General features: G+C 44.1%; 4 protein-coding genes and 1 long non-coding RNA gene across 8 annotated transcripts in view; 3 read left to right on the forward strand and 2 right to left on the reverse strand.

The window, feature by feature from the left end:
- Positions 1–1,104: 1,104 nt before the first annotated feature.
- On the reverse strand, positions 1,105–12,920 carry znf296 (zinc finger protein 296). The gene is made up of 4 exons (XM_063205131.1): positions 12,603–12,920; positions 9,422–9,934; positions 3,813–3,937; positions 1,105–3,656 (listed from the first exon to the last, which is right to left on the reverse strand). The coding sequence occupies exons 1-4, from the start codon at positions 12,652–12,654 to the stop codon at positions 2,037–2,039; spliced, it is 2,310 nt and encodes a 769-aa protein (XP_063061201.1). The 5' UTR covers positions 12,655–12,920; the 3' UTR covers positions 1,105–2,036.
- A 6,246-nt stretch (positions 12,921–19,166) lies between these two features.
- On the reverse strand, positions 19,167–36,124 carry clasrp (CLK4-associating serine/arginine rich protein). 2 transcript variants are annotated; one of them, XM_063205133.1, is made up of 21 exons: positions 36,058–36,124; positions 34,311–34,442; positions 34,073–34,170; positions 32,788–32,889; positions 32,199–32,278; positions 31,556–31,640; positions 31,209–31,354; positions 30,033–30,129; positions 29,712–29,790; positions 29,241–29,314; positions 28,675–28,716; positions 28,343–28,567; positions 26,687–27,004; positions 26,295–26,329; positions 26,044–26,224; positions 24,562–24,601; positions 23,410–23,470; positions 22,362–22,467; positions 21,673–21,758; positions 21,379–21,403; positions 19,167–19,342 (listed from the first exon to the last, which is right to left on the reverse strand). In XM_063205133.1, the coding sequence occupies exons 2-21, from the start codon at positions 34,407–34,409 to the stop codon at positions 19,306–19,308; spliced, it is 2,016 nt and encodes a 671-aa protein (XP_063061203.1). In that variant the 5' UTR covers positions 34,410–34,442; positions 36,058–36,124; the 3' UTR covers positions 19,167–19,305. The 2 variants fall into 2 exon arrangements, with proteins under 2 accessions (XP_063061203.1, XP_063061202.1); XM_063205132.1 differs by lacking the exons at positions 19,167–19,342; positions 21,379–21,403; positions 21,673–21,758; positions 22,362–22,467; positions 36,058–36,124 and having other exon boundaries at positions 23,421–23,470; positions 24,558–24,601; positions 26,044–26,329.
- A 12,590-nt stretch (positions 36,125–48,714) lies between these two features.
- Positions 48,715–51,472, forward strand: LOC134453568 (uncharacterized). Of its 3 annotated transcripts, XR_010035658.1 has the most exons (4): positions 48,715–48,748; positions 49,266–49,321; positions 50,013–50,099; positions 50,476–51,472. It is a non-coding gene; the product is annotated as an uncharacterized LOC134453568 (long non-coding RNA). The 3 variants fall into 3 exon arrangements; XR_010035659.1 differs by lacking the exons at positions 50,013–50,099; positions 50,476–51,472 and adding an exon at positions 49,778–49,827; XR_010035657.1 differs by lacking the exon at positions 48,715–48,748 and having other exon boundaries at positions 49,081–49,321.
- Positions 51,473–55,257: 3,785 nt separating this feature from the next.
- LOC134454831 (carcinoembryonic antigen-related cell adhesion molecule 1-like) lies at positions 55,258–57,245 on the forward strand. Its single transcript, XM_063205990.1, has 3 exons — positions 55,258–55,411; positions 56,111–56,383; positions 56,968–57,245. Exons 1-3 carry the CDS (start codon positions 55,258–55,260, stop codon positions 57,243–57,245), a joined length of 705 nt encoding a protein of 234 aa, XP_063062060.1.
- Positions 57,246–73,056: 15,811 nt separating this feature from the next.
- LOC134453569 (serine/threonine-protein kinase DCLK1-like) overlaps positions 73,057–144,179 on the forward strand; it is a 97,762-nt gene continuing 26,639 nt past the window's right edge. The window contains exons 1-5 of the mRNA XM_063204347.1: positions 73,057–73,417; positions 77,699–78,048; positions 121,806–121,905; positions 127,431–127,550; positions 140,553–140,647. Of these exons, the coding sequence (XP_063060417.1) occupies positions 73,057–73,417; positions 77,699–78,048; positions 121,806–121,905; positions 127,431–127,550; positions 140,553–140,647 (1,026 nt within the window). The remainder of the gene's footprint in view (positions 73,418–77,698; positions 78,049–121,805; positions 121,906–127,430; positions 127,551–140,552; positions 140,648–144,179) is intronic.

The following is a 144,179-nucleotide window of genomic DNA, read 5'->3' on the forward strand; positions in this document are numbered from 1 at the left end:
ACAGGCCTCTTCAACCACTCAACATGGGTGCGTTCCAATATGAGACCTTGCGTCCTCCACTTGTGCTTGTGGCCTCGTACCAGGAAGTAATACGTCGTGATGACATCACTGACAACAGCATTATATTTCAATATCTTGCAAAAGCTCAATTGTAAAGTCATTTTCTCATTTTCAAACAGGACGGTAAATGAAGAATAGTCCTCCAAAAATTGTTTTAGCTAGGCTGACAGCGGGAAAAATGTATTATTTTCTCCACAGAGGAAGGGCATCAGCAAAACGTGAGGACACAAGCCCAAGTGACGGCCACAAGGTTGCATATTGGAATGCACTCCATGACATACGAGGGAGTAGAGGGAGGGCAGCAGTCGCTTCACTGGCGCTTGCTTTGCCCTTCCCTTTCTCCAGTTTAAACAAGCATGGCAGGCAGGCATTGTGTAAGGAGGGAAAGAATCTGAACGATTTATTTGTAGAAAATTACAAAACAAATATGAAAATGTACAATCAAAAGAAACATGAAGATACAGCAGCTGCGACTTAATACACCACAGGATTGTTAACTTACAGAAACGCAAAGGCTTGCATTGCGTAGACCCTCCACACCACACACCCACAGGCACTTTCTCAAGCAGAGCACACGGACCACAGTAATATTTCCCTGAAGTTCAAAGCGCCTACTACAGATATCTTGGATATGTTGCGCATGTCTGAGTAAAGTAAATAATAGTAGACCCTTTGATTGACATATCAACAGTATGTAAGTGCGAATCTGTGTATGGCATACACTCCCATTGTAAAAAAAATGTTTTGTTGTTTAAGGATATGCTTATGAAGAGGCTCCATGCAAAACAACGTACTGCACAATAAGGGCTGCCTGAAACATTACATGTACATGGGCAATACAAGTTCAACTGAGTAGTTGTGATCTGGAGGGTGTTCTAAGAAGCTGGTTCAGGAGTAAACCAGGTTAAGTTAAGAGGAATCACCTAATAGAGGAGCCTGGAGTCCATATTTTCTTAATTAAAAAAATGACTCCAGGCACTTCTATTAGACGATTTACCTCTTAACTTAACCTGGTTTACTCCTGAACCAGCTTCTTATTATTGGCCCCTGATTGCATCATCACTTTACTTTAAACAAAACAAAACCAACCTATTACACATATCAAGTCCCTGAGATCACCAGCTAGTCACCAACTGTAAAAAAGCTTCACAGCAAAAAAACAGACAGCTATACTGTACATACAACATGTAGAGTACCCATGTAATTCTATGGTACACGTCCAACAAGTAAGTTCATCTTTCCAAAGTTAAGTTATTCCTCTGGGAGTACAATAAACATTCCAAAATGAAGAACAAATGGTTTACACAGTTGTAAACATAAGTAAAAAAAAAACAGTGCTATTTTTTGCATTTCCTACTAAAAAACTACTGAAAGAAGAGACTGTACCAAATATTCACTTTTTTGCTGGAAAATATTCAGTGCTTTGTACTGTTGTACAGCAGTCCATGAAGTTCTACCAAGTGCTTACATTGTCACTGTTTCTATGCAGTTTCTGTATTTTATATATTCCTTGGAGTTCAGCAGCATCGTCTCATCGTCAGACACTACAACAACCCACAGCGAGAGTAACCACTGCTACTTTTTTTATTTATTTATGTCCATTTTTTGTTTTTACTTTATTGACCCAAACTCACAGGCACAGGGATTTGGTCAGAATGTCACCTTTTAATCCAGTGTTGTTAGTTGCATCAGGGTGGCACGAAAGACAAGCTTGCAATGCTCCCCCATGTTCTCATCACCCACAAGTTGCTCACTATCAGCATGATGATGAAGTTGACAATTTTGCACATCCCAGGAAACCGTGTAGGACTGACAAAAGTCTGACTGTAGTTTTCGGAGTGAGAAGTCCGCACACTTAAAATCCTTTTTGTTGTCTTTCATTATTTCGAAGCATAATCCAGCCATGAAATAATAAAAGACAACAAAAAGGATTTTAAATGTGTGCAGACTTCTAACTATTATGAAAGCTAGCGTCATCAAGCCATACTGGTGGCCTCCTCCTGCATAACGGGCACCTCAGCACTCTCCTCCTTGCATCCCTCGCTCCCCATCTCCACGTCCACACTCTTCTGATCCTCCATCACACTGTCCTCCACAAGCACTCCAGACTTGTCCTCCTCCTTCCCCTTCCCATTCCCATTGCTATTAGCATTGCCATCGCTATTTGCATTCCCGTTCCCAGTGGCGCTGGCGTTCCCGGAGAGCAGGTACGCGCCGGCGCTGGCGTGGCTGAGGCCGTGGGCCTTGCGCAGGTGCTTCTCCAGCGTGGCGTAGACGGTGAAGGGCACACCGCACAGGCGGCATTGGAAGGCGGGCTGTCCGGTGGTGGCGGCCGTGCCGTTGGGGCCGCGGCGGGCGCCGTGCGTCTTCATGTGGCGCGTCAGCTTGCTGCTCTGGGCGCAGGCGTAGCTGCACAGCGAGCACTGGTAGGGCCGCTCGCCCGTGTGGCTGCGCCGGTGCACCGTCAGGTTGCTGCTGTTGCGGAACGTTTTGCCGCAGTAGTCGCACGCCTCCTCGCGCTTCTTCCTCTGCTGTTGCTGGGAGACCGCCACGACCGAGACGCCCTCCGTCTTCACCCGCTGCTGTCGTTTAACGCTCTCGTCGTCGTTGTTGTTGTTGTTCACGGTCACCAATAGCGACGGCCACGATGACGACACCACATGATCCGTCGCCACGGCGGAGGTGTCCTTGTTGTCGGTCACGGCGGCCTCCCACTCGGCCGGCTCGGCGGTGCCCCCCTTGGGGGTGCAGTTGCCACTGGCGATGCCGCTCTCGCCGCTCCCCGCGCTCTCCACGGAGCCCTCCGAGGAGGTGGAGGAGGAGGTGCCCAGAGGGGACGGCTGCTGCTGCTGCTGATGCTGATTCACCTCCTCGTCCTCCTCCTCGAATTCGTCCGCGTCCCCCTGCACCTCCCCCCCCTGGTGCTCCAGCGCCCCCTGCCGCGGCTGGAAGTACTGCAACTGGGTTCTGCTAGGGGCGGTGGAGTGGGACGACAACACAATCAGTGCTCCCCGTTTGGAGCTGATCACCTGACCACCCCCACCAGTGTTGTTGTTGTTGTTGATGATCATGATTCCATCGCCGTGGTGACCCTGCTGCAGCAGCGAGACCTCGTCTCCCAGGGCAACGGACGCGGACGCGGCGGCACTGGCGGCTCCGGAGTGGGTGTGGCAGCTCCGCAAGTGTTGCGCCAGCTGGTGCCCGTGGGAGAAGGAGCGGCTGCAGAGGCCACAGCGGTGGGGGCGGTGGCAGGAGCGGGCGCGCTGGTGAGCCGCCAGGCTCCGCGGGGACCCGAACACCTGACCACAGCGCTCGCAGGCGAGATGGGCACGGGAGCCAGCAGCACCAGAGCCGGAGCCACCCACGGGGTAGGCAGAGCCCATGGGTGAGGAGGGAGAGGAAGAGGAGGTGGTGGTGGTGGTCCCATGGTCCCCGCTCTCGGCTGCCCTGCCCTCTGCCAGCTCCCGAAGGCGGTCACAGAAGTTCAGGCGGCTGGATCTGGACGAGGAGGGGCCGGAGCGGCGGAGCTGTTGATGCTGGGTAGTGGTGGTGATGGCAGGGGTGGTGGCATGGATGTCCATGTCCGTGTCATCCACCTGGTAGAGGGTTTTTTTAAAATTACTTTATGTATAGATAGTAGTTCTGTGTACAATGTCTCAATGTAGTTTGCCAACAATACATTTGTGTACAATCTATGACTCAATGCAGTTCAGTAACATTACACATCCAATACAGTTCAATAATCATTTTACCTGGTAGAGGTTGAGGGCGTGTGTGTGCTGGGCGTGCTGCAGGAGGCTCCAGGCGCTGGGGAAGATGGACTGGCACACCTGGCACACGAAGCTGGAGGGCTCCTCCTCCTCCTCCTCCTCCGCCACTGCAATGCAAACACACACACACACACAGCAGAGATCAATGCATTACATTGATGCATTAGAAATACTAGTGCAACAGTTGTAACACAACACAACACAACACAACACAACACAACACAAACACAGAGAAACACGATTTAACACCAGAGGGGTATACTAATGCCTCTTTTTCACTGCCGGTTTTCTGGCAGGCCTACAGCTCGACACAACGCGACTCGGCTGCCACTTTTTGCTCTTCGATTGAGCCGTGTCGTGCCTATTTGAAAAGCAAAAAGTGGCGGCCGAGTCACGCTTTTTCGAGCTGTAGGCCTACCAGAAAAGCGGCAGTGGAAAAGAGGCATAAGAAGCTGGTTCACTAGTAAAGCAGTTTAATTTAAGAGGTAAGTCATCTAATAGAAGAGCCTGGAACCTCATTTTTCTCAAGAAAACTCCTGAACCAGCTTCTTAGTATATAATAGACCCCAGGGGAGTAATCCAAGAACCTGGTTAAATTAACCTTGAGGTAGTGGTTAGTTATCTAATAGAGAGCCTGGAGTCCTCACTATCTTAGCTAAGTGACACCTAGGGACTATCTACTAGCAGGTTGGTTTACTACTGCTTCCTGTAGATTAACTTAGCCAGGTTTATCACTTAACCTTATTCTTGGAATAGTACCCAGGGCAACTATTCAAAGACACAAGAAAGATAACGCTGTAAGGCTCCTCCACCACTGCAAAACGAACGCCGAAGACCAATACATTCAAATCTGACGACTATTAAAAAGATAACAGGGACGAGAATTTGATAAATTGAATAAAAATAAAAACTGATAACAGAACAATTATAACTCAATGGAGAGGTTCGGTAAGCATCAATCTATAGCCCTGCTGTTGGTTGAGGTGACTGAGCACTTTGGGTAGATAAATGAACGAGAAGATTTGATTCAACATGGATAAATACATCTACAAATACTTGTAATGACATGAACTAATGTAATATTAACAGAATACGGCAGATAGGGACATTGAAAACTCTAAATAATCTCGAAGGCTTGCGCTAAATTAGTAGTTAGTACATGTCTGGGCTGCCTTCTCCTCCTTCGTTTCTGTCAGCAGTATTCCGCAACCTAGATCTACAGGTAAGTATTCTGAACTGATATCCTGTGTATATTTTGTTCGCTTCATTACAATATTTATGGTAAAGAGGTTCAGTATAGTCGCATGTTTCTTTTAGGTTTACTTAACCGCAAACTGCATATTTCCCCACACCAAATGAGTTGAAATGAAGAAACCAACATGAGACAAAAGTAAAACAAGAAATTGCATGCTAACACCACAAACCCAAAGCCTCACCCCATCCCACCTCATCCTAAATCCTCATCCCAACCCCCACCACACCACACCACACCACACCACACCGCTCTTCTGCCACGTCTCCTGCCCTCCATTGTCAGCGGCAGGGGCAGGGGGCTTTTGTCATGAGCTGAGGGGAGTGAAACACAATACACACAACTCCCTCTTTCTCAGGATCTTTTCCCTTTCTACTAGGCATGTCCCATTGAGTCAGGAGTGCCGCTCGCATACAAGAGTTATAAGCAATACCTACTAATTAAACGGTACCCGCCTAGGAAGCAAACACACACTAATGAGCATCCTCTAGTCCTCTATACTAGCTGTCACTAGAGCAGACGGAGGGGGTGGGGGGTGGGGGGATGCAGAGAGAGTCTGCGTATGTGTGAGAAAGACAGGGAGAGAGGACGGGTGTTTGTAATCGAGAGAGGAGGAGAGGAGGAGAGGACGGGTGTTTATAATCGAGAGAGAGAGAGGACGGGTGTTTATAATCGAGAGAGGGAGAGGAAGAGAGGAAGGGTGTTTGTAATCGAGAGAGAGAGAGAGAGAGAGAGAGAGAGAGAGAGAGAGAAAGAGAGGAAGGGTGTTTGTAATCAAGAGAGAGAGAGAGAGAGAGAGAGAGAGAGAGAGAGAGAGAGAGAGAGAGAGAGAGAGAGAGAGAGAGAGAGAGAGAGAGAGAGAGAGAGAGAGAGAGAGAGAGAGAGAGAGAGAGAGAGAGAGAGAGAGAGAGAGAGAGAGAGAGAGAGAGAGAAGAGAGAGAGAGGGAGAGAAGAGAGGAGAGAGGGAGAGAGAGAGAGAGAGAGAGAGAGAGAGAGAGAGAGAGAGAGAGAGAGAGAGAGAGAGAGAGAGAGAGAGAGAGAGAGAGAGAAGAGAGAGAGAGGGAGAGAAGAGAGGAGAGAGGGAGAGAGAGAGAGAGAGAGAGAGAGAGAGAGAGAGAGAGAGAGAGAGAGAGAGAGAGAGAGAGAGAGAGAGAGAGAGAGAGAGAGAGAGACCAGTCCATCATCAAGAGTGCCATCATTTCCCTCTGAGGAGCAAACCCATGGCAACCTCATGACAACAGGCAGGCCAGGGAACCAGAGTGAACACACAGCACCTAACTAGCAGAAACCCTTTGACCATATGTGACTGAGGTACTCCTGCAGAGTCCACCACTCGGGGCTCCAACCCGCCACCTCCTAGTCAGCGCAACAGTTCGGGTATGGGAGTCAAAGCACAATACCGCTGAGCTATTGGACAGGACTGATACCATGAGGCTTCGGGAGGGAAGTTTACTAACGTTCCACGCCACACTCTGCCTCCGTTACGCATACATCAAAGAAGGAAAAATAGTCATTCATTAGAATAATTAAGTAATAATTGTTCATGAAATTATAATTTGATGTACATCGCAGGGCTTAACATTAACTTTGTTGCTCACTGGCCTGAGTGACTAGTGGCTTTCCCGGGTCACTACTAGCCATTCAGCAACAATTTTGCACACTGCGCAATAGGCTCCAAAAAATAAACTTTATTAAATCAAAACAGAAGCGTTTTGATCGCCCTGGGTCTTTGTCAGGCATGCCGCAGTGTGCAGACCTACTTTCTTGAACTGTCTGACACTTTTGTCTGGCACCTACAACAAGTGCCTTTGGATGTGCGCACCACCCTACCCAAAACGAAGCCCTGCTACATTGACATAATGGATCCTCTCCTCTAATGGCATGGGTTTTGACCAAAGTGGGCATAGGGAGGGGGGAGAGGGGGAGGAGGTAGTGCTGTGTGCAATGTGCGAACCAGTTACTGCCATCCGATGCAAAGGAGACAAGTCAGAATTGAGAAACAAGAGGCCTCTGTAAGGAAGTGTGTATGTTTGTGTGTGTGTGTGTGTGTGTGTGTGTGTGTGTGTGTGTGTGTGTGTGTGTGTGTGTGTGTGTGTGGACGGAAGGAAGCAGACGACTGTTTGGCCTGACCACTGTGAGCCCCATAAAGGAAGTGCCACAACACGCATGGCAAAGGCTCGCAGCAACCGACCCACACACACACACACACACACACACACACACAACACGCATGCCAAAGTCTCGCACCAACTAACCGACCAACCGACCTACCTAACACTGCTTCCTCATGCACACACACACACACATGCACTCACGCAGGCACACACACAGACACAGACACACGTTGAGTAAAGGTAATGTTCATGTGCAGTGCACGTATATTGTCTGGGGCTTGGGATTGTACTGATGGCCATTCTATCTGTGCAGAGAAACCCTTGGTCTGATGTGAACAGGAGAAAGAGGAACTGACCAACGGTCCTCATCTTACATTCCTTAGGTTAAAACGCTTTAAAAACTGACATTAGTCAAATCCAGGGCCAACCATTCAAATGCTAGTGAGATTTCAGTTTGGCTAGTAGAAAAGAATAACGTATTACTAGCTTCTTTGACCTAAGTATGAGTGGGTGTGTGTTTGGCTAGTGAGATTAACATCTACTAATCATTTTGGCTGGTGGTCATAGCAGTTTCATGTATGTTATGTACAGTACGTTCCTAATCAATATATTGATCTATGTATTGCTCTGCATTCCAATTCTTTAAGAATTACATTCCAAATGTTTTATGCTGTGAATGTTCCTAATCGATATATTGACCTGCTCTCCTTGTTATCAGTCCGTATATGACCAAATGCAAACCCCCTTATCTACAGTGCTGTGATGACGGCACATACAGCATAGTGTACATGTAGTATGAGCCGAATGTACAGTACATGTAGAGATTAGAGATTAGAGATGTGTGGACCAGCAGGGTGGACTGGTGTGTGCGTTACCATGGGAAGGCCAGTGTTTGTGTGTGTGTGTGTGTGTGTGTGTGTGTGTGTGTGTGTGTGTGTGTGTGTGTGTGTGTATGTGTATGTGTATGTGTTCGGTTGCTTGGACCCGTTGACCTTGTTTACCTGTTGGCTTCCACCTGAGACTATCACCAAGAGGATAGAATTGGAGAGAGAGAAGAGAAGAGAAGAGAAGAGAAGAGAAGAGAAGAGGAGAGAAGAGAAGAGAAGAGAAGAGAAGAGAAGAGAAGAGAAGAGAAGAGAAGAGAAGAGAAGAGAAGAGAAGAGAAGAGAAGATGGCAGGTGAGACAAGACAGAGACAGAGCACAGAGAAGAGAGAAGAGAGAAAGAAAGGATAAGATGAGAGGAGGAAAAAAGAAGAAAAAGAAGAAGGAGAAGAATAAAGAAGAAAAAAGAAGAGGAGAGATGCTCAGGTGCGGGTGTGAGTCCCTGAGGCCAGTTGTCTACTCTACAGCACTACACCCACTGCCCTCTCAGCCCAATTAGCCTCTCCCTACAGGGCCGGAGATACAGGGAGGGCGAGCAGGGCATTTGCCCCTGGGCCCAGGGCAATCTTGCAATTGTGATATTGTCAGGCCATATTTATAGGGGGCCCAATAAGTGTTTTCAGCCCTGGGGCCCTGTATGCAATTGTTCCGCCACTGTCTCTCTCCACCCTCCCCCCACACACCTCTCTCTCTCACACACACACACACACACCTCTCTCTCACACACACACACACACACACACACACACACACACACACACACACACACACACACACACACACACACACACACACACACACACACACACACACACACACACACACACACACAGAGGAGCCAGTGCCCTGGCAACCCCACACTAATGAGCCGGACGAGGGGGCGAACGTTCGTTAAAACAGAAGGGGATAATTTGAGAGAAGAAAATAAAACAGTCAGCAGAGAGAGAGAGAGAGAGAGAGAGAGAGAGAGAGAGAGAGAGAGAGAGAGAGAGAGAGAGAGAGAGAGAGAGAGAGAGAGAGAGAGAGAGAGAGAGAGAGAGAGAGAGAGAGAGAGTGTGTGTGAGAGAGAGAGAGACCAGACCCACCTGCCAGAGTGAGACAGAGAGAGAGATGGAGAATAACAGAGTGAGAGAACAACAGACAGACTGACAGAAATAGAAGGGGAGAGAGCGAGAGAGAGAGAGAGAGAGAGAGAGAGAGAGAGAGAGAGAGAGAGAGAGAGAGAGAGAGAGAGAGAGAGAGAGAGAGAGAGAGAGAGAGAGAGAGAGAGTGTGAGTGAGTGAGTGAGTGAGAGAGAGAGAGAGAGAGACCATTGCCATTGTTCACATACTCTCAGCCTCACCTGCTTGGTGCTGCCTGCCCGTGGCCCCAGTCCAGGAGGAAGAGCTCATGATCCTCCTCAACTCCACATAGGCCATACCAGCCTGATCACCGTGACGCCCACCACCATCAACACCTCCAGCACCAACACCTCCGCCTCCAGCCGTCCTCCCACTCCCACTGCGGGACACGCAGCTGGTGGGCGACGGGGGCATGTGGCTCTGGCGGTGCCCGTTGGCGATGGGGTCGCGGCCGCCGCAGCCCCCCTGCTTGTGCTGGATGAAGTCCAGGATGCAGCCCAGCGGGAAGGCCTGGCCACACTGCCCACACGTCAGGACATCGGGCCCGGGCCCGCCGCCGCAGGAGGTGGAGGAGGTCCTAGCAGCAGGAGGAGGAGGACCAGCGGGAGGAGGAGGCGCATGAAGAGATGGAGGTGGAGGTAGAGGTGGAGGAGAGGTAGAGGAGATGATGCTGTCCAGATGTGATGGTAGTGGTGGTGGTGGTGGTGGAGGAGATGCAGCTAGCTCTGGGCCATCTGAGGAGTAGAGAGGGAAACAATGAGGAACCTGAACCTGATTATCATTGACATTCAAATCTCTTCGAGACTTGGGGCCTATACTACAAAGCTGGTTCAGGATAAGTTAAGGTTAAGTTAAGAGGTAAATCACCTAATAGAAGAGCCTGGAGGACTCTCTTGCTAACTACTAACTTAGTAACTATTATGCACTTAGCCATGGGTGGGGAACCTATGGCTCAGGAGCTGTTCACAGGAAATCCTGGCTTGTGTTCATAGTATGGTCCTTGGAGGACTTTATAAAGTGTCTAGCGGCCCTTTGAATGAAGAAGGTTCCTCACCCCTGCACTAAATAATGGCTTAACTCATGCTGCCCTACACAATGGGACTCATGCCCTCTGTAGTGCATGATGCAAGCGTGCGAGCGCGTATTTTGGACATGACCAGGCAGATACTGTACTGCTGGCTCAAGAACATCTGAGGAGTCAACAGGAAAATGATGATGAGGACAGACTTTGAATTTGAAATGTTCACATGTATACACACAGGGCCGGCGCTAGACGGCGCCGCAGAGTATGCGGAGTGCTTAGGGCACCAACCATTTTGCTCTCTACTCACTCTTAAATCGAGATTGACTAAAAAACGTCATGAAAAGATATTGAATTACAAAACATATTTATTAGTGAGTTGATTATTATGATTATTATCTAATTATGAGAGGGGGAGGGGGTCCTGACAAGTTATGCTTAGGGCCTCCAAAACCTTTGCAGCGGCCCTGGCTGTGTACATAACATACTGCAGAGCAATCCAACCCACACTCAGTGTAGTGAAACTACGTATGCTGTGTGCGAGCAAGCATTCTGGACATAACCAGAAAGCGGTCTCACAGGGGACAGTTGAGATTCGTACATACCACAAACCATCATTCTGACTGTCCCTCCCTTAAGAAAGCCAGCCCAGGTGGTTTTTTGTGTGCGAGTGTGCTGAGTATTTTTTTTTCAAATCTTTCAATCTCACGACAACACTCAAAACATGAAATTGTTTTCTCACAAGCCCTGGTCACCACGACCTATATCGAAAAGGCCCTGCGTGCAGTTCCATCAGCACCTGACCACTTCCTGAGGCACGGTCACGCACGAACTAACATGCTCTCACTCTCGCTCTCTCTGTCTCTCTCTCCCTGTCAGTTTCTCGCTCTCTCACTCTCTGAGTCTTGACATTATTATCACCATCATCATAATCAATTAGTGTGGTGGTGTTGGTGTACAGGTCTACCTTCATCACAGCACATCTCTACCCTATGCCTGTACATGTCAGCATGTCAGCAAGTACACACACACACGCACGTGACCCAAGAAATGATCATGGGAGACTGACTGACTAGTCTGATGGTTTTTCTGTGGGACACTTTGTTTAATTTTACAAAAAAGCAAAATGGCACAGCTGATCCAAGAGACATCATAACATATGGGTGTTTTGTTTGAATTTGTATACTTGAAAAATGGCACAACCTCTGTGTGTGTGTGTGTGTGTGTGTGTGTGTGTGTGTGTGTGTGTGTGTGTGTGTGTGTGTGTGTGTGTGTGTGTGTGTGTGTGTATGTGTGTGGGGCGTAGGAAGGAGGACGTAAGAAATGCCCTGTGGGTAGGATGCCATTGCTCGCAGGCAGCAGAGACCGGACCCACCTGCCCAAACTAGGTCACAAGACACAGCCACGGCAGGTACAGACAGTTCGGCGGAAAGCAGAAGTTCACGGATGGTTATTCAAAAATGTCACTTTTCCTGTTTGAATAGTGCAGGGTGTTTGTGAAACCGCACCGAGGCATCAGTTACACTCAGTACCCGAAAGCTTGTGGTCAGGACATGCACGACTGGCCCTCACACTTCCACACCTAGACTAAGTAGGCTACAGTCCTCCATGTAAACATGTAAGAGGCCTGCACCTAGATTTATTAAAGAAAATCAGTATAGTCATCATCATTAGCCTTTTGAACATTCTATGAAAATAATGCAAGATTCTAAAATTCCAAATGTAATTGAATTCTATAGAACTTTCACTGTCCAAACATTCTCGTCCCACTGGTGTGACAACACACGTTTAAAAGGTTAATAACAGACACCCAGATGCAATTGAAAACATTTCTTGATACAGCTGTCTGTCAGTAGCCTATACTGCTTGTTTTAATGATTTTCAATTAGGCAAAGACTAGGGCCTATGTCAGAAAGTGGACCATGAAGACGAGCAGCAAAGCAATAAGGAAGTTGTGCCACACGAGCCAAGTTCCCTCACTAGGGCAAGAGAGAAGAAAGAAAGTAAACAATTGCCCCGAGGTCTATCAGCAGACACTGCTCTTGAGCTTCAGCTTCAGCTTGTGTTTTTTTTCCTTCTTTTCGTAATAAATTGGATAAATAAAGCATACAACAGGGTGGGTGCATCAGTTTACTACTTCGTGGACTCACTCTAAGAAAGTTGACTTGTAGCCCACTGATTAAAGAAAACGCTTTAAAAATGTACATTCTTGTGGCGCCAGCCTCGCGCGCAGGTAAAGGGTTCAGGAAGTTGTAGAATAGCCCAAGTCCGTCCGTTGTATTTTACTCCAGGTGACGAAGGCAACTAACTATGTTGCTCACAAGACATTTAACCTCAGTATGCTACGGCAACTGAAGTCTGAAAGTGTGGAGGAGGCTTACCTTGAATTTCGCGCAAGTGCTGCGGTCGGCTGCCAAGTTTGCGTCTCGACATGATTTTAATTGTTGCCAAAGGAGGGAAGTTTCATCTGTGATTTTCAGAGAGATGTTTGAAGGTGGCAGAGGTTATACGCGTTGATGAATTATGCCAGCTCATCTAGAACGATGCTTGAGAGAGCCGTCCATCAGTGAGCTGCTGTGTGTTCAAGTTGAAGAGACAACCTTAGGCTGGTGCATTAAGAAAGGTATAGGGGCAGCATTTTTGAAGCGCCGCCTGTCAAAGTTTTCTCACCCCGCCTCCTCACGGTCTTTCCCCTTTGCCCTCTGAGGCTGGAGAACGTGTCATTTTCAGACATAGGCAAATGGGGTTTTGCTGTGCCTGTGAGAGTTGTGTTGACGTTTATGAGGTTTGAAACTTGGTTGACTTTCCCCAGTGGCTGTTCAAGACCAAAATTACTAAGGGGGGCTGAGGTGGGGGCAGGGTTGTTTCAGGGGGCAAATGGGCAAACAGATACATTTTTAAAGTTATGAATATATATAATATACAAAAATGTATACCATGTTGCTGTTAGAAATTAATATTTGAAGTCTCATTTGGCTGTTCAGGGGCCACAAAAGGGGCCAGGAGGAAATCTGCAGGGGCCCTGGCCCACGTCTAAAACCACCCATGACTTTCCCCCGAGTTTCGTTTATTACACAGCTTTGTAGGTCAAGAACAAACAATATACTGAATGATGTGGTTAAATAGCTGAGTTTTCAATGTGCAGCACTTCTCGCAAAGCTGAGAAAAAGTTTATTGCCATAAAAAAAATCAACCATGATATAGGAACTGGTTCCTCCAGTCCACTATTGCTGACAAGACCAACTAGACTCTACATGCCCCTTACACTCAATTGCTCAAAGGCATTGACAGCATTGATGTATCATTCATCATGCAGACCATTTTCATGTTGAGACGTATTTGTCCACTTCTAATTCAGGTTTCCGTGGAACTGATCCTGGTATTTCAGGCTATGGTTAAACACCCTCGGGCACACTGTGTACTACTGACAAAGTTGTCCAGCTTTGGCTGTCACACCTAGGCTGTCCTGGCCTATCACTTGCAAGCCGTTGCAGATGACTAATTTGCTTACCGTCTCACAGTGCAAGGAATGACTAATACAGAACCCCCTCCCAAAACTGTATGTCAGGATGTCCAACACCATAGGCCAGCCATAGGCCATGAGCATTTTTTTTTTAAACCGACGGCAATTCTTCTGCTGACGGAAAAACAAGGTTTTATTTCAGATAAATAGTGGGATACTCAGTAAAGACAGGACTTCACTTGATAATACCTAGCTGGACATCTGTCTGCATTGATTTTTTATTTCGACTCACTGCAAAAGTTAATTGGCCTACTTGAGGAAGCGCCTCTCTGGTTGAAGATTAATGGTGTGCAGCACAGGCATTTGTTTTTGTTTTGTTTTTTTTGGGGGGGGGGCACAAGGAACTTCTGGCAGCCTTACTAGTCTATATATTACTGTTATATCGGGGCATTATTGTCATATGCCTTTGATCATGAAGCATATTATCATGTCAACATCACACCACAGTATATTGTGACAAAAAAAAAATGTTACTACATCATAATGTAGCTTTATATGTGTACAAACAGTAGCTTAACAGACAATATGTGAGGGATTGTAGGCAATAATGTATTGATCCTCTTTCAACCATCAAATCTCCTCAATAAAGCAATGAATGCTCAGGTAAGACTTTTGAATCTTGAACCAGTTCTCTGATCATTTAAAAAAATGTTTGAGGTCAGCTGGTTAATAATCTTAGAGACAGTTACTCTGTGGTTAGTGAATTGGCATTGGCGTAGATTGCAATACACGTAACAGGGAGGATGAAGGCAGGTAGTTGCCAGTGTTCTACTGCCATCTGGTGAGGAGACTGGGTATTGTAGACCAGGGGTTCGGTTGACCATGGCACAGCCTCCCATTACACCGGTTGATTCCAGCCAAAGTAGTGTTCTTAAAGGTACACTGTGTGCGATTTTTTGTTGTTTATTTCCATAATTCATGCTACCCATTCACTAATGTTACCTTTTTCATGAATACTTACTACACCACCATCACATTCTAAGTAGCCTATTCATTATGACAGGAATAATTGCACTTTTCATACATGAAAAGGGGGATATTCTCCATGTTCTGCCATTTTAAATTTCCAGAAATAGCCATTTCTGCCAATTTTAGCTGCAAAAATGACTGTACTTGGGCCATACTAGAAAATATTAGTTTATTACTTTGTAAAAGTTCACGAAAAGATCAAATTTGGCAATAGGCAGCCCAGTTTCAATGACCAGCATAGTTGCAGTACCTTTTTTGACAATTTCCTGCACAGTGTACCTTTAAGTAGGCCTAATGGTAATATTGTTTAGCTTTTTTTCATTATTATTTTGGTGTAGGCCTATGGATCAGTTTGAGTACATCAGGATACTGGAATAAGTCATGTTGCCCTATTGAAGGGGAAATGCCTTTCAAGTGGATGTTTCAACAAGACAATGACCCCAAACACACCAGCAAGCGAGCAAAACCATGGTTCCAGACAAACAGCTAACTAATGGAGTGTCCAGCACAATTCCTGGACTGACATAAAAAATGCTGTTCATGTGGCAAAACCAAGAAATGCAGAGGAATTGAGTACTGTAGTACAAAATTTACACTGGGCTGCAATACCCGGCCTTTGACCTCTCTGATGGGACTCCATGCACCACGGATGCGAAGCAGTTATCAGAAACCATGGTTATGCAACAAATTACATTTCTTACATTACATTTCTTTACTTTCTATGAAATATTATAAAATTGATTTACTTTTCCCAATTTCCTTGTATTGAAATAGAATGTGTAGTGTCCCAAATGCATTTTTGCTCATGAAAGCACACAAAAACTTATTTGAGGAATTGACATTTACTCTTTTTTGTCAAGACACTGCTATTATTGGGATGCATTAGTATATTTTATTTTCCAAAAGAGGTCATTGGCAGGCCTATGATGAGCTCAAGGGGGCTCTGGGATGCTTACGATAAGGCCAAGGGTGTGTTTGTTCAAAAAAGGTTGAGAACCACTAGCTTAGATCAATGGTTCTCAAACTTTTTTGAACCCCCTCCTTGTCCAAATCACATTTTCCCCCCTGAAAGACAGATGTGGTTTATTGTAGGGTGTCGATGGGAATTCAGAAGTCTTTTTTTCAACCCTTAAGATTACAAACCTCTGCAAAAATCCAAGAAGTCGAAGTTGTCCCTCTTTGGACCTATTTAAGGAATATTTTGAAGTTGGTGTAAGAAAAGAATTGTCTTCTAGAGTAATATACCCCAAACCATGCCTACCCAATACAAAAATGTATGCTCAAGTTCGGTCTCCTAAGAGGGCGCTGTCCCCTCAGTCTTCTTCGTCTCTTTCGGTGGCGACGGCATGCCAAAATGTGCCGTACTGCCATCACAGCACTAAGGAAACTCCATTTATTCTCAAACTTAAGTCTCCAAAGGTCTCCTAACTGAGGGGGCATTCAACTGACATCACATACAGTGCCCTCCATAATTATTGGCACCCCTGGTTGAGATGTGTTAAAAGCCTTAAAATAAATTCAGTGTTTATTGCAGAAGAATACTGTCACACTGATAATTTTAGGAAAATGTAGCCTTCAACTCAAATGAATTGTAGGAAAATAAAAAAAATCCCTGACTAAAAAATAATTCTTTTTCATTAAATCACCTGTTCCACAATTATTGGCACCCTTAACAATTCCCAGGAAATAAATATAATTGAAGCATTTCTGTCATTTCTACAGTAGTTTACAAAGTTTTCCAGAGTATGTAGGAACATTTAATTAGTAATTCATCACTTCCTGCTTCCCTGGGGTATAAATATGATGTGACACCGAGGCCATTTCTCTTATCCACTCTTAAACATGGGAAAGACAAAGGAACACAGCATACAAGTGAGGCAGATGTGCGTCGACCTTCACAGGTCAGGCAGAGGCTACAAGAAGATTGCCACTCAACTGCAGCTGCCCATATCTACTCTGAGAGGAATAATTAAGAAGTTCAAAACAACTGGAACAGTGGTAAACAAGCCTGGATGAGGACCCAAGTTTATTTTGCCACCACGCACAGTGAGGAGGATGGTAAGAGAAATCAAAAGATCTCCAAAGCTCACTGTTACAGAATTACAACAAATGGTAGCATCCTGGGGTCACAAAGTCTCCAAATCAACCATCAGGCGCTGTCTACACGCCAACAAGCTGTTTGGGAGGCATGCACGGAGAAAACCTTTCCTCACCCACAATCATAAACGCAAACGTCTGGAGTTCGCCAAGCGGTATTGGGGCTTCAACTGGGACCGTGTGCTTTGGTCAGATGAGACCAAGATTGAGCTTTTTGGCAACAAACACTCTAAGTGGGTCTGGCGTGCCACGAAAGATGCGCATGCTGAAAAGCACCTCATACCCACTGTGAAGTATGGGGGTGGGTCAGTGATGCTGTGGGGCTGTTTCGCTTCCAAAGGCCCTGGGAAGCTTGTTAGGGTGCATGGCATCATGAATGCTTTGAAATACCAGGACATTTTAAATCAAAATCTGTTGCCCTCTGCCCGAAAGCTGAAGATGGGTCGTCACTGGGTCTTTCAGAAAGACAATGACCCTAAACATATGGCCAAATCTACACAGAAATGGTTCACCAGACACAAAATCAAGCTCCTCCCATGGCCATCTCAGTCCCCAGACCTCAACCCCATTGAGAACCTGTGGGGTGAGCTGAAGAGGAGAGTACAGAGGAGAGGACCCAGGTCTCTGGATGATTTAGAGAGATTCTGCAAAGAGGAATGGCTGAAGATCCCTCTTTCTGTCATTTCCCATCTTGTGAAACATTATAGGAGAAGATTAGGTGCTGTTTTGTTGGCAAAAGGGGGTTGTACAAAATATTAACAACAGGGGTGCTAATAATTGTGACACACATTATTTGATGTCAAATAATTATTTCTTTATGTGGGATTTTTTCCCCACTGAATAAATGCACTTGTATTGAAGGTTGGATTTTACTCTTTTTTTCCATTAAGGTCCCATATTATTTAGAGAAAAATAATAATAATTGGAAGCTAAAAAACACATCTCAACCAGGGGTGCCAATAATAATGGAGGGCACTGTATATCCAGGATGAGCTTGATGTATCTTACTGTACAAGACGCTTCTTTGGTGTAAGGACATGAATGACTGACACAAAGGAAGAAGAAAATCCAAGGTGGTGATGGTGACCCTTGACTGGCTTCTTGTGAAACATCCACATGTGGGGAGCCATAGAAATAAGACCATTTACATGACATTTCAATATGCAAGACATGACTTGGGAAACGTGAAGTTCTGTAGTATTTTATTTGTTCCAGGAAGAGAAATTCTGAGGCACTCATGGAGTGCGTTACAATATGCGGCCTAGCCTCCTCCACTTGTGCTTGTTTCCTCGTACCAGCAAGTAATATGTCATAATGACATCACTGACAACAGCATTATATTTCAATATCTTGCAAAAGCTCAATTGTGAACTCTTTTTCTCATTTGCAATTGGGATGTTGAATGAAAAACATTCCCTCAAAAGTTGTTGTGGCTAGGCTGACAGCTGGGAAAATTTATCTTTTTCTCCACGGAGGAGGGGCCAGGAGGCGGGGCGAGGAAACAAGCACAAGTGGAGGAGGCAAGGCCGCATATTGTAACGCACTCAAGGTTACAATTTAAGTGCCTCAGAATAGCGGTTAGAAGCTATAGCCAACTAAAAAGTAAAACATTGTAACCTTGAGTGCCTCAGAATGTGTCTACCTGGACCAAGTTTGAGAACCACTACTACACTGATGAGCACCAAGGGAAAAAAAGGTGAAGACTAAGAAGCACTCCCTGAGGCATTTCCTGTTTGTGTTTAGTATTTTATTTGCATTTGGGGCAGATAAAACACATGCACACTTCGCATGGGGCCTTGTGATTAGGCAGTGATATTGTCATGACTGAATAGAGCAGGGGGGTGGGGGACTGTCAGGGGCATCTAAGGTCACTGCTGTGCTACGATAACTGAAACAGTTCTTAAAAATATACACCAGGGGGGTGCATTTCTTAAAACCATAGTTGCTAACTACATTAGCTACTTTGTTGTTTGCAATGCAATTTCCCATTGGCAACTACCGAAGTTGTGAACAGGCTAACTACGCTTTCGAGAAATGCACCCCAGAACAGAGAAAATGCACAAGGTCATAATGGCAATGACTGTGATAAGTGATGACTACAATGAAGGGAGACTGGTAGGGATGGTGGTGCCAAACAACGCCATTATTAGTGGTTGATTAGGTCTGTAGTCATATACTATCTCCAAGCACAACCAGACAGATTTAGTCTTTGAAGAGCATATGTTATATTGTCCTCTAATCATTTACATGGATGAAACATCTGAAACGGTTTAGTTCTTCAAAACACACACACATACACACGCACGCGCACACAGGTTAAAAAACTGCTGGGGTGGACAGACATTATGATACAGAGTGAAGACGTGTGAAATTAATTCATTTGTTTCTTTGCAATGGTGTGTTTCCAAAGACCCATTTCTTTCTTTCTTTCTTCCTTTCTTTCTTTGTGTGTGTCTGGGCTGGGTCCGGGGGTTGTGGGTGTTTGTTCAGCGGGATCAGTAGCGGTAGTAGGGACTTCGTGAGCGTGACCTCCTGCCAGACAGACAAGTCATAGTTACACACCCAAACAATCTACACTGTCCGTCTACAAAAAGTTGCCATAAAAAAGAAAAGAGAACAGAAAAAAAAGAAGCTCACATACTTAAAGGGGAACTTCTGCCAATTTCAATATTGCTGTACGCTACCCTTGACTTGTCAGAACCCGGTGATGCTGCATTTTTCAGCTCAGCCCTTTCCGAAATCTGTGCTATTCTAATGGGGGCAGACTTTGTTTACATTAAAAACCTTCTTAAAATAGGCCTACTCCAAATATTATATCACTGTTGTATCGCTGTTTGCTAGTTGTCTGCTGATGTTGCATAGCCTTTTGGATTGGTTATTGGGAATAAATCAAAATGTTTTTTTTGTTTTTTTTAATGTAAACAAACTCTGCCCCCATTACAATGACCAGGATCTCGGAAAAGGCTGAACAAAAAAAAAAACCTCAGGTACTGACAAGTCCAGGGTAGTATGAGCATTACAACTGCATGCCGAAATTGGAAGAAGTTGTCCTTTAAAGACTGGGGACATGCTTGCTGTGTGTGACCAAGTGAACATACTTCAGGATGACTGAAAGTGAAAGCCCAACTGGAAGACTCCAATTGTCATTGTGACACAGCATTGCACAGCACACAAGTGCACACAACGAAATTGCATTTATGCCTCACCCGTGCAAGGGGGCAGCCCCCAATGGCGCCTGAAAGGCAGCAGTGCAGCAGGACGGTACCATGCTCAGGGTACCTCGGTCATGGAGGAGGATGGGAGAGAGCACTGGTCAATTACTCCCCCCCCCACCAACCTGGCGGGTCATGAGTTTAACCGGCTACCTTTCGGCTAAAAGCCTGACGCCCTAACCACTTTACCATGACTGCCCATGACAGGAGCACTTTGCACAATACTGGAGGTATCGAAGGTATTATGGAAGTTCAAAAGATTGCCCCTTGTGATTTTGTCAATATTGGACCTCACGGAGTACCTTGTCAGGTGTTCTATCGCGCAAAATTGACATAAAATACAAACGGCAACGTGTTCGTGCACAAATGTGCCTGCGAATGCGTATCCTGCAACAAGCCTGCCCCAAGTCTAACATGTCATGATGTGTCACGATAACGACACATTAACTATGGCGCTGTTTCTATGTCACAACATTTACTTCCAGCCAGTGTTGCATTACTTTCTCCACCAACTAAGATCTTATTTATATATATACATTTATATTTTGGTATTTTTATACCTTTATTTTGACAGGACAGTTACAAAGAGACAGGAACAGGGTATATACACAAATCTTGAAGTCATACATTTTCGTTTTTTGCAAAAAAGATGCCCGAAAGGGAGCAGTGCGGCGGGACGGTACAATGCTCAGGTGGCTACAGTTGCGCGAATCACTGTTCACAAAAACAGTGATAATTGGTGAACCAACAAAGATTTCTTTTTATCAAAATGGTAACACTAAAAAAAATACTACCTCACAAAATAATACCTTTTAAGGAAATGTATAACTTTTAAGGTCATTGACTTTTGGCATTTGAATTTATCACCTTTTAATACTTTTTAAAACCCTGCATACACCCTGCAGGAAATGAGTTGGGGAGAGAGAGACACAGGGAAGGTTTGGCAAATGACCTCGGACCAGAATAATCAAACTCTGGTCGCCGGTGTAGTAGTCTAGTGCCCAGCCGATTGAGCCACGGCTGGGCCAACAACTACGATCTTGACGAATGAAAGAGAACGGCCGCTGCTTGAAAATAGATACTAAGAAGCTGTTTCCACGCAGCCTGCTAATTTTGAAAACGCATTGGTTTTGGCCCTCCGTTTACAGGTAAACAGAGATTTAAAACACACATATCAAAAATCCTGCTTTAAAAATATCCCATTTAGGGGGCTAAAACGCACTTGTTACAATCGAGTTTTTATTCATCCACATGTTGCGTTTACACCTAAACAAGAGAAGAAAATATCCACATTTAAAAATAGCAGGCTACATGGAAACAGCACCTAAAAGCACACAAAAGGAAGTGGTTACTCACCTTCTGGAAGAACTGTAATCTCGACCTGGGGGTTAGAAATCACACTTGTTATTTTTCTTATTTATATGTGCATATTTTTTTTGTCGCTGTCTCTTTGAATAGTTGATTATAACAGCTAGAGATAAGATCACATGAACAAACACCTCCATGTTTGAGTGTGACGGTGGGTGCGTTCCAATATGCAGGCTCCCGTCCGTCCTCTCTTGCTCTCTTGCCTTCTTGTGGCCTCGTGAAAATTTGATATAACTTTAAGACATAATGATTGTCATACATCTAAGGATCAGCAATACTTACTGTATTTTGGCGGGGAGGGCGAGTTGCTTCCTCGCCCATATTGCCTCTCCCAATCATCCCTCTCCTTCTCCCGACGCTCGCGCTCCCTGGAGGGAGGGGTTACAAGAAGAGAGATTCAGTTAACCCATTTTAGCCTAGGGCACCCGCAAAAAACGCCTGCTGAATGCCTGAGCCCTTTTTGGGAAATACCTCAGACTCTGAAGCACATAAAACATGAAAAAAGTTGCGTTTAAGTTGCTAGGACCCTCAGTTTGCCTTAGAACCCACATTTTTAATAAAAACACTAAAATCTCAACAGCCTGAATGCAGTGTATATGTCACTCCAGGCGCCCAAGGTCAAACAGCGTATGCGCAGCATCAGGTTGAAATGGGTTAAGTAGCACTTGATGTAGCCTATTGCTACATATAACCACAATATGTACTGAAAAAAAAAATGCACAGGCGCACACACACATTCTCTCTCTTCCTGTCTGTCTGTCACACACAGACTCTCGCTCTCAGTCACACACACACACACACACACACACACACACACACACACACACACACACACACACACACACACACACACACACACACACACACACACACACACACACACACACACACACACACACACACACTAAAAGAATGTAAATTAATTTTCTGTGCAGACAGACAGACACACACACAGAGCGTTGTGTCCCTACTTCATGCGTATCTTGCGGGCCATGGCGCGGAGTTCGCCCTCTCGTTCCTGCCGCTTGTTCTCCTGTTGCTGGATCTTCACCTGGGCCGCCTTCTTATCCGCCTTGGCTGCCATGGGAACACAAGAGCAATGTGATGAAGTGGTCTGCACACTGGGTATTAGCTCCAAAAATATAACATTTATTTCATTTCTACAAACGGCAACGTTTTGATCCAACAGGGGGATCTTCCTCAGGCGACAAGAGAAGACAAGAGCACACACACAGGACGCATAGGTAAGCATCATTAGCCCCTTAAGCCCAGGAGCCTATACTAAAAAGCTGTTTCAGGACTACCCCAGGCTCTTCTATTAGATGATTTACATCTTAACTTAACCTGGTTTACTGAACCAGCTTCTTAGTATACAGTGTAGGCCCCAGGAACTACAATCCTAGAAGAAGCCTAGTACCTGTAGGTGTTTATACTGATAGGGCAAGGCCAGAACTGGGCCAAAACAAGAACTGTTTATACTGTGGAACTTACGATAGTGACACAGAGGCGAATTCGGACAAGCGAAGCAAACTTCTATGAGGGAGGCGAAGGCAAGCGAAAAGAAGCGAAGCAAAATTATTCATCCAAGTTCAATATTATGCAAATGAGGAGTGAATTTCGCGTGCAGCGGCCAATTAAATCAACAACACAAATGTTGCATTCGATTTGATTCGCCACGAGGAGCTGATGACTGTTGAGCTGTCAAAATGGAACACTGAGTTTTGCCTCTCTTCGCCATGCTTGTTTCGCCTGCTATACTAAGAATCTGGTTCAGGAGTCAACCAGGTTAAGAGGTAAATCATCTAATAGAAGAGCCTGGAGTCCTCATTTTCTTAAGTATAATTTCTTAAATAATCATAAAAAGATCAAATTGGGCAGTAGGCAGCACAGTTTCAATGAGCAGCATAGTTGCAATACTTACTCTGGCCATCATCTTACACCGTACACCTTTATAAATGTGTGTGTCTGCGGTTAAGTAATTGTTCTGTGGTAGATCTAAAACAAAAGTGTAATGCTTACACTGCTTGTTGAGAGCCTTCTGCATGCGAAGCTTCAACTTTTCTTGCGGCGTCATCTTGGGCTAAAGGAGACAGAGTTGCATTAAAACCACACACTAGTGACAGACACCAGTCGTAAATAACTTCCCTAAGTTAAGTAAATAATTATTATGGAATTAGATATGTAAGGTTAAACAAATCTTCAATTGTACTGTAGACAAAACAGGGCAAGGTTTTTTTTTTACAAGCTCATCCAACTAAACTAAAATGCAAGGCGGCATATGTGCTGCATCACATACTATACTACAGGCCAGGCCTGAAACTCTTTAGCTGATCTGGGTCATTGGTGTGTAATGTTCGTCATTCAATGGGAGCTTAGTTCTGAAAGGAAAGTTTGAATGTCAGATTTGCACTCGTGAGTCCTCTTCATTCGTTCTGAGCAGGAATTTAACAGAACAGTCGGCGACAATCCAGCTAAATGCTGGGGTGTTTTTCGTCTTACCATCACCATAAATCCGTGTTGGAATGTAGCGGCAGAATGTCAACACTCAAAAATAGAAAAGTCAACAGTGTAATCTCTTTTTTGTTAGACGTACGATGTTGTACGACGCTCAAAGTGTCTGACTTCAAAAGTTCCGAAAACAAATAAGAATGGAGGTGTCATGCATTCACACACGTTGAGAGGGTGTATATAATACAGTTAAGGTGAAGTGCCGTTTCAGAATACTGCAAGGTCCTTTTTCTTATTTAAAATGAAATGAAATAACAGCGAAACAAAAAAAAAAACAAAAACAAAAAACAAAAAAAGAAAATGCACCAACAACATTATACATCGCAAGCACAAATAAAACAATTGGCTCAATGGGTCGTCTGGAATTTAAGTCCACAGGAAGTGAGTGCTGAAGGGTGGGAGGGGCAAAATGGTTGCCTAGGTGAACCCGTTAAGCAGTCCTGATTGGAGACAAGTTTATATGGCACAAAAGGGACAAGAGAGAGAGGGAGAGAGAGAGAGAGGAAGAGAGAGAGAGAGAGAGAGAGAGAGAGAGAGAGAGAGAGAGAGAGAGAGAGAGAGAAAGGCTGCAAGGCCTTGTTCACAACCACATCTGCCTGTGAGGGGGATGAGGGAGGCGCAGACTTTAGCAAGAAACCCAAACGAGATCAAATTCTTACTGACTTTGGCAGCTCCGGTCTCTTTACCACATGGAGTATCAGTCCTGCACAGACAAGAAAGAAAGGAAGAACGGAAGAAAGAAAGAAAGAGAAAGAAAGAATTAAAGAAGTCAATTTAGTGCACAATGTAGCAACATTTGAACCGTGGCATGATGCAATTCAATTTGACGGGTAGCAAGACGGGAATACTAGGCTTGAAATTCTGGACAATCTACAGCAGGGGTGTCAAACATACGGCCCGCGGGCCGCATCCGGCCCGCCAGAGGGTTCCATCCGGCCCGGATGTAAAAAAAAAAAAAAAAAAATTTTTTTTTTTTTTTTACATTTTTTTTTGTTGAAATAACCGAAATGCGCAATTACGGCCCTCGGGGCAAAATCGAGACCTGCATGACATTAACCCAATGGTCCCTCTGTTACACTGTATATATGTAGTAAACTGCACATCACACTTTTATTATAAATAGTGAATTTGTACTGTAACAGGCATTTGATAAAGCTCATATATTATAGACCTCATATATAGAGATAAAATGTTAATACTTCTTATTCGTATTGTATTGGTATTGGTTGTAATTAAATAATAAATATAATTGGATTTGTATTGGTTCCTATTAAGCTCAAACTGGAAACGGGATGTTAGAATGCGTGAAAATGCAGGAAATTACATATAAGAAATACAAAATGTTCTGGGGGAAAACCCCTGGACCCCCTACCAAAAAGAAATGTCTCATATTTAATTAATTTAATTGCCAATGAATGAATGAAGTCAAGGAAATTTTGTATAGGATTACCAGTATTGCATTGCTTTTTACATATTCAACACACTTAAAACGTGATAGTACTGAACACTAATCCTCTGCTTTACGTTTTTTTTTGTTTTTTGCGATGGTGTTAGTAATGCGGCCCGCTTGAGGTCCACATGGGTTGTATGCGGCCCCCGGACCAAAATGAGTTTGACACCCCTGATCTACAGTATTTCCACATGTGCAGTCATGTCTTCTCTATGTAATGCGTGTACACCATTTTGCATTTATCCTGGAAATACTTTGGATCAGATGTTAAACTGCGTTACATTCTAAATTTCATTATGCTGTACATCTTGCATGAGTAGTACCTAGGGGCGTAAATAAATAGTAATTTATATGTATCGACGCATCGATCCTACGGTCGATGATCGAATCGAATTGTACCGTATCGTGGGGAATTCTGAAGTATCAAAAAAAAAAGAATCACTGGCCCTAGTTCCACAACATAATAGAAGTGGAAAAGTAATTGGAAAAATATTGAATTGTATCATATTGTATCGTGGAGCATTTTTAAGTATCAAACTTAATCAAATCACTGCCTTAAGAAATAGATATCAAATCGTATTGTTATGCAGGCTGTGATTTCCAGCCCTAGTAGTCAAATTTTAAGTAGACTCTAATCCATTTCAATCAATTCAAATCTACTGTATGGGCTGTGTAGTGTTTAGTGGGGCACTCACTTTCTCAGCTTGTCCGAGAGTGAGCTGGTGGAGGGGGCACCGGAGCGAGCGCTGCCAGGGGACGGGGATCGACTGTGCAGGGGCGACTGAGAGGGGCTGGGGCTGCGGCTCTCTCTCTCCCTCTCCCTCTCCCTCTCGGCCCGATAGTAGCCCGACGACCGCCCAGCACCACCACCTCCTCCTCCTCCTCCTCCTCCTCCTCCCTCCTCCTCCTCCTCCGCCTCCACCACCTCCTCCTCCTCCTCCTCTACGGAAGCGGTCCCCTGAGCGAGACAAGGATCTTGACCTGCGGAGGGGAAACGGCCATCATATTTAAACAGTTCCTTCACACAAGTAGGGGAAAAAAATGATGCAATTTAAATGAACTCAAAATTGCTTTTAGTTCCATTACAGAGGTGCTGGCTGCTCTAATGCAGTAGGCACAATAACCATGCTTGTCTGGGAAGGATAAACCAAGTTTATCTAGTCTTTTGCTCCTCCAAAAAAAATAAAAATAACAAAAAAAATGCTGATTGCATGGAGGTGCATATTTGGTGAGAAAAAAATGGTGTGGGTGTTCAGTTTTCAATCTTTTTGTCGTTTTTTTTTTTTAAACATCATCATCATCATCATCCCAGCGGGGCTGCAATTGAGAATGCCCCACCTCGTGCGTCTGTGGGAAGTGTATCGCCGGCCCCTGTCCCTGTCCCGGTCCCTATCTCGGGAACGGGAGCGTGAGTGGGCGCGAGAGTCATAGCGCCTCCTGTGGCCGCCTCCAGTACTGCCACTGCCACCGCCGCCTCCGCTGCGCTGCTGCTGCGAGTGCGAGTCGGAGAACTGTCGCGACCGGGATCGGGAGGAGGAGCGCGCGTAGCGACCGTCTCTGCTGCCCCGCCAGCCGCTGCGGCGCGACCGCGATGAAGACCGTGACCGTGAAGACCGAGAGGAGGAGGAAGACCGGCTGGAGGAAGAGTGGCGTCGGCTGTGGAGAGTAGGAGGGTGGAGGGGGAGAGGACAAAAATCATAAAAACCATGATGTTAACACTTTGAATTTAAGAAGCGAGGGTATTGTCACGCTCAAGATGTTTAGAGAATCAGGCAGGTACGTGGACCCAAAGGAACAGTTCGAGGTGAGTAGTATGTTTGCACACTGAACAAGTCCTATTCATTGAACAAGTCTAATTCAGTGAACAAGTCTAATTCAGTGTGCGAACCTACTTCTCACCTTAACACTTAGAATTTGTACAATATGTTCTGTAATTTAAAATCAGGAGGTCTAAACTGAAGCTCGCACTCAGTACCTCAGACCTCCTGATTTTGAATAACTCTATATCCAAAGCACCACCACACAACAAAAGCCACCTTGATAAGAGCAGGCCCTCTCTTTGATTACAATATGTTCTGAGGTGCGTTTTGAGAAACTGTAGTTGCTAGCCAGTTAGCAACTTGGGTAGTTGCCAATGGGAAAATTGCATTGCAAACAACAAAGTAGCTAACGTAGTTACCAATGATGGTTTCGAGAAATGCACCCCTAGACAGCACAGCGAACTCTTAACATCCTCACTCAACGGAATCAAGATGACGCACCCTGACTGAATGTCTACTTTTACTTGACAATTCAGACTTAAGACGCGGCTACCATTTGCCTAAAAATGATAAATTACCTTGTATGACAACTCTGAGAAATTGGAGGACACGGTTATTACACATTCCCTACGCAAGTCTTTCATGAGAACGTTTCACACATAACCCCTATCTGAGCAGGTTTTTTAACATAGAAGCATATTTGATTTTTCTAATCTCTCTGCTTCTCCCTACTTCTAGTGTTGAGTCATTTCTTCGCAAGACAGAGAGAGAGAGAGAGAGAGAGAGAGAGAGAGAGAGAGAGAGAGAGAGAGAGAGAGAGAGAGAGAGAGAGAGAGAGAAATGTCTTAGCAAAGTGCTCTTCCCTACTTCTAGTCAATGTCTAATCAGGTCTTCGCGAGAGAGAGAGAGAGAGAGAGAGAGAGAGAGAGAGAGAGAGAGAGAGAGAGAGAGAGAGAGAGAGAGAGAGAGAGAGAGAGAGAGAGAGAGAGAGAGAGTTAGAGAGAGAGGCAGAGAAGAGAGAGAGAGAGAGAGAGAGAGAGAGAGAGAGAGAGAGAGAGAGAGATAGATAGATAGATAGATAGATAGATAGATAGATAGATAGATAGAGAGAGAGATAGATAGATACGAATGTCTTAGCAAAGACAGAGAGAGAGAGGCCATCACTACACACGACAGTCAAAGCAAAACCAACGAGCCAATGAGAAGACAGGCAGGCAAGGGGAAAGATACCGACCGGGAGCCTCTGCTATGACCTGCAGAGGGGTGCGTGGGCTGCTGATTGGACGAGCTGCCGGAGGCGTGGCCGTGGCCCCCCACTTGGTGGGGGTTGGGGGGCGCCTGGGTCGGGGGGCCGTCGCCCTCATCCTCGCTGCCCCCAAAGCTGGTGATGAAGGTGATCTTCTCCTTGCCTGGCGTGCGGGAGCGCGAGCGAGACTCCGAGCTGGACTCCGACTGAGGACTGTGGGAGGAAGACAAGGGGATGTCAGGTTGAGGGGATGTTTCTCCACGGCGTCATTGCGTTAGTAGTTAGCAGTTTACTAGGTTGAAATGCAGTTTCCAACTCACCGTTTGTATGGGTCGTAGGTCGGGCTATCTCTCCGTGCGTAACTAGTGAAATAAGAACGACAGTTAGATCCACTGTGACTGCAGGGTGCAAACACAGGAAACGGCCACATAACAGCATGACACCTTCAGTACTCAGAACTATAATCAGAACTATAATTCAGTACTCAGAACTATAAATATCTGATGTGCTTTAGGGCTGCAACGATAAACTCAACTCACAATTCGGTTCGTATCATGATTTTTGACCTAAGGTTTGATTTAAAACCCACGTTTAAAAAAAACAAACAAATGTTTTATTTATGATAGGCCAGTGAAGGTGGGGACAGGAAACGAGTGGGAAGAGAGAGTAGGGGAAAGGCCGGCAAAGGACCCAGGCCGGGAATCGAACCAGGGTCAGCTGCATGGCAGACGAGTTCCCTGCCATTTGGCCACGGCAGGGCCATAAATGATTTTTTAAATGTATATTTTGTTAATTTATATTCACAAAAAAAGCTAATTAACTAAATCAATAGGTAGAGCAGGTTACAAGTCGCTACTAAGTATTGAAAACTATGATCTGGTCTCACCTGGGCGGACTTATTTGTCTGCCTTTCAGCCGCTTCTCTCTGAACTCTCTCCTCTGTCTGCGTGACCTTCGGCCCTGTGAGGAAGACAAAGACATGATATCAGAGTCAGTCGAAACTCAGCACAATATTGTGGCCAGAAAAAGCAATGAAAATGTTGCACCTAACAATCAAAATCGAAAACGACTGATAGTACATCTTACAGAGTTACCACACACAACTACCATACTTCCAGCGCAACCCTCGAATGCAGATGTAAAATGAGACCAATGATAGGAAGTGGTAAGACTGCACACTGCCAACTGTGCTACAAAAAAAGTAACTTTACATAATCCAATTCTGGTGACACCGGATCATTAGGTGGGTTAACCAGGCCGATTGGGAGCTGTTATTCGTTATCTTCTTGGTCTAGAGACCAACATCTCGGTACGAGATTTGAAAGTTGAGAATAATCAGGCAAACAGGTGTCCATACCGAGTACATGGCCTTCTCAGCCTCGAGGGCCTTGGCGTGCTTGATGGCCTCCACCTCCTCCTTATCCTTCCTCAGCATCCTGCAACGCGCAGCACAACACAACACAAGCACAGCGCTCAGTCTGGGGTGTGTTTCTTGAAAGCATAGTTATTAGCTCTTTAGAAACTTGGGTAGTTGCCAATGGGAAATTGCATTGCAAACAACAAAGTAGCTAATGAAGTGAGCAACTATAGTTTCTAGAAATGCACCCCTGGACAACAAACAGCTTCAAATGTTACATCTTTTTGCCCAATCTTATCGAGATCATGTGACGGTCATTACCTGACAAAGTCTCCTTCTGCCATCCCGTAGGCGGTAGCCATCTTGTTCACATCCAACACCTGCTCCTGATTCAGCTCATCCACATCCACCTCCACATCTGACCAAAGGCACAGACGTGACACAAGCACAGAATACAAAGATGAACGCATTAACCCGTTAAGACACAACGTTATAAATTTGCTGTTACCAGACTTGCAATGACCAAGTTGTAGTGCATTACTAAAGGCCCTGTGTTGTGTCATAGTATTATAGTACCATGGTACTTAACTTTTCAATAACTATAACAGCGTGCCACTGGAGATACGGTATGTTAAGAGGCTATGGCCCACTGCTGTGCAAACTTCAGAGCAATCAGAACTCTATACATACACATACACATACACATAGACATAGCTAGAGGGCTCTACACATACGGATAGCTAGAGGGCAAATAGCCAATGAAGTGCTCAAAATGTTCCGTCATCGTCAACACTGAGCACACCATCGCATTTGTGCCAATACTACACCAGGAGCACACAAATCATTATCTTGATGTGCATTACAGATGGCCCACATACACCATTAAAAGCCTATAACGTGCCTTGAACATTTGGTGTAACAGGAATATGATTGGGCCTCTGTAACATCTCACGCTCATGCAACAGACAAGGCACATTTGAGCTACCCTGTATGATGGGAATGAGTGCCTGCAGGAACGATGTTAGTTGGCTTTGGCCCGTAACGTTAAAGATTTTAATTTTTGTCTTCAGAGAATTTGAGTTTGACACCCATGTTCTAGTCTTTCTGCACGGACAAGGAGCATGGAGCTACTTAGGGCTGTGCAATATATCGAGTTGAAACAATATTTTTGTCATATGTCTATACGGCCAAAAGGTAGGCTACACTAAGCGCAATACATTCCCCTCAACTTGAGCTATTGCGAGCACAGAGCAGACTTGCTACCCAAAACTCATGTAGAACACCACTTTGTGTTTCTCTATCCCCCTCCAATCACGCTGCTGAAGGGAGGGAAGATTGTGAATCGCTCATCACAATTATTTGTCTTTAAAAGAAATATCTCTAAAAAATAGAAATATCTCTAAGAAATATCTAAAAAATGTGTGATATCAGTATCGACTAAAATAATCGTGATATCAATTTTCCTCATAATCGAGCAGTCCTAGAGCTACTACTCACCTATGTCAGGGATGCCCTCGTCCTCCTCAGACGCCTCCTCCTCCTCGGAGTCCTCCTCTTCCTTGTCCGACAGGAGGAGAGGGTCCGTGTCCATGACGGTGCTGTCCTCATAGGTGTAGCCAATCGTGGCTTTCTTCTCTGCCAGCCTGCCAATCAGAGCGCACGATCGCAGTGACACCTTAGATATCAATCTCACAACTGTTAGGTTAAGATCAAAGGTGGTGAAAGCTGGCACACAGGAGAGTATAGTGTAAGAGAGGATGAGAAAAATTGCCCATTTGAACAAGTTTGGAAGTTTGACAGAGAGGTAAAAAGAAAAGAGAGAAAAAAGGACTAAAAAAACTCACTTTTTCTTCTCGTCTTCATTTGGTCTCGGCAGGCCACCGTATAATTCATCCACATAGATCTGGTACAAGCACTGCTCCTCGGAGACTGGAAACACAAGAAAACACAAGACCTGGCTTGTCAATGACCCAGTCCGGCTCTCCGAGAAGCGCATGTCAAAATAGCATTCATTGAAAGCATGAAACTCATTCTTGTGACCCACAATGAAACACTTTAAGCATACTTGTCTGTCTGTCAGCAAATATCTTTGCAATGAATCCTTACATTCGCCCCGCCCAGAATTACTTCACTGAATTTGCTTGCATGCATCATGATGACTGCAGGGTAGTCATGGGTAAGCCGCGTCAGACTTGTAGCCCAAGGGTTGCCAGTTTGACTCCCAACCCGCCAGGTTGGTGGGGGGAGTAGTTCACCAGTGCTCTGCCCCATCCTCCTCCATAACTAAGCCCTGAGCATGGTGCCGTCCTGCCACACTGCTCCCTTTCAGGCACCATTGGGTGAGGCATTAATGCAATTTGGTTGTGTGCAATTAACACTTACGTGCTGTGTTACAATAACAATGGGAGTTGGGAGTTTCCCAGTTGGGCTTCCACTTTCGCTTCATGGATGTACTGTATTGTGCATTGGGGGATAATGGAAACTCACTGTTGGCGAAGTCGTTCTGCACAAGTCCCCTGTAGCGCTCGTAGTTGCACTTCCGCTCCTCTGACTCCTGCTCTGCAGACCTGTCACACAACATACAGTACACACCAGGGGAAGCATTTCAGTCACATACAGTGCACCAGGGGAAACATTTCAGTCACAACATTTACTTTCAATGTCAGGTTAAAAAAAAACAACAACAACAGACATTGACCCAAAGTAGTCTGCGGTCATGACATACAACATACACTACACAAGGAAAAAAATGTTCTGAATTTTTTCAATGTCACATGTAAAAATAACAGGAATTGAACCAAAATGGCCAATGAGAAACATGAACATGCATAATAATTCACTTTCCATGTCTCACGTAAAAAAACCCAAACAAACAGGCCTTGACCCAAAGGGCTCATTCCAACATTCAGTGTTCTCGATCACTGCCCATTGCACAATAAGAGCTGTGGATGTGTAAGCTTTCAGAGCCAAAGCAGTCTCTGAGGCCCAGATCATCAGCAAAAAAGGTATTTAAAAAACAGTATTGGGAACACTGTGCACCAGGATTTGAAATACGAGTATTTGTTGAAGTACTCACGTGGTGTTGAGCAGCGGGGGTGTGTAGGTGGGGATGTAGTCCAAGTGTGCCCGCACATCAAACCTGTCAATCATGTTGTTGACATCACCCTGCCAAGGCATCCTGGAATGAAGCAGACACAGTTAGTAAAAAGCTGGGTGGCATGCAAGCATGAATACTTGCATGGCAGTAAAGTCTATTCTATTCTATACAAGAATGCATGATTGAATGAATGAATGACTGAATGGATGGATGAATGAATGAATGAATGAAATAAGAATAGTGTTCGAGTTAACATTGCAATGTCATTGCTGTACACATGTGGTCCTGCTGGAGCATGAATACCGAATTATGTATACATGCTTGGTTTGCATATACCTGAGAGGGTAGATACCCAGGGGTGTAAATAATAATCAATATGCATCAGTGCATCGATCATGCGGCCGACGATCTAATTGAATCATATTGTATCGTGGGGCATTCTTATTATCGAAAATAATAGAATCGCTGCCTAAAGAAATCGATACAGGCTGTGATTTACAGCCCTATACCTGATTTCAAATAGGTGTAGGTGCTGTATGAGCACAGTAAAGGGAAATGCAGACGAAGTTCTCCCTAACGAGAGTGCCAGTCTCTTTGTCTGGATCACCCAAACATGGAAAACTAGACACAGGCCCTCGAGGGGGCATAAATAATTTGTTGCAGGCAGGAGGAAACCCAAAGAACAGTGCTTATCTGCACAAGAGCTTATCTAAAGGCTGCAGCTTTATTCCATTCAGGATGCTGCATTTCCCCAACATGAACTGCCGAGCCTTTACTTGCTCACATTCAGTTCTTTGCCGTTTATGTCTCAATGTCTGTCTGTATTTATATGGTTGGGCTGTGTTGATGGTTGATGGGAAAAAAAACACATTTCCCCTTAGGCACAATAAAGGAATCAACCTATCTAAAGCGATCCCAGTTTTCCCATCACTGCCCTCCGATATTGGACAAGCTCCTGTCTGATAAAGCAGGGGTGGAGATTGGAGAACCCATCTCTCCTGTGCAGTTTCACATGAAATCTGACATGTTTCGTACAGAAGTCTTAGAAATTACATTTGCAATACAATTAAGTTATAATTCAGGGGAGGACCCAGAGAAGGTAGGGTCTATTTTAAAGGTTGCTGCCTTTATAATATACACCCTAAAGTGCAGGTGGAAATCCCTGTTTGGGTGCATAGTACGTCCCTTGGTGGAATCTGAGGTGGCCCCTCGTATGAAAAGGGTTTCCCACCCATCTGATAAGGGAAGGCCTTATCCAACTTACATGTTGATGGGGCTCTCAGCCGCCAAGGCCACTGCCGGATCCAGACTGATCTTGTAGGCTCTTCCATGCACCTGAAGAAACTGGGCAGGGTCTTTTTTCTGTAAAAATTAAGAAAAACAATGTTACGAGTGTGCATCAAAAAAAGTATGCATTTGTGTGTGCGTGTGTCCTCGAGGACTCTGATGGAGACGCATGTCAAAACGTTAGGGATAAAAATAAACATCCGAATAGTACTCACAATCTTCTCGTAATACTCTCTCCGTCGCTCCCCTCGCCGCTTGTAGTCCACCATCATCCCGCGCAGCTTGCGCTCGTGCCGTCGGGCCTCCTGCCACATGATGGCGCCGCTGGGGGGGGCACACAACGCCTTCTGGGGGAGGTGGGCACAAAGGGTAGTCATGGGTAAGTGGTTAGGGCGTTAGGCTTGTAGCCCAAAGGTTCGCCGGTTCACCTCCCGACCCACCAGGTTGGTGGGGGGGAGTAATTAACCAGTGCGCCATTGGGGGCTGCCTCTTTGCACTGTGCAGTGTGAACTTGTGTGCTGTGGAGTGCTGTGTCACAATAAGAATGGGAGTTGAAGTTTACGTATGTCAAGCTATTACTTTTATTGATAACAAGTACAGGGTTGCCAATTGACGTCCCCGTGTCCCGTTTTGGCTAAACACGGAACCTATACATGTATATACCGGTATCAATACGGGACAATTCCATATTTCAAGGGACGGTTGGCAACCCCTTGGTAAGTAAGAGTCATATACAGTGCCCAAAAGAACCACATGTGGCTCTCGCGTCATAGGTTCCTGACCCCTGCTAACAGATGGCCCACACAGCTGTCGTTAAGAAAATAAGAACTTCAGGCTCCTGTATTAGGCCAGGGTTTCCCCCAACACTTAATTGCTAAGGCTTGACAAAACACCTATCTACTTTCAATGTCTGTGGCAAATCAGGGTTAGTGAATAAACCAAAACCTGTTCAATGAATAAACAGTACACTTCAGTGTCTTGTTCCAAGCCGCCAATGTCATGAACCTTCTCTTGCTGTCAGGACACGCATTTGATAACATAAACGATCATTTTCATGCAATAGTATTCCCAGCTAGCTCAACGTTTTTCGAAATGTGAAGTTGCTCAATACTTTATTTTTAGTAAACAAACGAGTGTCATGTCTGGGCTCATGTGTAAGTTTTCATTGCAAACCAAAAGCAACAGGGTCGATCATTGTAGGCATGCAGCGAAAAATTGCCAACATAATGGTAGAAAGTAGTACAGTATTCTACATGTCAAATTAGTTGCAATCAGTGAGCATTTCAGAAGGCCAAATGCAAGGCTTCCACAAACCAATCATAGACTGCACAGAGCTTAGTAAAGGTAAAGGTAGAGTAAACCAAGTAACTTAGAACATACAACAACACACTGTTTTGACATGTAGACACATGTGACACAAAATGCACAGAGTTTGACTGCGTAAGAAACAAACAATTAACCCCCCATTCACTCATAAATCACAATTTCGTCTAGGTGCGCCTAATGACAAGCTAGGCTAATCATGGTAGCTGCTACTTTACAAGACCTAAAATGGACTAGGAACTAGCAGAACCCCACAGGCAACCTTTCTGCATATTCGCTAACGTTGCTAAAACACATTAAAATATTACTGTGCGTTTCGAAATCACCAGCATTTAAGTAACTAGTTCAAAGACATTACGATAATATAACCGTTCTAACGAGGCTCGTTTCACAACAACTGCATTAACTACTTACATAACATGGGCTACCAAAAGACAATTTTGGACTTGATGTTAGCAGCTGTTCGCTGGATATCCTAGCGACTGCCCTGCTACATTCACGCAGTAATACGCTAGCGTTTGAACACGAAAGCAATCAAACAACACATTATCTGCAGGGTTCCACAACGAACAACAATGCATTAACATCTAATTTAGCGATTAATATTTGAAGGCAAATGTATATGAATTATTTACATACCTTACTGGTGAATGTAGGCTCTCACGCTAACATTGATTTGTGTTACTGCAATCACCCAGTGGAATCTTTTGCTAATGTGGACTCCCACTTCTTGCTATTAGCGCCATCTTTAGTTACGGAGTGGAACTATTTTCATTCCATCAAAAAGGGATTTTAGATTTAGATTTAGATAATTGTTCACCCTTGTTCAATTCACTATTAAAACAATGTTGTTTCCAAAAATATGGCCAGAATGTCTCTGATATGATTAAAATAAGGAAATACACAATTTTCGAGGTGGAAGGGCATACTGGTTAGAGGTTAAGGAGGTTAATGTAGCCTAATAAAAGTTTTAAACACCAAGATAATAGTCTGCCCTGTCATCAGAGGGCTTCAACTGGTTTCGCCGCCCTGATGAAGACTGATTGCAGTCGAACGTGTAGGCGTTATCCATTATAATAAAGGATTTTAAACTTTTTTCACTAAGATCAGTGTGCCTTGTAGGCCTATCATTCAGACTATTTCTTTCAACAAGGAACCTTCTGTTTGGACCTTCACATTTTGGAGATAGTCACAAGCCCAGTTACTGAAGGCTTCAACTGGTATGTTTTACGCTTCTAAAATCATTACTACAAGTGAGGTGGGGCAAACACATAGGCCTAACATAACATCATTCATCTAGCACTGGGCAAGGGCAATGGGCCAGAATGCCACCTTGCGGAAGGTTGAATACTCATGAACGGCCATCCGGGTAGGCTACTTTGCTCTTAAATTTGCGTTACGCCCCTTTATGGGTGTGCTGTCCCCAGTATCTGTCATGAACAGCCAGCCAACTCATTCATTCATTTGTGAGAGGAAAACGGGCGAGTCAGGATGCCGTTGATTCCATTTAATGAAGAAAGGTTTAACTGTAACAAAGTATAAAACAAAAAGTATTCAATAATAAAGTCCATTTAAGTCTATTAAGTCCATTAAACATCTGCTGTGTCTTGAGAAGAAGAAGAGACGATTACGGGAGGGAAGATTACCGGAGGTATATGGGAAGGAGATCAAGGAAAATGTATGATATTTAAATAAACAGTTAAATCACAAGTTAGGTTAATCAGAGGAATAAGAAATATGGATTAAGATGATTACTTACAGACGGTATTTACTTTAGGAGTATTAGAAACAAGGAAGAAGGAAGAATCACTGGAGGAGGTAAGTTGGTTACGGTAAGTATTAACTGATTTTGACAGGTCGGTTGCCAGGGCAACCCTAAACAAATGCCCAGTGAGGCACGGGCATTTAAAGGTACAGAACACTCCCCGCGTGGCATTATAAGAATGCCACCCCAACATTACTGATAAAAGGATACATTTAATCTTCTCTCTTCATCAGCAAGATGATCTCTGTCACAGGTCTGAGGAACGTCTTGGTCCCTCCCTCTTTTGTCGACTTCAGCTCTAACTTGCGGACTTTGCCATCTTGACCAGGGAAGACAGCTGTGATGATCGCCATGGGCCACTCATTGCGTGCTGCTTGGGAGTCTCGCAGAAGCACCAAGTCGCCTACTTGTAGGTTGCGCCGTTCATCTTGCCACTTTCGACGAGGTTGCAGTGTCTGAAGGTACTCAGCTTTCCACCTGTTCCAGAATCTGTTGGCGAGGCTTTGAACTTGCATCCACTGCTTTTTGTAGAGGTCTTTCTCTGTTAAGCTTTCTGGGGGTGCCACTGCCAGATTGTTCATTTTTTGTGTGAGTAAGGTGGACGGTGTGAGAAGGAAGGGTGAGTCTGGATCGGCTAGGATGGGAACGAGGGGTCTGGAGTTTATGATGGCAGATACTTCTGCCATAAGTGTGCATAAGACTTCATGTGACAGAGTTGTGTTTGTCTGCATAAGCATGGAATCCAAGATTTTACGTGCTATTCCAATCATGCGTTCCCAAACTCCTCCCATGTGAGAGGCGTGGGGTGGGTTGAAGTGCCATATGCAGCCCTCTTGACTGATGTACCCTTGGACATTGGGTTCTTGCATCACTTCTCTGAATCCTAATTCCTTGCTTGCGCCAATGAAGTTTGTGCCACAGTCAGAGTGAAAGGTCTTGGCTGGGCCCCTGATGGCAAAAAGTCTGCGGATGGCATTAATGCAACTTGAACTGTCCATAGACTCTATGAGTTCGATGTGGACGGCTCGTGTGCTCATGCAGGTGAACAGAATTGCCCAGCGCTTACTTTGGGCCATCCCTCCTCTGGTTCGCCGAGCGGTCACATTCCAAGGCCCGAAAACATCAAGTCCGACGTGAGTAAATGGAGGCGCCACGCAGAGTCGTTCTTTAGGAAGGTCTGCCATCTTCTGCTTCTCTGTGACACCACGGAGTTTCCTGCAGGTGATGCATTTGTGCAGCACCTTATTAATGTGTCTCCTCCCACCTACAAGCCACAATCCTGCAGCACGTATGGCTCCTTCAGTGAAGAGACGGCCTTGGTGGCGTACTCGATCATGGTGATGACGAATCAGGAGCAGAGAGATGTGGTGGCCACCAGGTAAAATAAGTGGGCGCTTTTCATTGTCTCCAACCTCAGCATTTGACAGTCTACCACCAACTCTAAGCATGCCTTCTCCATCTAAGATGGGATTCAACTTTGTGAGAGGACTGTTCTTAGGCAGGGTGCTTCTTTGAGATAATGCTCTGAACTCTTCAGGAAAGGCTGCTCTTTGAACAGACTGAATGATGATGTTGCTTGCCTGCAGCAGCTCTTCGGCTGTCGGAGGTTGAACACAGTGATGCCATCCTTTGCATGTCATGTCGTTCAGACTTGCAGACTTGAAAGCACGAGCCACATGGATAAGTGAAGCAACTGCTCTCAGGAGTACAGACCATTTTGAAAATCTTTCGAAGCGTTCGGGCTGTAGCTGTTGTGGACTGACTTGGGTGATGTACACGCCTACCTCTGGACGGACTTCAGCGTCGTGGTCTGGGTCGATCAGTTGAAAGGTGGCTTGTGTGGTGGTCATGCTTGTGTCATGTGGTCTGCATAGAAAGGTTGGTCCTGTCAGCCAAGAAGTGTTTGCTAGTTGCAATGCTGACACTGCTCTTGATGCAAAGTCTGCGGGGTTGTGCTGTGTGGGCACATAATGCCATTGCTCTGGAGTGGTGAACTGTCTAATGCGTTGTACTCTGTTGTGCACGTACACGTAGAAGCGTTTTGTTTCATTGTAGATGTATCCTAACACAACCTTGCTATCACAGAAGAAATGTACGGCGTCTGGTTCAAAGTCAATCTCATCCAGAACAAATTCTGTGATTTCGACGGCGAGCACTGCTGCGCACAATTCTAGTCGGGGTATTGTGAGGTTTGCTTTGGGAGCTAACTTTGCCTTTCCTAGAATGAATCCAAGCTGGCAGGCTCCATCCTCATTTGTGGTTTTGAGGTAGATGACAGCGCCGATGGCTTTCGTGGAAGCGTCTGAAAATATGCAGATCTCCTTTCTTTTGGCCTTTGACAGTGACTGTGTTGCATATGTGCGAGGGATTTGAAGTTGTTCAAGGGCTTTTAGTGAATCACGCCATGACTCCCACTCCATCCTTTTGTTCTCGGGCAATGGTGAGTCCCACTCGATGCTGTTCACTGAGAGTTCTCTGAGTAGAAGTTTGCCTTGTATTGTCACAGGGGCTGCAAAGCCAAGTGGGTCATACAGGCTATTCACAGTTGATAGTACACCACGTCTTGTGAATGGTTTGTCGTCGTCCGCCACCTGGAAGCTGAATGTATCGGAGGTGATTTCCCAGGTGAGCCCCAGACTTCTCTGTATGTGTGGTGTGTCTTCCTCCAGATCAAGGTCTTTGATATTTTCGGCGTGGTCTTCTTTGGGGAAGGCTTTCAGAACATTGACGCTGTTCGAGGCTATCTTGTGCAACCGCAGATTGGATTTAGACAGTAGGGACTGTGTTGTCTGGAGAAGACGTATGGCTTCTGCTTCTGTGGGCAGGGAGATGAGCCCATCATCCACATAAAAGTTGCGTTCAATGAAGCGTCTGGTGGTACTGCTATGCTCCTGTTCGGACTGTTGTGCAGCTCGCCTCAGACAGTACGTTGCCACAGCAGGAGAGGGCCTATTGCCAAAGACGTGGACTTTCATGCGGTATTCTACTATGTCTTTTGTGGGGTCGTTGTCACGGTGCCACAAGAACCTCAGATAGTCTCTGTGGTCTGGCCTCACCACGAAACAGTGGAACATCTGCTGAACGTCTGCTGTTATGGCCACCAACTCTTTCCTGAAACGGATCAAGACTCCCATCAGGCTGTTGTTTAAGTCTGGTCCACTGAGTAGAACATCATTCAAAGACACACCATGGTGTTGAGCGCTGGAGTCGAAAACTATTCTGATTTGGTTGGGCTTTTTGGGGTGGTACACTCCAAAGGATGGTAAGTACCAACATTCTTGTTCGTCGTGGAGTTGTGGAGCAAGCTCAGCGTGATCGTTATCAAGTATTTTTTGCATGAAACCTATGAATTGTTCTTTCATTTGGGGTTTCTTTTCCAAGGTGCGGCGCAAGGAGGAGAGGCGACTGAGAGCCTGATCTTTGTTGTTAGGGAGGTGAGGGCGTGGATGTCTGAAAGGCAGAGGTGCGACCCAGCTGTTGGACTCATCTTTGTACACATGTTTGTTCATAATGTTCAGAAATTTCTCATCTTCCATGGATAGAGCGAGTTTGTTGTCATTTTTTGTCTCTTGAAAAACTAAACTTCCCATTGTCTTTTCTTTTGCGTTCCTTGTAGGTGTGTTTGGCAGTTCTTTAATTTGTAGGTGACTGGGGCACGGAGTTAGGAGTGAAGGGCGCCCGTTGTCTAGCACGTGAGTCTTTGCACAGTGCACTTTTGGTTTGTGCACACTTCCAAGGCATACCTCGCCGACCAAGACCCAGCCCAGATCCAGCCTCTGGGCAAAAGGGGCATTGTTAGGGCCATTGATGTGTTGTCTGACTTTGTGCACTCTAAGCACATCTCTGCCTAGCAGCAGCAGGATTTGTGCATTAGGGTCTAGCTGTGGGATTTCTGATGCGATGGGCCTAAGGTGTGGATGTTGCATGGCGACCTCTGGTGTGGGTATTTCAGCTCTGTTGTCTGGTATTTCGTTGCATTCGATGAGGGTTGGGAGTGAGAGGCTGTCACTACCACTGAGTGATTCAATGCAGAAGCCGTCGGCTCTCCTACCACGGGTTTCCACTATGCCGGCACATGTTTTTAGAGAGTATGGAGTTTCGTTGTTGGTGATGTTGAAGAGATTGAAAAACTCTGACCTTGCCAGGGATCTGTTGCTCTGGTCATCAAGCATAGCGTACATCTTCACGGCCTTTTCGGGTTTCCCTTGCGGATAGACGTTGACGAGGCAGATCTTCGCGCATGACTTGCCTGCATGGCCCTCTCCGCAGATCTTTGTGCAGTTGGCGTTGACCTCTGATGGTTGCGCCAGTTCGTCTCTCTCCCCGCCGTCCGTTTCGGCCACCTCGGAGCGCATTGTTGACCAGGGCGGTGGACCTGGATGTAGGGCACTGACATGGGCATTACTTCCACATTCGACACACCTTGGGGTGACTCTGCACTGTTTTGCGAGATGGGCATCTGAAGCACAGCACCTAAAACATATCCCCTGCTCTTTTAAATAGGCCTTTCTTTCTTGCATTGATTTTAGTCTGAAACCTCTGCATTTGAAAAGGGGGTGTGGTTTGTTGTGTATGGGGCAGTGCGTGGCCACGTCACCTTGCCAACTGCTCTCAGCTTCATGGTTAGTGTCGGAGTCTATGTCAGTTTTGTGAACTGTCACAGCCATTTTACTTTTTGCTTTTGGTGTGGGGCTGTTGTCTGAGCTGGTGTTGAGCTGCATAAAGCATGGGTCGTTCCTTACTTTTGCATTATAGCAGACAAAGTCAGTAAAATACGAAAAGGGGGGGTATGTGACCTTGTGTGTCGCCTTGAATCTAGAGCCTTCATAAATCCATTTTTCTTGCAGCCCGAATGGCAATTTCTCTACAATGGGATTCATGCCGCGTGCTGTGTCTAACACTAGGAGCCCAGGAAGGTACCCATCCTCTTTGGCCGAAAGCAACTCCATGAGGAGATCTCCCAGGTCTCTAAGCTTAGAGTAGTCTTTGCTTGTGATTTTTGGGAAGTTGTCAAGTTTTGTCAGAAGAGCTTGCTCAATAGCTTCTGGGGAGCAATAGATCTCATTAAGCCGTGCCCAAACCATCTGTAAAGCTGCGTTGGGGTTCCCTATGTGGACGGCCCTAAGCCTTCTTACATAACTAGATGATTCTTTGCCAAGCCATTTGGTCAGTAGGTCGAGCTCCTCACTGGCAGACAAGTTTAGGTCATTAATGGCGTTCAGGAAGGAGGATCTCCACGCCCTGTAAGACTCTGGACTGTCATCGAATTTGGTTAGGCCTGTACTGACCATTTCCCTGCGCGCCAAATATCTGGCCATATTGAACAGTTCATCGGGTGGATGTGATGATGCAGGTGAATTTGGGGGGTACTGTTCACATGTCACTGGTTGACTGGTAGGCCTATAGTGCTGGTTATTATGGGCCATGGGCGTCGCTGAGTAAAGGCTGTGCTGCTGGCGGCTATATGGCTCTTGTCTGTGAACGAGTGTTGGCATTGAGGGGCATAGGCTTGGTGTTTGAAGAGGAGGCTGTGCATTTTTTGATGGTATTTGGGAGTGCTGTGATTGGTAAAAGCCTACAGCATTTTCTGGTGTAAGTAGATATTCCACTGCTGGTAGATATTCATTTTCTATGACTGCTACTGGCACTGTGCGTTGATTTTCTGTGATTGACTCTGGCTTAACGGTTGTCACCGGCAAGGCGTCTACATAGTCTCGTATGCGCTTCTCTGCGTTTTCTGGCGACGCTATTTTGTCCGTTAATTGTTCTTGGATGAACTGTGATTCTGGTGCCTGCTCGTATATTTCTGCCGCTTCGAGCGCCTCGGCTTCGGCTTCAGCCGCGGCAGCCTCCTTTGCTAGGTTTAGGGCTTCTAAATTAGCTTCAAGTTTAGCCTTATCAACTTTTATGGCTATTTCCTCCTCAGCGAATGCTGCCCGAGCTTTAGCTGCTTGTGCCCTAGCTCGTGCGATAACGGCTGCTGATGTGGATGATCTGGATCTTCTTGATGAGCCAGAGTGTAAAGAGTAACGATCCGACATACCTTTTTTCTGTTGTTCAAACCTCCTTAGAAATCGTCTTTAAACTGTGCTGTCCCCAGTATCTGTCATGAACAGCCAGCCAACTCATTCATTCATTTGTGAGAGGAAAACGGGCGAGTCAGGATGCCGTTGATTCCATTTAATGAAGAAAGGTTTAACTGTAACAAAGTATAAAACAAAAAGTATTCAATAATAAAGTCCATTTAAGTCTATTAAGTCCATTAAACATCTGCTGTGTCTTGAGAAGAAGAAGAGACGATTACGGGAGGGAAGATTACCGGAGGTATATGGGAAGGAGATCAAGGAAAATGTATGATATTTAAATAAACAGTTAAATCACAAGTTAGGTTAATCAGAGGAATAAGAAATATGGATTAAGATGATTACTTACAGACGGTATTTACTTTAGGAGTATTAGAAACAAGGAAGAAGGAAGAATCACTGGAGGAGGTAAGTTGGTTACGGTAAGTATTAACTGATTTTGACAGGTCGGTTGCCAGGGCAACCCTAAACAAATGCCCAGTGAGGCACGGGCATTTAAAGGTACAGAACAATGGGTGAAAACAAACCGAATGTCTCATTGACTTACATGCTACATCGGCTAACCTAAATGAACAGATTCCATGCTTCAGCCACGGCTGTTTGGCTATATTATTTGAACAGCCGGCAACACAACACGTTTTCGGCATGTTGCGCGTGAACAACGCTTGTCTACAGGTCCCCTTTCGTTTATTGAACCCCAACATTACCGATTGACTTGTATGGGTTGTTTTCCCCCATAAATGGGCGTAACGCACATGGAAAACGTCACGCCGTTCATGAGTATCGGTTACTCAGAACAATGTGGGATTAGGTTACCCAGGCTCCGCCCTCCTAATGATACCTTCTGTGCTGCAAAATTACTCATGAAAAGAGCTTGCTCAGGTACTTCCTGAGCTCCGCCTGGCTGGGGAACTCCACCCACTTTGTCAGGAACCAATCAACTTTGAGCATCTCCAACGGTCCTGGGTAGAGGCTTGTTCAAGGCAGTGACATGGTTTAAGAAGAGACGTTCTATTGGGACTAAGAAAATGTTTGTTTTAACTTCGGCACAGCTTTTTGGGATTGATCATTTGCAAACCGAGGGAGATGGATTAACCATGCTGTTTGGAAACGTTGTTATCTTCTTGGTCAGACCAGAATCTCAGTACGAGATCTGAAAGTCGATGAAAATCAGGCAAGGATTAGGTGCCTTGTTCCAGGGGTCAGGGGACCTCAGTCAAGTTCAATTTCAAGTTCAACTGCCGGAGGATAAAAACTCCTCCTCAGTCCTTCTGTTTGGGCATGGAGGATCTGCAGTCGTCTGCATGAGTTTAGCAGCGCAAAGAGGTTTGTGTTAGGCAGGGGTGGATTAATGACTGGCCCTAGTGGGCCCAGGGCCAGGGGACTGCAGGCCCCAAGGGGCCAGGCCAACTATGCGGCCGCGACCCAAACCAGCCTTCAAAACAGCCTTCTGCAGTCGTCTGCATGAGTTTAGCAGCGCAAAGAGGTTTGTGTTAGGCAGGGGTGGATTAATGACTGGCCCTAGTGGGCCCAGGACCAGGGGACTGCAGGCCCCAAGGGGCCAGGCCAACTATGCGGCCGCGACCCAAACCAGCCTTCAAAACAGCCTTTGCAGTAATAATCTTTCCAAGGTGCTCCATGTGCCAATATAGCCAATATAGTGTAAAATAAACTGGTATAGTCCCTAGGCCAAGCCAGGTCAGGGGGTGGGGGGCCCAAGGGTGCCAGAGGGCAAGGACACACACACACACACACACACACACACACACACACACACACACACACACACACACACACACACACACACACACACACACACAAAACCTATGGAACTGCTCCATATTACATACCTGCACTCTCAGATCTCCATTACCAAGAACTGCTTGCACTATGTGACTTTGCACCTTCCTGCACTACCTCCTACACATACAGCACAACACATTATGCTGCTAAAATGCTGCTACTTGACCAACAGGACTAAAATGGACTATGCTGGACTGCACTGTGTAGGCCTACACTGCAAAAAACGAAAATCTGTACAAGTGTATTATACTTGAATTCAGCATTTTGGTCTCATTAGACTTGTTTTTGAATGTATTTTCTTGGTAAGACTGACTATTGTTAAGATGAATTGACTTGTTTCAAGAAAACTTTTTTATCCTACCTAGATAATAAAACTGGTTCTGAGCAGCTTTTTTCTTAAAATAGAACACATACTGACAGAGTTGCATTAACAATTAGACTGTGAGTACATTTTTACTTGTTTCAAGACAATAAGACAATCCAAATGAACCTGTTTTAAGAACTGGCTCGATCTCACTAAGATATTCTAGCTAATCAACTGTGATTGCATAAAAATGAATAGGGCCAATGAGATTTCCATTCAAGATTCATAGCTTTGACATTTCTGTTGTCTGTGCAGCATTTGGCATAGCAATTTCATGATTGTAAATCTGTATCCCATCTCAATGTGTCAAACACTTGAAATTCACCGCAAAATATACTGTAGATGAATCACTAAAATATATTTAAAAAAAATAGGGAGTCCCATATCTGTGATTATTGTCTTTCCTAATTGTTACCAAGAAACATCCATTTCAGAGATGATATTCAAAAAATCTAATCTTTGAACTGACATATGCCTCTGACGCCTTGATACCGCTGATGTGTGGCCCAATTCTTTTTCATGAGCAAATATACTGTTTGTTTGATGGGTAGGCTACTTTCGTCAATTTTGCTATGATTGTATTTATTTTATTTTTTTAAGATTGTTTTTGGTCTTTTTTACAACTTTATTGATGACAGGACAGTTTGAGAGGTGGACAGGAGGCGAATGGGTAGAAAGATGGGAAGGGGTCGGCAAATGACCCGGACCGGGAATCGAACCCGGGTCGGCCACACGGCAGACGAGTGCCCTACCAGTTGCCCACGGCAGGGCCATTTTGCTTTGATTTACAAGACATTTGCAGACATTTTATAGGCCTAATTTAATTTAGAAATTTAGAATAAAAAATAATGCTTTGACTCTAACCTCATGCACATGTGTCTCATCAAAGTACCCAGTTGTTCAGGATGCTGCTTTTTAAAGATGATGCTCTGTCTCAGTTTTTGTAAAGTTTCCGTCATCAGAGCAAAAAAGGTTGTGAGTTATTTCACTTAATTCTATGATAAGATGTATAGCATGGTCCTTGCTGCTGATAAAAACAAAAGTGAATATCTTCAGAAATATCAGCATCTGTTCAGACGACATTTTTAGTTTGTTATCTATCATAAGATTCCATCGTTACACTAATTGGACATGTCTTGTATAGGCCTATTAATCAGCAAACATAGGCCTATAGCCTACCTGAAGTTATAACATCTAGATCAATATGATTTGACAAAATAAAGTGCTTCAATGCACATTTTATTTCCTTTTGCACAACTGCAACAGCAAGGGCAACAGGTTTTTTTGTGTTCATTTAAGGCACACTCAAAAAATGTTTCTGGGTCCTGGTAAATATTAAGATATGTATACAAACAATTTAAGGAATATTGAAATCATATAAACACCATTTGAACTGTCCGCGTATTAACTTTTAAACAAATAATCTAAACAAATAATGTAGGCCTATGCACTTGAAAAAAGCTCATAATATTAACTGACATGCACATCACACTCCAGAACAGTAGGTGGCAGTAAAAAATGAATCGCCTATTGCCGAAACACGTTTTCATTGACAGTATTTATCTTCTTCCTGCTGGCACCAAGTTGTTACCAAAGAAAATGGAATCTTGTACAAGAACGACAACTAGCTGGTGTGGCCAGGAGTGGCACTGCAGCTATGTTATCGCAGCCAAGTAAATAATGAATGGGTGCCAATGGGGCTGTACGCTTCTCTTAGAACTATCTGCCCGTGTGATTTTTTCCCTGGAAACAATGAAGTCGCGTTCGATAGATATGAGTAAGTGAAAGCATTTGCCGACACGTTTGCATCTTGTCAAGTGTTAGATTCGTGAAAATGACCCTTATTTCAACTATAGCAATGACATAACACGTGACAATCGACTTTACGGCATACGCCATTTGTTTTGTAGTTTTAAGTCTGACTTCAGATGTCGATGTGTTTAAAGTTATGTTAGGATTGTTGCGGACACCTGTTATTTATTGCATTTAAGGTGGTGGAAAAGCGGCATGTGTACATGGGGTAAAGGAAATGACTGCGCTCATCCTTAAGAATTTGGGCACCTTCAATTAACATGTTGGACGGTGGTGGGGGTTGAGGTGACTGTAGATGTCTCTGCTAGGAGGATCAGTCAGAGTACGTCTCTCGTCAGCTCTGGTCGTGAATAGTCGCAGAGATTCCTCAGCCAGCAGGTATTAGCCGAATGCTAGCGTGTTGCAGGACAAAACTAACACGTCTTTGGGAGAACAAAGCCATGTCAGGAACCTTTAACTTCCCTTCTAATACAACTTCCATGATAAGGTACAGAATGTGCACACATATTTACAAACCAGAGAACAGAATCGTCACAAATCCCTGCTGAGCCATTTAGCCCAATAGGCTCCCATTCATCTTTTACTTGGCTGCGTGCGCCAACGGGGCTATAATGGGAGCCAATGAGAGACGGCTATCTCATAGCTTAGAACATTTCTGTTGCTACAGAAATATTTTACATAAACCAAAACTATATATGTGAAATTCATGCTGTAATTCAGGTGGGATAACAAACAAAAACAAAAAAAAATCACCAAAGGGTAAAACCGGAAATGGAATTACGTCACTTCCTATTCGTCAGTTGGTCTCCTCAGAGAGAGTTTATGGGTAATACGAGAGAGGAATCTCGCTACTTTATCCGGGTGGTACTGTCCACTAAGTGGCGCCATCCAGACAGCGCAGAGGAGCGCCAAGGAGCGCAGAGGCTGTTGAAATGAATGTGGTCCCATGGAGCTCAACCACGATGCTGCCATTGCTTTGGGAGAGAATTGGTATCATCGTTTCATTTTATTTTTTCCAAAAGGCAGGATAGATTATCCTTTCAAACAGCAGTTAGTTTGAATGTTTAAACTTGCTGGATCTTTGTAAAATACGTCTTTATTGTCAATATGACGTCACGAGTGGCTTCACACACTGCGTTTAGATTGGTCGGCCGGCTGCATTGCTGTGATCACGACGACCGTAAAGCAATTTTGTTAGCAAGATGCTAGCGGAGCCTGACTCATAAATGCCAACGCTGTAGGAAATCAGAAGGACATAATTCCCAGGTTATTGTACATTTCATTGAAATCCACATTGGTTTCTCAGAACTTACAGTAATATTGTCAAGTTTCAGCAGACAGCGAGCACAATTGTCAGTTATTAGCGCCAGCCTTATGAGCTCTGCTGTCTCGACAGCGCTCCCTAGGTGAACTGCAGGCACGGGTTTGAGGGCGAGATTCAACACTGTATGTAAACCCACTGTGGTCTCCTGCTTTGAAATTGAGGCAATCGTTTTCAGCCGGGTAAGTTTCACAATCCGTTTCAATCCTTGTCATCTTTGGCAATATGCTTGTATTAAGACACTATTACAGTCATTTGTGAAGTATACTACGCTATTGTGATGTTTTTGGCGCTTTTGTCTGTATGGAAAGTTAACTGATACGAATATTGTTAGATCATGCTGTGTGATCTGACAAGCTGTTTGTCTTGCATTCAAATATCCACTCTTAAACATTAGCTGATCGTGTGCAACATCTTTAGGAGTAAAAAAAAAATAACCTTAAGGTTTATCGAGTCTGAAGTGTAATTTACCAGCATAATTATTTTAAACATAATTGAACACCTGCTGCTGTTTAGCTTAGCAGCTAGCTATTGCTCTCTAGCTTGCTATTGCCCTGTAATGCCCCACATGTTACTCAAAATATGTATTATATTTTTTGTAATGGGCGTCACTATTGGCCAGTCCTGAATATCACCTTTGAAAAGCCATGTTTGCCGATATTGTGAGAAAAGGTTCACCTCTGTTTTTCAACTTGACAGATGGTTACCCCCTGTGCTAGTGGAAGATGTGACTTTGAAGACAGTCATTGTAAAAGGTAGGATTTCTGTCCATGTTCAATTGTTTTACACTTTACCCTCTGCTTGAACACTTTACTTACACCAAAGCAAAATGAGGATAAAAATATTTTTTAGCCAATTAGCTGTCATTTTCATGTTGGCATGGTGTCAACAGTTATTTTGTATTGTATGAAATATGGATATGGTGAAAAATATTTTAATTCACTTTAATTTCACGCTGTCTTAAGTGGCTGTAGTCACGTTATTTACCAATATTCTTAAATGGTGACAATATTCCCCAGTCTAAAAAGTGGTGACGATGTATTTGATATGGCAGATTATATTTGGTTGAGGCTACTCTACTCTCCTTGACCCCTGGTCTCAATTTAGGTTTTACAAGAAGTCAGTCAATGCCATTGTGATGTTAGCCCTCATCTTATCTTGTAATTTCTGTGACATCAACTCCAGCAGTCTAATTATGTGTTTTGTCATAGGTGCAAAAGGCTTGTCTAAGATAAGCTGGCAGTCTACACCGCATGGCCTGCAGATAGTATTTAAGTGTTGTTGTATGTCTGTCCTGTAGGATGTCTTTGTGGCTTGACCACAGGTGTTGCCCCACCTGCAGGCCCAGAGATAGAAAGACATAGCCACAAGTCACAGGACAGACAGGAAGCACAACACAACTGGGCCTGACAACCATGTAATTTTCTTGTAATGTGTCTTTGACAGGTTAATGCAGAGTTCCTGTGCCTGACAGATACTTGAGGAAGCATCTTGGAGGTTGTCAAGGAGAAGGGAGGCGTTGCCAGAAGGAAGGTAGGATAACTCATGGCTCCAGCAGCTAATGGAAACATTGTGTTTGAGTTGCAAACAATCTAATGAAGTTGGGTATTAGGTATTAGAAGGTCAGACATTAGGTGTGGGAGATGCATGGCCCACCTCTAGGTTCACTGACTCTGAATTTTGAACAGTTCTGATTATGGTGTTCACAAACGATCTGCACCCCAATAAAGAGAGCATGCGATAAATGGCACCTGCATATCACTGACAAGCACACTATTAAATGCCCCCTATTAGTGGCCATGGTTGTCATTCACTAGATATCAGCATTTTTACATTTAGTGCCATTAAAGCTACATAAAAAGTGTGTGCACAGTGTTAAGCTTTCTGCATTTTCTTTTTCCACCATCAGGACTGGAGTGGCGAAGTGATCCAAAGGCAGACTGCACATCTACGTATATGGTTTTCAAGGAACATCCCGTGCCAGAGACTGTGATACAAGGCATGGAGCTGTACAGTGAACTCGGAGCATCTCTTGTGCATGTGTGATGCTGTTTGGACTCGGTTACCGGTATATACCCTTAATCTCAACTCTGTGGATTTGGATTTACAATTTTAAGTATCCAGATGAACTGAAATATATGTTCTGGTGAATTTGGAAAATATGCCCAAAAGGTCCAATCACTATAAACTACAGTAAATATGTTGGACACTGGCAATCTCAGGTTCTAAGCCATTGTATAAAAGGACAATCCATCGCATTTCTATTAATACTTTTGTGTGCTGTTCTCTGATCTGAGTTGATGATTTTTTTTGTCCTTTTTTGTCTTTTGTCAGCATGGCATTGAGTATCATTGAGGGGCTTTTTTCTAAACATTGGCTATGCAGATTAAAAGATGAGCACTATAAGGAAAGGCGTAATAACGCCTCAGTAGCACTTCATGGACACATTGATATCATAATTAAAAACATTTCTCTCTCCCTCTCCTCCCCCACTTTGAGAAAGAATCAAAGAGTCAAAAGTGCTCCTGCGGGCAGTTGGTTAATTCTAAAATGTCCATTCACAAATAACATCTTTTTCATGAATGTCTAAGTAAATAAGTGAGTAAATAGACACATACTGTTCTGATGAGAGTATGCTTTTCGGCCAAAGATATCTGACTGCATATCTGGCCCAAGCGATTATGACATTACTTAGAATTTGATGGTGGTTGTAAGCATTCATGAAAAAGATGACATTTCTGAACAGGCCACATTAATTAATGTGTTACAGTACACTGATAATTTCAGGTTTTCTGTTTAATTTCTGTTTAATCATACGATTATATTGTCAAGATTTTGGTGTTTTATTATCGTTTGACTGCATGTTTGTCCAGCTGATGAAATATTAATAAAAGAAATGTTTTGAAGTTCTTGTCAAGTATATTTTTCTCATACACCTAAACAAGATATTAATTCTACATGAGAAAATAAGTATTCTAGCTAAGAAAATCAGACTAGTTTTAAGACTTTAAGTGAGCTGGAAACAAGTAAATTTGCCTTGTTTTAAGCGTCTTGTATGCTTGTTTTGAGCAATAATTTCTTGGAGGACATCTAATTCTAAGCAATAATGACTAATAAAGGAGAATAAATTGCTTAAAATAAGAGCAAAAATCTTAACAAGCAACAGAAAAATAAGATTTTTATACTTGTTTCAAGTGTTTTTCTATACCTACCGCTTAGATTTTATTTTCTTGTTTTAAGAATTCTTACCAAGTCCAATTTGCTCGCTGCACTGGCAGATTATTTTGCTCAAAATAAGCAATTTTTCACCTAAAACACTATATTTTTTACTTATTTTTTTAGAGGGCTTTTTTGCAGTGTAGTACAGCATAGACTTGACTTGCTGTTTGACTTGACAGCATAGACTTGACTTGTATTTCACTATTAATTAAGCAGGCTTGCAGAGCAAGTCCTGCTTATAGTAATCTCTAAGTACAGTTTCTTGCTTGCTTGATTCTCTTGTGCAGGTCAGTAAAAATAGAAACCGCTTCTCCTCCTAGGCCTTTTGAGGTAGAGACACCATTCAAACACTAAAACGTCCGGCTCGGCTTGGAGATTTCAAAAAATGCTTTGTGTGTGTCCATCCCCCTTGTCGTTTTTCTGTTTTTGGCAATTTTGTGCAAGTTTGGGTCCCCATTGAAAACAATGGTAGAACGCTCATGAACGAAGGTTCCGCCACTCTACACATCAGAGTGTAGGAGGCTTTTTTGTTCATAAAACATCAACACTTTCACTTAGAAGTTTAGTTGATGCATTGTTAGCGAACTCCATGAGATGTCTCTAAACGGTGATGTCCCAACTCCCATTACTTTTGAAATGGCAGGTGTGTAAACACCCCCCCCCCCAATGGCTGTGTCCTATTGATTCTAGAAGTGCCTTTCTGAAGAGGTCATGTCATCTGCAACAAGAGGTCCATTTGTGACTGAACCGTTAAACCGTTTCTGTGGAAAGGACATGTGACAATTCTTTTTTTTACAACGGCAAGCTAAAAACTAGAAACTGTTGTGATTCTGCCCTCTGCCTAGGCCTACATGATAATGCTATTTTAAGTTGGCTAAGGACACTGCATATGATAGGCCTATAATTTTGAAAATCAACATGGGTCTGAGTGGGATTCGAACTCACAACCTCCCTATCTCTAATCCAGCACCTTAGTCATTGATACTGAACGACATACATGGTATTTTAAGTTGGCTAAGGAACACTGCATATGATATAATTTTGGAAATCCACATGGGTCCGAGTGGGATTCGAACTCACAACCTCCATATCTCTTATCCAGCACCTTTGCCACTGAGCCAAGCAGCTAGCTGTCATACAATATCACATTATTTGTTCTTTACATTGCTGTTGTTAAAAAACTAAAAAGAAACTGTTTTTGATTCTGCCCTCTGCCTTAGAGCACCATACCAGAGATAGGCTATGTCTGACCATACCACTGACTTGTAGTATAACCGTTACTCTCAATGAGTATAACAAGTCAGTGGACCATACTAACTGCCATACAGACAATAGGTATGTATACATGGGCACTTCTGCTCCGATTAGAATAGGGATATTTTTCTGCTCCGATCAGGAATTCCCTTGTATACGGCCCGATCGGACTAGATTTCTTTGATCGGATCAGAGTTCTAATCGAACTAGGAGAGGTGGTGTAGTCCGATCAGATGGTCCATGTATAGGCCTACACTCTATTCCACTTAGTTGTTTGTGACGCAATCGTGTCACATATTTTAACAAATGAAGCTCTGGTTATCCTAACATTTTAACGCCTAGGCCTATTGGTCGCTGAATTCCTGCTGAACAACTCTCTCCCACTAACCCTGGCTTCGTATTCTCATCCACAGACTTCTTTCTTGTTTGTGAGGTGTTTTAAGTGAACTGGTGACAACAGCGCGTCAGAGTGCCGCTGTTACGCACCTGCCCATAAGCGCAAGATTAAGTACAGCAGTGTCGCTTCCCGCTGCACTTTCAGAAAGACTAAAATTATAAATAAAGCAAGTGATACGTTCATGTTTATCGCAGTTTCAACCATATAGCCCGGCCTGTTGCTAACCACTGTCCCTGGTAACCGCGCGTGGCAGGTATTCGAACGTTTGAGGTCAGTGTAATGTATAGCCTACACTTCATTCCGATCAGACTAATCGGATCAGATCTATTCCGATCGGCGAAAAAAGCGCCATATATACACAGCTAATCAGAACAGGTGCTGCCAATAAAGGGTTCCATCTCAACTGTCACATTCTCTCAACATTCTATTCTTAACGAGCACCTGCACTACAACTCTAAAATTCTATTGTACAGCTCTTCAATGCAATGTGATATTGTTTTGCTGGAATGCTTATGACAGCTAGCTGCTTGGCTCAGTGGCAAAGGTGCTGGATTAGAGATTTGGTATAGAGAGAGAAACGCAATTTCAATTTCCTTGTATGACCTGTGTATATGAAGAAACTGACAATAAAAGCTTACTTGACTTGACTTAATCTGGGGTGAATTTCTCAAAACTAAAGTTGATTACTACATTAGACTTTGTTTCAGTGCATTTTCCCATTGGCAACTATCAAAGTTGCTAACAGGCTAACAACTTCTCTTTTGAGAAACTCACCCCTGACTTGGGGAAACCATCTGCTCCTTTTCTCTTTGGATTTTTAATTGCAGTTCCTTGTTGTGCTCACTGGGGGGCAGATAAGGCCTGGGTTCTTTTACACCACTATGACGACCATCAAGTATGGAGTAATTAAAACATGTCTGGCCTAAAATACCTTCACTGGCTTCAGTGTTATCACTGGCCATATAACTGGCCATATATTAATCTTCCCTCTAACCTAGTGGTTCTCAATCTTTTTTGAAGACACGCCCCCTCGTCCTCATTTTAAGCCTCCCTACGCCCCCTTGACCTCATCATAAGCCTGCCAACGCCCCCTTAGTATTAAGAAATAACATAGACTAATGCATCGGCAACTAAGCCCACCCCCTCTCAGCTGTATCATTCTCAACGCCCCCCTAGGGCTCCCTAACGGCCCCCTGGGGGGCTGTAGCGCCCACGTTGAGAAACACTACTCTAGCCCTACTGCATATTTTAGTCTACTGTAACCAAACAGACCATCAGTGAATCCTGGCTTTCCGTTTCCATTTCCTCATCTCCACATTGCTGTGTCTTTGGGAGTAAAGTACAGCATGAGTTTGAGCTCAGATAAGTTTCATGTCAGTCTTGTCAGCACAACAACTCACGGCTCGCAGCTCCTCAGGCTGAATGGATTCACAGGTTTTCTTCTCTGTGTGGATGCTAACAGGAGTTGGTAAGGCACATAGTACAGGCCGAAGTTAAAACCATGAAACTGATTTGTATGTCTTTTCAATGAGAGAAATATTTAAAAGATCTATGAGAAGTATATGGTGTGGATGCAAAGATGAATGTGTATCATGTTGGAAAATCCATTTAAGCTACAGGTATATTCTCCAAAATTAAGGCCATCCATATTCTTCAGGGTTGTGTTTGTGTCAAAATGTACAAATCATCGGACCTCTGAATGGAACAGTAGGAGGGAGTGTGGAGTTCAGGCTCATCAGCCCACCGTCTGCTGCATCTGAGCAATTCGCCTGGTCATTTGGATCTTTGTCAATCTGCTTTGCCGTTGCTGGCACAGTGGTCATGAATCCTACTTACAATGACAGAGCCTCTGTGGATGGAACCACAGCTACACTGGTGCTCAGGGACCTGACTCTCAGTGACACTGGGGAGTACACTCTGAGCATTTCATTTGGTGGTGTGCTCAGCAATGCAGCCACGACACTAGCAGTATTTGGTATGTACTGTTGTTGTTAGTATTGTTGCTGTTGTTTTTATTACAGTGAGAAACAGAAGCTGATAATAATGTAGATTCAATCAAATCAGATATTTCCCTTCCTTTTGCTGCGTGAATTAAGTTCATTTTTTAGGCCCAACATTATTCTGATGGAGAACATATAATGATATTAAATCATATTAACCAGTCTGTGAATAATGTGTGTATTGAGTTATGGTAATGTACATTTACAAACAGTAACTATTCTGCCATGCTGCATCAATTATGCATACCTGGAAATCTAACATTATTAAATTGTTAATGTGGCTGGTATTGCACATGCAAGATTATCTGTACAGTACAGCCCATGACATTTTCTGAATAATGGTGTCTTCTGCTTCTGCAACATAATTTTGCAATATTGAATACTGAGAACGTCTTTCTAAAACATTTTAAGCTGCATCATGCAAGGATGCTAGTCATTATGCATATGTTGATTCAAGCACATTCAAATTACCACTGTCTCTGTCTGTTGCACTTCACACAAAAAGGTACAGTATACCTTTTCTGGCACCATGTCACATGAAATTATGCTATTCTCATTATTATACTGGCATAATGGAGTTGTTTCTAAAGTAATCAAGTTGCCCAACTTTGGTAGCGATATTGGAAAGCGTTACTCTAGATGCTAATTGCATCCGTATCATGTTTAACCTCCAGAGAGAATCTCCAGTATGACACTAATAGCCAGTGAGACTGAGCTGGTGGAGTTCAACAGCTCTGTCACTCTCACATGCTCTGCCTCTGGCTCCTCCCCCTCATTCCAATGGTTTAACAGGAGTGATGAGGTCACCGGAAGTGATGGAGTTCTGATTGACGATGGGACACTGACGATAATGAGTGTGACGCGCTTTGATACTGGGCCATACAAGTGCAATGCATCAAACATTGTCAGCTCTGAAATCAGCCCTGAAGTCCATCTAACCATTGCCAGTAAGTGAACAATTCATTAACATGAAGTCAAGTTTATGAAGGTTAATTTAATTCTTACATGAATTATTTCAGTATGGTATTGTATCCTGTCTTTCATGGTTGTGAGCTTACACATTTTCATTAGGAGTGAACACATTGTCAGTGCAAATCTTGGTGTACCCAAAAATCCTATTGTGCAAAGTAATTGATTTAAAGAGATATTAATGCTTTGCTGCTTCAAGACAAAACAACTAACATTTCATTTGGAGTATTTATATTGGCATAATAAGTCATACAAGTATCATTGGCCCAATGGTTAAGCAGGTGTTCTTTAGATAGAAGCAAAGCCGTTTCAATCCCAAATAGTCTGTATTTGACATCCTCATCCTTTGCAGAAGTACCCTGGAGCAAGGCATTCAGGCATGATAGAAAAGCTGTGTCCCAGGCCCTTTACGCTGCCCTGTACCCATGTATCACTGTAAATAACCAACAGTTCATAATTTGAAAAAAAACCTATTGACCTTTGCAGAGGCTATTTGTTTTAGCCAAATGTAATCTGTTTACATGTATAGCAATCAAATGTACTCTATGCACGTAAATTACAGATGGTCCAGACAATGCTGTCATTACAGTGACACCTCCAGCTGAGTTCTACATCTCAGGCTCTTGCATCGTCTTGTCCTGCTCCTCTGAGTCCGGCCCTGCTGCCCAGATCCAGTGGGCTCTGAATGGAACCCTGCTGGGTAAACAGGGACCAGAACTCAGACTGGAGAATGTTCAGGCCAATCAGAGTGGAGAATACACCTGCTGGGCCCATAATAGTAAAACACAGAGGTACACATTATCATCACCAACAAGCATCACAGTGCTGGGTAAGCCATAGGATTAGCTATTGAATAGCATTCTCTCACGATGGCATAAGAAAATTGATCCCATGTTTATGAAATTTCCAATTTCTTTTTAAATCATTTTTGAGCTTACTAGCTTGGCAGGACAGTTAAGACTAGCCAAAAAATGAGTGGGAGAGAGAGAAGGGTTAAATCCAGGTTGGACTCAAACCTGGCTACCCATGGGGTCGTATACATCTTTCATGGTCAGGTGCAACAGTGTGCTGTACCACAGCACCCCTGTAGGCCTATCTCTAATGCAGCTTAGATGAATTTAGATAAACCAATTCATCTTAATTTCCCCCTCTCATAGATAACATACTGTAGCTAATACCGGCATATGGTGGCTCACTAATTTTCTTAATGCTCATTGAACTGATTTTGCTAAATTATTTGAATATCAATACAGCAAGAAGTTGATATTTGGGTGTTGTTGCAAATGCAGATCCCAACTGCTCGAGCACCACAATCAACCAAGTATTCCACTCTTGTATGCTTTTCAACAAGGGAGATTTTGAACTAGCTGTTATAGGTATTACTGTGTGTGTGTGTGTGTGTGTGTGTGTGTGTGTGTGTGTGTGTGTGTGTGTGTGTGTGTGTGTGTGTGTGTGTGTGTGTGTGTGTGTGTGTGTGTGTGTGTGTGTGTGCCAGGGCTGTGGCCACCACTGTGGCTAGTGGTTTTTCTAAGTCACTAGCCATTCAGAAATTCCACTAGCCACAGATTGTATATTGCTTTTTTTGTTTATCATGATGGTGTACGTCTAACCTCAAAAGATGAGGTGCTAAAGCAAGATTAGAGTGTAGCTTTCGACATGGAAGTATATCAAGCAAATAGAAACTGAGTTGCTGAGCTTTTTCTTGAACTTAAATACAAACAGTTGATACACAAGGGGCAAACAATAGAATATAGGCTATGATGCGTATGTCATACCAAGGAATAAGCTGCTAGTCAAATTGGCTTGTGACACTGAAAGTATTACTAGCCACAGCCATGTTTTACCAGCATTTGGCCAGTTGGCTGGTGCCAGTGTAGAGCACTTGTGTGCGTGCATGTGTGTTTGTGTGTGTGCACAAGAAAATCATTATACTACGTGTGACACCAGTGTCTCTATGTACAGTACATGACAGACATTAAAGTATATCTTTAATCACGTTGATATGAACTGTAAAACGTCTTGTGTGTGAGTTTGTATGCTTCTTGTCTTCACAGTGCCTGACTCACTTAATGGACACTGTGGATTGTCTGTTGGAGCCATAGTTGGAATAGTATTGGCTGTTATAATTGCCCTCGTTGCAGCTGGGATTGGAATGTTCTTTGTTGGGTTGAAAAAGGGGTTTGTTCACATTTTTCATACTTGGGGCCACACCAATTTAATTTGTTGGTTCTCGGATTTTTTCAGGAAAAAGTTGAAGCGAGAGGGCGAAAAAAAATAAAAAATTGGTCGTGTCGTTATACCACCTGTATATCAGCCTCACATGGACCTCCAAAGGAAGGTGCAAGACAGGCAAACACCTGGACATGGAGAAGGACAGTGTAGAAGGGAATTAAGGCAGCCAAATAGACCAGGCACAAAATTAGCTCACAGGGCAATTATTATATTAATCTGGTTTGAATAAACTGAGATGATTCAACAGTTGAATAGCTGTTGTTTTTCTTTTTTAAAACTGCTATCCCACTCCACTAATTCCACTAAGAGCAATACTGTGTTTCACCGCTGCTACTGCTAACCCACAGGCAGTGTTGGGTAAGTTACTTTTTAAAAGTAGTGAGTTACTTTACTTTAGTTACTGCGTTCAATTGTAACTGAATTACTTTACTTATTACTAAATTTAAAAAGTAACTTGTTACTTATTACTTTACTTTACTTTTTCGCGGGAAAACGGATTTTAACCAGCACACCTCATAATACACCTGCTTCCCAAGGTTTAAGCCGGCTGTGTAAATGGCCTAATATTTTAATCTGTGCAAAGGCCTACCTCTATGGAATCCCTCATATAGGCCTATTGTCATTCTCGCATCTAAAATGCATTTCATGGTTGCCCTGTAGGCCTGTTTATAAAAGTGTCAATACATTTGAATCTAGTCTAACATTACGCCATAGAATAGAATATTGTCTTTTATTGTCATGTCAGCATTAAAATTACTTTTGGTCTCAGAATAAAAACAGAATGAGTAAGGTGAGGTATACCATACCATACCAAACAGAAATGTTGTAGGTAGGACACTCTGCTTACATCCTCTCCCAGATGTTGCAGCTCAGGCTACTCCAAAGCCTTTCAGTTTCCTGCGCATTGCATTGCATATGCATCAACATTATTATTAAAGATTCTGCCGAATGCAGAATCCGTTCGTGCTGGAAGACGGTTTGATCAGGCACATTTGAATAGCCTGAAGAACGTGGCGGCCTCAACGCCATGGTGTTGCTTGCGCTATTGTTCTCACGTTATTATTCCCAATTACTTGACTCGCGCTGGAAGCTGCTGCTGACGGAGCAACCCAAATTGTTTTTTTTTTGTTTTTTTTTGCCGTGTAGCCTATTTAGCTGTCATCAGTGAGCACAAAAGAGGCTATGGCATTTGCGATATGGGGTACAGCTGTTTTAGAATGCATTTGCGTAACGATGAACTCGGAATGACTGTAGATTTAACTGCGCAGCGAATCACTTTCACTTTCCCTCTATGGCGTAAATTAAAAAGTTAGAAAAAAATGATGATGGAACTCCAAATATTGGAGTATATGTTAACCACATCACAGCGCAATGGGCTCATGAAAGTCCCAGTGAAAGACCTTGCATGCACGAGGAAGGAAAAGCAGTCTGCATGCGCGCGCTCTCACACACCCACTTCCGAGAGCTCGAGAAGGGCTGGGGAAAACGGGACCCACTAGTTTGACGCCCTCTCATGGTAATCAAACATTTCAAACAAGCGATTTAAACAGCCCATAGAGCTCTTCGCTGCATCTAGAACTACTAATAACAGCAGACCTTAAGATGATTTCAAGGCTGAAATTTATATCGAGTAACGACCGTTACGGCAGCGCAGTAACTGTAATTAAATTACTGAAATTTGAAGAGTAATGCGTTACGTTCCTACGTTAGTGCCAAAAGTAATTAAATTACGTAACGACGTTACTTTGTAACGCGTTACCCCCAACACTGCCCACAGGGGCTTCAACTTGCCATTGCATGTTTGTCTGTAAATGTTTGAATGTAACATGTTTCCTGATTCGCTAGTCGTAATCGGCATGTTGAAAGGAGTGGTTTTATTGGTTCTCTACGTCACATGACCTCCAACTACTAAAGAGACACCTCCCCGTTCATGAAAACATGCAGTCTTCGGTTTTTTTAGCGATTTCATTTTTTGGGGTATTCAAACTGATTTTTTTTTTTTTCATTTTGTTACAAAATACAAGAGGCGAATCCGAGAACCAACAAATTAAATTGGTGTGGCCTGGTCTGCTTTCTGCATTAAATGCAATATAGGCCTTATATTATACAGGCCTGTACATATATGTATAGCCTATATATACAGCTGCGGCAAAAATAGAGAGACCCCTTTGAAATGTTCAGTTTTTCTGATTTTGCCATGGATAGGTATGGGTTTGTGTAAAACAAAAAAACTGTTATTTCATTCTGTAAACTATCGGCAACATTTCCACCAAATTTCGAAAGAAAACATTGTATTTTAGATCAGAAAATTGCAGAAAATCTCAAATGGTCAAAATAACACATACAATGCAATGTTTCCAAATATCAAAAAAAGGCAAAGAAAACAAGTTGATATTAACTTAAAAACAAAATAATAGTAACATATTAACTTGGGAAGAGTTCAGAAATATTTGGTGGTATAAGCCGGATTTGTAGTCACTGCTTTCATGCGTTTTGGTATGCAATCCATTAGTCCTTCACATTGTTATTGGATGACTTTATTCCAGCCCTGGTGTAAGAATTCAAGTCGCTGAGCTTGGGCTGATGGCTTGTGACCATCCAGCTTCCTCTCGATCACATTCCAGAGGTTTTCAAGGATGTTCGGGCCTGGAGTTTGGGCTGACCATGTCAGGGTATTGATCTGGTGGTCCTCTATCCACACACAGCTTGATTCGCAAGCTGAGTGGCTGGAGTATTGTCCTTCTCTAAAACAACAGTCCTCAACGTTCAGGAGCATTGTCAGAACATTAGGAAACAAGTCTTGACCCAAGGTAACTTTGTACGTGGCTTCAGAGACGTGCCATTTGCAAAGATGAATCTGACCTATTTCAGCCTTGCTGAAGCACCCTCAGATCATCACCACTCCTTGACCAAAATTGTCACATCTAATACAACACCTGGTCATCTAATGGTGAGCTAGAGACCTGGGGAGGTCTATGAACCACAGTATTTTGCACCTGCTGTGAAAATTAGCAGAGAATAGGTGATTATCTGAGGGTGCTTCAGCAAGGCTGAAATCGGTCAGATTCATCATAGTTACCTTGGGCCAAAACATGATTCCTTCTATTCTGACAATGCCCCAGAACGCTGAGGATAGTTTTTTTTAAGAGAAGGACAATACTCCAGCCACTCAGCTTGCCAATCAAGCTGTGGATAGAGGACCACCAGATCAATACCCTGACATGGTCAGCCCAAACTCCAGGCCCGAACATCCTTGAAAACCTCTGGAATGTGATCGAGAGGAAGCTGGATGGTCACAAGCCATCAGCCCAAGCTCAGCGACTTGAATTCTTACACCAGGGCTGGAATAAAGTCATCCAATAACAATGTGAAGGACTAATGGATTGCATACCAAAACGCATGAAAGCAGTGACTACAAATCCGGCTCATACCACCAAATATTGATTTCTGAACTCTTCCTAAGTTAATATATTACTATTATGTTCTTTTCTTTGCCTTTTTGAGATTTGGAAACATTGCCTCTTACATGTTATTTTGACCATTTGAGATTTTCTGCAAATTAATGATCTAAATGTCAATATTTTCTTTCGAAATTTGGTGGAAATGTTGTCGGTAGTTTATAAAATGAAACAGCAATGTTGGTTTTACTCAAACACATGCTTATCCATAGCAAACTGAAAAACTGAACATTTCGAAGTGGTCTCTCAATTTTTTCAGCTGATATATATATGTATATATATATATATATAATGCAATAATATACTAATACATTGTGTCCTTTTACCTTGTCTGTCTTACTGTCTGTCTATGGATATCTGTGTATGTGCACAATGCCCAATGGATGATTTTCTGTGGGTCAGGAAAAGCACACAAAGAGGTGCCACTTTTTAAGCATTCTGTCTTTTAGAATTATGACATAATACTTTTCAAAGCTTTAGACAGAAGAGTAATGTTTTAAAACTTTCTGGTTTGTCGTTCAGCTACAGCTGTCTATGAAACACCCTTCCCAACTAGTGCACATCCGATGACAGTGAGTATGTCTTATACATTATGTCGATTCCTAAAATTTTATTTGGACCTTGTATTGCTTTTCAGTTAACCTTACATAACTTATCAGCTTGTGGAAGTCATAGTTTAGGAGACTGTAGAGACTGTATTAATGTCATACCGATGGCACTGGTGGTCATCCTCACTGTTAGCCTCAACTACATCATTCACAGTATGTTCATTGCCATGACATGACAAAGTCATTGCCATTTTTGTAACACGCTTATAATAGAGGCTCTGAAAGGGTTAAGTGAGGTCATGTTAGCGAGTACAACGATGTAGGGCAGTGGTGTGGGCAACCCTGGGGGTTTTCCAGAAATTTCAGGGGGTGCACAGAATTTTGCTTGTGTTGAGGTTGTGACCAAAATTCTTCTTGCAAATATTATAATTAGGCCAAATCAAGAGCAAATTAAAGCATATTTTGGTCCCCATTTAAAGTCATTAAAGTATTGATTAATGGCTCAAGCAAGAATTATTGTGATTCATCGATGAAATAATTAATTTAATGCATATACACGTGTAGAAGTTTGGTTTGAGGGTGCGCTGCTTGTCTTCGGCACAGGGAATGGGTTGCATTAAGGAAAAAGGTTAAGAACCACCGATGTATGGCATGAAAATATCTCTCAGTCACTTTGTATATTACCCTTGGTAATGCTTCTATTCAGCCCAGATGTAAAAAAAGTGGACATTAACCCAATAATCCAAACCTCCTTCTCTAAATCTTATGAGTTTGACACCCTGCTTTAATCTAAAGTGATTTACAGTAACTTACAGGGTTTTAATGTCAGTCCCTGGAGTAATGTGGGATTTAGGTGCCTTGCTCAATCACATGTTTGACTATGATTGACATAGTATTTTGGAAAGGATGATAGTGCATAACATTTGCTTGTATTTTCAACATGATACTAACTGGTATCATTCCTAATCAAATGATTAAAGTAAAAACAAAAAGTCATTGTATATTTTTCATTAGGCCTATAAAATACTATGTTCTGTGTTTTCGTTGCATTAGGAATCCTGTGTGAGTGGCCATGTGTATATAAACACTGTTGGAGCTACAGAGAATCAGCCTGGTCCAGTACAGGCCCATGTCTATGAGACCATGGCAGCTAAGAAGCCAGAGGTGAGTATAACTATAACAGTGTCACCTATAATACTATGAGATGAAATTACACTCAGTTGCATCTTCCGATGTAGGCCCTATCGGTAGTCCTAAAATGTGACATATGTACTACCACAATGTGTATTTACACCCACGTCCTTGTTTTATCTAACAGATTCAAAAATGTGACCTATGACACCACGGTTGGGACACCAAAGTAAACCAGAGATAACACCATTTTACGTTTTTGCATGAATTGTGTGTGATTAAAATGCTGTTTAAGAAAAGTTTTTTTTCAACCCATTCCGTCTGGATGCAGATGTACTGTTGCCTACCGTGGGAACAGGCATGCTATGGAAAGAATGCTGTCCATGTCCCCTTATCCATTGTGGAGCTGTGCACTGCAGAGCATCTATTAGTTGACCGCTTTGAGGTTTTGTACATATTGGGTGTGGAGAAGGTGGGCTGAAGGGACAGAGATTAGAGCGTCCATGTATTAACTGTTTAGTATGCAGGCTTTGTGAGGCTGTTGTACTGACTGCAAAATCAAGGCGCCATACCCCCTCCTTCTATCTCTCTCTTGTGACAAACATCAGTGGCAAGTCAAGTTTAATACAGTACATTCATATATGCTATAACTGTAGGCTACACAACAAAGTATTATACAGCCAGGTCATCAATGTCATGTGATCTGTTTGAATGAAGGCACACTCAAGGGTGGTTGAAAGTAATTTATTTTTGTGGTAAATGAACTATGGATTGAAATTTTTATTACTGTGATTGAGAATGTGTGCCGGCGTTATACTTTGTGTAATTTGTATGGGGTTACTCTTCTTGACATTGAAATTCTGTCTGTCATGAATGTATATATTTATAATTCAGATCTACAGTATGCACACCTGACCTGGTAAATCTGCAAGCTCCACATAGGCCTATAACCTTTTAAATTAAAGAGAACTACATTCTTCCCCAACTCCAATGCTATAGATATTTATTTAATGCCAAATAGGTTTCCAAGTGATTTGGCAGAACAAGGACACACACATGGTGAATTAGTTAACTATTAATTGAAGCTTGGCTACACCTTAGTTGGGAGGACAATGAGGTACTTGTAATCAAGTCTAGTTTGGGGAAGTGGGAACACAATCTCTATTCTGTTCCTGAATCATTACCTACAGTAAACCGGCATATTGGGGGCTCTACAAAACCCTTCCTCTCAGCTCTCCCTCTCTCGCTCTCTCTGCTAGTCAGTTTGTAATTCCCTCCCCTATCATAACCTCATATTAATTTTTCCCATACTATACTGGTTTTCAACTATATATGCTGGATAGCATTCCATTATATATATTTTTGTTTTTCTTTTTGTTTGCTGGTTAATTTTTGTTTGATTAAATGTATCTGTATCTAATGAAATTGTATGTAATAAATATATCTGCATCGCATGAATCTCAGTATCTCCCCCATGCCCTCTTGTATGTCTGATCACTTTGAGCTATATGGACATGGCAAAGGACTGCAACCTTTGAACTCTGGGTCACTAATCATACAATTATTAGGCTACATTTCAATGCATCATGATAACCAAATATTTTTAAAGAAATTCTTGCTTGCATTACAGTCCCCCAAAAGTTGCTGTGGCTAGGCTGACAGCGGGCAAACTTTATTGTTTTTTTCCATGGAGGCGGGGCGTCAGCAAAACGCGAGGCCACAAGCTCAAGTGGAGGACGGGAGTTCACATATTGGAATGCACACATTTAATGTTTTTTTTCTGTCGTCAGTGACATCATCATGAGGTCACAAGCAGGCAAGTGAGCAAGGGAGGCCGAAAGTCCACATATTGGAATCCACCCTTGTTCTGATGTCTTGAGTACAGTTCACTCCAATGCAGCCAGAGCCGTAAGCAGCAACACCACACTGCCACCCAGTGGTCATATGATATCTTTACCAGTGTTCCACTGCTCCACGGGGCAGCTGTGTGGCAAACAAAAGCAGTGTTAGTGGTGAGGAATCTCCTAATATAAATACGACTAGAGGAGAGGAGGGTAATGTGAGACACCCGGTGATGCGAGACACCCCCTTTATCTCTAGACATTATTTTGTGAAATATTTCATTAAATGGTTTTATTGGTAGTCAGTCACATTGTAAGAAAGCCATGAGGTCAAGCAACACCAGGAAGACAACCTGCGCTGAAGCACCCCTTATAGCAGGGGAGGGGAACCTATGGCTTGAGGCCATCTTATCCGGCCATGCCCTGATATAATCTTAATGTAATGTCGTTTTACATTAAATGTTGTAGCCTACACAACATGTTGTAACGATGAAGAAAATTCCAAATTCAACGTATTGGACATTATCTCCACAGTGTAGTTGTTTTCAGAATAATCGAAACGTGTTAATAATGGTCATTCTCACGGAGAAATCCTGATAACACTTTTTCACAATCAGCAGAGTACAGTACATCCAAATTGCTGCACCACTCCCATTCAGTGATGGCAGAAGGCAGCAAAGCAAGGTGTCAGGTAGCTAGTACCTCAGGAGGCCTAATGTACAGTACTGTACGCCCTACTGTACAATGCTGGGCCCAGGACAAAGTCATCTGAAAGGGCCCCGAACCCAATACATACAATGTAAGGAGGATCCAATTCTGGGCCCCCAATCTCCCTGGGCCTGGGACAGATGGTCTCTTTGTCCCCCCGCCTGTTGGCTTCCCTGGGGCTCAGTGTCTTCCTCAAGGACACATCGCCCTACTCAGAAGGAGCTGGAAGACAACCACACCCCCTCCGACGACTGCTGACTCACTCTCCAATATCATACTCTGAACCAGGTTTGGTTTGGAAAGTGGTGGGGACATTAATATGGCACATAGTCCAGGTGCTATTTTTGAATTATATTTGTGAAAAAGGGCTGGGCTAGATATATTTCAAACGGTATGGACATGTTCCCAGCCACACCTAAAAGTATGCCCTGAACCTCCTACTTTCTCAATGTTCTCCCATTAAGATACAGTTACAAACTGCCTCTACTACGTACATACAACCCAAATGACAGTATGTTGTTGTGAAATTATCAATAGTATTTATTTGATAATAATAAATGTAGAAAGACAACTCAACTAAGTAGGCCTACTGCCATGTGCACTTATTATCCATTACATAAGCTTATAGTGCAGCTTTGCTGCCGTTTTCACAAATATTTACAGCTGCACTGTAACAAATAGCTGTTTATTTACGGAAATTCTGCAACAGCATTCTACTGCTTTTCGAAAAAACAGACAACTACTGTGAAAATATTACTTTGAGTCACATATTGAGTAAAAACAGTAAGTACTGCACAATAGCAGTATTCGCCGTTGTGGAAAAAACTAGAGATGCACCGGATCCTGATTTTTAGGATCCTGCCGGATACCAGATCCACTGAATAAGATCCTGCCGGAACCGGAACCGGATACCGGATCCTACAAAAGGTTTGAAACATATAGTCTACTCGCACACGTGGGCCCTTTTTATTACATTGGCGCAAACTATTGTTTAGATTGGCTTATTGGCTCATTGGCTTATTGCCACACTGCCTTCAATAGCCGCTTCCAAAGGGATTTCACTCCATGCAGTGATTGGGGTTGTGAAAGACTGAAAAGCCTAGGCTAGACATGCACCAGACCCTGATTTTTAGGTAACATGCCGGATACCGGATCCACTGCTTAAGATCCTGCCGGACCCGGACCCTGTGAAAAACTCTATTATCCTGACGGATCCGGATCCGGAACCGGAACCGGATCCGGATCCGGTGCATCTCTAGAAAATAACAAGTTATTTTAGGCAGCACCATTGAAACCCATTCATCCTCCACTTGTCCGTGATCACCATCAAACTTCAATACCACCTGAAGAACTGAAGTCATTCTGACTGGTTAAAGATTATCTGATTCTATCAAGCATGATGAAACAATTCCTAAGGAAACTGCAATACTTAAAAAGTGCTTGATGCAGCAAAGTGTGAGTAGCACATGCATTTTGATAGTGATGAAAGTGTGAATGGCTGAAACATTTTAAGAACTTGTAACACTCTTGCAACAATCAGCCCCATCTAAACCAATCTGCTAATCAGTGCCTGGCCTCACCTGAGTAGGGCTGTTATGCCATTATTCAATTACGGGCGTCACCTGCCAAGGGCCTGATGACTCTGGTCACATGGTACTCTTGCACCTGTATATAAATCTGGACTATCAAAACTTCAGTTGCTTGCCTGCCTGCTGGCTGGCCTGCATGGCACAGCATAGCACTTGTTTGCCTACAAGCTTGCCTACAAGTTTGCTTACATGCTTGCACACTTTCCTCTTTGTGAAAGCTTGCTGTATGTGGCATCATTTGTGGCATTGTGGCATATAATGTGCCTGCTGCAAATTAGGCATTGCTTTGAGAGCTAGCTTGTAGTGCTGCTTGTTTGTTGTGCTACTTGGTGCAGAATATTTTTTTAAAGACTGACCGATGCTATATTCGTCATTGGCTCATCAAGAGATACAGTAAAAAGCCCACCTTGCACACTATCATTGTAACATAGCACTGCGTACTCTGACATTTTGTTCATGCCCACACTTTCAAAGGACCACCGCAAACCATTTTCTCAATACAGCATTGCGGCATAGTATCATGCTCAAGGCACTCCAGTCATGGTGAACGATGGGAGGGTGGGGTGGTAACATGGCCAGGGTACCACAGTTATGGAGAATGATGGGTGGGGTGGGAAGTTGCCATGGCCATATTCATGAATACAACTATGACCCAGTATTTGCCTGTCATCACACAGTACAATTCAACTTTTTAACTGAAATGTACTGTTATTTTTCTGTAGAGTACTGTTATTTAACAGTTCAATTCCTGCTGAAAAAATGTTATATACTGTGATACATTAAACAGCAATGAGCTGTATTTGATTTTTGGTGTGAAATAACAGTAGAATTACAGGTAAATATAATTGCCAGTAACTGCCGTTATTTTGCAGGGAAATTCTCTTAGAGTGTGCCATTCATACCTAGGTATTTGTTATTGCTTAGAAATGCACAGTTTTCATGAAAAGTTGCACATGCTAGAAATCTTTGGCTGCAATACTTAAGTTTGAGATGCAACAAATCTTACACAGTTTACCTTCAACATAGTCCTCGCCTATATCATAGATTCAACAAAACCTCCAGATGCATTCTTGGTATGGAATCAAGAACCGAAATGCAAATCCACTTGTGTTCCAGAATCCACTTCCAGATGAAAATAAACACACGGTTTTGTCCGATGTGAAATGTGTTCACTATTCCAGGACAAGTCTCAACTGAAATGTCAGCATTTTCTTGCCATGTTTCCAAATGTCACAGATTTGCTAACAGTGTCCTTATGCATTTTTAATGGGTATCAGCACTGTTTTGTAAATAGATCAGAGCACAAAGTTTATGTTAAACAAAATACTATTGATTGACTGCCTAATTTCTGAGAAGGCGGCAGAAAAACATTCACTGTCTAAAACAGGTCCACCTACAGGGGGGTACAAAGGGGTATGTTGTCCCGGACCCATGGAGATAGGGGGCTAAGAATTGGGTCCACATTACATTCTCTGTATTGGGTAGAGCGCCCTTTCAGATGACTTTGTCCTGGGCCCAGCAAAAGCTGTCAGCGCCCCTGGTGTAAATGGTTCATAGTCACTCATGCACAACTCATGCAAAACTAGATCCGAGACATTAAAATGCAGTACAACAAATAATAAAAAGGAAAATACACAATACATTCTCAAAACTGAGGTTTTGCAAATTGTGCACTAGAACAAATTAGCTACATTGATTCAATTAATGTGGTGTATTTGAGTCATGTTTTTGCATTTGGAGGAAGGAGTGGTCTTGGTTTCACCTTTGCGTGTTCTATTGTAGTCATGCGTAGTGTGTCTGTTCTTTTTTTAATATTACACTTAGGTGACGCTTTTATCCAAAGTGACTTACAGTCTTTTTAAGTACAGGGTATTGGTTACAGTCCCTGGAGCAGTGGGGATACAGTAGGTACCTTGCTAGGGCTGGATCTACAGTCCAACTCCCTAACCATTGCACCACAGTTGCCCACCATGGCTGCCCCACAACTGGGTTCTAAACCTTTGTCTGTGCCTTTGTCTCAGCTGATAAACTGGAATTTGTTGCTGGAGATGCTGATGCTGGTGAGTGTAATGTGTCCTCAGCTGTTGAGGTGATAGAATGTGAGTAAACATGATTTAAGTTGAAATCAATACATCAGCCAGAATATGTTTACAGTTTTCATCACTCCGCCCTCTTTCCCTCCCTCATTCTCTCACTTTTTCACTCACTCACTGGCGCTCAACACTTGGTAATATTTTGCCCTTCGTGCTCCGCCTGTATAGATTTTCTCTGAGTGCTGTGATCCTGGGCCGGTAACAGGGCCGCCGCTAGACATAAGCAATACTCAGAGTGCCTAGGGCACCAACCAGGGCTTGGGGCACCAAACACTTTGCCCTCGAAACTGGGGCCTCTTAAATTGAGATTGACTAGAAAAGGTCATGAAAAATTATTGAATTTTGTTACAAAACATCTATTTATTAGTCAGTATATTATTATTATTATTATTATTATTATTATTATTTTGTTCTGAGGGGGGCCTCCTGACCAGATATGCTTAGGGACTCCAAAACCTTAGCAGCAGCCCTGGCCGGTAAACCCATGTAGGTCAGTGGGCATTGCTGTGTACGGTACAGTCCATCATACACACAGCCAGTGGGTGCAAATCCAATATCAGAATTGAAGGGGGAAAACAGTGTTTATTTGTGAATGTGAGGTGTGAAAAACATTCATTCAAATTTTAATATGTTATGGTTTATTATTCATTGTTGAGGATAATTCATGTTCTTCATGTTTTTCTCCCTCGAAGATCTACACCCTTGGAGTTGGGCAAGCTAGGCTACTCAAAAACTGTAACGTATTAGTGTAGTTTTGCAAAAAAAAAGCTGTAAATATGGATCTGGCAATTTACAGTGTAGGCTTAAATAAGACTCATGAGTCATAATTCTTTCACCTCCCATCCAGGAGGTGTTTTGGCAGCGTGCAGACAAAAAGCAACACTGATGAACACCATTAAAATCCAGGTTACAGTCAAATGCATTGTATCTTAAGTAACTAGCATTGTAACTACGTATACATTACAGATTCCCCCCCTGTAATGCCGTACATTACGGCGTTACAGCTGAAGGTAATGCATTAATAAATTGTTATGTAATGTGTTAATCCCAACACTGATGACAAACTACTGACTTTTATCCCACAAAGGTGTTATTGATGCCAAAGGAGAGTGCTGAACACAGAAATCATCACATGGTTGAGCACATAATAGCATAACCTATTAGTAAAACAGTCAATTGAATAGAGCCTTCTGATTGGCTGGCCTTAATGAACAAGTCCCCCTCGACCCACCATGGCCTTGACTACGCCTAGCTTATACACAGCGGTTTTATTAATGGTGTGTGTGTGTGTGTGTGTGTGTGTGTGTGTGTGTGTGTGTGTGTGTGTGTGTGTGTGTGTGTGTGTGTGTGTGTGTGTGTGTGTGTGTGTGTGTTAGGGAGGATGTGTAGATTAGGCTCAAATGCATTAAAATTATGCATAATGGAGGGGCTGCTTTCAGGCTAAATAAGTATTATTACAGAAGGATACTGTGTTTTCTAGGAACCAACTTTGATGAGTGAAAACACCAGATCACACAATATTATTTGGTCAGTACAATGGCCGACTGGAGACTGCGTTCATTTGGTTATGCACATTGTAGGCCTACATTTGTTGTTACATTGTTGTTACTGTTGTGTTACAACTGAAAGATTTTATGATCAATTTCTTCCTTACCATGACACCTGCTAAGAATAATGACACAATTTGGATGTAGATCAAAGTCATCCTTACATTAAATGTGATTAGGACTTCAGCCAAGAATTATTGCACTGCAATAAAATGTAGGCCTACATTTTAGCTGACAGGGAATACATTAAAATCCACGAGGCACAATGTTTGTTGATAATCTATGCGGCGACTGGGACCACGCCTCTTGTGCAGTAGCGTGGAGAATGAAACGGGTGTGTCAAGCACGTGGACTTGTGTGGGGGTTGTAGAACACATATTTTAAACACAATTGACAATCTGAATAGGGATTTTCATCCCATTTTACGAAGGAAATGTAACAGTACTTAACACATCCATAAAGCCATAGGCCTAACGATTACCATAAAAGCCATATTTGATACGGTTATTTTTATGATAATGAAACCATCTTGCTAGCCTGATAATCCTTTTCCTTTTAGGCTACAATCTTTGGTGTTTAGACAAGCTGATACCTCTCAAACGGGACCCCGGACAGCCGTAGATAGCTTTGATTGGGCGGATTAACGCAACGCCGCGTCCTAATAAAAGCGCATCTCCTGGGTTACCCACCACCAGCCCAGCTCATCACAGCACAGCCTCATCCAAGGTGGCGACACCGGCCAAAAGCAACGCGTGTGCACGCGTGGTGCGTGTGCCGGGCGGATGATACGTATCCCTGAATCTCAATGAGGGACGGGCCAATGTAAATCACCGCCAGCCCAGGAGGGGGACGACGAGGAGACGAGCACCAGCTGCAGCCCAGCCCGAGCCCAGCCTCCTCCGTCTCGCACGGAGAACACCAGTGAAGCCACAGGGCAACAAAGAGCCAGAGAGGCACACCATTCTCCCCCCACATTGCCTTAACCATATACCAAACCCTCCCCAGACCACAGACACCCGAGCCGCTGCATGCAGTAGCCTAACTGGATTCATTTCTGAGAGACAGAGAGGAGCCGAAAGGGTATTGAGGTAAGAGGGTGTGTTTTTGCCTTTTAATTCTGCATGCGTTAATGGGATGGAACACCTGCGCTTTCTGCTGGGTGTCAGTGTGCACAGATTGGGGATGGTCTGTTCTCTCTGTCCTGCAGTGGATATCCGAGACAGCTTGGGCGTGTTTGCTATTATTTCAAGCACTTCACGTTAGAAGAAAAACACAAAAGTTGTATTTGTCTGTCCTGTCGTGAATATGAAACTGCCACCAAACGCTTACCATTTTGATTGATCAGCATTTCTCAAATCCCCGGTTGACTGTTTAGCTTGTGTGGCACCATGACAATAGCTTATACAGGCTGCGTGCATATCAATTAACTCACGGAACAAATGGACATTGTGTGTGTTTCACTGTAGGTTATTACAAGGTTAGTCCAGCCAGCGCTAAGGGCGACATGGAGTTGGAACATTTTGACGAGCGGGACAAAGCGCAGAGGTTTACCCGCGGGGGATCCCGAGCCAACGGCCTGCCCAGTCCCACGCACAGCGCGCACTGTAGCCTGTACCGGACCCGCACCCTCCAAGCCCTGAGCTCCGAGAAGAAAGCCAAGAAGGTCCGCTTCTACCGCAATGGGGACAAGTACTTCAATGGGATTGTGTACGCTATCTCGCAGGACCGCTTCAGGTCTTTCGAAGCGCTGCTGGCTGACCTGACACGCTCTCTGTCCGACAATGTGAACTTGCCTCAGGGGGTGCGCACGATATACTCGATTGATGGGTCACAGAAGATCACCAGCATGGATCAGCTGGAGGAGGGTAAGGCTTCAGCTATCTGGGATATCCCCCACTACACTTGCATTTAGGGCAGTCATGGGTAAGCGGTTATAGACTTGTAGCCCAAAGGTTGCCGGTTCGACTCCCTACCCGCCAGGTTGGTGGGGGGAGTAATTCACCAGTGCTCTCCCCCATCCTCCTCCATGACTGGTACCCTGAGCATGGTACCGTCCCGCCGCACTGCTGCCTTGGGGTGCCTTAGGGGGCTGCCCCCTTGCATGGGTGAGGCATACATGCAATTTCGTTGTGTGCAGTGTTCACTTGTGTGCTGTGGATTGCTGTGTCACAATGACAATGGGAGTTGGAGTTTCCCAGTTGGGCTTTCGCCTTCATGCATGTAGGCCATAATATGTCTGGTTATGGCTGTCTGAGTAGATAACAGTCATTCAGACAGCTGGACCATGACAAGCAGCATCAGTAAATCCAGGGAGCATCTCAGGGTTGATGAGATGGGAAAGTGTGTGAGTATGAATGCACTGGCTCCTCCGCTCCACATATCTGTCCAGATCTGACAGAAACACGACCGGTGTCTAAAGCCCCATTTGCATTGCAGTGAAGTGTTCAGTGATGCAGGGAACAGAGACATACAGTACCCACCAGTCATGCACAGCAGCGACAGCCTTTGACTACCAATATGTTAAACCGGCCTCTGTTTTCAAAAATCAGTCTCGGAGTTGGATGAGAAGGGATGGCGCACAGCGGGGAGTTTTCATAAAAGTGGTCTGAATAGGCCTGTAAAAATACAGTAAGGAAATACCGGAAAGTGATAGTACTGTACAAAGGCAAAGTGCAATAACTACTGCACGCCATCATTGAAACTGAGAAAAAAAGGTCTTGGTATGTGTGTGGGTGTGGTAGTTTCCGCAAATTTGACAGGGCAGCATTTCTAAGATGGGACACATTTGGACCAGAAGGCTTTGTCACAAGATAAAGGAGGTGTTATGAAGTCCTTTTTCAGTCTAAACTTAATTTTGGCAAAATGTGTATTTAGTGCACTTTGCCTTTTGTAGGGCAGAGTAGTCAGGCAAACTACCACGCAATATATAGACAATACATACTCCACAGTAGGAAAAAAACAGGCAGATTTGGACTGGCTGGCAGGCAGGCAGATACTGTTTACGGTACGGTGTTGTAGACCCAGAGGGAAAACTATTCTTGAGCAACAACTGCACACTCATGCTAAGGGCTCCTCAGCACATAGCCTATCCTATAGAATCACACCATCATGTTCCATGCATGTTCCATTTGGTGAAGTTGTCCATTCAGTGCAATATAGATGCAGATCTTGTGATCTTACTGAATGCCACCCTGCGGCATGATCTGCTTAGTTAAGGAGACTTGCTTGAATCTTTCAGTCATATCACTTGAACATGACCTTCTCACCCTATGCAATTGCAATGCTAACCCCCTCTGGCTTGCTGTGATGCAGCTGTGAGTTGTATTCAGAAAATAGAGCCAATGAGAGAGAGAGAGAGAGAGAGAGAGAGAGACAGAGACAGAGACAGAGACAGAGACAGAGAGAGAGAGAGAGAGAGAGAGAGAGAGAGAGAGAGAGAGAGAGAGAGAGAGAGAGAGAGAGACAGAGACAGAGACAGAGGGGTCAGCACAGTGCACTCCATCTCTCAGTCTAGTCTTGGCCATAAGGCCCATGTAGAGACCACTTGGCTGGCCAATCACCATTACGGCTGATCTAAGCCATGACCCAGTCATAGGGTAACAGTAAGCACATTGCGCAATAATAAAGTAGGTGGGAGGTGGATGTTGTCATAAAGGTTGACCCCGCTTGCTTTGCCACTCTACTGTACTACTCTGTGCCACTTCATTAAATATGTGTAAGCCAGCTGTCCCAGGCCACTCTGCGCTGCTCTGCTCTGTTCTGCTCTACTCTGCACTACTCAGCTTTACCGGCATCATGTCCCATCCCCGGTATTAATGGCTGAAGTTGCAAGGATACATAGCTGCTGTGGATGCTTCCTGACCATTATCCTGACTGGGCCATTTAAACGGCATTACTAATGCATGGACAGTGTATATCTACACAGCGGTGGGAAACCCTAGGCAAAGAAGATGAAACATTTACTCGCTTGAGTTACTGCACATTGCACTGTCTACTGTAGTAAGATGATAGTGCATATTGTAGTAAAAGTGCGCTATTACATAGTTGGAATGTGCACAATTGACTGAGCATGTCTTAATGCTCCTAATTGGTCTTCCTGTCTGTGAATGATTGGAACAAGTGCTAAACGAAGGAGGTCTGACTCTCGGCACTCTCTGTACTTACCTGTTATTGGGATTGGCATTTAGAGGTGATTGTAGATGCAGGCAAACATCAGTGTGTGTATCACCTGTTTATGACCCTCATCATATGACATCAGCTCCTTTACTAATGGGTGGTGCTGTGGTGTACTGCACTAACAAACCTGTGCCATACAGGGGTATTTGTGCATGCTTACCCAGGAGCCAGCTTCGAGACTGCCCTGGGTCATTTCCCAAACCAATCTCTCTCTTTCTCTTTCTCCCACTCCCATTTGCTCTCTATTGGCTATAATCACATTACTAGCAAGCACTAGTTATAACATAAGCATAACTAGACAATCAATCAATCAATCAATCAATCAATCAATCAATCAATCAATCAATCAATCAATCAATTAATCAATCAATCAGTCAGGCAAACAAGCAAGCAAACAGACAAACAAACAGACAAATTAACTCCTTTACGAATATGCATACTCTCAGCTGCAGACACCGGCCTCTGAGTCACATGAAGACATGTCTAATTATTTAGCGAGGTCATTATTAGTGGTGTCAACAATAATCGATTCGGCGATGCAATGCAATGCGGGGCATGGACGATCCAATTCAATGCGGCAAGTTCCAGAATCGATGCAGCATTTTTTTAAGTTTCAATTACTTCCGTGGATATTTTAGGAGCAAATGAATGTTAAATTAAATAAAAGCACTTCAAAGCATTGAAAACTGATAGACTAATACAGAAAACAGCCAATAGTTGCTCAGTATCTAACTACTCATATTGCCTTATCATGACTGATGAAACATTTGCATTGCTTTCAGTAGAAATGTAATGCATTGCAATGCATCGTAGAATTGAATCGAATCGGATCGAATCGCTACCTCCCGAATCGGAATCGAATTGAATCGTGAGGGCAGTGCCAATGCACACCACTAGTCATTATCATCAGCTCTGTACTCATGATGATTCAGGTAAAGGAAATGTGTACCTCTTGTATATCCACGCACGTTTCTATGAGGGGTGGGAGAGGATGTTGCCAATAATGAGCATCATTCCACCAGTGTTCTGCTGTACTAGTCATTGAAAATACTGTACTAGTGAAGTGAAAGCGAAAGCCCACCACTGCACACAATGAAAGTGCATGTATGCCACACATGTGCTAGGGGACAGCCTGCAATGGCACCCCAAGCGAGCATTGCAGCGGGATGGAACCATGCTCAGGGTACCTCAGTCATGGAGGAGGATGGAGGAGAGCATTGGATAATTACTCCCCCCACCAACCTGACGGGTCGGGTTTCGAACTGACAACCTTTGGGCTAAAAGTCCGACACCTTACCACTTACAAATGACTGCTCATAATACCGTAATACTAAACTAATCAAGTTCTTTGGATACAGTTTTTATCGTGATAAATGGCCCAGACAACATCCCATCATTTCGTTTCCTGGAAGCATGTCTCAAAAAGTTGCCCTTTGCACTATTAACTTCATTGTGTTTATTGCTCATTGAGCCGCAGGAGAGTCTGTGGCTCCATCAAGCTCTATAAGCACCTGTTGTGTACTTTGTCCATTGTATGCAGTGATGGGCAAAATGAATTCATAAGCTACAATCCAGTGCCACATACAGTATATTTCAAATGACCAGGTTTTAGCTTTCCAATTCAGCCAGGTCATTAGCTAGTTGAATGATCACCTGTTTGACTCGAATAGGGAAAGCAAGGTCTTTTTGAATATGTGGCTCTATATTGTAACTAATGAATCCATTTTGCCGGTCACTGGTTGTATGTAGGCCTACTGTATTTGATGTTGGGGGTGTGCCAAAACAAATTCCTGTCGACTGTGTTGATATGGCTGATTGAAACGTATTGAATCTTGATTGTTGAATCTTGTGTCTCTTGCTCGTTGATGCAGTAGTAGTAGAGAAGAAAAGAGTACAGTATTAGTTGTTGAATTAACTATTTATTAACTATTATTTATTATCTAATTAATTATTAATTTATATATGCACAGGAGAGAGCTATGTGTGCGGCTCCATCGAACCCTTCAAGCCGCTGGAGTACACCAAGAACGTGAACCCCAACTGGTCGGTGAACGTGCGGACGGTGGGAGCCGCGTCGCGGGGCCCCACCTCCCTGGCCACCGCCAAGGCCAGCTCCACCGAGTCGCGGGAGGGCCGGGACTTCATCCGGCCCAAGCTGGTCACCATCATCCGCAGCGGCGTGAAGCCCCGCAGGGCGGTTCGCATCCTGCTGAACAAGAAGACGGCGCACTCCTACGAGCAGGTGCTCACCGACATCACGGAGGCCGTCAAGCTGGACTCGGGAGTCGTCAAGAGGCTCTACACCGTGGACGGGAAAATGGTAGGATCAATTTCCTTCAAGTAAAGATGCTAGGGGTGAGCTGTACAACATTGCAAACAAGTTAAACGTTAAAAACGTTAAAAAAGTAAGTTGCCCTGCTGCCTTAAGTTTGTAATTGAATCAAATTATGTGAAATCATCAAATCAAAGTGGAGTATCCCATAAGAAAACATGGTCTTCTAGGTCCTTCGGGTGTGTCCAAATCCAGGGCTCGTGTTTATGCTGAGAATGTTGTATTGTAAATAGTGCAATTCTTTGTGTGTTTGTATTGGAAGTCAAGGATAGAACCCTGTATTGTAGTGTCAGTGCACAGACTAGTGCACAGACTAGTGCCAATAGCAGTCAAGCTTGGCACACTCTGTGAAGGAGAGAGGAGTGCAACTGTTTGGCTTCTGAGCTACCAAATCGAAAACTCCCTCAAGTACAGCTGAAGTGTGCATTACTCCGCTGCCTTGGGGCGCCGTTGCCTAACGTTCATGCCTCGAGGGTTGCAATGTCTGGCTGTGGACTAGACTGCGCTCTAGACAAAGAAGACTAAGCCCATTTCAGTTGTTTAATTTTTTGCTTCCTCTCTCTGTACAAGTGAAAGCTCTTTAACAAAGTAAAACATCCCCTTAAGGTATGAATGAAAAATAATGTTGTAGCTGGACTTCGGCCAATGATGTGGTGGAAAACACACATTTAAAGCCATTAAACAGCTGTAACTTTCTTCCCCTTTTCAAAGTGCTAATATTGAAGACATTTCACAATTCACCCATGGTTCTTTGAGCCATTGTACCATGCCATAGCCTACTTTCATGCCAACATTTCTCCTCTTCTCTCCTCTCCTCTCCTTGTCTCCCATCTCCTCTCCTCTCCTCTCCTCTCCTCTCCTCTCCTCTCCTCTCCTCTCCTCTCCTCTTCTCTCCTCTCCTCTCCTCTCCTCTCCTCTCCTCTCCTCTCCTCTCCTAGTTTCCCCTCTCCTCTCCTCGTCTCTCCTAGTCTCTCCTCTCCTCTCCTCTCCTCTCCTCTCCTCTCCTCTCCTCTCCTGTCCTCTCCTCTCCTGTCCTCTCCTGTCCCCTCCTGTCCTCTCCTCTCCTCTTTCCTCTCTTCTCCTCTCCTCACATCTCCTAAACATCTGCCCTGCCAGTGTCTGGTCTTTAATGTTCTGGTCTCTTACTGTTCCAACAGTCTCTTACTGTCTTAGTGAATACCTTGTAGGCAGACAAGAGGATATGCAGCATTATCTGGTTGACAGCCTTTGTGATATTTTTCTGGGTTGCTTCAAGGCAGCTGTGGGAGCAGTGTATGTGCCTGTCCCAATTTTAGACACATAAATCCCCCCCATTTCGTGAGGCGGTGTGTGTGTGTGTGTGTGTGTGTGTGTGTGTGTGTGTGTGTGTGTGTGTGTGTGTGTGTGTGTGTGTGTGTGTGTGCGCGCGCGCGCGTTTGTGTGCATGCGTGTATGCGTATGTGTATGCGACTGAATCCTCCTGGCAACAGAGGACAAGGCATATTAATCCTTGGAGAGCTGAATAGGCTCATATTCATATTTGCAGCATTTCGAGGATAAACTAACATGAAAGGGAACTCATCTGCATCTATTGTCCCCCCAATTCTGTTGTCCTGTCACTGAACCACACGCAGCTGTCTGTCATCCAGTAGTTTTCCAGGCTCCAGGCTCTTTACTGAACCCCCAGCTCGGGGTTGGTAAAGCCCCAGAAACAGCAGCTTCAGAGGGGTCACAGTGTTGTGTTGTGTCTGCCTCCCCATGGGGCTGTCTGTCTGCCTGTCTCTATCATTACATTAGCCAATAGAGCTGGCCCAGTCTGGCCTTGCAGTGTGCTGAGTGAGGGAGTGAATGAATGAGTGGCAATCTGTGTGTCTTCCCATGCATGTGTCTGCACTCGTTCTTTATTCCTTCTTCATTTCTTCCTTCCCTCCCTCCCTCTTTCCTTCTTTCCCTCCTTCCTTATTTTTACATTACATTGCATTACTCATTACATTACGCGTTTTATCCATAGTGACTTACAGATATTGCTCCCTGGAGCAATGTGGGGTTAAGTTCCTTGCTCCTGGCAGGGGGGCAGGATTCGAACCTGCAACCCTGTGATCTACAGTTCAACTCCCTAACCATTGAACCACGACTTTCCTTCCTTCCTTCCTTCCTTCCTTCCTTTTTATCTTCCTTCTTTTCCTCTTTCTTATTCAACCAATATCTACTACGACCACCACTGGATGTTAATCTGTAAATGGCATGCCTGGAGGCTCATAGTGTCTGTCTCCACATGAGGCTGTCTGTTATGTCTGTCTGTATCAGGCCAATGTAGGGAGAGTCTTACGCGTGAATGGGGGAGTGAATGAGAGGCAGTCTGCCTGTCTTCCCACGCATATGTGTCTGCACTCTTTCTTTATTCCTTCTCCTTCCGTCCATACAGCCTTCCTTCCTTCCAACTGTATGGACAGTGATCTGAAAATCTCAGCTCCAGTGGGCCATTATCCCTGCCTCCACATGGTTCTGTCTGCCTGTCTGTCTGTCTGGCTGGCAGGCTGGCTATCGGTGTTGCCCAGTGTGGCCTTATGTTGAGTGAAGTGATAGTTCCCAGGCATGTGTCTGCTGCTTCTTCTTTTTATCTCTTTCTTTTTTTCATTTTTCTTTCTTCTTTCTTTATTTCATTTCCTCCCTTTCTCCCTTTCTTCCTTTCTTCCTGTCTTTCTTTCTTTCTTTCTTTCTTTCTTTCTTTCTTTCTTTCTTTCTTTCTTTCTTTCTTTCTTTCTTTCTTTCTTTCTTTCTTTCTTTCTTTCTTTCCACTATGCTACCTCTTTCCCATGCTTGATCCTGCTCCTTCCTCTCCTCCCTCCTCTCCTCTCCTCCTTCTCACCACCAGCTGTAGCAGCAAGCAGCCCCCAGCATCAGTACGGTAGCGATGATCTGATTTTAGCACAGCGGCACGGTGCACTGCTGCTGCCCTGGTTTCCTTCTCCTTCTCCTTCTCCTTCGCCTTCTCTGCTGACAGGGCCAGATTAAGATGGCCTGGGGCCCCTAGGCTACAGGTTGCTGTGGGCCCCACCGCAAAGCAAATTTTGCGACAAATGTACATGAATTTCTCATTATTGCATCCTGTCACAATTCCGCTATTTTTCACTTTTGGCAAATCAGGGGCTGAATCCCCTGGCAGGTGGGGGCCCCCTAGGCTGCAGCCATATCTAGCCTGTGGTGGGGGGCCCCTGGCAGGTGGGGGGCCCCTAGGCTGCAGCCATATCTAGCCAGTGCGTTAATCCGGCCCTGTCTGCTGTGTTGAGCTAGAGAGGTGGTGTTCCTGCTTACGTCATAGGCGGCCCGATAGGGGCCAGGATGTTCTCCTTTCAAAAAAAAATAAAAAATGTGCTGGCAGTGTGTGTGTGTGTGTGTGTGTGTGTGTGTGTGTGTGTGTGTGTGTGTGTGTGTGTGTGTGTGTGTGTGTGTGTGTGTGTGTGTGTGTGTGTGTGTGTGTGTGTGCAGGGACGCTGACAGATTTTGTTCGGCCCAGGACAGTGTAATCGGAAACGGTACCCCCATCCAATACATATACCATGTAGTGAAAACCCAATGTTTGGGCCCTCTCTCCCATGGGACCCAAGACCACTGACCCCTTTGTCTAACATCCCGTCAGCTTCCTTGTGTGTGTGTGTGTGTGTGTGTGTGTGTGTGTGTGTGTGTGTGTGTGTGTGTGTGTGTGTGTGTGTGTGTGTGTGTGTGTGTCCTCTCCTGTCCTCTACTGTCCTGTCCTGATCTCACACATTCTCCTCTAAACGCCCCTCTTCTCATCTCCAGGCGTGTGAGGGGCGCTTGGTGTCCATATTTAGACTAGACACGTTTTAAGTTAAAAGGACGGTGGGGGATGTGGGTGTATATTAATCTGTGGTTTTTTAATTTTATTTCTTTTTTAGGGGATAAGTGAGTGCAAACACCATAGGGAACAATGCATTGATGTGTGTGTCATTAGGAATGTGTGTGTGTGTGTGTGTGTGTGTGTGTGTGTGTGTGTGTGTGTGTGTGTGTGTGTGTGTGTGTGTGTGTGTGTGTGTGTGTGTGTGTGTGTGTGTGTGTGTGTGTGTGTGTGTGTGTGTGTGCGTGCGCATGCACGGGGGTGCGTGTGTGTGTGTGCGTACGTGTGTGTGCGCTTGTGTTGTGTGTGTGTGTGCATCTGTGTATGTGTGTGTGTGTGTGTGTGCGTGCATGTGTCTGTGTTTGTGCACACATGCGTGCGCTTGTGTTTTGTGTGTGTGTGTGCATACAGTATGTGTGTGCGTGTGTGTGCGCCCGCAGCCTTGCAAATATGTGTGTCTCCAACTACTGTCCTAATTTCCAACCAGGCTAGTACTTCCTGTTCCATTGTTTGTGGTGTAAGAGGGAGCAGTAGAGATCTAATTATCTAGATGTACCTGTGGTGCTCTGGTGTGCTGTACCTTAAGTATGATGTCATCAGTCATCCACCGCAGCGAAGACAAGGAATGTCTTTGTGAGTATTGTTTTTGTGAGAAACATTTTTTTAAATTAATTCCAAAATGTCAAAACATACAAAGTACACAATTACATAACACAGCATTCACTCTAAACCAGACAAGAAGGAAAAAAGGACAGAGGCAAAATAATTTGTAGGTAGTTTTAACCTTTGCACAGACACAGAAAATAGTTGAGTTTTTGAGTTTAGGAGTATGTGTGCAGAGTGTAGTGTGTGCCATTGTTGTCCACATACAAGGCGGGTTGTTCAACCAGGCTTGAAGGTTAGGGCGTAAGGATGGAAAAACACTCCTTTCTGTGCACTAAACGTTACGTACTTTTGGATTGAGACAAGAGGTTCTCTTTGACTGGTCCTAGATTACTTATTGGAACCGGCACACCCACAGGGCACCCAGTTGTTGTATGCAATTAGCAACTTCAGGGGAAATCCTTGAAAAAAATATTTTTTTTTTGCTCAGACGACAAGTGGCACAACAGCGTCTAAAACCATTAATTAATTGGTGGTTGATATGCTGCAATTAATATGCCTCCTAGATAGTCCACTTAAAACAAACAAACAAACAAAAATCCATACAATAGTGGCACTGGCTGTCGTTGCGCCGCCCTAACATGTGCTAGTGCTGAAACGTCACTAACCCACATACAGTACAAGAGTCTTGGATAGCTGATTTTAAGCAGAAGATGGGACAGAACTACAATACCGTGTAAACAGGCTCCTATGGTTGAATTCAATAGAGACAGGGATGCTAGAACATTCTCTCATAGCTGATTTAAAAAGACAGAAGCACTAGACTAGATCATTCTCTTATGACTGATTGCAGAGACAGGGGCACTACAGTACAACATTCTCTAATGGCATATAACTGATAAGATAAGATCAAATGAAACTTCATTGTATGTTTGCACAGAAATGTGTCTTCGCTATGGAACTATCCACAATCCACATACAGTAACCTATAAACACACATTAAGACACATAAAAACACAACATGGCATTGTAGTAGTGGGCTATTTTTTCCTCCTTCGGTTGAGTAGTGATATCGAATAGGGCAGAAAAGAGTGTTTGTAGCCTATTTGTTTCTCCAGCAGCAATGCTTTCTGAAGCGTCTTCCAGAAGGGAGGAACTCATATTCTCAACAGAGAGACAGGGGCACTAGAGCATAGCAGGCTCTTATGGCTGAACTCAACAGAGAGACAGGAGCGCTGGAGTATATCAGCCTCGGATGGCTGCTTTACTGACCTTTCCACTGCTTTGGTCTCAGCGAGAGGCCGACTGAGCCTCTGACCTTCTGTCGTCTCCAGACCTTGCGCCTCCCTGCCAGCCTGCCAGCCTGTCTGTGCCACCCTGCATGCCAACCAGCCTGTTTATCTGTCTCTGTCTGACTGTGTGGCAGTGTGTCTGTCTGCCTGCCTGTATGTGCCACTGACACCCTCCCCGTCAATCAGACTGTTAATCTGTCTGTTTGTCTGTCTGTCTGTCTGTCTGTCTGTCTGTCTGTCTGTCTGTCTGTCCGTCCGTCCGTCCGTCCGTCTGTCCGTCTGTCTGTCTGTCTGTCTGTCTGTCTGTCTGTCTGTCCGTCCGTCCGTCCGTCCGTCCGTCCGTCCGTCTGTCTGTCTTTCTGTCTGCGTTTGTATGTCTTTCTGTGCCATCCCACCTCCATGCCTTGCCCCAGCCCTGTCGGCATGGTTTTTGTCCTGCCTGTCTCCCCTTACTCCCCTTATGTGTATGCCCCCCCCCACCCCCCTCACCTGCAGTCAGGCCTCATTATGCCCTTCAGCAGTCTCCCTCCTAGTCCTACCCCCCAATCAGCCAAGCCTATGCTGCTCATGCTAGTGTCTTTCCCACCCAATGGCTGTCACACATGGTTTTGCCCTCCCTCTCACAATGCCCCCCTCCTCAATGTCCTATCAAGCATGGCATGGCATTACTAACACTAGAACCATCCATCCATCCATCCATCCATCCATCCATCCATCCATCCATCCATCCATCCATCCATCCATCCATCCATCCATACATCCATACATCCCCTGCAGAATTTCCGCTAGTCAAGGTGTGGTTGGCTCGGCCGCTATCAGAGACACGTTGTGATACCACAATTGAAAAGGCTACGGGTATGTTGTGCAGTTTCATATGAAATATGATACGAACACCCCTAATAGTTAGATTTTTTGGTGAAATTACATTCATAAAATAAACCAAAGTGTTTATCTTTTCAGGGGATCTAGTCAATGTGGTATTTGTAGTCAAGATGGCTATCTTATAGGGGTGTAACGATATCGAACTGAACCGATGTATCGACTGAAAAGACCTGTACCGAATCGAACAGTGCTGTACCGAGTACCGAAAGATTGAGTAAAAGGCTACTATGTTCATGTTTTTACATTATGCAGCTACTACATGCAGAGGCTCGTGCAGAACCCTGAAAGAGAATGCAAGAAAAAAACAGGTGTAGAGGCTTGGTCTTTGTGAAACCTTGAGGAGAAAGTGCTATTTCTTACACTGATGAAATCTCCGACCCAAAGTAGCAGGTTGAATGTATTTACTTTTTTCATTTGTATTTTGGTGAAATTAACAAGGAGCTGAGGAAGAAAATGGTTTTCTATTTTGTTCGCATATACTGTACTGAAAATTTACCGAACCGTGACCCTAAAACCGAGGTACGTACCGAACCGTGATTTTTGTGTTCCGTTACACCCCTACTATCTTAATACTAAAGTGTTCGGGGAAACTCTGAATCCATGGCTATGCGTTCTGTAGCTGAGGTCCCACCACGGATGGGGATCCTTTATCATGCATGGCTTTGCAGCCAGTAAATGCTAAGAAGAAAGACTATGTGCTTCTGGGTGACTTGCGAACTGTATAGGGCCCCCAACATCAATGCCCTTTTATACAAGAGGGCCTCGGGCCCGGGGCAAAATGCTGTGCTCGTAAACCCCCATATCTCTGTCCCTACATGGTGTAGGACATGCTATAGGGTCCATGCCACATGTCACCCCCACACTCCCCCAGGCCAGACTGTGCCAGTAGGTGCCCTCCCTCCCCCAGCGCTAATAGTCATGTTTTCCCCTTACTGGCACAACCTGTTCTCTTGTACATAAGACATGCGATTTCCTTATCCACACCCCTTCGCCATCAGGACGCACGCACGCACGCACGCACGCACGCACGCACGCACGCACGCACGCACGCACGCACGCACGCACGCACGCATGTACACTTGCACGCTCGCATATACACACACACACACATGCACGCGCGCATGCATGCACACACACACACACACACACACACACACACACACACACACACACACACACACACACACACACACACACACACACACACACACACACACACACACACACACACACACACACATTGATGGACTCTGACTCCAAATGGTTCCTTTGTTGCATGTCTGCAGAGAGCCATTGTGTGTGCTGTGATGCAGCCTAGCCTAGCGCAGTGACTGATGATCGGGCATAAAAATGCCACACGCCATAAAAAAGAAAAGAAGAAAAAAACAACGCGTCTTGTCCGATGTCAGACTGAGAGAGCTGAGAGAGATGGAGCAGTTTGGGGAGAGCTGTGATGCCGTACGCTGTATGCAGTGGCAGTAGGTCATTTAGTGTCCCTGGGCCTTTGCTTAGTGGACAGTGTGTGTGTGTGTGTGTGTGTGTGTGTGTGTGTGTGTGTGTGTGTGTGTGTGTGTGTGTGTGTGTGTGTGTGTGTGTGTGTGTGCGTGCATGTGGCATGCGTGAGTGTGTGCGTGTGTGTGTGTGCGAGAGAGAGAGAGAGAGAGAGAGAGAGAGAGAGAGAGAGAGAGAGAGAGAAGACTGTGTGTGTGTGTGTGTGTGTGTGTGTGTGTGTGTGTGTGTGTGTGTGTGTGTGTGTGTGTGTGTGTGTGTGTGCATATGGATAGGGAAAGTGGGCTACCTTGGTAATTATCTGTGTGAGAGTGTCCGCCTGTTTTAAAGGCAGTACTGAGTGAGATATAAGACTACATCAGATGAGATGAGATGAGATGAGATGGGATTTGGGTGATGATGGGATGAGATGTGATTGAGATGTGGGTGGCTGGGGAATTGTACAGTACCTTTGCCACCGACCGTTTGCCCTCCAGTGATGTCACACTTCTGTGACCCACTAATCCGGAGATGCAGATTGGGCACACAGTGGTGGCCTAGGCCGTTGGGACACAGTGGGAGCACAGTGGTGATGGGGCACAGTGGTGGAACAATGGCGATACAGCAGTGGTGGCACAGCAAAGCTGGGTACAGTGGAGCACAGTGGTGGTGGCACAGGCCGGTGGGGCACAGAGAAGTGGGTGGCACAGGGGTGGCACAGGTCGGTGGGGCACAGTGGGAGCACAGTCAGTGATGGGGCACAGTGGTGGAACAATGGCGATACAGTAGTGGTGGCACAGCAAAGCTGGGTACAGTGGTGGCACAGGCCCGTGGGGCACAGAGAAGTGGGTGGCACAGGGGTGGCACAGGTCGGTGGGGCACAGAGAAGTGGGGGGCACAGGGGTGGCACAGTGGTAGCACAGTGGTGGCACAGTGGTGGCGCAGGCAGGTGGGGCACAGTGGTGAGACAGGCCGGTGGGGCACAGAGAAGTGGGTGGCACAGTGGTGGCACAGTGGTGGCGCAGGCAGGTGGGGCACGGTGGAGGTACAGTGAGGTGGGGCACAGAGAAGTTGGGCACAGTAGCGCACAGTGGTGGCACAGGCCGGTGGGAAAAGAGTGTGCAGTCTCTCTTCACTTTCAGAACTTTCAGTTCCTAACGTCTGCCTGTGTTAACGTCTGCCTCTCAGTCCACACAAATGTTTTATACTCACTCTATTCACTGGCTTTTTATTTGAAAGATAGAATACAGTAATACATGGCTGTGGAAAGAAAATTAATCAAACTCATTAGGACGTGAAATGTGAAAAAAACAGAATAGTACAAACAATTACGTTTTGTAAGCCTAATTGAGCCCCATTCCAGATAATGACTGCATTCCCCACAGGGCTTTTCAGCAGGCTTGTACCAATCTGGAAAATGAGGCACATGGAATTTGTGTGTGTGTATGTGTGTGTGTGTGTGTGTGTGTGTGTGTGTGTGTGTGTGTGTGTGTGTGTGTGTGTGTGTGTGTGTGTGTGTGTGTGTGTGTGTGTGTGTGTGTCTGTCTGTCTGTCTGTCTGTCTGTCTGTCTGTCTGTCTGTCTGTCTGTCTGTGTGTGTGTGTTTGTGAACATGTGTGTGTGGGCGCGCGCGCGTGTGTGTGTGTGCGCCTGTTGCGTGTGCGCAAGCCATTAAATCAGACAATAATCTTCAATCACAGAAACCACCTTTTGAACTTTAGTCTGATGCCTATTATTAGTCTGTCTTGAGGTTGCGTGGGTGCCATTAAAAAAAAAGAAATCCTGTTTTTTTTCCTTGGTTGGTTACTATGGTGATGTGGTTGGTGGAGCTGGTTGCTAGGGAACAGCCTCTGCGGCAGAGAGGTGCGGCGGTGATGCTGTCATGTGGTGAGGGTGTGATGATGGAGGATAGCATGGATCAGGGCTGTGGAACCGGATAGACAGAGGAACTTCCTACAGGGGAGACCAGTCGAGCCCAGAGCTTCTTTTTTTTGGATCAGTTATGATGCCCTACAAAGGCAAAGTGCAGTAACTACAGGACTTGTCAAAATTGATTCTTAAAGGGACACTGTGTGAGATTTTTAGTTGTTTATTTCCAGAATTCATGTTGCCCATTCACTAATGTTACCTTTTTCATGAATACTTACCACCAGCATCAAATTCGAAGTATTCATTATGACTGGAAAAATTGCACTTTTCATTCATGAAAAGGGGGATCTTCTCCATGGTCCGCCATTTTGAATTTCCAAAAATAGCCATTTTTAGCTGCAAAAATGACTGTACTTGGACTATACTAGAAAATATTTGTTTATTACTTAGTAAACTTTCATTTAAAGATCAAATTTGGCAATAGGCAGCCCAGTTTCAATGAGCAGCATAGTTGCAGTACCTTTTCTTCATAAGACCTCCTTTATCTTGTGACAAAGCCTTGTGGTCCAAATTTGTCCCATACTAGAGATATTGCTTTGTCAAATTTGCAGAAACTACAAAATCCAACCAAATACCAAGGCTTTTTTCTCAGTTTTGTCAATGTCGGCATAGTTACTGCACTTTGCCTTTGCAGCCCCAAGGGAGCAGTGCGATAGCCTGGTTCACACCAGGCGGTGTGTGTGTGTAGCTTCGGCGCTGGCCAGGGGGCGCCGAAGCTACACACACACCTTCTGGCGTGAACTAGGCTAGCAATGCAGCGAATTAACCTCATAAACACCTACTGTACTGCCATGCTAATTCCCATTGGCCACTATTCACTGATTATCTTCAGTGACATGCTGCTTCTCTATCGACAGGCTGCTGCCAATAAGATTACTGTTGCCTACATTTGATCTATTGACCACACACGCACGCACACACACACACACACACACACACACACACACACACACACACACACACACACACACACACACACACACACACACACACACACACACACACACACACACACACACACACACACACACGCACACACATCCTAATACACCAGCGCTAAAAGCAGGCAGGGCAGAGAGACTGTCACCCGGACAAGACAAGGGTTGACAGGACTCTGCTTGGTTGGCACGCGGGTTGGGGATGGCTTACTGACTACAATGCTGCCTTTTGTTTTGCTAAAAGAATGAACTCATAAGACCGCTCTATTAGAGGAGAGTTACGGGTTATTGAACGTAGTAGTAGCTGAACGTAGTAGTAGCTGAATGTAGTTGTAGAGTAGTAGTAGTGTACAAACGTAGCTTATATATCTCAGCCTCCGAAGCACATAAAGACATGAGTTGCATTTAAAAGATAAGATCCTCCTCTTGCCTTAGAATGTGTTCAGTTGGCTCTAGCATACCCACATTTTCAATAAAAGAAACCTAAATGTCATGAGCCTCAATGCAGCGTCAATGCAGCGTATAATACTCAGCAATCCAGCATCAATGGGTTAAGTAGACAATGACGCACCATTTCCGTTAGCAGGTCAGTCCCGGAAATGGGGGTCTGATTGACTCCAGCTTCAGCCGATAGCACACGGAGGCATTTCATGGACATGTGTAAGCTCAATGAAATCAGTTGACATGGCAAATTGGCCAGCCCAAATGACAGTTGTAGTCGTGATAGCCAGGCTAAGAAATCACTGCCCTGCCCTCCCATGCCCTGGCACTCTTCAAGTAGACAGAGATCTCAGTGTGTTGATGCCTTAGGGGTCTTACACACCAGGGCGGTAAAGCGTCGCGGAACGGCCGTGTTTTTTTACCGGCATCGGTGAAAATACATTGAAACATATCTGTCCTTACACACCAATCGGCGGTAGTCGGGCGTCAGCGGCGCGGGAGCCGGCTCCGCGCCGCGCTGCATTTGGAAAATAGAACTCGAGCGTATTTTTCACGGTGTCTCGGCGGTGTCTCATTCAAATGAATGGTAAAGTATCACGCTAGCTTTGGCTGTGAGGAGGTTTTGAACAGGACTGGTCGCGCACAACTAAGCAGAAAGACCGCGTTCGTCTCGCGACCGTTCCGTTCCGTTTTGGTATGTTTTGCCCCTTATTGAGCTGCAGTCCACTCACTTAATTCACCAGCATGGACCATGTTTGCAAACCAGGCTTCAGGTTTCAAGGCTTTAGAGAACATTATTGATGATATTATTTCCATGACAGGGGATTCATATTGCATTAACCCATTGATGCCTGATGTTGCATTTTGCAACATTGGCCCTGGCGCCTGGAGCTGCATTACGCAACATTCAGGCTCATGAGATTTGAGACAACTTTATTAAAAATCTCTGTTTGGTTGAGATGCATGAACACATTCTAATGAAAGATGAGGGTCTTAGCGTTTAAATGCAACTTAGTGCATATTTTTATGTGCTTCAGAAGCGATATTTAGGCTTTTATTGGCTGAGGGCAGCTTTCCTTAAAAAGGGCTCAGGCATTCAACACCCTTTTTTGCAGGTGCCTTAGGCGTCAATGGGTTAAAAATGTATCTGCTGGATTTTTGCATCTAAAATGTCAAGTGACTTGAAGTCAATGGCATAATGGCATAAATCACATTCCCTTGACAACCCTAGATTTATGTTTCTGTCAATGTCTTTTGAAATGTTACATTTTCCAATCAATACTTCTCTGGACTTTAATGTAAGCATGTGAGAGTTGGAATACTGCAAGTCAACCGAATTGCATCAGACTTGCTTGTCTGTTTGTTTAAGACCATGGTCAAAATGTCAGGTAGAAAAATGCTGAGGCACTCAAAGTTGCAATTTTTTACTTTTTTATTTGGCAACATTAGTCAAATAAAAAAGTAACACATCGCAACCTTGAGCAGCATAAGTAGAAGTAAATGGTAAATGAACTGCATTATATAGCACCTTTCAACTCCTTCAAGCACTCAAAGCGCTTTATATATTACAGGTCCTTCTCAAATAATTAGCATATTGTGGTAAAGTTCATTTTTTTCCCCATAATGTAATGATAAAAATTAAACTTTCATATGTTTTACATTCATTGCACAGCAACTGAAATATTTCAGGTCTTGTTTTGTTTTAATATTGATGATTTTAGCATACAGCTCATGAAAACCCAAAATTCCCATCTCAGAAAATTAGCATATCATGAAAAGGTTGTCTAAACAAGCTATTAACCTAATCATCTGAATTAACCAATTAACTCTAAACACTGGTAAAAGCTTCCTGAGGCTTTAAAAAGTCTCAGCCTTGTTCCTTACTCAAAACCGCAGTCATGGGTTAGACTGTGTTTAACATTGAAGTCAATGGCAGTGGCATTGCATGAGGGTTATGAAAGCAGATATCATTGATGCTTAGCTGTCAGCTGTTTTTTGTTCTTTGATCTGGTGACCCACACTTCCCTCTTCATTATACTCCACAGATTTCCATACCAAGTTTTTCTATTTTTGTTACAAATCTTATTCTATTTGCCAGACAGAACATTCCATTGACTTTCAATGGGGTTTCATTTCTGGCAAATAGAATTACATTTGTAACAAAAATAGAAAAACTTGGTATGGAAATCTATGGAGTATAATGAAGAGGGAAGTGTTGGTCACCAGATCAAAGAACAAAAAACAGCTGACAGCTAAGCATCTATGATATCTGGACTTTCATAACCCTCATGCAATGCCACTGCCATTGACTTCAATGTTAAACACAGTCTAACCCATGATTGCGGTTTTGAGTAATGAACAAGGCTGAGACTTTTTAAAGCCTCAGGAAGCTTTTACCAGTGTTTAGAGTTAATTGGTTAATTCAGATGATTAGGTTAATAGCTTGTTTAGACAACCTTTTCATGATATGCTAATTTTCTGAGATGGGAATTTTGGGTTTTCATGAGCTGTATGCTAAAATCATCAATATTAAAACAAAACAAGACCTGAAATATTTCAGTTGCTGTGCAATGAATGGAAAACATATGAAAGTTTGGTAACACTTTATTTTAGGGATACATCTATTAGCACTAATACATACAATATTAATGCCTGTGTAAGTAACTTGTAAGACATGTACTAAGCAAAATAAGACAGTTGTTAAGCATGTATTCACAAATGTCTTGTTCACGCCCAATTAGGGATTTATTACTAATATAACCTTAGTACGGACCAGTAAGCCTATATTTCTATTTATTAGTAAGTAGTAAGTGGCAGAATACAATGTGTATAAGCTCCCGACACACTGTGTGAACAAACCCTGAACAGTGTGAAAACAGATGCGGAATAAGGGTCCCTATTCTAAAGTGATGCATTGGTCAGCCCAGATGGCTCAGGGCCTCCGCACTACCAAAGTCCCCCTCGTTACCTAAGGCCCCCACATCCTCCAGGCCCGCACTACCTGGCCCTCTGATCTACAAAGTGTAAGGGTAAATCAAATGATTAACACCTACTCAGCTAAGCTACCTAGTTTTGTCTTTGACAAACAGTGTGAAGGAGGTAACAGGAGCCTTTATATAGCAAGGATTGAACGTACACTTGTCAATGGCGGTGGGTTGGTGAGATGTAATTTTTTTTATGTACCACTGAGTTTTAATTGTAAAAATCCCCAAAATAAATGCAGAACATTAGAATAATAGTTTTGAAGCAAAACTAATCTATTATTTTGTGATAATTAAGTTAATGTTTGAGAACATTAGCTTCAAGAAGTGCAGTGCATGATGGGTACGCAATCTAGGCCAACAGACAACCTAGCCAGCTCTGAGCCTATGTTCTTAGCTCCTCCCCTCACTCGTGAAATTTAGATGCTATCCAAACAATTTGCCATGTACGTAACAACAGAAATATTATCATTGCTGCATTGGCCATGCATTGCATTTCTGACTAAGGCCGTACCCATCATGCACTGCACTTCTTGGAGCTAAGTTTCTCAAACATTAACTTATTTATCACAAAGGAATAGCTTAGTTTCGCTTCCAAACTATTACTCATCGTTATATTCTGCATTTATTGTAGGGTTTTTACAATTAAAACTAATTGGTGTGGAAAAAAAGACATCTCACCACCACACCGTCATTGAGAAGTTTACGTCCAATCCTTGCTATATAATGCTTCCAATTACTCTTTAGCACATTGAGTATAATAAGGGAGATCTACATGTCTAATGAGACTACTGCTGATCCAGAAATGTTCTTACACTTTGCTTCCCGGGGGGGTAGAGTGGGGGCCCTAGGTAGTGTGGGGGCCCTAGGTAGTGTGGGGGCCCTAAGCCATCTGGGCTGAGCAATGCATCACTTTAGAATAGGGACCCTTATTCCACATCTGTTTTCACACTGTTCAGGGTTTGTTCACACAGTGTACCAGGAGCTTATACACATTGTATTCTGGCCCTTACTGCTTACTCATAAATAGAAATCTAGGTCTACTAGGTCCTTACTAAGGTTATATTAGTAATACATCCCTTATTGTGCATGAACAAGACATTTGCGAATAAATGTCTAACAACTGTCTGATTTTGCTTAGTACATGCCTTACAAGTTACTTACTAAGGCATTAATATTGTATGTATTAGTGCTAATAGATGTATCCCTAAAATAAAGTGTTACCGAAAGTTTATTTTTTATAATTACATTATGGGGAAAAAAATGAACTTTAACACAATATGCTAATTATTTGAGAAGGACCTGTATGCCTCACATTCACTCATTCACACACCAGTGGCAGTGGCTGCTATGCAGGGTACCATCCTTCCACCTGGAGCAACTTGGGGTTAAGTGTCTGGATCAAGGACACATTAATGAGGACAGACAGAATGGGGCACGAACCTGCAAACCTCTGGTTGCCGAACAGGTTCCTCTACCACCTAAGCCCCACTACCCTATCAGGGAGCTGAAGTGCGTGGACATCTGTGTTATGTCTTGGACACTATAACCTACGAGGTGTGTGATATTGTGGTATGGTGCCATGTGGCTATTCCAGTATTCTGTGTCATCATGGTGTATTTGCTGTGTGGCACGGAAACGGACACCTTGCTGTGCCATCACCCCTCTCTTACCTACTGTACCTAACCTCCTGTTCTCTACAAGTCTCTCTCTCTCTCTCTCTCTCTCTCTCTCTCTCTCTCTCTCTCTCTCTCTCTCTCTCTCTCTCTCTCTCTCTCTCTCTCTCTCTCTCTCTCTCTCTCTCTCACACACACACTCACTCTCTCACGTACACACTCAAATGCACATGCACGTGTGAGTGCGCGCACATACAGACGCACACGCACACAGTCACGCACACACACATGCACGCACGTGTGCGCATGCATACACACACACACGCACACGCACACACACACACACACACACACACACACACACACACACACACACACACACACACACACACACACACACACACACACACACACACACACACACACACACACACACACACACACCTCTCCTTGCCCGCCACATGTCTGCTGAGTCATTGCCATTGTCACAGCTTCCTGTCTCAGCATGCTGTGGCCATCTGATTGGTTGCGGCTGGTCACATGGTTGCATGTGAGGCGTGATGCTGGTGCGTGTGCTACAGTGTTGCCACTCTAATGGCCTCTAACACCTTCTAAGTCACCCCAGGGCACACAGATGCTGCTGGTGTCAGGGTCACCATGCCAGATGCCTTTTTATGGGCTGCATATGTTTTATTATTGTTATGTGTTTCTACTGTAGAGCCTTCTGTGGAAACAGATGTGACACAACCCGAGATGAATAGTATAGGGAAAGATGTGTGTGTGTGTGTTCCTCTTGACAGTGGGAGAGAGAGAGAGAGAGAGAGAGAGAGAGAGAGAGAGAGAGAGAGAGAGAGAGAGAGAGAGGGAGAGGGAGAGGGAGAGGGAGAGGGAGAGAGAGGGAGAGGGCAGGGGGCAGGGGGCAGGTGGGTAAAGTGGAAGAAGAGATTGACATGTAGATATTATATTATTATATAAGTCATGTACAGACAGATAAAAGACAGGCGGTCAAAGGCAACATGGATGAAAGGCATCATGAAGAGAGGGAGAGAGAGAGAGAGAGAGAGAGAGAGAGAGAGAGAGAGAGAGAGAGAGAGGGAGAGAGAGTGTGCAGGATTGACATAGAGATACACAGAATGAACAGGCCCTGTTGATGTGGAGGCATACAGAGAGTCATGACAAGGAAGGTCAGGGGAAATGAGAGTGTTTTCCAGAGTTTTCAGAAACTGGACAGGATACCCTTCACTTGCAGACAGACATGCACACCTGTACGCATTGGATTGGCTCCCTACATCAGACTAGTGCTTTGGGATGAACATCATTGCTGTCTTTCAGATCAGAACGATCGTGGGTAGCAGCATGGGGTTTTCCAGGCTACCAGTCCCTCAGGGGGCATTTGGGAGCCCAAGGGGGGCGTTGAGACAGATACAGCTGAGTGGAGGTGGGTTTTAGTACACATTCAGGGGCATTAGACTACTTTATTTTTCAATACTAATGGGGGTGTTGGCAGGTTTATGGCGAAGTCATGAGGCCGTTGGGAGGCTTATGATGAGGTCAAGAGTGCAAAAAAGGTTGAGAACCACTGATGTACAGAGTAGGACTTCCATCTCTCTGTGGGCTCCTCCACATCCAAAGGTACCTTTGTCTGATGTCTGACGTTATCTACCAATCCTCCCATGCCTCTCCATCAGGACCACTGTCCCTGCACTGTACCTCAGTCATTGGTGGCCACTCTAGATGAGCATCAGCTAAATGACTATAAATGTTGTAATGCAATCGCACAGTCACAGTCATCGTCCCCCATCCTCTCCACACTCTTTACCCCCCTCGACCTGAGAAGGGAATCCCTGTAGATAGAGAGAGAGGGGGAAAGTGTGAGTGTCAAGAGAGAGAGAGAGAGAGAGAGAGAGAGAGAGAGAGAGAGAGAGAGAGAGAGAGAGAGAGAGAGAGAGAGAGATGAAGAAAGTGAAAGTGCAAGATGATGCGGTTTCTGCTGATGACCTTGACTGTGTGCGTGCCACTGGCTGCTGTGCTGTGAGAGTGTTGTGTAACACAGCTGCCTGTGCAATCAATCTCCGCTCTCTGGGGTCACTGAGTGTATTTGTGATGGCTACGTGGTGCTCACGCACAGGAGGGACACGGAGGATGCGTGTGACTGTTGCTGACTCTATGACATGGGGTGCATTCCAATATGCAGACTTCTGTCCTTCCTTGCTCATTTGCCTGCTTGTGACCTCATAATGACGTCACCGACGACAGAAAATGAATTCAATTTCTTGCAAAAGCACAATTCTAATACAGGGCTGATAGTATTCAGGCTCCATGCCTGATTTCAGGCTTGACAGAGTTTGCAACAATAAAAACATTGATAATAATTAGCCATTAGGTTATTCTTATCTCAGAAACTGTTGCAGGTTCAGGGTTTTCTTCTACTATCAGGCTTGAATAATGGTCATACACAGGCTATTAAATATTTGAATAATGTGTCAAAATAGGCATACGTTATGTCACTATGCAGTATCTTGTCGTCGTCGTTAGAGCAGGGAAAAAAGTTCAGGCTCAGCATTTTTTTTCACTGTCACCCCTGCTAATGTCATTTCTTCATTTGCATTTGGGATGGTGAATGAAGAACCGTCTCCCAAAAACTGTTGTGGCTAGGCTGATACCGGGGAAACGTTATTGTTTTCTCCATGTCAGCACAAGTGGAGGACGGAAGTCAGCATATTGGACTGAATGCACCCAGGGTGTGGACAGGGTAAAGACTATGCATGAATTCATTTTCTACATGCCAGCATGACACCACTTCTTTCAGTATCTGAAGAGCCCTAACCAAAACATCGAAAGGGGACTGTTTTCACTTTTCATTCCCCCACACATATCTGCTCTCTGGAGTCACTGAGTCTATTGGTGGTGGCTACATGGGCAGTCATGGGTGAGCGGTTAGGGCGTCAGACTTGCATCCCCGAGGTTGCCGGTTCGACTCCCGACCCGCCAGGTTGGTGGGGGGAGTAATCAACCAGTGCTCTCCCCCATCCTCCTCCATGACTGAGGTACCCTGAGCATGGTACCGTCCCACCGCACTACTCCCCATGGGGCACCACTGAGGGCTGGCCCCTTGCACGGGTGAGGCGTGAATGCAATCTCATTGTGTGCAGTGTGCAGTGTTCACTTGTGTGCTGTGGAGTGCTGTAGGGCTGCACGATTATGGAAAAATCATAATCACGATTATTTTAGTCAAAATCATAATCACGATTATTAATCACGATTATTGATTTTTGCAGATTTTTTTGAAAATTATAACAAGATGAAATATAACCAAGAATGAATTACATACGGGATGAGCAAAATAAAATGAATTGTAATAATTATGTAAATGCAATAGCATGAAACTTAAGTGGACAGATTTCAGGCCAGAAATGCCAGCCTGTCAGTATGTTCTGGGTTCAAGGACGCTCTCAAAAGTAGGTCACTATTGCCACGATTAAATCACGATTAAAATCATGAGTTCGATTTCACTATGTTATCACGATTTTGATTATTTTTCGATTATTTGTGCAGCCCTAGAGTGCTGTGTCACAATGACAATGGGAGTTGGAGTTTCCCAATGGGCTTTCACTTTTCTTTCACTTCACATGATGCTCACGCACAGGAGGTAGGCTGCAGCGGACTGTTTGCCAGGCCAAGCCCTCCTAGTGACGCAGCACCTTAGGCATTGATTCTAGTCAGGCCTGGAGCAATACAAATAGCGTTTCTGAGCTCCAGAAAAATGGGGAACTCCTCCCGCTTTGTTGGGAAGCAAACAACCAGTAGCAAACCAAGGGAGGTGGTCAACCATACCGTTTGGAAAATGATAATTGATATGCTCTTGGTCAGACCAAGTCTCGAAGAGATTTGAAAGTTGATGATAATCAGGCTAGTGGACTGTAGCCAGAATTGGCCAAAGTAAAAGAAAAAGTAATATACCCAGGGTGTCTGACTGGTTTAAATTACTTAAAATGAATCCAGACATTGCAAAGTGCATTCATACAGTAATGGTATCGCCTCTAGTGAGTTTCCCAGACAAGTGATGTGATTATGTAATGTTGTGATTGAGGGGAGGTTTGATTTAATAGCTCATTTTTGTCTCCTTCGGAGTATCCAGCCAGCAGTGTTCCACATGGAAGCTCATCGGGCCTGTTGGGATTGACTAATTACTGTTTATAAGCCAATGCACACAGTTGGTGTGTGTGTGTCTGTGTGTGCGTGTGTATGCGTGGCCAGCTGACTTGCCAGTTGATGGTTGGTGTGTGTTTGTGTTTGTGCCTGCATATGTGGCCAACTGTCTTGCTTGTTAAAGTCTGTGTGTGTGTGTGTGTGTGTGTGTGTGTGTGTGTGTGTGTGTGTGTGTGTGTGTGTGTGTGTGTGTGTGTGTGTGTGTGTGTGTGTGTGTGTGTGTGTGTGTGTGTGTGTGTTTGTCTATTTCGTGTGGGTAAACACTTCTGTTGTCTGCGCAGGTCAGCCAAATCTATAACTAACACTAGGCTTCAGGCAGCCAAGGACAGATGGCGAGAGGAGGAGAGAAAAGAACGCTTTAGAAATCTAGGGAATGAGATCCAGGGATTCATAGTCAATCCAAGAAAGGCCAAAAATAAACAGGCTTTTTACAAAGCCATTTTGGAATTATGGGCAAGGAAAGACCAGGTACATTTATTTTAACTGTGCAGCACATACAGGCAGTCATACAGTTCAATGTGCTTCACAAAAATAAATGTAGAAGCCATTTCTAGCCCTGGCTTCACTGTATGTGAAACTGAAAAGTCATTTGAATTCTACCACTTTACGACCATTCTAGACTAGAACCTTTCAAAAGTGAACATTCTTGAAGACCATTCTAGAATCCTTCAAAGTGAATGGTGGCCCTCTCTTCACCTAATACTTGTCCTCAGCCTTCAGATTGGGCATCTTATTCCCCTGAGTGTGGTTACATAACTGATCCGGACTCAATTTGGAATCACTCTGACAGAATTATACACAGTATCGCCCCTGACTCAACATAGTCGATGGCGTGCATGTCAGGAGGGAGAGAGAGAGAGAGAGAGAGAGAGAGAGAGAGAGAGAGAGAGAGAGAGAGAGAGAGAGAGAGAGAGAGAGAGAGAAAGAGAGAGAGAGAGAGTCAGCAGTCCTTCTGTCCCCCAAAGCTGTACATCTTGTCCCTGTGAGTGCAGAGATGATGGGCCTCTCCTGTCTTTTTAGACACCCACCTGCACTTGAAGTCATTTCATAACGGCTCTGCCATTGACATCCTCCCTTGCCATCTGCTGACAGGCTTTGACAGCACTTCTCATCACAACGCTACCTTCAGTCTGTGCGTCACTGCCTATTTCTGTTGGAGGCAGGCAGCTTGCACCTGTCTATTGAGACGAGGTGTTCTTGGTTTATGATCCAGGAGAAGCCAAGCCAGAGAAACAATCTGTTTAACTGTAAAATATTTATTTAATTTCTTTTATTTCTGACTAGTCATGTCCAGTAGCTGTGGTACTACAGTACACTTCTATACAGGGATCAAGATAACTTGTGAGTGAACACGGCTTAAGTGTCAGGGTGTACCCCAACATTTCAAAGTAAGGCAGCCGGCCACCTTGACAACAGACACCTCCCACCTTGTCTAAATTGGCTGAAAAATTTTTTTGGATAGCAAGAGCAGTTTGCCGGTCAAACCCCCTATCCGTATTGACCAGGAGTGGACTTTTTTGGTATTTATGACTACTGTAAGACATGACAGTGAAAGAGTGACCGGAAATGAGTGGGGAGAGAGAGAGAGAGAGATGTGGACGGATCGGCAAAGGACCCGGGCTGGAATCAAACCCGGGTTTCCGGCGTAGCTGCCCAGTGCCCTACCGTTAGAGCCTCGGTCAGGCCATTTTTGACCGTCCCTGTCTACATTGTGGACCAGTCAGTACAAACATGCAAAACACCCAACAACATCTGCCCCTGAGGACTGTTAGCCCACTGGGAAATGCCCTCTCTGCTAGATTACCAGTCCAGACCTGACCTTCACTAACAAATGTTGACATGTTTTCTCCCAAAAGGGCCTTGATAGCTCAGCGAATATGAGGATTAGGATGACAGACTGTACAGGACAGGACAGGACAAAGCCCTTGTGGACATGACAGAAGCAAATTTAACTGGCAGAGAGAGAGAGAGAGAGAGAGAGAGAGAGAGAGAGAGAGAGAGAGAGAGAGAGAGAGAGAGAGAGAGAGAGAGAGAGACACAGACAGAGAGAGAGAGAGAGAGAGAGAGAGAGAGACACAGAGAGAGAGAGAGAGAGAGAGAGAGAGAGAGAGAGAGAGAGAGAGAGAAATGAAGGGAAGGAGCAAATAATATAGCAAGTAGTGTGTTTAAGAGATAAAGAGGTATTGAAAGAAAGAGTGCAAAGAAGAGGAGGGGGAGATAGTGTGACACAAATAAAGACATGCAGAGACAGGAAAGGGATGAGAGGAGAAGGAAGGAAATGAGAGAAGAACAGAGGACAGATGGAGAGCAGACAAAGACTTCATTTAGATAATGATGAAGTGATGGATATCAGCGAAAGGGGGATACACAAGCGGGAAAAAAGCAGGGCGGAAATTAAGTCTGGAGGGGAAGCATGGCAGAGAGAGAGAGAGAGAGAGAGAGAGAGAGAGAGAGAGAGAGAGAGAGAGAGAGAGAGAGAGAGAGAGAGAGAGAGAGAGAGAGAGAGAGAGAGAGAGAGAGAGAGAGAGAGAGAGAGAGTGAAGTGAAGATGCAGTGTTAATTCAATACTTAGACCAGGGGTGAGGAACCTATTTCTCTACATAGGGCCTGTGGAGATTATCTGACACAGTGAATGAAAGAATAGTTAGTGCTAGCACACGAAGGATATTTTGCCATTCGAGATAGCTACATAATACTACCAAAGGCAAACATTTTGTTGTTGAAGAATTCGGCTAGAGAGAGAGAGAGAGAGGCCTTGGGCCTACTGGCTGGTGGAGACTAAGTGAAAGGTCAGAGGTCGTGAGGCGCCAGAAGGTAGTTATGCTCGCCTAGTTATCACCAGTGAGATAAGGTCTGGAGACCTGCCTACTGTAAATCCTGTAGACTAGAGGGTTAGTGGTTTACGATAGACGACAGCTATTTATTGGGTGTTTCGAATGTTCAAATGTCGAATTTGGCATACATAGCCATAGCCAATCGTATCAGTTGTATTTATTCAAACAAACTGCAGTCATCGCCTTTCCAGGTCTCCCTGCTCCCTGATTATTGGAGTGAGACAGGGACCATGACCTGGTCCGTTCACTGAGGGTAGACTCCATGCTGTCTTTCAGATCGTAGCGATTGTGCAAAGCAGCAAGGGATTTCCCAGGCTATATGTATGCAGTCCTCAGATAGTAAATACCTCAAACACTCAATCCCTCAAGCAGCACCCTCAGTCACTCATGCCCACTCTCTCAGAAGTGCAAGGAGGCGTGGAGCTCAGATATGAACACACATGCACCCATAAAAAGTACCAACCTGGGTCTCGAAAGCTAAGTTGTTATTCAGTTAGCAACCTGGGTATTTATTTACCAATGAATGCATTCAAAACAACAAAGTAGCTAATAAAGTTAGCATCTATGGTTTCGAGAAATGCACCCCAGTTTAGGTAGAGACCCACTCACATACACACGCACTGATGGCTAAAAAAGAAAATAGAGAAGATACACTCAATGCTATTGGCTCAAATAGTAAAGCAGTAATAGAATGGTGTCCCCTGTCTTCTTAATCTAAGTTACACAAATGCATGTGGATGCGCAAACCTCACACATATTATATTAGGCCCACCCTTATAACACGTACATTCCTCTGAAACGGTCATATCATGGTTCCCATTCTGTCCACTAGAATGGATTATGAGTTTATTTTGAGCGATGGGAAGATTATCTTGTGCACAGGTGTGTACAGGTTTATAGACCCTACAAAGGTAACTGTTCTGAGAAGTTGTGCTCGAGGATTACATATACGTGTGTTGTTCCATGGCTAGATGAGAACCAGACCCTGAGGTCACGGGCCAGAACCAAAAAGGTCGCATAAACATCTTAAGAAAAGAGACAAATGATGATGACCCTGGACAGGTGGATTAAAAAGATCAAAACAACAAGATTAAGTCACCAATGTAAATCATTGGGGCCCCTTGGGGAGGGACTACACTACAAGAACCTGATTGGCTGAAAGAAGTTTAGACTCAGAGACATACATTGCTGTTGACCCGCATTCTGTTGTCCCTGATTTAAGTCGAGTGAATAAAGTCTTCATCCGATGGCTGGGCCCGCCGATATAATTTGAATGTTATGCAGTTTCACATGAAATATGTCATGTTTTGTAAAGTAATCTGACAAAATATATTTGCAACACAATTAAGTCATATTTTCAGGGGACCTAAGGTGGGGTCTGTTGTAAAGGTGGTCGCCTTCAATATAGGCCTAAAGTGCAGGGGGAAGTCCTGGTTTGTGGTCATAGCCAGTGGTGTAGTCTACTTTTTCATGGTGGGTATACTGTATATTTGAGCATTTTTTGAAGTGGGTATACTGTATATATTTGTGCTATTCAAAATAATGGATCAATCAATTTGAAGTGGGTATACTGAAATCCCTGAAATGTAGAAGTGGGTATACTCCGTATACCCGCGTTCTACGTAGACTACACCACTGGTCATAGCACGGCCCTAGGAGGAGATTATACAATTTGAAGTGTCCCCTCAAATGAAAACAGTTCCCCACCCCTGACTTAGACAGTACTCCGGAACCAAATACATGAAGCAGACGTGAACACTCAAGAAGACTCGTAAAGTGTTGAATTAACACTACAGCTTTCACTGTATGTACTGTAGAGGGAGGATGTCAGAGAGAGCAAGAGAGGAAATGACAGTGAGAGAGATGAGGGGGTTAAATTGATACAGTAGCTCGATATGATGCTACTGTAGCTACCCTGACAGTGGTGCAAGAGGAAGTGAGAGTGAGAGAGAGAGGAGTGGGATGACGTGATACAGTGTAGCTCTGTATTACCCCAGTGTAGCTACCCTAATGACGGTGAGAGAGGAGGGGGTTAAAGTGTATACAGTGTAGCTCTTTATCATGCTATACTGTAGCTACACTGTAGGCGGTGAGAGAGGAGGGGGTTAAAGTGTATACAGTGTAGCTCTTTATGATGCTTGCTACCCTGACGGCGGTGTGAATCTGCTGACTTGCATTTTATGGGCTCCCTCCTCATAAGTCATGTGGACTAGATATACTTCCTCTGCTGCCACTCTATGGCTGTTGCAGTGCTGTCACTGTTATGTAAGCCCTGCCCTGCCCTGTCCTGTCCTGTGTGTGTGTGTGTGTGTGTGTGTGTGTGTGTGTGTGTGTGTGTGTGTGTGTGTGTGTGTGTGTGTGTGTGTGTGTGTGTGTGTGTGTGTGTGTGTGTGTGTGTGTGTGTGTGTGTGTGTGTGTGTGTGTGTGTGTGTGAGACTGCGACTGTGTGACTGTGTGTGTGCATGGGCATGGGCATGGGCATGGGCATATGCATGTGTGTGTGTGCCTGCACACATGCATACGTGTGTGTGTGCTTGTGTATGTGTATGCCTGTCTGTGTCCTGAGTGTCTTGCCTTTTGCCCCCTCCCTCGCTGTGATAAATGGCTGCTCCTGGCTCCTGTTACAGTCGAATGCTGGAGCACTGTCCCGTCCCGTGTGGTCTGACGGGATTATATACGGCCATTCAAACGCCCATTAGTTGGCAGCCACTAAGACCTGCACCTCTGCAGATGTGGCCGTGAATGGCTGGTAATGGACCTGTTCACACTCGTGCCGGTATGAATTACTGGACCGCCCGTCACACAGTAAAAAATGGGAAGTCAATATTTCATAAACTTAACATAAATCCAGCGAGAGCAGTGTTTTTCAACACTGGTATCGGGACCACTCAGCTAGAGTATTTACAATGTAAGTAACACTGTGGAGAGTGGCATTACTCTAACAGGGGAGTAAATAGTCCAGTTGTGGGCTGTGTGGCCATCCCTGTGTGTTTAGCACAGTTTACAAAATACTAATGCAGTTATATCTAGAAGAATTGCAACACACACTGTCAGACAGTGATGCTAAGTTTGGTGAGATTTGGAGCCCCTTCATTGAACACTGACCTCGTTTCGTTCAGTGGTCTGGACCTGGACTGGCCATCTAGAGCAGTAGTTCCCAACCTTTTTTCTTCAGGGACCCATATTTTACCATTGTAAGCTTTGGTGACCCAATCGCGCGAGCACCTGCATGAGAGAGTCACATGATACTCTGTTTCCTGTGAAAACTCATTAGTTATCATTTTATTCCTCAATTTGTCTACAGTCAAAGATAGAATACATGTTTAATGTATCACGTACATTTTGCTGCTTCTATGCATATATTAGTTTAAATGCTTTGTCATTTATTCAACATGGGCTATATATGGTATTAAAATTAAACCGCTTAAAATCAAGAGGGCTTCGCGACCCACTGTGGATCTTTGACGACCCATAGGTTGGGCCCCAACCCATAGGTTGGGAACGACTGATCTAGAGAACCTTTTTTTCTCCTTCTTGCTATTTATTGGACTGGCGTGTTACAATGTTTACACGTAATTTGTGTGAACTGGCAGTGTTGTAGTATTTTTATGTGTGTGTATTGTTTTGTTTTGTCTGTTTGTTGTGTTTGTGTCTTATGTTGAACATTTTGAAAAATAAATGCATTAAAAAAAAGAAGGCACTAATGCAGAAATGAACAGCCTCATAACGGGTACCGTTCCTGCAGTGGAACACTGTGATAGCTCTTAAAGTGACTTAACTACCACACTTACTACTACTACACTAATGTCACTGTTCTGTTCAGTATGTTCAACAATAATGAGAGTGGACAAAGGAGATGAGATAAAGGCGCACTATTTGCGTGCTAGTTTTGATTTTGAATTGAATATGTATTAGTCATCAATGAGGATGGAATACCCCTACTTCCCTAAGCACACTTACACACGCATGCACGCCCCACGCACACACTCACACTCACACTCACACTCACACTCACACTCACTCACTCACTCACTCACTCACTCACTCACTCACTCACTCACTCACTCACTCACTCACTCACTCACTCACTCACTCACTCACTCACTCACTCACTCACACACACACACACACACACACACACACACACACACACACACACACACACACACACACACACACACACACACACACACACACACACACACACACACACACACACACACACACCATTCCATGCTGAAGAGCAGAGTGAGGCCATCCATATCCATAATGGCCCATCCCTCTTGAGAGATGGATTAGACCAGCTTTTCTCTCCCACGGAGCCCTCTCTCAACTATGGCTGTACTAGCCATTTCCCGGTGGGCCCCGCACCCTCATGGGCCCCTATTTTCAGAAATGTGAACAAAATATATATATATATATTTTGTATATATAACATTTCTGATAATAGGGGCCCATGAGGGTGCGGGGCCCACTAAGTCAAAAGTGCCCGGGCCCTATTTCTCCACCAGGCCAGCCCCGAATAGAACAACAGCCGTCCTCTCCCACTGGGCCCTCTCTCAATTATGAATGATGGGTGAGTCAGCTGTTTGTTGAGAGACCTATTAAAGTATTAAAGAGCAATCACAAGCTATCTACTGTAAGCCTATTTAGTCACGCCAATCATTGTCCACTTATAACGCTGACTGCCATCAAGTTGAGAGTGTTGTAAATACACTGCAGTTTCAGCACCACGGAGAGCGAACACTGCTCCAGTGTTCCTTCTCACAGCAATACTAACACTAGTACACACCAGGGGTGCATTTCTCGAAAGCGAAGTTGTTAGCCAGTTAGCAACTTGGGTAGTTGCCAATGGGAAATTGCATTGAAAAAGTATGTGCATTTCTCGAAACTTAGTTGCTAACTGAGTTTGTTAGCTACTTTGTTGTTTGTAAGGCAATATCCCATGGGCAACTGCCCAAGTTTCTAACTGGCTAGCAACTATGCTTATGAGAAACGCACTCCTAGTACAGTAGGACTCTATTGTAAAACCCCCCCCCCCCCCACCCCCACACACACACACACAGCAATGGATTAAAACCAATGAATGCTCTCATGAAGAGCAATATTTTGCGATATCATATTCTAACGCCCTATTATTTGAGCACAGGATCCCCCCTACGGCCTGATGTCAGACATTGTTAGTACAAAGCGTGCATGACATTATTGCATTACAGGATATCCCATTACTGGAGGAAGGAAAGGAGGGAGGTGGGGAACTTGCTTTGTGTTTTCCACTTTTGGCCCAGAGCAGTTCAGCAGGCAGGGTGAAAATAGACCGCTGTGGTGTTGTGTGGTGTTGTGTGGTGTTGTGTTCTTTGCTCTGAGATCTGATAAGCATTGTTCAGGGCCGGTTCTAGACAATGTGGTGCCCTAGGCCAGCACTGACCTTTCCTTTTTGTGGAATTTGACATTGGCATCTGTAACCATGGTGTCATACATCTAATTGAGCACTGCTGATCTAGTACCATGCATATATACTTAATGCCCATTAAATGTAACGTTTAACGCTTTATTTAGCTTAATATTGTAATTCTGTGGGCCTTGGTACCACCCAGGACATTTGGCGCCCTAGGCGACCACCTAGTCTGCCTAGGCCTAGCGCCAGCCCTGGCATTGTCTGCTGCCCTTGTTTGATAAGCCTGGTCTTCGTGTTGTGCCATTAGGAGTTATAAGCAGACATTCACATTGAGAGAGAGAGAGAGAGAGAGAGAGAGAGAGAGAGAGAGAGAGAGAGAGAGAGAGAGACTGTATGTGTCGTGATTGTGTGACAGGGAGAGAAAGAAAGAAAAATGAGAGGGAGGGAGAGAGAAGGAGATAGATGAGTAAGCTATTTTTTGTCTCTGGGAGTTCGCATGTGTGTCACCATGCATTTGTGTGTATGTGTGTGACTGTGTGTGTGCGTGTGTGTGTGCGCATGCGCACGCGCGTGTGTGTGTGTGTGTGTCTGTGTGAGAGAGAGAGACAGAAGGGGGAGAGAGAGAGAGAGAGAGAGAGAGAGAGAGAGAGAGAGAGAGAGAGAGAGAGAGAGAGAGAGAGAGAGAGAGAGAGAGAGAGAGAGAGATAGAGGAAGAGAGAGACTCTGCTGATCAATAATAACCAGCAGGCAGCTAGGTCAGGAGGAGGAGCAGAGGAGAGCAGAGGAGAGGAGAAGAAGTCGGAGGAGGAAGCTGTGTCATTTAGGACTCTGGAGAAGGGAATCAATACTCAGGCCATCACACACACACACACACACACACACACACACACACACACACACACACACACACACACACACACACACACACACACACACACACACACACACACACACACACACACACGCACAGGCACGTATGCACGTACACACACGTACGTGCAGACAGACAGACAGACAGTCTGCCCTCAGGGCGTCCATTTTGGCTCCTGCATCCCATATGTCTCTGGAGACACTAGGTTACATAATGTGTAGGAAACTAATACCACGTGGCTCTGATAACCTAGTCTGATGATCATCGACTTTCAAATCTCCTCGAGAGCAGAAGGTGTGGTGTCACTAGGAGAGCATGGCGTGGCTACTGATAACCAGCCATGCTGCCTACATAATGTTTGGGAAACTAATACTGTGTGGCTCTGATAACCAGCCATGATGCCTCATGACTACAGCAATGACACAGCATGGCAGACCTAATCTGCCGGCAGTGGTGAGGAAATTGCAGGGTCAGATATATCTGACACAGAATGTACACAGAGTATTTCTTACAACTAGGGCTGCACGATATATCGAAAAGGTATCAAAATCGCGATATCAAGAGTGACGATATGCGTATCGCGAAAATGACTTAATTATCACTAAGTAAAACATTTGTGTGCAGTCCAATCACTAGCTGCATATCAACAAATGTGCAAGAAGCCCACCATGACCAAATCCACGCCCCCCACACAGACCGACAAATTAGTGACTTCCCATACTGCCATTCCATTTGTGTAGATTATACTGGCAACAAAAACAGTGAACAACTGAACAACTCGGAGGTACGTACGTAGTTGTGGTATGGGCCATATGGCTTACTATGTGTATCTTTAGTCATGGAACATGGTGTTATTGATTTCCAAACGTGTCAATCAAACATGCTGTAAGTATAATCACATCTGAGCGCCCAAATTCAGTGTGACTATGTATCACTTATCCTGGACCCAACCACTGTGGACCTTATGCCTCTAAGAATTCTGGGCCCAACCTATGTGGACCTTTTGCCTCTAAAATCTCTATTTATGTCTACTTCTTCTGTCTTCTTGCTATTCTTTCTTGTTTCTGTCTCGCTTTTTTCTACTTCTCTTTCTCCATCTTTAACATTGATGTTTTTTTCCATTTGTTGTCCATGCCTTGTATGATTAGGTACTATACAAATACAGTTATTATAATATGCTGCACAGTATGCCCAGACCAGTACTTGCAACATGGGCTGCGTCTTAGTTTTCAGACTCATGTTGTGTTTTTATAATTGTGGTTCAGTGAGCTGTAAAGGCCCAATATACTGACTGTGGATAGAATGGAGATAGTGTGGATGACCTACAGTCATGGCACTGTGCTCGAGTTGGCTGCAATGTTGTTTGCTTCGTTCCGCTGTAGTCATGCACTTTAGTCAGTGCATAAATGATGGAATATTATTTAATATTTACTTTACCATTATGTCACATTTAAGTGGCAGAATATTTTTTTGCGTCATATTTTCTCCCAAAAACGTGTTGTATAGGTCGGCTATATTTATCTTTTCCTAGCAAAATGCTGAAGTTGCAGAGCTACGGTAAACTCTTTCATCCATGTGTGTGCAGCTGACAGAGGGCTGCACTTCACTGTTTCCTAGAGGTCAGGTCAGCCTGGCTGAAGTGCCCAGGACACAGCACGTGTAGTGACGTGAAGCAAACCAAGCCAAGCATGATGCCACTGCCACCTGAGTTGTCATTTTGCTTAGCATCCTATATCCCCCCTCCTCTCTTCTTCATCTAGTGGCATGCGGGCGGCGCTCCTGGTCCTCCTCTGGCACTCCCTGTGTTCTGTGTAAACCTAGAGCCCAAATACGCAGCTATGTAGGGCACCAAGACAGCATCATCTGTTCTGCAGTGGGAGTGGTGCATCTTGGGTATTGGGTTCACAGAGTTCCTGAGCTATAGGCACAGCACAGCGCAGCAGAGCAGAGGAGAGCAGGGGTTGCATTCCAATTTGCAGGCTTCCGTCCTTCACTTGTGCTTGTGGCCTTGCATGTTGCTGACGCCCCGCCTCCGTGGATTAAACATTAAAGTTTCCCCGCTGTCAGCCTAGCCACAACAATTTTTGGGGGACTGTTCACCACCATCCGGATTACAAATGAGGAAATGACAATAGAATCATGCTTTCATTTTTTGTCGTCTTCAATAATAATAATAATAATAATAATAATAATAATAATAATAATAACTTGGTTTTATATATTTATTTCAAGGAACCCAAGGTGGCTTGATGGTGTCATCATGAGGTCACAAGCAGGCAAGTGAGCAAGGGAGGACAGAAGTCAGCATATTTGAATCCACCCCAGGACTCTCTGTCTTGCTTGGTGGCCGTGATCAGACCCACAGACAGGGGGAGACAAAGGGGCCTGTTGTCCCGGGCCCAGGGAAACGAGGGGCCCAGAATCGAGACCCCATTACATTGTAGCTATTGAGGAGGGGGCCTTTCAGATGGTTTTGTCCTGGACAGGGCAGAAGTTGGCCCTGGCCCTGGCATCCTGGCCCTGGCCATGATATACAGTAGAGACTAGACCTATGATTTTTGGCCCAGGCCCGAGCCCGAACCCGAACCCGAGCCAATTTCGGGTCGGGTCGGGCCTGAAATGTCACTCATTACGTTCGGGTAGGGTCGGGTTCGGCTTCTCTATCGTTGACAGTTTTTTTTTTTTTTTTTTTAATAAATAAATAGGCTATGTAGGCTGTGCGTTAATAATATTCCACGTCAGTTGATAATCCAGCAGTGCAGTGCCTGCTGCTAGAATGCACGCGCTTTCCCTCGCCTCTCCCTCCCATCACAGTGCGCTGAGGCATTTCGGCCGTGTTTTGGCCACGAGAGACGCGTGGTCTGCAAAAAACAGAGGTCGCCTCATCAACCCGACACATACTGTAGCCTAATAAACTCTTGCAATGGCAATTCAAGAACTCCTTCATTCCTGTTCTGCTGCTCGCGTCGTTGTTCTTCTTTGTCTCGCTGTCTCTCTCTGTGAAAGTGCCGCGCTAGATTTTTAAGGTCGTACTGCTGCTGTGGCTTATGGCCCAATGATCAGCCGGTCAAAATGACGGACGCCCTTAAAATTTTCCGCCAACTCTTAAAAAAGCGTCAATGATGGATTATCGCTTAATGTAACCTCTGTGCACTGCAGTGCAGCATACACAGAAATATAAAAGATGGCCTGCATGTTTATACAGTCTTTTTAACTTACTTAACTTAAATACTTTAATGGCTTTAATTTAAGGGCTTTGATTTGTTATCATAGATCACCCCTCCTTATAAATAAAATTTGAAATTTCGGGCTTCCCTCGGGCTCGGGCCTACACATCCAATAATTAGTCGGCCTCGGGCCGGGCCCGGCCCAATTCCCATGGGCCCATGTCGGTTCGGGCTTGGATTTTTTTACCCGTTCTTACCTCTGGTATAGGCCTACTTGTACTTGAGCTTAGTGGAGCATCTGAAAACTAGGTCTGTGGAGACAGCACAGCACTGCTGTGAATAACAGCTTGTGGTGGTCATCGTTGGTGGTCATCGTGGCTAGTTACTGTGTGGCCACTGTCTTGGTGGCCACTGGCTCCGTGGTACACTGACCAAAGAGTGAAATTAACACTATTTGTGAGTGGGAACACATGTTATCTGAATATTTTAACTCTTTAAAGAGTTCTATTAACGCTAACAGTAGCTATTTTTTACGGTTTAATGACTGGTCATTACCATGGCCAGTGGCTTTATCCAAACCACTTAGTGACCACTGTTGGCTAACTGGCTAATGTGTTATTTACAGGGGACATTGATCGGTTTAGCTGTGTTTAGCAGTGACTGATCAATCGACCAATCTATCAATTTAGCCATACAGGGTTAGATAAACATGATGGCCGGGTCCAATGTTGACATGGATATAATGGTTCAGTATGTTGTTACAGTATGTACTTTGCATGGTCATATGTACAGGTAGGTGCTCGTGTTGATATGATAATAGGCCTACATGCAGCACATGGTGTAAGAAATGTCTGGTGGTCATCTTTGTCCAAACCACTGTTGGCTAACTGGCTAATGTGTTAATTTACATTGGGAATGGATTTGTTAAGTTGTGCTTAGCAGTGACTGCTCAATTTGCCATCAATCTACCATCAATGCTGATGGACATGATGGTCCAATGTCTTTATGTGTTGTCATGTAGGTCTACTTTGTACAGGTAGGCATGTTGTGTTTCTGTACAGACATATATGTATACTGTACTGTACAGTAAGTAATGCCTGGTGGTCATCTTTGTCCAAACCACTGTCCAGTGACCACTGTCGGCTAACTGGCTTTGTGTTATTTACATTAGCTATCGATCTGTTTAGCTGTGCTCAGCAGAGCTGTGTCGATAGCAGTGGCTGAGAGTCAGTGGTCAGTTTGTCTGACTCTGTGACTTAGAGGCCAAATGGCTGCAAATCTCTCCACTGAGACTGCGTTTATCACTGCAGCACTTAAAGCCACTGCACCTACCATCAATCTTACAGGGCAGATTGTGGCGATCCACTATTATTGCATTACAATCAGCTGACGCTTTCTTATCCAAAGCAACTTACAGTCATTTTAAGTACAAAGTATTCGTTACAATCCCTGGAGCAGTTTGGGGTTAGGTGCCTTGCTCAAGGGCACTTCAGCCATAGAGTAAGGTAGGGAGCGGAAGAGTGGGATTCGAATCTGCAACCCTCTGATCTAAAGCCCATCTCTTTAACCATTAGGTGCCCCTATTAATGAATATACAAGTTGTATACATTATGCTTTAGACCGTATACAGTATACTGTACATCATGAGTCAGCATGTGCATTATAAACGTTGAATGCCAGCCAGTGGCAGAATGATACAGTGGTAGGTCGCCAGCCATATTCCTTATCATGTACGTACGGTAGCTTAATACGTATGTCTATATTCTCCTCATTTCCTGTTCCTTAGTTTCTAGAATTGGAGCTTTGCCCTGTGCATTATTCATAGTCATTACAGCTCCTAATGCCAGGCCCTTATTGAGAGATATAAATCAGCTCATAAAATATGCAGCAGAGACAGGACAGAAGAGAGGGGAGCCAGAGCAGGAGGACAGGCCAATTCAGTCTCAGCATTGGTCTCAGCTCATACACACACCATGGTAATATGGTGGAATTATTACTCATTATCACTTGTTACACTGTTATTGGTCCTGTCTTGCACTGTAACGCCATAATGTATGCTGTTCCACAAGTGGAAAGCTGTAATAGTCAATGAGTAGTTAACTACCATAGTGATACACTACTATGACCATGATCATTGCCATCGATCATCATACTTGATCATCGCCATTCTGGTAACCGCAAATTTATAACACTGTCTTAACGGGTTAATGTCTGTCTAGTCATTGTCAGGCCTGTGTATGGTTATGCCTTTGCATGGGACAGAGACGCCTAATTTCATTTTCCTTGTATGACCTGTGCACCTGAGGAAATTGACAAGAAAGCTGACTTGACTTGACTTGGAGTCCTACCATGGAAGTAGTTTAGTGTGTAGGTGGTAATGAGATGAGCTACTTTGTAATCAGTCTGATTCTTCAGAATTTTCAGTGTGAAGATACGGTTCACCTTTCATCCAAAGGACGTATTGAGTTCTGGTGTGTTGGTGGGAAATCTCCTTGCCTCTTCAGAAACTTGTTATGTCTCATAATGTCATAATTGGCAGTCGTGGTGTAATGGTTAAGGAGTTGGTTGGGTAGGGAGTTGGAGTTAGAGAGTTGGACTGTAGATCAGGATTGCAGGTTCGTATCCCGCACTTACCTCTCCTTACACCTCCATCCATGGTTAAAGTGCCCTTCAGCAAGATACCTAACCCCACGTTGCTCCAGGGACTGTAAACAGTACCCTGTAATATCTGTCAGTCGATTTGGATGAAAAAAGCATGAGCTAAGTGTAATGGAATAATGATAATAATAAAAAAGAATCATAGGTTAACTGGGTTTTAAGCCTTTCCATTAAAAATGTCATGAATGTCCCCTCACTTCATGTTTTATGGGGCAGTTTGGAATTCCTCTCTAGTTTATGTGTGTTTTACCATCAAAGTTCTACACCTCACTCTGCAGTTCAGTAACATTTGTGCACCTACTTACAGTAAGTTCGGCCTAATTTAGAGTTTTCCATTTGGAACAGAAGTGTCAAAAGTGTGGGACAAGCAGATGAGAAGACTTCTCTAGTCAGACATACCTCGTACTGCAAGACTAATATAAATATATGTTGTGTTACTTTGGCCTATTTAAAAGCAAAGTGACTCCGCCTGAGTTTCTTGGTGAGAAGTTAAGGCTTGTGTGTTGGCAGGGCCGGATCAACGCACAGGCTAAATATGGCTGCAACCTTGGGCCCCCCACCAGCCAGGGGGCCCCTGATTGGCAAAAAGTGAAACAATGGCAGAAATATGATAACATTCAATATTGAAAAAAATCATCAGTTGTGTTGAGAAGAGTTGGAAGACGTATTATCCTTAATTCCTAGCTCGTACTATGTACATTTGTCGTGAAATTAGCTTTCCGGGAGGGGGCACAGCAACCTGTAGCCGGGGGGCCCCTGGCCATCTTAATCCGGCCCTGTGTGGCAGTGACATTTCGAAGGGAAGGGAAATGAAACTGCAGGGTGTTCTTCATTAACTCTCCTCTCCTCTCCACACTGCTGAGAAGGTCATTAGCCACACACACACACACAGCTTCATTTATTAATGTGAGCTGTCTATAGAAGTGAGCCAAGGACTACTGAGCGATGCCTATATCAAGATACCATGGTAACAATTTATTTGATGCCAGCGTCATAGGTATGACATATGTAGGACATAATGTAGGACATATGATATATGTATGAAATAACAGTGTCATAAACATTATATGTCAATGCCATCATCTTATGACTAGTGTCATTAAGGGACATTTGGTTATAGTACAGACAGCCCAAACATTGTCAACTTTTCATGATCATACATAGTTTATGACATTGACATTATGCTTACTACTCGTCCATAACTGTGTCATGACACTGTTTTGACACTATTATGCCACTGTCATGTCATGCATATGATGCCGCCATCAAGTTAAGTGTTACTGATACCTTTAAAATGCCTTCGTGATTTTTTGAAAGATCTTATTTTGGCCTTTAATACACAGGACAGTGAGAGAGGGAGTGACAGGATATCAGTGGGGGAAAGATGAGGAAGGATCAGGAAATGACCTTGGCCAGACATTTGTCAGACATGGTTTGTAATTTTGCACCATAGCCCAGTAAATCACATGGCGTCCCGGTGCTTTGTGATTTGTCCATATGCTGTGGATAGATTGTCTATATAGGAAAGTATGTGAAACATCCATAGGCAGATCTGGCAATACCGTAGAATGCAATTGAAATAACAGCCAACACTTACCTCTTGTGGACAAAAGGTGTAAGTGTGTACCTGCACATTTCTCCACAAAGCAGAAGAGTATTTCTGACATTCACTGAGGTGCATTACTGTAAGTAAAAGTAGAACTAAATCCACGATACAAGTACAACACTAGTACATGATATTACATAGTTGTTACACCAGTATTCACTGTATGTGTAGCTGTAATGAGTACCTTACCCAATGAGGGTTTTTACTTTTCTTTTTATTCTATTACTTCTATGTCTGCTCACATAATATTTGCATATGATTGTACTTGTTTCATTACATGACAATAATTTTGTCTCATTAATCCCATCCCCATCATTTAGTTCATTTTGGTCATATCAACTCTGCAGACCAAACATTTTTAGACAGCACAGCCTGGAATATTATATTCATGCAATGCATTTTCCTGTCACTTGGGGGCAGCAGAGCAACATTTTTTAACATAAACTCATCCCCTGGGATTTAGTCTGCGTCCTTAACAAAGTTACCACTTGGGGGTGGGGTAATCTAGGATTTGATCTGATTCGATTTCCACAAGAGCTGGAAAACATGACACCGCCAGTTATGACTGCAGCGACTGTTAGAGCCATTTATCATTTTTTAATTGACAGCAAAACAGTAAATAACAGAGTTGCAGTTTCAGAGTGGAAGAAGTATGCACTAGCAGTCAGATAAGGATTTAGGTACAATTTTCACTGCAGCTATGTAGTTTTTCATTGTTGTTGTGATAGCCTACTACAGTATGTATATATATATTGATCTTCATACATTCTTCATCACAAAGCTACAGTGCTAGCAGTAAACTAATTTCAACTTACCAAGGAAGAAATGTGTTGAATCTTTAAATGCCATGTGTGAATTGGGGAGGCCAGATATAATTTCACGGCCAAAAATTACTTGTATGACAGATTTTACTTGGACATCATTACATAATCGTGTCATTTTTCTAATGGATGAGTCATTGCAAAATTACTTTGAAGGACTCAGAGGCAATATATCCCCCCTGAATTACGCCTTTAAGGACCGTTGTTATGGCTTTGCGTTTTCTTGGGAGAAGCTTCCAGATGGTGTGATTGCATAACTCACTCTGGTCAGACCTCTACTACATTAAATATGTGGACATTTAGATCCATCCCTGGTCAGACCTTCTCAGCATTAAATACTGTATGTACCCTTTAGATTCATCTCGGTCAGTTCCTGTCTCTCGGTCTGATCTGTCTGACTATCTCCCTCTCTCCATCCCACCTTCCCTCCTTCTGTTCTCTCTCTCTCTCTCTCTCTCTCTCTCTCTCTCTCTCTCTCTCTCTCTCTCTCTCTCTCTGTCTGTCTCTCTCTCTCTCACTCTCACTCTGCCTGTCCATCTCCCTCTCTCCATCCCACCTTCCTTACTTCTGTTGTTCTCTCTCTGTCTCTGTCTGTCTGTCTGTCTGTCTGTCTGTCTGTCTGTCTGTCTGTCTGTCTGTCTGTCTGTCTGTCTCTCTCTATCTCTCTCATTCTCTATCTCGCCCCCCCTCTCTATCCCCCCCACCCTCTCTCTCTATCTCACCCCCACCCGCCCCCCTCTCTCTCCTCTGCTTTGATTGCCCTGTATGTGTTCTTCACTGCTGCAGTTAACTGCTGTATTTCTCTCAGCTGGCTCCTGTCCTTATTTGCCACCGGTCATCTACTCGATCCCATGCTGAAAGAAAGACATAACTGTTGGATAGTATGCTTCATGCTACTTTCAATTTCTTTAAACTTAGTATGTCATAGATCACCAGATACTTTGCCCAGGCCAGCATACAGTAGCTGTACTAGACAGAGGTAAAAGTTGAGTAAAAGTTAAAAAAAATCCCTTCCATTGTAGGCAAGTAATCTGAGCAACCAGTAGACCTGTGCATGTGTCTTAGGATCAGATGACCCTGTGCTGGTTGGATCAAGTTTGTGGTGGGTTCTTGTTAGGCTTTTAAGTTTTTTTTTCAGTAACAACAGTGTATCTATTTCATTAGGTACAATAGAGTAAATGGTGTAACAGCTATGTAATATCATGTGCTAGTGTTGTACTGTTACTTTTGCTTTTGACACCTCTGGTACTAGATCCAATAACGCACACAAGAGAGGTAGCTCACCCAATGCATCCTCCTACATATATACTGTATTTCAAGGAAGTCTCCAAACTTATCGAGACAGAAGATAGAAGGCTCCTGCATATTTGTTTGTTTGTTTGTTTGATTGCTTATTTACTTATATTGTAGCTCAGAAAACTGTGACTGCGTACAAAAAGCTTTTTCGAACGGTGTCACTGTGTGGAATGAAACCAACTGCGTGTGTGTGTGTGTGTGTGTGTGTGTGTGTGTGTGTGTGTGTGTGTGTGTGTGTGTGTGTGTGTGTGTGTGTGTGTGTGTGTGTGTGTGTGTGTGTCTGTGTGTGTGTGTGTGTGTGCGTGTGTGCGCTTGTGTGTGTGTGTGTTTGTGCGCGTGTGCCTGTGTGTATTCTTCACCTGAAGGTTTGACCTCAGTTATGTTTCTTCCCGTAGTAAATGTTTCTAAAAACTTTTCTGCAAAGCCATGGAAGTCCTGAGGCAAGTTTTAGAAAGTCATCTGAGGTATCTATCGAGGTGCCTCATCCCCTTCGCCTTGTCTCTTCCTGCTGTGGCTTACAGGCCTATACAGACCCCCCACCCCTCCATCCCTCCCTCCATTCATCCCTCCCTCCATCCCTCTCTCCCTCCATTCATCCGTTACACCTGCTGCACTGCACTGCTGTAGTCCTGGCAGTGGCATCCCTCCCTCCTCTCCTCCTCCTCCACCACTATGCGTGTCTTTACACATCACTTTGATGGAGGGAGAGGGAGAGAGAGAGAGAGAGAGAGAGAGAGAGAGAGAGAGAGAGAGAAAGGATGGGAGAGAGAGAGAGAGATAGCTAGGGAGAGAGAGACTTTAAAGAGGGGTAGTGGTGGTTGTTGTTTTTTTTTCTTTCCCATGCTTCTCAGCTCTCTAGGCGGTCTGTCACTTCAAAGAAAGTAGGAAGAGGATGACGCACAACCAATCTGAGTGTTTTGCGAGAAACGTCTCCTTAGTCTTGAAAATTGGGTCACAAAGTCCTCCAGCGGTGAAGAGGAGAGGGGGGTGAAGGAAAAATCACTTCAGTAATCAACTTTGAGTTCCCTTCCCGCAGTGGATGACTCCCGAAAAGTATGGTGCTGCAGCAAATGCAGAAGATTACAATGTTCTTATAGTTATTTCTATCTCCATAAGAGCATGAATAAGCAGCGATAGTAGCTAGAAAGAAGCTTATAGTATGAACCACTGATTTGGTACCAATGTATCATATTTCCTTTACTGCACCATACAAGGTCATTTCAAGACGTGGACATTCTGCATTGAAGGACCTACACATTAACAGCCATAGGGAAGCCCTAGGGGGGCATTGAGAAGGTGACAGCTGAGAGGTTTAGTTGCCATAAGGGGGGCATTAGTCTATTATAATTATAATACTAAGGGGGGTTGTTGCCAGGCTTATGATGAGGTCAAGGGGGAGTTGGAAGGCTTATGGCGAGGTCAGTGGGGCGTTGGGAAGCTTATGAGGAGACCCAGAGAGCATTTATTCAAAACATGGTTGAGAACCACTGAGTTAGGGTGTCTTATGGAAGGGGAAAATATTAGTGGCTACTGCTGTACATGGGGTTGGTTTAGAACTGTAATATCTTCACTCATAAGACTCTGACGTATGCCACACTTGCTGAATACTAAGCCTATAGACTGCGGTATGTAGCAGTTTTCATGCCTGTGTGCTACAATACTGTCTGAGGTTCTGTGTTCGTGTGTGTCATGTAGTATATGAGGTTTATGTGCCGTGTGTGTGCGTGTGTGTGTGTGTGTGTGTGTGTGTGTGTGCGCGCGCGTCCGTGCGTGCGTCCGTGCGTGCAGGCGTGCGTGTGTGGGTGCGTGCATGTGTGTGTGGAGGTTCAGTCAGCTCAGCAAGCCAGCCAGAGCTAGCCGCTCTTCAGAAAGCTAATCAGGTAGACCCCACACACTGGTTACATCTCAGACAGACATGCCTATACATTTGTATACACATGGAATCGAATGTTTTTTTTTCGTGTCTAATGCTTTTGGTAAAAGAAATGGTCTGGAGCACAATATTATGATTAAACTGAAATGCCATGCAATGCTTAATCAATGATGTTATGTCAGCATATCATTGATTCATTCATCTAAACACTCTTTGGACGATGGATGTGACGCGCTTCTAATGGATCAACAGCTTTCAGTCTTTTTCACTGGATTTCAATTCAAACACTGTTGTGGTATATATTGTACTCCCACTCTCCTTTGAGAGTAGTAGTTTGTTAGATGAAAAGAAAACACAGAGAGATGATGAGATACATCACGTAACACACGCACACAGACACACACGCACACACACACGGGCACACGCATATCCCGTGTGGCCCTTGAGCCAGAATGCCCCTCATCTCATCTCTCTCTTCCGTGTGACAGCAAACCCTGCGTAACCATGGTGACATCATGCTCTCCAACTGATAAAACAGCCATACAGCTCACTGAAGCCCACTGAAGACTGAGTCATGAGTCCATTAGCCTACTATGGAGAGAGGAGAGGAGAAGAAAAGAACAGGGGGGAGGGGGGAGAAGAGGAGAGGAGAGGAGAGGAAAGGGGGGGAAGAGGAGAGGAGAGGAGAGGAAAGGGTGGGAGGAGAGGTGAGGAATGAGAGGAGAGGAGAAGGGAGGAGAGGAAAGGACAGGAGAGGACAGGACAGGACAGGACAGGAGAATAGGGGAGGAGAGAAGATGGGGAGGAGAGGAAAGGAGAGGAGAGCAGAGCAGAGCAGAGAGGAGGTGAGGAGAGGGGAGGGGAGGGAATGAGAGGAAAGGAGAGGAGAGGAGAGGAGAGGAGAGGAGAAGATAGGGGGGAGAAAAGATGGGGAGAAGGGAGGAAAGAGGAGAGGAGATGAGAGGAGAGTGGAGGACAGGAGAGGAGACAAGAGGAGACGAGGGGAGAGGACAGGAGATGAGATGAGATGAGAGTGAATGACAGAAAAAAAGATGAGAGGAGAGAAGAGAGGATGGGGAGGAGAGGAGAGGAGAGAAGATGGGGATGAGAGGAGAGGATTGTATCACAATAGAGTGCATTGTCTTCTTAGTCATGTCCTAAAGCCAGGTGAAGTACGGTATATAGAAATATTCACAATGCTCCTGTTCAAAGACTTCCTGGCTTCACTGTGTATACGCTGAATGTATGCTATAAATATCACTGCATTATGCTGAATGTTAAGAGCAAGGATATTACCATGACCCTTGCACCTTTCTAGTATACCCCAGCTGAAGCCATGAAGACTGGCATCAACGCTCTTACATCATGTTGAGATAGTTTGAGTCTTCACTTCATCTTGTTGCCATGCGCACCTTACAGCTTTTTCCTATGGAAGTATTCCTGATGATAATGGCCCTTGCGGCTTTGTGATTTCAAAGAATGAAAAATAATAAGATGATGAGTAATGCTGAATGTGCTTGGACATACCTTATGGAAGCTGTAATTGACATTAGCTGTTAAGATGTGGTTGACATTTTCCAGCCAGGAGTGAATTGGCCCATCAATGTGCATGAAGAGGCCTTGGCTTTTTAACATGTGAATAGCAGGCTGTTGAAGTTTTCTTTCTTTGTTTCTGACCTCATTTGTGGCTTACGTGTACATTATCATTTTTGTGAGCAACATTTTTCATTTTATTGAAACGTTTTGACATTACAAACAGAGATCAGTCTGTTGAGATAGAAGCCATACCGTATGTCTATGGTCACACAATATGCCTAAATAACTTACATGGTAATCATATAATGAATGCATGCTACAGCTCGCCCATAAGCTTTTTTTCAGCTTTGGCGTCAAGATTTAGCCATTTAAGGCAGTGGCCCAGTCATGGCTGAACTGGCTGGGCACTTGACTGCTACACTGGCGATCCGGGTTCAATTCCGGCCCAAGGTCATTTGCCGAACTTTCCCTCTCTCTCTCTCCACGCTCATTTCCTGTCTGTCTGTAACTGTCCTGTCACAATAAAGGCATAAAAAGCACAAAAATGATTATTTAAAAAAAAGAAAGAAACCTAAGACAGGCATTTCCTAAATTAGCTCTGATCTTTATAATCATCCCTCCTGCTGCTGTGCTTACTTGTTGTGCATGAGTAACAGAGTGTTTCTGCAGTTCAATGTTATTATGGGTTTGACATTTCCTGTCCTAGTCTGTTAACGTTCCCCCTGTAGCTAGCTAGCAAGCCCTCCTGATGGGCATGCACCCTCCTGTGGCATTGGAGAGAGAGAGGGAGAGAGAGAGAGAGAGAGAGAGAGAGAGAGAGAGAGAGAGAGAGATGTGTGGGAGAGGGAGGGAGAGAGATAGAGAGAGGGAGAGAAAAGGAGAGAGAGAGAGAGAGAGAGAGAGAGAGCAAAGGGGAGAGAGAGAGAGAGAAAGGGAGAGCGAGAGAGAGAGAGAGAGAGAGAGAGAGAAAGAGATGTGTCCCTACCCTTCTGTATAGTCTTAAGAGCACTTACTGTACGTCCATATGCCTAACCTTTCCAACAATATGTCTCGATGGATTGGTCTACCAGAGCCAGTTCATGACCTATTCCATCCCAATGCATTATTGATGAACGACACTTAAGAGATGTGGACATTAATCCATATGTTGCTCACATTACCATGTGTGGTTTCAGACAAATCAATTCACAAATCTGTACTTTCTATTGCTTTTTCTTTCCCTCCCTACCTCCATCACCCACCCCTTCTTCTATACTCTCATTTTATTCTCCTTTTCTTTTTTTCCCTTCTATCCTCCGCTCTCTCCCACTTTTCTCTCTTTCGTTCTTCTGTTCTTTCGTTCGTTCTTTCTTTTTTTTCCTTTTTTCTTTCCATCTTTCTTTTCGTCTTTCATTCTTTCCTTCTTTCTTTCTTTCTTTCTTTCTTTCTTTCTTTCTCTTCTCTCTGCCCCCCTGTGTGTTCTCCTCCTCCAGTTGACGTGCCTTCAGGACTTCTTTGGTGACGATGACATCTTCATAGCGTGCGGCCCGGAGAAGTTCCGTTACCAGGACGACTTCCTATTGGACGAGAGTGGTGAGTGATGCAGAGAATAGGGACTCCCTGTAGAGTACACACACACACACACACACACACACACACACACACACACACACACACACACACACACACACACACACACACACACACACACACACACACACACACACACACATACACACACACCCCTCATGGAGAGTGCCTTCTGGCATCTGATGAGCTGTCTACCTCAGAGGGGGTCGTCAGAACAAATAGCTGTCACGATAATCAGATGATGCACAAACAAGACATAGCAATTACGATATTCAGATACATAAAAAAGAAATCAAAAGAAAGCAATCCTGACATTCCAATACAATAAAAGAAGATTGTCAAGCTAATGACAGCAACAACTCAATAATCATCAGAATCAGCTTAATTCTACAAGTACTCCAAAATCAAATCAAGAATTAAGAGTTCAATCAGTCAACCCAAGATAATAGAATATACAGTATAGTAGACATCACATTGTATTTAGCAGACACTTTTATCCAGATACTTACAGTACAATGAGACAAACAGACATGAAGTAGTATGCCTAGTATGATACAGTGTTAAGTATAGGTGCAACAATGGCTATTCACACCCAGGTGCAAGTAGCACTAACAGCTATTCACATCCGGGTGCAAATAGCAACAACAGCTATTTGGGTGTAAATAGCAACAACAGCTATTCGGGTGTAAATAGCAACAATGGCTGAATAGCAACAACGGCTATTCGGGTGTAAATAGCAACAATGGCTATTCAAGTGCTACAACGGCTATTCGCAACCGGGTGCAAATGGCAACAAAATAGCGACAAAAAAATCGGGAACTCTTTCCACTTTATCAGGAAGCAAACAACCATTATCAAACCAATGGAGGCTTGTCAACCATGCCATGTGGTAAATGTTAGTTATTACGCTCTTGGTCAGACCAATTCTCAAAGAGATTTGAAAGTTGATGATAGCAACAATGTAGCAACAATGGCTGATCGGGTGTAAATAGAAACAATGGCTATTCACACCCGTGTGTAAATATTAACAATGGCAATTCAGGTGTATATAGCAACAATGGCTATTCACACCCGTGTGTAAATATTAACAATGGCAATTCAGGTGTATATAGCAACAATGGCTATTCACACCCGGGTGTAAATATCTAAAACAGCTTTTCAGGTGTAAATCGCAACAACGTCTATACACGCCCAGGTGAAAATACCACCAACAGCTATTCACATCCGGACGCAAATAGCAACAACGTCTAAGTAGCAGCAATGGCTGATCGGGTGTAAACAGAAACAATGGCTATTCACACCCGGGTGCAAATAGCAACAATGACTATTCACACCCAGGTGTAAATAGCAATCATGGCTATTCACAACTGGCTGCAAATAGCAACAAAATGGAAAAAGCCATTTGGGTGTAAATAGCAACAACTACTTTTCCGGTGTAAATAGCATCAACGGCTATTCACACAAGTGTGAAAATAGCTACAAAGGCTATTCTGGTGTAAATAGAAACAGTGGCTATTCACACTTGGGTGCACATAGCAACAACAGCTATTCATTTTCGGCTGCAAATAGAAACAATGGCTGAATAGCAACAATGGTTATTTGGGTGAAAATAGCAACAATGGCTATTCGGGTATAAATAACAACAATGGCTATTCACACCTGGGTGCAAATAGCAACAATGGCTATTCACACTTGGGTGCAAATAGCAATAACAGCTATTCACATCTGGGTGTGAATAGAAACAATGGCTAAATAGCAACAACGGCTATTCGGATGTGCAGACACTTTTATCCAGAGAGACTTACAGTACAAAGAGACAAATAGACTCGAAGTAGTATATCTAGTATGATACAATGTACAGGATAGTAATGTAGTACAACACAATTCTTTTGTCTTTTAAAATAGGCTATTTTCACCTGGGTGTAAATATCAAAAATGGTGTTTCAGGTGTAAATAGGTAGCCAAGTCGTGCCCTCCTAGTGACCCCCAAGTGCAGATAGCAACAATGGCTAAATAGCAACAAAGGCTATTCGGGTGTAAATAGCAACAATGGCTATTCAGGTGTAAATAGCAACAACGGCTTTTCAGGTGTAAATAGCAATAATGGCTATTCACACAAGTGTGCAAATAGCAACAATGGCTAAATAGCAACAATGACTATTCGGTTGAATAACAGTTGTAAAAGTTAAGCAGTAGTAAAAGTAGTAGTAATCAAACTTTTAGTAATCCAACTTTTGTTACATAAGAGCTGCATAATGCTTTATCCCTACCTAGTCCAATAGCAGAACACTAAATACCTGGTGCTTTGTTGTTTCTCCTTTACTTTTATTTCAAGCCTTTTTTTGTGAGATCCCTTGCTGTTTATCATCTGCATCCATTTTGTTCCAGAGCTCAATGGATGGACCTCTGCAGCTTTTTACTGGGGCTGTCCTTTTGTTCAAAGATAATGTGCTTGAACAACAAAGAGTCCCTGCCCCCCCCCTCCAAATAACCCTAATTTTCAGAAGCAAATTGAGTTTCGGGTGTTTGTCAGGAAACGGATACCCCCAAAAAACACTTTGGCACAGTAATGGGTTGGATGGGGGATTGGGGAGGAAGAGGAGTGGATGAGGTGATTTGTATGTAGAGGAGTGGAGGGTTGGATGGGGATTCTCAAACTGTGGGCCGAGGTCCAATAGTGGGCCAAAAACGTATTCCAAATGGGCATCAAAATAATTTTTTAAAGACTCAAACTCATATTTTTGTGTGTTGCTGTTGATTAATTTCAGTTTTATTGTTTATTGGGTCAAAGGTGGGCCCCGAACATTTGTGAAAACTTCAATTGGGCCCAAAATTGGAAAAAGGTTGGGAACCCCTTGTGTAGATGGTTATAAAGTATACAGAGGCTGGAGCTTGAGGAAGTGCAGTGCTACATGTTTTTCAGGGGTTGTGGGCTGTCGGAACTCAAACTAGTTGCTTCTGTCCTTTCCTGTTGCTTGATGACCTCTTGCCACTGTGTAGCCCCACCTCTGTGGGGAAAATAACATTTCCCCTCTGCCAACGTTGGCAAATCAGCTTTTTATATACAGTACAATGCAATGAGCAGCCAAGTCTGCCCAACCACCTCCACCTCATTTCCCCCTTGCCTAGGCCCAGGACAACTGACCCCTTTGCTTCCCTGTCGATGTCTGCCACCAACACCCGGCTCCTCATTTACACACATTTGAATGCATTACTCACCACCAGTGACAGCAACAGGCTCAGTACAGTGAGGTGTCTGTCTGCAACACATCACCACCCACCCCACAAAAGGTATAGCGCTCACACCGTGTCTCGTTATAAAGGGCACGCGGGGTAGGACAGACACAACACATGTCTGGCAGAGGAGTAATGGAGGGATGGAGAGATAGAGGGATGGAGGAGAGCAATGGTAGGAGGGAGGGGTGGTGAGGGGGAGAATAAGGGAGGTGAGAAACATGTTATGTCATTGTGCTTTATTAATTAGTACACTATGCTGTCTGTCTGAAAGGAAACGGGAGTCGAGGAGACAATGAAGTGGTGGGGTTTGGCATTCATTAGGTAATGAGGGACTCTGCTGCAATCAAAGAGTTTAGTTGCAAAATGTCATTTTTTGACTTTGGCATTTCATTATTGGAAATGACTGTGCCTGGCCCAGCCGTGATTCAAATGGCTGGGCACTCAACTGCTACACCTGCGACCCAGGTTTGATACCGGTCCGCGGTCATTAGCCGAGCCTTCCCCTTCTCTCTCTCCCTGCTAATTTCATGTCTTCTCTTACACTGTCTTTGTCATAATAAAGGCATAAAAAGCCCCAAAGAATATTTAAAAATGAAATCCTTTAATCCTTTATTCCTTTAATCTGCTGTATGTGTGAATTCTAGCCTTTCAAATATTTTGAGAAACGTACGTATATAAAATGCATTTAGCAATGCAATGCCCAATACAAAAATGTCAATTTCCCTAAATGTTCCAAAATGGGTAAAGTCATTTTGCAACCTAGCTCTTCAATCGTAACATCATGTTTGGTTTGCAGCATAGCTTCAAGCTGCAGTGTAGCCTTGTTGTTCCAAGAAATGACTAAAAGCAGTCAAAATAAGGCCAGAGAGTCCTAAAGATGAGCGTATAAAAGTGCGGAAAAGGAAGCATGACAAGGAATGACGCAAATATGTATCCGAGTGAATATGACAAATATGACTTATCGTTGTGAAGGACATTCACATCAGTAGTGTGTCAGTATCATACCATACTACTCTTCAGAGACTTTTGAAAGATCAGAACAATTGTTTTGCATTAAAGGCAGACTACGCAACATTCTCAAGTTAATTAACCCTGTCACAATTCAGCTGATGGCACTTAAATGAGTCACTCATGAAAAGTAGAAAATGTGTGTATGGAACTGCATTAGAAGAAGCATGTGTCCTTTATGCCCCTCTGCAGTATTGCGTTGTGAAGTCTTAAAGGATTTATCCGGAGTTGGAACAAGTTTGCCTGATTGCCTGATAGCATCATCAGCTTTGATTATTTCCATAGCGAGTAACCACAGCTGATGGTGCGACGCACTCGGCAATCTACTTGGTGGACTTTAGTGTCAAATAGTTGTCTTGACCGTAATTTAGATATTCTCAAGGTAGTAGCTTCACAAAACACATTCTGCAGACCTTTCAAGAATACATGAAGGGCTTTGGACACTTCGGTTTATGTGTGGATACCCTCAACATGTTATGAGGTACGTGTGACGTTGTTTTGAGCTGTGCAAGACTTTAAAATGTTGTGTTTTTGAAATGTGTGTAACCGCCGAAAAACGATGCCCACATCTTTCATATTGCATAGCTGATATGGCTAACGAGGCTAACGTGATATTATCAAACTTTCTCAAAACGCATCCTTTTGCCTTGATTTTGCTCTAGAGTGACTGTATTTCATCCCAAACATGCAAAAAGCAGGCAAACTTGTTCCAACTCCGGATAAATCCTAAATGTTTTTATTCCATTTTTTTCCATTCTTTCCTTTCTATTCTATTCTATTCTATTCTTTTCTATTCTTTTTTAATGTGTATAAGAATATAAGAAGCAGCGTGTCAGGTGGCGAAAGGTGGTGAAGCCTTAAATGTTCTATTCTATTCCATTCCATTCTATTCTATTCTATTCTATTCTATTCTATTCTATTCTATTCCATTCTTTTTCAAAAATAGGAAATGTGTTTACAAATAGGAAATGTGTATAATAGTATAGGAAGCAGCATGTGTCTTTCCTCCCCTTTGCAGAGTTTCAGGTGGTGAAGCTTTACATGTTTCAATTCTATTCTATTCTATTCTATTCTATTCTATTCTATTCTATTCTATTCTATTCTATTCTATTCTACTCTACTCTACTCTACTCTATTCTATTCTATTCTACTCTGACCTATTCTATTCTATTATATGCTATCCTGATCTATCCTGATCTATTCTGTTATATCCTGATTTATTCTATTCTATTCTATCCTGACCTATTCTCTTCTCTTCTCTTCTCTTCTATTCTATTCTGCAGAGTGTCGTGTGGTGTCCAAGTCCCAGTCGTATGGCCGCATCTCCTCCATGCAGGGCCGCTGCTCCCCCCGCAGTGGAGGGCCCTCACGCCGCAGCAAGTCCCCCGCCTCACCTGGATCAGGTAAGACGTACACACACGTACACACAGGCACGCACACACACACGCACACACAGGCACGCAAACACACACACACACAGTCATGCATACACACACACATTCAAGCATGCAAGCAAACATTCACGTGCACACACATTCACGCAGGTAAGCACGCTACCTCTCTCTCTCACACACACACACACACACACACACACACACACACACACACACACACACACACACACACACACACACACACACACACACACACACACACACACACACACACACACTCTCGCTCTCTCCTTCTCTCTCTCTCTCTCTCTCTCTCTCTCTCTCTCTCTTTGAAAGAAGCAATACGCAAACTCCTTAAAATGAAGTTACTATCTAATATAATATAATATAATATAATATAATATAATATAATATAATATAATATAATATAATATAATAAACATGATCATATACTATAAAATTGTGTGACATTTTGGGATATGTTACTCTTGGGCTATAGGATTGAGCTACGTTATTGGCAAGAAGCACCCAGATGAATTCATTATAGTGAAATGGGTCTCCTATAGAGATCCTATGGGTTCCTATTGCCCCGCCGTCATTAGTTGCATGACGTGATGCTGCCGACTCTCAAAGCTATGCATAGAGCCAAGCTGACACCCTGTCACCCTGTCATCACCATCATATGTTATGGGAAGCTGAGTGAGTTTTGTATGTGTGTGTGCGTGCGTGCGTGTGTGCGTTTGTGTGTGTGTGTGTGTGTGTGTTTGTGTGTTTGTGTGTCTGTTTGTCTGTGTCTGTGTTTGTGTGTGTGTGTGCATACATACATATGGGTCTGCTGCTCTCTGTGAAGTGTGTGTGTGTGTGTGTGTGTGTGTGTGTGTGTGTGTGTGTGTGTGTGTGTGTGTGTGTGTGTGTGTGTGTGTGTGTGTGTGTGTGTGTGTGTGTGTGTGTGTGTGTGTGTGTGTGTGTGTGACTTGAATGCGTATGGAGGCCTGGACAGCCTGGACTTGTGATGCTGTGGCAGACTGAATGAGTCATACCGTCCGACCCCCAAGAACGTGACTAATACTCACGCTTGGAGTCAACAAGGAGGGGAAGACGAGGAGAGAGAGGGCTGGCCTGGAGAGAGAGAGAGCTGGCCTGGTTCACAGAATCTTAGAAGTTTGGTTCATAGAATCACAGTTCGTAGAATCTGCTGCATGGAATTATGCGTGTTAGAATCTGATTCATGGAATCCCACTTTATTAGGTCTGTTTTTCTGGAATTGATTGAATGTGGCTATAGACACTTTTTATAGAATCACAGGCGGTATAGAATTACACATTATAAAATATATTACTTATATTTACAGTATATTATACTTTGACTAGGCAATTTTCACAAACACTTATTCCCATCATATATGGTACTTCAAATGTGCACATTCTGTTCTATATGAGTGTGAGGTGTTATACTGGCCGGGGCCCACTCCTATTCCGATTCCTGTCACCTACAAAATGTTGTGTTGAAGTCATATTAGCTTAAATTACTGGTTTATATACACATTGGAAATGATCTTGTGGGGCAAATAAAATGACTCTGCGGCACAAAGTTTGCCCGCAGGCTTGAGTTTGACATCCCAGGCTTAGAGGGTCAGACTTGAATTCCCTGCCACTGCTTCCTGTCGACCTGTACTCTATATCCTGAGGGACGGCTCTTAAATGGCAGCACCCCTCTCTCTACTGGCCACACGCACACACATGCACGCACGCACACGCACGCGCACGCACACACACACACACACACACATGCACACACACAGACACACAGAGACACACACACTGACACACAGACACAGACACAGACACACACACACACACACACACACGCACACACACGCACACACACACACACACACACACACACACACACACACACACACACACACACACACACACACACACACACACACACACACACACACACACACACACACACACACACACACACACACACACACACACACACACACACACACACACACACTGGGGCATTATTATTATTGTTATCAACACCCCACCCCTGCTCTCTCTGCAGTGTTATGTACCTGAGGTGACAACAACAGGAAGAAGGCAATTACTTTAGCTGCCCCAGTGCCACTCCCTCCCATCAGGTGTGTTGACAGGAAACTGTTCATGGGGACATTCTGATCAGCTCAACTCCCACTGCCTGTTTACACACTGGGGAGGGCGGCTGATGAGGGGGTCAATTCAGGAAACACCAGTGACACAGTAAATTATTGACGGAAACTGTGGAAATTATATTCCGATTCTTTTAGTCACTATTAAACAAGACGAATGCAGAAGTAGTTTATAATGTATAACGTATTATTTATAACGTGTTACGTGTACCTCTTTTGAACAGGTTGAAATGGAGTTCATGTTTTTACCGTTGCTCTACCTGACATTTTCTTACCTTCATATCCTCATTATTCTATCAAAATTGATTAAGTCAAAATAAATTGTGTTTTTGTTTCTAAAAAGATAATGTATCGAAATATGTTATGAGTATTTTCTGACTAAAACAAATCATAGGAACATCAAAAGTGGCAATCTTGTCTTTCACCCAACTCTGCAGTGTCATGTCATGTACTGAGGTGGCAACAACAGCAGCAACAAGGCAATTACGTTAGCCAGCCCAGTGCCACTCTCTTCGCGTCAGATGTGTTGACAGGAAATTGTTTATGGGGACATTCTGATCAGCTGAACTCCCACTTCCTGTTTACCGACTAGAGAGGGCGCCTGATGAGAGGGATCAGAGCAGATGAGAACAGCAACAACAACAACAACAGGCACATTCTGAGAAAGAGAGCGCGGAGGGAGATGAAAGGGTTCTGGTCATTTTCTGTAGGAGTTCGATGAGAAGCGGGGGGTCAGAAACCAAAAAATAACTGATTCAAATATCGAGTAGGAGACAGAGTGTGTGTGTGTGTGTGTGTGTGTGCGTGTGTGTGTGTGTGTGTGTGTGTGTGTGTGTGTGTGTGTGTGTGTGTGTGTGTGTGTGTGTGTGTGTGTGTGAGAGAGAGAGAGAGAGAGAGAGAGAGAGAGAGAGAGAGAGAGAGAGAGAGAGAGAGAGAGAGAGAGAGAGAGAGAGAGAGAGAGAGAGAGAGAGAGAGAGGGAGAGAGAGAGAGGCGGAAGAGAGGGGGAGACAGAGATAGAGATAGAGACAGAAAGAGAGGGAGACAAACATGACACAAAGAAAACAGACAGAACGAGTTTGTGGAAGAGGAGAGGAGAGGAGAAGAGTACATGATGGATTATAGTTGCTGTGGAAACGGTGCACAGAGAGAGGCACTCCTCCATCCTTCATCCTCCATTCGTTATCCTTCACATCTATGGCTCTCTCTTCCTGCACCCCCAAAACAGACACACGCAAAGCACAAACACAAACACAAACACAAACACAAACACAAACACACACACACACACACACACACACACACACACACACACAGACACACACACACACACACACACACACACACACTCTCTCTCTCTCTCTCCTCTCTCTCTCTCTCTCTCTCTCTCTCTCTCTCTCTCTCTCTCTCTCTCTCTCTCTCTCTCTCTCTCTCTGTCTCTCTCTGTCTGCCACTCTCTCAACCCCCACACACAAGCACACACACACACACACACACACACACACACACACACACACACACACACACACACACACACACACATGCACACGCACACACACATACACACACACACACACACACACACACGCACGCACGCACACACCACCTCGATCAGAGACCACAAGTCTGCTGTCAGCTCTGAACTAACAAATCAATTCTAATTGGCTGGTATTGGTTTTTGTTTCTCCATGTACCTGTCCCCCTTCCCCAGCATCAGCACCATCCTCCATCCCCCACCCCTCATCCCCCAATCTCCTCAGGCCTGGCCCAGGTGCACCAAGCACCGGCTCCCTACCAATTTCCATCAATCATTGGCCATGACCGCTATGACCGCCTTGACCCACCAATGACTGACCAAACAACTGACAGGCAACTCTGCTGCCTCCGGTCTGTTTCTCCTCTATAGTCTTGTTGTCGTTGTCAGATTTGTCACCATAGGCGTCTACTTATAAATGTGACGTGACGCGTGTCCCCCTTGCTCAGGTGTGGCCGTGGGGTGGGAGGCTGTATAATTTCCCCTAAGAATAGTGGACTATGGACCAGCCATGACTCAATCAACTGTGCACGGCACTGCTACGCCATGTGGCGGGCCGGGTTCGACTCCGGCCCGGGTCATTTGCAGAGCCTTCCCCCATCTCTCTCTTCCACACACTTCTTGACTGTCACCTCTCATACTGTCCTGTCAAAATAAAGGCAAAAGGCCCCTATACAATATTTTTTTGAAAAGAATAGATTACCACGGGCTGGACTTTAATTTTTTTTAAAAAGTTCCCCTGAAGAACCCTCCGTTTGCCACTATTGAGGAACCTCTAAAAGTTATCTGAGGAACCTGTATGTGGTACCTATATAAGACAGAAAGAAAGCCCATGTAGGTAACTCTAACTCCCATTGTCATTGTGACACAGCACTCAAGTGCAGACTGCACACAACGAAATTGCAAACATGTAGATAGATGCCTTACCCACGCAAGGGGGTAGCCCCCAATTTGGTCCAAAGCAGTGTGGCAGGACGGTTTACCATGCTCAGGGTACCTCCTTGACAGAGGAGAATGGGGGAGAGCACTGGTTAATTACTCCCCCCACCAACCTGGCGGGTCGGGAGTCGAACCGGCAACCTTTGGGCTACAAGACTGACGCCCTCAGCGCTTACCCATGACTGCCCTAAATGTGACAATTTGGTTCTTGGAAGAAGAAGAAGAAGAAGAAGAAGAAGAAGAAGAAGAAGAAGAAGAAGAAGAAGAAGAAGAAGAAGAAGAAGAAGAAGAAGAAGAAGAAGTTTTTTCTTGAGGGTTCCTTGGAAAAGTCAGGAACCCAACAGTTCTTTGAGGAACCTTTTTACAGTTTAGGGGTGCATTTCTCGAAGCTTTGTTTGTTAACTATGTTAGCTACTTTGTTGTTTGCAATGCAATTTCCCATTTTCAAATGGCAACTAAGTTGCTAACTGGCTAACAACTGCTTTCGAGAAACGCACCCCAGGTGTGTGGAGCACTTTGGCTGGACAAATCCACTGCACAGGGGTGAATTTCTCAAAACCAAAGTTGCTTACTACATTAGCTACTTCGTTTCTTTCAATGCATTTTCCCATTGGCAACTACCGAAGTTGCTAACAGGCTAACAACTTCCCTTTTGAGAAACTCACCCCAGATCTGCTTCACCAGAGATGTAATATTCTGTTGTTTATAAGGTCTTGCATTTGCACTTTCTAAGTTCTGGTGGAGTTTCATACATGGGTTATGATTCAGTGTGACAGGGGAAGCTGTTCAGTGTATTTCCTGTGCACTTTGTATTGGTAGTGATGTTGGCTTTAGTTATGTTTTTGATTTTAAGTCGTTGTAGTAATGTACATTAATGTCATGTAAGGGAGATTAAATATGTATGTCACATGTACATAATTCTCATAGTGACCCTTATTTGTTTCGTTTCTCGCCCGTCAGACAGTCTGACCTAGCCTAACAAATCTCCACATGCTTCTGGTAAACATTATTATGCAGTGACTCAGTGAAACAGCACGGTTCATGGCATGCATGGTGCCTTTCCCCTGCCTCCATTCTCTATGCCTTTTGGAAAAATTGTTGTTACCAGGCACTGTAATTCACAATCAGAAAATCGGAACGACAGACGATAGCCCATCAGCATGGCAGACAAGTCACATCCTGTTGTTTTGTGTTCCGCCCTGCCGTCCATCTGATGGAGAGAGAGAGAGAGAGAGAGAGAGAGAGAGAGAGAGAGAGAGAGAGGGAGAGAGTAAGAGAGAGAGAGGGGGGGGGGAGAGAGGGGACAGAAGTAGGTCATGTTTGAGGATGGTGTGTGGCGGGGTATGGTAGGGAAGTCCATATACAGTCTTAGACCTTTGAAATGTGGGTCAGACAAGTCTACCATTACATTGCGGGTAGTAACAGGCTTCATATAACGACTTCCTGCCTTGCTCTTGTGCCTGTTGACATGCGGAAGTAACATCATCCACATGGAGACTGGGTTCAGAAAAATGGGTTTGTTAGGACTGGTAGGGTGGTCTTTGTATTATTTCAGAGTCTTGAAAGTAGGTCATACCATACTGTGCATCACCTGGATAATGAGTAGTTTCCTACCTTGTTTCTTCAGTCATCAATTTTCACAAGGAGGAGTGCGACACTGCTTCTTCCAGTTCACCACTTTTTTTTTTTTTTGGTGCTGACGTTTCGGCACTTAGGCCTTCATCAGACTCTGAAAAGCTGCACCTGCTGAAAAAGAAGCCCTTCGAGGTGCGCGGGCTCTCACAATACTTTGTCAAAATAACAATCTTGTTTCTTCACCTGAACCCCCTCTTGCTCTCTCTCTCTCTCTCTCTCTCTCTCTCTCTCTCTCTCTCTCTCTCTCTCTCTGACTCACACTCTCACACACACACACACACACACACACACACACACACACACACACACACACACACACACACACACACACACACACACACACACACACACACACACACACACACACTTCATCTGTTCATTTGTACATTTGTAGATATACAAAAATGATGTTTGCCTTGACATATGTAGACGTCAGAGATGGACGTGGAAAAGGGCTGGCATGAAGTGCAGACATATGTGCAGACTGACTCATTCATGTACTATGAACATGTTCACATTAAGCTAGAGATGTGTATGTATGTGTGTATGTATGTACTGTATGTATGTATGTATGTATGTATGTATGTATGTATGTATGTATGTATGTATGTATGTATGTATGTATGTATGTATGTATGTATGTATGTATGTATGTGTGTATGTATGTACTGTATGTATGTATGTATGTATGTATGTATGTATGTATGTATGTATGTATGTATGTATGTATGTATGTATGTATGTATGTATGTATGTATGTATGTATGTATGTATGTATGTATGCATGCATGCATGTATGTATGTATGTATGTATGTATGTATGTATGTATGTATGTATGTATGTATGTATGTATGTATGTATGTATGTATGTATGTATGTATGTATGTATGTATGTATGTATGTATGTATCTTTCTCTGTCCGTGTCTCTGTCCATTTGTTCGTCTGTGTTTCTTTTTGTCCACTGGTCCGTCTCCCATATTAATCAGACTTCATCTTCACATATTTTTGTGTGCGTGCTGTCTTTCTGCCAGTCTGCCAATGTGTCTGCCTGTCTGTACGTCTGTCTGTCTGTCTGCCTGCCTGTATGTCTACCTGTCTGTCTGTCTGTCTGTCTGCCTGTCAGTCTGTATGTCTGCCTGTCTGTCTGTCTGTCTGTCTGTCTGTCTGTCTGTCTGTCTGTCTGTCTGCCTGCCTGTCTGTCTGCCAGTCTGCCTGTCTGTCTGTGTATCTTCACTGCTACTTCTCTTTTGCTATTGTATTCCATCTGGGCCGATGAGTATGCCCCCTTTGTCTAATCAGAATACTTCGTATCCATGGCCAGAATACTAATGTGTCAAAGCAGAATACAGCATCTCCTTTACCAGAATATTAATTCTCCAGAAAATGTGTGTGTCTTCTTTGTGTCTTTGTGTATGTCTTTCAGTGTGTGTGCGTGTGTGCGTGCGCGTGTGTGTATGTGTGCGCACGCACACAGTTTATAAAAAAGAACATTGAAGTATAGAGTGGCCATCGAATGAAGAATGATAGTTAATGTTCAGACATTACTAGCCCAGCTCTTGTTGATGTGAGAGAAATTGGTCTTTCATTCGTTCACTCTCTGAAATTCGGATTAAGCATGTATGCATACACCTTCGTTCTCGCTGGAAAATGGACTTCTCATGATCGTGCCGCTCTCGTAGGAGAGTGGCTGTCCACGCGGTGGACTGATCTTCACGGGATCCACAGGGACCACTGCACTCAAGAGGCTGAGATAGATTACGTGGCGTATTGGGCAAGATTGGCGGCCGTGGGCCATTATGCCCTCTGCTTGATGTTGTGTGGTTGTTGGTTGTATTGGATAGATGGGTATGGATCATACAGACGTTTCGGCGTAAGCAGTAAAACGCTAAAGAAGGCTTGTCTGTCATACTAACCCACTAAAATAAAATACAAGAATCACACTTGAGACTGCGGCTTTTCTAAATAAAAGTTACATTTTGCGCGCTAAGCCCCCCACATTTGGGCTTGCATGCCCACGGGGATCCCGGTTCGAGTCCGGACAGGGTCATTTCCCGATCCCACCCCGTCTCTCTGTCCCACTGGCTTCCTGTCACCATCTCAAATTGTCCTATCAAATAAAGGCATAAAAGCCCCTAAAAATATATATTTTTTAAATGGTACATTTTAATACATAGTACACTGGTAAGACAATGACTAAATGACAGCCAGACTGAGCAGGCTAACAGCCTATACAGACAAGGCTAAGGTTATTTTATTGTCTGCAGAAGTTTATCCTGCTGGATCGGAGTGTTGGCAGGATTGTTATTCTGGTGGCATTAGGTCCTGCGCCGAGGTTCTCGATTTGTCATTGGCTGGCATGGATTATTCATTGTGTGTCAGGCAGCGGTTAGCGCCCGCATATGAAAAGGGCACAAATGCAGGCAACTAAGATGACAGCAAGACAGCCTGCAGCTTGTGCTCAGCATCAAATCACTGCTCGTTCTTGCAGTTTGGCAAAATAAGGTGTCACTCCACCAGATGGTTTCTGTTTCTTTCTCTCTGTCTTTTCCTGCATTCTCTATCTTTCTCCTTCCTCCCTCTCTGTATAAGTGTAGGAGACCTTATGTACACCTTTAAGGGCTGTCATGGGTTAACGGTTAGGGCGTCAGACTTGTAGCCTGAAGGTTGCCGTTTCGACTCCCCACTCACCAGGTTGGAGGGGGAAGTAATCAACCAGTGCTCTCCCCCATCCTCCTCCATGACTGAGGTACCCTGAGCATGGTACCGTCTCGTCACACGGCTCCCTTGGGGCGCCATTTGAGGCTGCCCCCTCGCATGGGTGAGGCATAAAATGCAATGTTGGTGTGTGCAGTGTTCACATGTGTGCTGCGTCACAATGACAATGGGAGTTGGAGTTTCCCAGGGGGGCTTTCGCTGCACTTTCACTTTTTAGTTGGTATCTCCATATTTCTTTTTTTCCTTTCCTTCTTCTTCGAAGCTTACCATACTGCCCTACAAAGGCGATGTGCAGTATCTACATCAACATTGTAACTAAGAAAGATGCCTTCGGAGCCTTGGTAAAACTACATTGAATATCGTAGCTACTGCAAATATAACATCGCAGCATCTCTACAACGGGACACATTTGGACCATAAGGCTTTGTCATAAGATCAAGGAGGTGCAATGAATACTGTTTACATCCTAGGGCTGCACAATGAATTGAAAATAATGGTAAAATCGTGATAAAATCGTGAAATCGAAGTTGTGATTTCAATCGTGATTTAATCGTGGCAATAGTGACCTACCTTTGAGAGCGCCCTTGAAGCCAGAACATACTGACAGGCTGGTGTTTCTGGACAGAAATCTGTCCACCTAAGTTTCATGCTATTGCCTTTACATAATTATTACAATTCATTTTATTTTGCTCATCCCGTATATAATTCATTCTTTCTTACTGTATATTTCATCTTGTTAAAATGTTAAAAAAAAATCTGCAAAAAAATCTATAATTATTAATGATTAATAATCGTGATCACAATTTCGACCAAAATAATCGTGATTATGATTTTTTCCATAAACTCCATCCTAAACTCAACTTTGATAAAATATGTATTTACTACACTCTGCCTTTATAGGGCAGCATACTGCTCTCTTTCTCTCATTTCTCCTTCGCCTTTGTGTTGTAGGTCATTTTTTCCATCTGTCTGCACTCTGGTTTTGTAAGGATATTAATACGTAGTCTTGGTGCGCTCACTGAAACATTACTCATCCCTCAGTATCTCAGTGTGATTGCCAGACGTGAACCCAAGACAGTGCAGAAAAATAACACATCAGAGAGTGATTTCATTGTGCTTTTTTTGTGCAGAAAACCGTGTGAATCAGTTCCTTTGTCAACACACTTCAGTAAGATATGTGCACATTGTGCTAATAATACTATCTAGTCAGTTTCTTCTCTATGATTCATATGAATAAAAGAAAACCTGGATTTGTTCTTTCAGCTAGTATCAGTGGACGCCCCATAGCTGCTCCATTTGCATTAAATCAATTGTTTTGAAGGGATTGTAACATGAAAGTGCTCACACTGACACAACACACACTTACACAGAGAAGCTCATGCATACACATCTACAGTCACCATGCATACACATCTAGACACACACACACACACATACACACGCACGCACGCACACACGCACGCACGCACGCACGCACGCACGCACGCACGCACACAGTAATGAATGACATACAAAAAAACTTGCACGAGCGCTCACAGACACACACACACACACACACACACACACACACACACACACACACACACACACACACACACACACACACACACACACACACACACACACACACACACACACACACATACACACACACACACACACACACACACACACACAACACACAAGCACAACAATCACTGGAGGAATGATGTCATGTGGACGCAGAAGGGAGGAATTGGCCAATAGGAAGACAGCTAGCTCTCTACTACTTACCGCCCCCGCAGCCTCCCGCCGCCTCAGTTCATTCATGGTTATCGAGCTGAGAGGAGCACAGAGGCAGAGCATAGAGCCAGAGTTAAAGCCAGTCAACACAAGAGCTGAGCGGAGCTGAGAGCAGAGCATAGAGCCAGAGTTGCAGCCAGTCAACACAAGATGAGCGCAGGGGGAATAGCTCTGTGTGCCAGCCTGCCACTCTGCTTCCAAGGTAAGAGGTGAAGGAGAGAGAGAGAGAGAGAGAGAGAGAGAGAGAGAGAGAGAGAGAGAGAGAGAGAGAGAGAGAGAGAGTAGAGGAGATAAGAGATAGACAGGAGACAGTGAGGTGATGACTCAAAAATGGCAAAATTATCAAAATGATGACTGATGGGAAGAAACACTAGGAGGGGAATTGACTTTAATAACTAACAGATAATGCAAAATATTGGAACCTGCAAAATATTACAGTAAATGGTAAACAAAAAGATGCAATGTTAATTTAACACTTTAACAATTTAACATCCTCTAGATTGCATTTGGTACTTTTTAAGTATTTGATCAACACTGCATTTTGTACTTTGTATAGATGTTCTGAAATTTTACATCAGGTAGAAATGTGTGCTTACAATGTTCCTGTCTACTGAAAGAATTGTGGTGTGATGTCACTCCTCTGTCTGGTAAGCTGGTATGTTTGAGACTGATTGCGGCTGATTGCTGTGCAGTGCAGTGTCTCCATTGGAAGACTGATGACTGGTATTCAACAGGTTCTCTGTGGTGAATACTGTTGCGGCTATGCTGCAGGTCCGCTCAATATTGTGTGGTGCATATGCAGGCGTGCATTTCAATTAGTCTTATTTGGGACTGCATTTAAATATTCTGCTTTGCATATATTTTATTATCATGTAACATCAAGGCTTATACAGTACTGTCATGCTGCTTCACAATTCATGAGGATTATTGATATTGCATTGTCTTTACTATTCTTAATTCATGCATAAAAGTCATTCTAAAATGCACTATTTTGAGTGTGTTTGGTGTATTACAGTTGATTGAATAATTCAACATAGAATGTGTATTGTAGTTAGTATCCCTTCTTTGGCACCTGAAATACTGTTATCTGGGGTATTTTGGCCCCTGCTATCTGTCTGTATGTCTGTCTGTCTGTCTGTCTGTCTGTCTGTCTGCCTGTCTGTCTGCCAGTCTCGCTGTCTGCCAGTCTGTCTGTCTGGCTGTGTAGCTGTCCACCTGCAGTGTATTTCGGTTGTCTGCAGAGTGTCTGCAAAGACACTCTGAGTCACACAGTTCATCCACTCCCCTGCAAACACAGACACACACAGGCACACACACACACACACACACACACACACACACACGCGCACGCACGCACGCACGCACGCGCGCACACACGCACACACACACACACACACACTTGTATGCTAACAGTAATGGAAGAGACATACAGAAAATGTGTGCAACCCCCCCCACACACACACACAGATACACAGAGTCACATAGTTACACTTACACAGTCCCTTACCCACCCACGTCGCCATCGTCCGCGGACACTCACACAATATTACTTACCCTATGAATCTACCAATAAGAGACAGGGAGAATAGTGATTCAGTTTGAATTATATATCTACCTTATTGTCAATTGTAGCAGGGATCAGGCTTCTCTCAGAGTTCATTAATTACTTTTAAGGATGCCTAAATAAGAATGTCAAATTACACAGAAAAGGGGCGCACCTTGCATCAAATGTTTTCTTTATTTGTGCACAGACGCGTACCTTCCTTAATGGCATCACCCTTGAAATCATAATAATCATCATAATAAGGAGGATATGCCTCCATGGAAACACTGATATGTTGCTCTACCAGAGGTCAGGCACCCTTAAGAAGATTTTTCTGTTGTCCTTGCAAAAAGATGATGTAGCAGGGGTTACTGCAGCAGGGGTTGCCGGCGACCCTATTCACTTGCTGAAAATGCTTAACTACATCATAACAACATTGCTGTGACATTACAGAGAGCCATAGTGCTGCGCTAAGGGGTTAAAGAAGACCAGGACCCCGTTTAACAAAAACATCGTTGCTAACCAGTTAGCCAGTTAGCAACTTAGTGGGTTGCCAATGGGAAATTATATTGCAACAAAGTAAGTTGCTAACTTAGTTAGCGACAACGTTTTCGAGAAATGTGGTTCCAGGCCAGGGGGCCATGTTGCCATCTCTGATTGCTCTTGTTGTGACCTCTGTTGCAGCCAATGGCACGGCGGGAAGTCAGCTGTCCACTCCACGCTCAGGAAAGTCTCCAAGCCCCTCCCCTACCAGTCCAGCAAGCCTTAGAAGACGCAGAGTAAGTTTTGTTTTTTGTGTGTGTTTTGACTGCTTAAAGGGACACTGTGTGAGATTTTTAGTTGTTTATTTCCAGAATTCATGCTGCCCATTCACTAATGTCACCTTTTTCATGAATACTTACTACCCCCATCAAATTCTAAGTATTCATTATGACTGGGAAAATTGCACTTTACATACATGAAAAGGGGGATCTTCTCCAAAAATAGCCTTTTTTAGCTGCAAAAATGACTGTACTTGGACCATACTAGAAAATATTTGTTTATTACTTAGAAAACTTTAATGTAAAGATCAAATTTGGTAATTGGCAGCCCAGTTTCAATGAGCAGCATAGTTGCAGTACCTTTTTTGACAATTTCCTGCACAGTGTCCCTTTAAGACTGTATGGGTGTCTGTGTCACTCTTGACCTCAGAATATACACGTAGTCTGTACTGTATGATGGATACTTTGATTTTAAACTGTCTTGCTGGCCGAGTTTTATGCATCATACTTTCAGCATTTAGTTCTGCACAAAATGTGATACCAAACAGACGTTAAAGGCTGCAAGAGCTGTGATCAGCCTTCAGTTCAATAGGCTATATACGGTATACTGTATATAAAAAAGAATTTTACCCCATACCACAGTTTGAGAACCACTGTTTTAGAAGTTATATTCTAGACATTATGGATAACATTATCTATGCATGCTGATAAATTAGCATTAGGAACCATGGCATAGGTTAGCATAATGTTATGGATAACCATGCTGGACATGCACGCACGCACGCACACACAAAGAACATTTGCATAGGAAAAAACTGATGCAGATTCCTTTCTTGTCTTCGTAGCATAGCAACTAGCTAAGCCCGGTCTTGGCCGGGTTTCCACAGTGAACCCCTCACTGACTCTTATGTCTGCTAACCACAGCTGCTAGACGGGGAACATGGTGTTTATCCTAACACATACACAAACACACACATGCACACACGCATGCACGCATGCACACACAGACGCACACATCCACGTACACATGCACACATGCATGCATGCAGGCACACATGCAGGCACGCATGCTTGCATGCACACACAGAGGCACACATGCACGTACACATGCATGCACGCATGCACACACACACTCACATGCGTGGCTGCGCGCGCACACACACACACGCGCGTGCACGCACGTACACACACACACACACACACACACACACACACACACACACACACACACACACACACACACACACACACACACACACACACACACACACACACACACACACACACACACACACACACTCACAAATGTCACATACAAATACACAGGTCAGTCATACACTGTGGTATTAGACTGTATTGAGGGAGACACACTAGGGAAGTCTCTAAATTGTATAATATTGCGAACACCTGGATGATTCTTCCAACAATAACATGGTGGCACTCTCAAATCCATCTGTGGTTAATGCTCAAGTCTGTTGAGCTCATGCAGTCGATGTCCTTAGAGTATTTGTCCAATGGCAAATGTGCCCACTAGAACATGACTCATAAATGTTATGTCATCTCTGGCTGCATATACTGTATAGTCTCCTCCTAGTTGAGTCCTTGGGGCTAGCTTTGGCAAGACAGAGGAGACAGTGGGATGTCTCCCCCTGGGGATCAATAAAGTTACTCTGCACTACTCTGCTACTACTCTACTTACTGAGTACTTAGAGAAACCATGATCATCACAGTAAAACCATGGTTACCACAGTAAAACCATGGTCGATTTTCGTAAGGTTCTGTTGAACTCATACAGTCGATGGCTTAACACTATTTATCCAATGGCAAATGTGCCCCCTAAAACATGATGACTCACACAGTAAATGTTATGTCATATCTGGCTATATAGTTTCCTGCTAGTTGGGTCCTTGGGGCTAGCTTTGGCAGGACAGAGGAGACAGTGGGATGTCTCCTATTGAAAAGTGTCTGTGTGATTGGTCATAGGATTGGGCAGTGCAGAGGCAATTTGGTACCAGGCAAACTGGTATCACCTCTAGCCTTCAGACTAATACTGTATTTTCTAGGGCTGTAGCGATACACTCAAGTCACCACAAGATTCAGTCCGTGTCACGATTTCCAACCGATGGTTTGATACACCCCACGATTTTTTGAATATTGAATTAAAATAAAAACTAATTTACTTTTTTCAAATAAGATTATGAACTAGAAGCACTCAGAGAGCGCAGACCTCCGCCAAGGAAGCTGCTTGAAAGAACATTTGGCTTAGCCTGGCCGCGCCAAAAACCCCTACAGTTTTGCGGCCTCTAGGGGCGTCTAGATTTCTAGGCTACATTTGGCTATGTTACACCGTAAGTCTACATAAAAAAATCTGGAATGAAGCATAAAAAACTGAAAGGGCCCATCACGATACTGCCTTCTTGCTTCTTTCATTTCTTTGTCACTGCGCATTGTTATTTCTCGGTTCGATACAATATTGTTACAGCCGTAGTATTTTCATGACAGACTGGGTTACTTCTCATCAACTAGACCCAGGGATGACCGTAGCACTCAGCATACTATTTTAGAAGTTTTTGTATGGTGGTGCACAAAGTGCCTGATGTTTCGAAGCACGTTTTCCTAATTTTCATGTACAAGTCTGGTTTGCCAGGCTACTTTTGGCTCACTGAGGGTCTTATTGTGGCGAGGGGCTCCTGACAGGGCTTTTGTGATGGTTTAGTCCCCTTCCACATTTGGCAGCACAGGATTTCACTCTGCCTCAGGCTCTTTTCCAAACCCACAGAGCTATGTCCTGCTCTCTCTCTAGTTAATCCTCGTGATTCTCTCTCTCTCTCTCTCTCTCTCTCTCTCTCTCTCTCTCTCTCTCTCTCTTCCTCCCTCTCTCTCTCTCTCTCTCTCTCTCTCTCTCTCTCTCTCTCTCTCTCTCTTCCTCCCTCTCTCTCTCTCTCTCTGTCTCAAGGTCTCATTCCCTCGCTCTCCCACCCGCCCTCTTTTCATCATCTTTGCATGTCTGTCTTTTTCGGTAAATGTTTGATAAATAAAAATATTAACCTAACATTTTCCACTCATTTACAAACGTTTGTTAACGTTTTGTTCATCAGTTAATTATTTATTAAGTCCTTGTAATGCTTTTTATGTATCCGTCATTATAAAGTCTTTCTTCTCTTTCTTCTCTCAATGAGTCCCTGACCCATACTCTCCTCTCCTCTGTCCTCGGTATGTCACTTGACCTCTCTCCCCTCACCTCTCTGTGCCTGTGTAAAACTGCTTCCCAGACAGATGTGGAGTCCTTGCAGTAATTTCTCTCCTCCCTGAGAGAGAGGGAACAATGACTGAAGTAATGAGATAGAGAGAGAGATGGATGGATGGGCAGAAGGATGAGAGACGGACGGGAGGGATGAGCGATGAGGAAGGGAGAGATGGGGATGGGGGAGGTGGGAGGTTCTATTTACTCTCAATGGGATAGGGAGCTAGCCTTGTTACATAAGCACTAAGGCACGTTGTGGCTGACTAACTTCCCATGTCTGCACAACAAATATACATTTTAAAGATA

The sequence above is a fragment of the Engraulis encrasicolus genome, chromosome 8, assembly GCF_034702125.1.
Source record: "Engraulis encrasicolus isolate BLACKSEA-1 chromosome 8, IST_EnEncr_1.0, whole genome shotgun sequence".
In the NCBI taxonomy this organism is placed as follows: Eukaryota; Metazoa; Chordata; class Actinopteri; order Clupeiformes; family Engraulidae; genus Engraulis; species Engraulis encrasicolus.

Coding starts and splice junctions, on each gene's coding strand:
- znf296 (XM_063205131.1), bottom strand. CDS start 12,654: ATGTCGAGACGCAAACTTGGCAGCCGACCGCAGCACTTGCGCGAAATT. Junction 3,938..9,421: donor GGGCAGGCAGCACCAAGCAG/GTGAGGCTGAGA, acceptor TTTGCATTGCAG/TGGCGGAGGAGGAGGAGGAG. Junction 3,657..3,812: donor ACGCCCTCAACCTCTACCAG/GTAAAATGATTA, acceptor ACCCTCTACCAG/GTGGATGACACGGACATGGA.
- clasrp (XM_063205133.1), bottom strand. CDS start 34,409: ATGTGGCAGGAGGCCCGACGGCACGAGCGCAAGCTGCGCGGGATGATG. Junction 29,791..30,032: donor GCAGAAGGAGACTTTGTCAG/GTAATGACCGTC, acceptor TGCGCGTTGCAG/GATGCTGAGGAAGGATAAGG. Junction 27,005..28,342: donor GGTCATAGCAGAGGCTCCCG/GTCGGTATCTTT, acceptor TACTCTCCACAG/CCGACGCCACTCTTCCTCCA.
- LOC134454831 (XM_063205990.1), top strand. CDS start 55,258: ATGAATCCTACTTACAATGACAGAGCCTCTGTGGATGGAACCACAGCT. Junction 55,412..56,110: donor CACGACACTAGCAGTATTTG/GTATGTACTGTT, acceptor TTTAACCTCCAG/AGAGAATCTCCAGTATGACA. Junction 56,384..56,967: donor AGTCCATCTAACCATTGCCA/GTAAGTGAACAA, acceptor CGTAAATTACAG/ATGGTCCAGACAATGCTGTC.